Source organism: Pangasianodon hypophthalmus, chromosome 3 (genome assembly GCF_027358585.1).
Source record: "Pangasianodon hypophthalmus isolate fPanHyp1 chromosome 3, fPanHyp1.pri, whole genome shotgun sequence".
NCBI classification, from domain to species: Eukaryota; Metazoa; Chordata; class Actinopteri; order Siluriformes; family Pangasiidae; genus Pangasianodon; species Pangasianodon hypophthalmus.
The window spans coordinates 21842819-21986100 of NC_069712.1; the positions used below are offsets into that span (position 1 = coordinate 21842819).

The 143282-nt window shown below is 39.6% G+C and overlaps 9 protein-coding genes and 1 long non-coding RNA gene across 16 annotated transcripts in view; 5 read left to right on the forward strand and 5 right to left on the reverse strand.

Moving 5' to 3' along the window:
• Positions 1–277: 277 nt before the first annotated feature.
• socs5b (suppressor of cytokine signaling 5b) lies at positions 278–21097 on the forward strand. Its single transcript, XM_026939376.3, has 3 exons — positions 278–330; positions 445–508; positions 15395–21097. The coding sequence occupies exons 1-3, from the start codon at positions 313–315 to the stop codon at positions 17089–17091; spliced, it is 1779 nt and encodes a 592-aa protein (XP_026795177.3). The 5' UTR covers positions 278–312; the 3' UTR covers positions 17092–21097.
• Positions 21098–29215: 8118 nt separating this feature from the next.
• prop1 (PROP paired-like homeobox 1) lies at positions 29216–41730 on the forward strand. The gene is made up of 2 exons (XM_026934272.3): positions 29216–39633; positions 41263–41730. Exons 1-2 carry the CDS (start codon positions 39205–39207, stop codon positions 41647–41649), a joined length of 816 nt encoding a protein of 271 aa, XP_026790073.1. The 5' UTR covers positions 29216–39204; the 3' UTR covers positions 41650–41730.
• Positions 41731–41871: 141 nt separating this feature from the next.
• On the reverse strand, positions 41872–46426 carry mcfd2 (multiple coagulation factor deficiency 2, ER cargo receptor complex subunit). Of its 3 annotated transcripts, none has more exons than XM_034302941.2 (4): positions 46329–46426; positions 45618–45799; positions 44361–44520; positions 41872–43592 (listed from the first exon to the last, which is right to left on the reverse strand). In XM_034302941.2, exons 2-4 carry the CDS (start codon positions 45770–45772, stop codon positions 43461–43463), a joined length of 447 nt encoding a protein of 148 aa, XP_034158832.1. In that variant the 5' UTR covers positions 45773–45799; positions 46329–46426; the 3' UTR covers positions 41872–43460. The 3 variants fall into 3 exon arrangements, with proteins under 3 accessions (XP_034158832.1, XP_026790095.1, XP_026790103.1); XM_026934294.3 differs by having other exon boundaries at positions 46257–46407; XM_026934302.3 differs by having other exon boundaries at positions 45618–45796; positions 46257–46396.
• On the forward strand, positions 44529–45735 carry LOC117596875 (uncharacterized). The gene is made up of 2 exons (XR_004577869.2): positions 44529–45285; positions 45550–45735. It is a non-coding gene; the product is annotated as an uncharacterized LOC117596875 (long non-coding RNA).
• Positions 46427–50914: 4488 nt separating the features above from the next.
• On the forward strand, positions 50915–79764 carry ttc7a (tetratricopeptide repeat domain 7A). Of its 2 annotated transcripts, XM_026934261.3 has the most exons (20): positions 50924–51165; positions 55226–55389; positions 55835–56003; positions 57625–57755; positions 57954–58078; positions 59536–59614; positions 59744–59913; positions 63104–63167; positions 63667–63804; positions 64854–64937; positions 66731–66835; positions 67324–67441; positions 67572–67629; positions 67735–67807; positions 68427–68587; positions 71461–71577; positions 71664–71770; positions 71915–72049; positions 73997–74199; positions 79090–79764. In XM_026934261.3, the coding sequence occupies exons 1-20, from the start codon at positions 51036–51038 to the stop codon at positions 79306–79308; spliced, it is 2550 nt and encodes an 849-aa protein (XP_026790062.3). In that variant the 5' UTR covers positions 50924–51035; the 3' UTR covers positions 79309–79764. The 2 variants fall into 2 exon arrangements, with proteins under 2 accessions (XP_053088421.1, XP_026790062.3); XM_053232446.1 differs by lacking the exon at positions 79090–79764 and having other exon boundaries at positions 50915–51165; positions 71915–72045; positions 73997–74166.
• Positions 79765–85644: 5880 nt separating this feature from the next.
• stpg4 (sperm-tail PG-rich repeat containing 4) lies at positions 85645–87918 on the reverse strand. The gene is made up of 2 exons (XM_053232390.1): positions 87814–87918; positions 85645–87019 (listed from the first exon to the last, which is right to left on the reverse strand). The coding sequence occupies exons 1-2, from the start codon at positions 87916–87918 to the stop codon at positions 86681–86683; spliced, it is 444 nt and encodes a 147-aa protein (XP_053088365.1). The 3' UTR covers positions 85645–86680.
• A 1211-nt stretch (positions 87919–89129) lies between these two features.
• Positions 89130–93737, reverse strand: calm2a (calmodulin 2a (phosphorylase kinase, delta)). The gene is made up of 6 exons (XM_026935733.3): positions 93615–93737; positions 92729–92759; positions 90742–90885; positions 90560–90666; positions 90341–90476; positions 89130–90176 (listed from the first exon to the last, which is right to left on the reverse strand). The coding sequence occupies exons 1-6, from the start codon at positions 93615–93617 to the stop codon at positions 90148–90150; spliced, it is 450 nt and encodes a 149-aa protein (XP_026791534.1). The 5' UTR covers positions 93618–93737; the 3' UTR covers positions 89130–90147.
• A 3732-nt stretch (positions 93738–97469) lies between these two features.
• Positions 97470–121953, reverse strand: si:ch73-105b23.6 (fibrillin-2). 2 transcript variants are annotated; one of them, XM_026935712.3, is made up of 25 exons: positions 121820–121953; positions 119102–119157; positions 115659–117740; positions 115245–115367; positions 113141–115141; positions 112728–112861; positions 112424–112591; positions 111989–112168; positions 111155–111755; positions 110845–110994; positions 109946–110160; positions 109657–109732; positions 108722–109009; positions 107934–108170; positions 106066–106218; positions 105547–105725; positions 105149–105341; positions 104630–104749; positions 104429–104548; positions 104297–104317; positions 101548–101615; positions 101097–101289; positions 100763–100888; positions 100334–100502; positions 97470–98348 (listed from the first exon to the last, which is right to left on the reverse strand). In XM_026935712.3, the coding sequence occupies exons 1-25, from the start codon at positions 121822–121824 to the stop codon at positions 98132–98134; spliced, it is 7875 nt and encodes a 2624-aa protein (XP_026791513.3). In that variant the 5' UTR covers positions 121825–121953; the 3' UTR covers positions 97470–98131. The 2 variants fall into 2 exon arrangements, with proteins under 2 accessions (XP_026791513.3, XP_026791522.3); XM_026935721.3 differs by lacking the exon at positions 113141–115141.
• A 4061-nt stretch (positions 121954–126014) lies between these two features.
• On the forward strand, positions 126015–128761 carry epcam (epithelial cell adhesion molecule). Of its 2 annotated transcripts, none has more exons than XM_026932609.3 (10): positions 126015–126085; positions 126281–126350; positions 126811–126912; positions 127013–127271; positions 127423–127488; positions 127584–127647; positions 127732–127830; positions 127908–128105; positions 128209–128253; positions 128378–128761. In XM_026932609.3, exons 2-10 carry the CDS (start codon positions 126293–126295, stop codon positions 128402–128404), a joined length of 918 nt encoding a protein of 305 aa, XP_026788410.2. In that variant the 5' UTR covers positions 126015–126085; positions 126281–126292; the 3' UTR covers positions 128405–128761. The 2 variants fall into 2 exon arrangements, with proteins under 2 accessions (XP_026788410.2, XP_026788401.2); XM_026932600.3 differs by having other exon boundaries at positions 126042–126077.
• A 2513-nt stretch (positions 128762–131274) lies between these two features.
• Positions 131275–143282, reverse strand: part of plekhh2 (pleckstrin homology domain containing, family H (with MyTH4 domain) member 2) — a 33925-nt gene continuing 21917 nt past the window's right edge. For both annotated transcript variants that reach the window (XM_053232316.1, XM_053232317.1), the window contains exons 14-30: positions 142743–142829; positions 142433–142591; positions 141255–141335; positions 141002–141157; positions 140228–140336; positions 139960–140072; positions 139691–139870; positions 137759–137856; positions 137495–137672; positions 137251–137406; positions 136319–136416; positions 136047–136188; positions 135544–135689; positions 134710–134839; positions 132900–132986; positions 132647–132796; positions 131275–132462 (exon numbers count right to left, since the gene is read on the reverse strand). In XM_053232316.1, coding sequence (XP_053088291.1) covers positions 132280–132462; positions 132647–132796; positions 132900–132986; positions 134710–134839; positions 135544–135689; positions 136047–136188; positions 136319–136416; positions 137251–137406; positions 137495–137672; positions 137759–137856; positions 139691–139870; positions 139960–140072; positions 140228–140336; positions 141002–141157; positions 141255–141335; positions 142433–142591; positions 142743–142829 — 2253 coding nt within the window. In that variant the 3' untranslated portion in view covers positions 131275–132279. The remainder of the gene's footprint in view (positions 132463–132646; positions 132797–132899; positions 132987–134709; positions 134840–135543; positions 135690–136046; positions 136189–136318; positions 136417–137250; positions 137407–137494; positions 137673–137758; positions 137857–139690; positions 139871–139959; positions 140073–140227; positions 140337–141001; positions 141158–141254; positions 141336–142432; positions 142592–142742; positions 142830–143282) is intronic.

The window sequence follows — 143282 nt, forward strand, 5'->3', positions numbered from 1 at the left end:
AACAGTATCTCATTTATAATGCTCTATTATTATTTATAGACAATTTTCCCATCAATCTCATTAATATACTAATATACAGAAATATACTGATTACTGCTCTAAAGTCAGAGAGCTTGTATTATTAGAATGAACTGCATTTGTCACTTCTCCTGCAATCACACTGAAACACACTGAGTGGATGTAGAAGACACACTGCTGGTTTAGTGCCTGACAATGAGTTCTGTATGAACGCCACTAGATGGCAGTGTGCTCTTTTGAGAACCAGCATGCTTTCAATATGTCGCATAAACTGCATTTTGTTTCATCAGCCTGATGGGGATGAACCGAGTGGTGTGTGTAAATACAAGTGATTTTATTTGGGTTCAGATCACTCTTTTAACTTCAGATGACCAATGCTGTCAAACAAAAACCATTAAGATTTTTGAAATGTGCTTTTTTTCTTAGAACAAGTCCAGATGGAGACTTTCTGTAGCCCCAGTTCCTGGACTCATTCTGCTGATGATTCATGGTAAGTAATTGTGCACTAATCCTCTGTCTCTGCTTTGGAGGGTGTTTGTCTGTTGCCTTTCCTCTTTAATTAGAGGTGTCGCTGCATGATTGACAGAATTGGTTATTCAGCTGAACACAAATCCTGTTGGAGCATGAACAGTTTTCCTGCAAATCTGCTGAAAATGTTAACTCATTAGAGACGCAAAACTGTCAGGTATCATCATCATCATCATCATCATCATCACCACCATCATCATCAAACTGATTAGAGCAAAAACAAAGGATAAGATTTGTAAGAGGGTTGTATTTTGCAAGAAATTATCAAAAATGGAGCAGGACATTGCACGTGAGGCTTAAAAGATAGGCAGAAGTGTATAGGATTGATAATTACATCAGCCCATTAATAGTATTAGGAGTTTCCTCTGTGGTCTATTTAAGCTCATGTTTCCTCTGTCTAGGCTGCAATAATGAGATGAGTGATTTCTGCTGGAACTGAATAGAGATGTTGTTCAAACCACGGTGATTTCCCTAGGGCTTGGCAATGACATTAGTCAAAGATATTCTGTTCACATTGGATGGTCTCACATGAGCCATGTATTCAGCACAGCTCCGGATAATGACATCAGCAGTGGGAGAAACTTGAATGTACTATTGAGATGCTGATGGTGTGGGGCCTGTGGGTGTTCAGACTGAGCGGTAAGAATAGACCAGGCTACTTGAGGGGGTTGTGTGAGGGCCCTCGGGCGCACTTCATCCCACCCCAAGATGCCAGCGTTCATGTTCACACTTACTGTCAAAGAAAGCCACTCAGTGTCTGCCAGAAAATTAGACAGCAGTTTCCAGACAAGGACAATGTCTCTTTTGTACTCTAATTATAAAACAGGGCCTTTCCAAATATACTTGTGTTTTATGAACTTTAAAATAACAGCTTTGTGTCTTTTCTGCATACCTTCTCATCTCTCAAACACTGGGTCTAATTGCTTGAATAAGGTCCATCCCTTGCATTTTAATCTTCTGCTTAAGCGTGGGTTCCACTTGTCCATTTGTGGATCTAACTCCATAAAAGGAAGAATAAAAATACCATGTAATGAGTAGCAAGGAAATTTTGGTTTTATTTTTTTACTGTATCATGCAACTATGAAGAATTAATGTCAAATGTTATATGTAAACTTTAGGCATTTAACAGATGAACAGATTCTGAGCTAATGACCAGGCTGTGAGTTCAAATCCCAGGACCATTTAACCCTCAAAAGCTCAGATCAGTGCTTGGATTGTCTCCTGTCTTAACTGTAAATGGACACAAACAGCTGCCAAATGAACAAATATGTAGATGAATATCTTATTTGGTGAAGAAACAGTAGCACAAACCAGGACTTTGTACCAACCAGAAGGCTACTCTGAGGAGTATTAGCATTAATAATTAGTAAGACAGTATAAACTTATCCATCACTACACATATTATCATAAAAATGAAAAAGGGCATTAGAATAAAGGAAACTGAATTAAACTTTGATACTTGATCAGGACTAATAAAATAAGTTAAATGAGTAAAACAGGAAGATTCACGCATGTATTGTCTTGGATCTCCACGTTTTCAGGATAGCAACGGAGGCGACGCTCTCGCGTTCTCCAAGTTCATTGGCAAATCCTCACGCCCGTCACTACGCTTCTGACCAATCAGGTGTCTCCATTCATGCGCACCATCGGAGCCGCGTTTCCCCTTCGCTGGTTTCCCAGAACTCGGCCCCGCCTGCGAGCTCACGTTATTCGCCTTCTGCTCGCCTAGCGACCGTCATATTGGCTGTCAAGAAAGAAGGAAGACACCACCGAGAGACGGAGGCTCCAAAAAAAATCTGGCCCTGGATCAAACGGGCATTCCAGAGCGCCACAATTATATACAATTAAAAAGTTTTTCCTCATGTATGTGTAAAAAACGGACCTCAGGAATGCCCAGTCGGGATCTCGCGCGCTATAACCGCCACGGGAAAGCTTCTGTAGGAGAGCTACGAGTCTGACATCTTTACATAGCCATCTTTTTACAGACAAAAGAGGGCTGCGGAGCCGCCGACCAAGCTGTCCGAGGTAAGCGACCGCACTCGGTTTAGTTGTCGTCGAAATAATTTGTCGGTGTGTTTTCGCGACGCGTTTGTTTTGTGCGTGTGAACGGGGTTTTAGTGAGTTTTGTTAGCGTTAGCCTGTTAGCGAGCTCTGAATGAATGTAACGGAACGCGAGCGATGTGTCACTCAGATTTGCGGTGTGAGTCCACTGCGCTCTGCCCGGACACATCCTCTCTACCACCGAGAATTCACACTCTTTTCATTCAGAAACTTTTTATTTTCCGTTATTTTTTTGTTGGGAACATGTACGCACACAATTGTGATATGAATACTAAAATCTTAGTGATAAGACCAGCTAGCTGTGCTGCCCTTGTTGGAGAGTTTAGCAGTGTAGAATGATGCACTCACATCTCAGACATTACTTCATGACCAGGACTTGTGTCTTCACAGCCTGGCTTTTAAACTACAATAATTAAATATGAAATATACAGTTCAGTTCGTATTCAGACACATTAAGAACAGTATGTCATATGTGTGTTGTAAGCTTTCCTAATTATTTTCCTGTATTGTCAGAGACTATTACTGTTAGAACACTTAGATGAATCACACAGATGACTCAATGTCCAGCTACAGCCCTACTGTTATACAAAAGTTTATTCTTTTTCTTGCAAATAAATTCAAATCATTTTCAATTTGATTCTTTATGAGTTTGTTGGTGGTTGCATATCAAGTTCAGTATTTGAATATTAGCTCAGCATTTCTGAATCCTAGCAATTCTCCATGCCACTCTTGGGAACCCGGTGCGCTGCATGATTTTGTGCCTTTCCTGTCCTAACACACCTGAAGAGAAAGCTAGATCATTACCTGATCATATGGATAACATGCGTCAGAGCTAGGAAAACACACAAAAACCAGTAAATGCCAGCATTGTGATTGAGAACAGTGCCCTTCTTTTTTTTTTTCAATATTCGCAAAATTCAGTGCCTGGGCTCTAAAGTTGTTCTGGGACATAATGATGTTTATAACAAAGATCAAAAATAGATATTCCTCGTATTGAGTTTACATTTCGCATTCATGTGAGTCTGTAGTATATAGCAACATTTCCCCTTGGGGATCAATAAAGTTCTCTATACTCTCTACTCTACTCTGCTAACATAGATGTTCTTTTACTGTTGTATTAACCACTTGGAAATGTGCTGCAGTCTGGATTCAAGACCAATTCGTTTAGAGTGCCAGCAGGGTAAATGAGCGTATACCAAACTGTAAAGGGGACCTTTTAGTCAGTAATGTAAGCAGGAATGTTCAGAGAGCGAGTATGTAGCGAGTTCCTCCTCGGCCTTCTGTCACTGGTTTTAGCCATACAAAAGGCTTCATGTTTAGAAAAAATATCAGGAAAAATATCATATTTGCATTGCAGGTAAATTTCCTAAATTGTATTCCCTAAACAGTCTTTAGAAATACCCCATTGTATTTTCAACAAGATATTCCTACTGCAGATGGCACGATAAGGTGCTGCTTTAATATATGTGCAAAAACTCAGCAAAGGACTGTTTCTGTATCAGATCCAAAACAGACTGAACTCACCCAGCCTCTTACAGCAACTCTCCCAAAATGAGAAAGGCTACCACAAACATCTCATTTATCCTCAGTGGAAAAAGAAAGTGATTACGCCCTTAATGTTGTCCAAAAGCCAGGCCACTCATCAGGACCCTGTGAGGGAAGGCGTACTGAGCTGAGAGGAACAGCAGAGGAGCTTTTTTGGGTTTAATACAGTGCAGCATTGCAGCAGTGTTTCTGAGCTACTCCAGCTGAATCACCACAGCTACATCCATGGCAAGGTCTCTTTTTTTTGCTGTACGTGGGCTTTTTGATGTAATTGTTCATCCTGTGGAAATGACTCACTGCGTTCTCCATTTTGTTGGTGACAAATCCATTGTTGCAGTTAACACGAGTGATCTTGAAAGCAGATGCATTTTTTTTATCAACTGTATATTGGTCACTATAAGACGTAGGCAATATACTGGACATACTCTATACCAGGGTATTGGACATATTGTCAGTAAATTTGCATTACTGTCCACGCCAGCAGGACAGCAGGAGGCAGAAGAAGAAGAAGAAATGAAATCCATTCTAGTAGCATCATTTTTGCAATATGCTGACTCAGACCTGACCTTGACCTGCTCTTTGTACTTCACAACCACTGAATCGAAGCATTCAAATAAGTCACAAAGGTCAACAGTAATGCTACATTAGACTGCATTAGAAACAGAAATGTGCCTTAAGCCTAGCTTTACTGTTTAAATATTTGTAAGATTTAATGAAATGATGTTCAGTAACATGTTAGGAGAGGAGTGGGGAAAAAGTGTAGTGTAATCAAGTATCATTTGCCGTGAAACATTTTTCCTGTCGGGGGTGCACATAGTTGTGTTTAACAGAATTGCCAATGTCTGTGGTTTAGCTGTAGCCTTTACGATGTTTGACCCCATGCTATGGTGATAGAAGCTAAAGCAGGAGTAAGACCAAACACAAATAAAATTCACCTGGCAGAAAAGCCAATTCACTGGAAGGAAAAGAACATGGTACATGAAAGACACAACGGCAGTTACTTTAGAAAACAAGAAGATGAGACTGTGGTCTCTTTGGTCTAGAACAAAATTGAGGAACTGCTGATTATTAAGTAGCAGTCACACGACTTTTGCCCTGGTGCTTGGTGCACATTTGGGTGAAAAAGTTAGCAAAATCACACCAGAATCAACATACTATTAATCCATGCAGCTCAACAGGTTCATGTGATCAGTTAGTCTAGTTACCACCAAAATAGTCTGAGGGGATCTGAGTGGGAGAAATTGAAATGAATTATTCTCTATGCAAAATGGTTGAATGAACGTTTTTGCATTGTGATTATTTTGCATTTCTGCATCAACAGTCAGGTCGCTCAATAGTGCAGTACATGTCCTGTGTGTTGCCATTTAATATTTTCTTTCTGTTTTCTTTGTACTATGTTGGCTTATTTAATTCATTTTTTTTTTAAATATGTTATGTATTTTGTGTATACATGTTGATTTGTGTGATTACCTTGATCTTTTTCTTTCACATTAATACTAAAAGCTCTGATTTTAAAAGTGTACTGATGCTCATATTTACATTATTATTAGGCTTATATGCAAAATAGTAGATTCAACTGGTCATTTATAAATCCAAATATGTCTGCAGGTTGCCGTTAAATATCAGTTTAACCACTAGGTTTGATTAGTTACGCTGTTATCATCGAGCCACCCTGACCATCGACATACCTAGGGTTTTGTTTTGTTTTTTTGTTTAATTGTTTTTTCCCCCTTTCTATGCCGCATAGGATTTTCTTGTTACCAATGTTGGTACCTCGGGTAGTATGGAGAAGTAATGAACGGATATATTAAACACAGATCAACTTTACTTAATGTCAGTTGAATACTTCAACATGTTGAAAACTCTAACAGCACATGATCTGGCATCAGTTAAAATTCAAACTTTGTGAAAGGTCTTCCACAGAGAATTGGAGTGAAAATCTCATTTGATTAATGAACTTGACAGTGGCAATTCACGTTTATCATAATTTGACTATTACACTATCGGTAATAGCGTGTTATACACTATATATGCAAAAGTATGTGGACATCTGACCGTCACACCCATACGTGCTTGTTGAACATCCCATTTAAGAGGTAGTCCCTCTTTTGCTGTTATAATAACTTACAGCCTTCTGGGAAGGCTTTCAACTAGATTTTGGAGAGTGACTGTTGGGATTGATGCTCATTCAGCCACAAGAGCATTAATGAGGTTAGGCATTGACACTGGTTGAGCAGGCCTGGTACACAGTAAGCATTCTAGTTCATCCCAAAGGTGTTCAGTGAGGTTGAAGTCGGGGCTCTATACATCCTATACAGTTCTGTGCTTCAAACTTTTGGCCATATAGTGTTTTCACTAATCCAGTGAATGAAGACACAGAAATAAATGCTCCATTTGAGACAAGTGTCCAGAGTGTATGAAATGCCGCACATACAGTGAAGCTTTTGGTTTAAAATGATCAAACTCGAGGTAGGTGTCCAGTAATGTATAATGGAGATTTTAAAGGACTTGTACTCGATGTTATTGGAAATGTATTATCTCTCTTTTGTCCCGCAAACGTCATATCTGACCTCCCACTCCTGTCCGCATGACAGTAAAGCCGCCCACTCCTGAGACTTGCAGTAATGATGCACACCACATGCTGTTCTCTGCATTAAAATATTGTCTGAGGTGACTTTTCTGTTTTGACACTACATTTTCTCACTTACCAACTTACGGACAAGGGGTATAACGAATACGCAAATGGTGATTTCATTATTCAGATAGTTAGATTATTTCTATTTATTCAACTACAGAGAAATAAGCTTACATGATGCAGTCCACTTTACTAGGAACCCATGTACACCTGCTTTCCTGCAGTTATCTAATCAACCAATCAACCAGTGCATAAAATCATGCAGATAATGTTACATCATACATCAGAATGAAGAAAAAATGTGATGTCTGTGACTTTGATTGTGGCATGGTTGTTGGTACCAGAAGGGATTCTTTGAGTATTTCAGAAATTCCTGGGATGCCAAAAATAAAAAAAAAATCATTGAGTTAGCAACAGTTCTGTGGGTGGAAACTCCTTGTTGATAAGAGAGGTTAGAGGAAAATGGCCGGATTGTTTTGAGGTGACAGGAAGTCTATAGTAACTCATATGATCACTCTCTACAACTGTGGTGAGCAGAAAAGCATGTCGGCATACACAGAACATTGAACCTTGATGTTGATGAGCTACAGCAGCAGAAGACCACATCCGGTTCCACTCCTGTCAGCCAGGAACAAGAATCTGAGGCTATCATGGGCACAGACTCACTGAAAAGTTGAAGATTAGGAAAAAAAAAAAAAAACACCTGGTCTTTTTCCTAATCTTCAATTGTCCAGTTTGGGTGAGTCCGTGCCCATGATAGCCTCAGATTCTTGTTCTTGGCTGAAAGGAGTGGAACCTGATGTGGTCTTCTGCTGTTGTAGCCCGTCCACCTCAAGGTTTGATGTGTTGTGCCTTCTGAGATGGTTTTCTGCTCACCAGGGTTGTAAAGAGTGATTATTTGATTTACTATACACTTTCTGTCAGCTCAGACCAGTCTGGTCATTCATATATACACCGATCAGCCATAACATTAAAACCACTGACAGGTGAAGTGAATAACATTTGATTATCTCTTTAGAATGGCATCTGTCAATGGGTGGGATATATAAAGAGGCAAGTGTATAGTCAGTTCTCGAAGCTGATGTGTTGGAAGCAGGGAAAAAGGGCAACCGTAAGGATCTGAGCGACTTTGACAAGGCCAAAATTGTCACAGATAGATGACTGGGTCAGAGCATTCCCAAAATGGCAGGTCTTGTAGGGTGCTCCGGGTATGCAGTGGTTAGTACCTACTAAAAGTGGTCCAAGAAAGAACAATCGGTGAACTGGCAACAGGGTCATGGGCACCCAAGGCTCACTGATGCGTGTGGGGAGTGAAGGCTAGTCCATCTGGTCCAATCCCACAGAAGAGCTACTGTAGCACAAATTGCTGAAAAAGTTAATGCTGGCTATGACAGAAAGGTGTCAGAACGGACAGTGTATCGCAGCTTGCTGCGTAGCCACAGACCAGTCAGAGTGCCCATGCTGACCCCTGTCCACTGCCGAAAGCACCTACAATGGGAGCATCAGAACTGGACCATGGAGCAATGGAAGAATGTGGCCTGGACTGATGAATGATGTTTTCTTTTACATCGTGTGGACGGTTAGGTGTGTGTGTGTGTTGCTTACCTGGGAATGAGATGGCACCAGGATGCATTACGGGAAGAAGGCAAGCTGGAGGAGGCAGTGTGATGCTCTGGGCAATGTTCTACTGGGAAACCTTGGGTCCTGGCATTCATGTGGATGTTACTTTGGCACGTACCACCTACCTAAACATTGCTGCAGACCAAGTTCACCCCTTCATGGCAACGGTATTCCCTAATGGAAATGATCTCTTTCGGCAGGATAATGCGCCCTGCCACACTGCAAAAATTGTTCAGGAATGGTTTAAGGAACATGACAAAGAGTTCAAGGTGTTGACTTGGCCTCCAAATTCCCCAGATCTCGATCTGATCAAGCATCTGTGGGATGTGCTGGACAAACAAGTACGATCCATGGAGGTACCACCTCGCAGTTTACAGGACTTAAAGGATCTGCTGCTGATGTCTTGGTGCCAGCTACCACAGAACACCTTCAGAGGTCTTGTGGAGTCCATGCCTTGACGGGTCAGAGCTGTTTTGGTGGCACAACTGGGACCTACACAGTATTAGGCAGGTGGTTTTAATGTTATGGCTGATCTGTGTATACAGTACTGTGCAAAAGTCTTAGGCACCCTATTTTTATTTGATTTTTTTTTAGTACAAACTTTGTTGTAAATGTTTGTATGTCAGTAAAGAAAGCAGTATATTATGTAAGAGACACTTTTCAAACAAAAAACATAATGAAGGCTGCTGGGTTTTGCTGCAAAAATAAGAAGCAAGTGTGACAGTCAAAGTCTCCAGAAGAACTGTGGCTGCTTCTGCAAGATGCTCAGTAACACTTACCAGCTAATTTCCTTATAAAACTGCACAAATTGTACCTAAGATTTTTTTAATTTTCTTCTTTAATTTTTTTTAAAGCAAAGGGTTGTCACACCAAATATTGACTTTGTTTCTTTTATTACTGTTTACTGCTCTTTATAGTATTTTTTTATGTAGAAACATTTAATTTCATTATTTTAGAAGCCATCTTTACAGCATTTCTTTGCATGTGCCTAAGACTTTTGCACAGTACTGTGTGTGTATATGTGTATGTATACACACACACGGTGGATATAAAAAGTCTACACACCCCTGTTAAAATGACAGGTGATGTAAAAAAAAAAATAAAAAAATGAAACCAAGATAAATCATGTCAGAACTTTTTCCACCCTCACTGTGAAATTACAATGTATAAAAATTAAGTGGAAAACAATCAGATACATTTTAGGGAAAAATAGAAAAAGTAAAACTTACAATAGCCTGATTGCATAAGTGTGCACACCCCTAAAGTAATACATTGTTGAAGCGCCTTTTGATTATTTTACACCACTCAGTCTTTTTGGCTAAGAGTCTATCAGCATGGCACATCTTGACTTGGCAATATTTTCTCATTCTTCTCCCTCTGGTGTGTGTGTGAGCCTATATATATATATAATGTGTGTGTGTGTATATATGTAATATGTGGTGTAGAATTAATTTATTATATATATTAAATGATTATATCTTAATTATATAACATATACTGATTGAGTATATTAATTATTTTCTTAATCCCATATATCCCTAGAGTGTTGTAATAAGCCTTTGCTTTTTTTGTTGCAGTTTGTAAGAGCATTGTTTGTTGCAACAAATTCTAAATGTCAGTTGAAGTAACTGGCTAATGAGAGCATAAAGAATTACTTTATCCTCGTGTACATATGCTTACACAATTGCCATTCAGTCATAAATTCTGCTAACATTAAAGTTTACATTTGTGCAAAAAGTTGTTCTCCCTTTTACATTTCAGTTTCTGTTATAAAATCACCCAACTTTGATGTCTCTGACATTTCAAGACTTCTCGACTTTTTTGAACATGCAGCAGAACATGACTGCTGTGAGTGAGTTGAAGTTCTGAAGAGCGCATAATTATGCAGCCTAGACAGTGCTACCCATAACAAGATCCTATATCTCCTAGTAGATGTAAGTCTTGCCCTTATAACAGGATGTTTCAATGAGAAGATTGGCATATTTATTTTTGTGTGGATCTGATTGTAGTGGTAATATTCCAACCATACTGAAAATGCATTGAAAGGGAGCGCCCTTTTGCTATAGATACACACACACTTGAATAATGTTGACAGCTCAGTTTTTTCTTCAATGTCCAGACAAAACGGCAGCACTAAGAGTCCATTTGTGTTTGTCTCTTGAGTGTCAGGATTTTGTCTGCATCTAAAATGAAGATCAGCACTGGAAGATGCTGTTCAGATGTAATGAGTTGATTTGAATATTAATGTGCAGTCCACCTACTGGCATGTTTGTTTGGAACGTGGCAGGAAACCAGAGAACCAAGCCTCTTTTGTGGTTATATGTTAAAGCAGAGATAACAAATCTGCTGTGTTTCCTCCTGAGCAGAAACACTGCCATAGGCAGTTTGGTTAGTTTAGTGTTTGGTTATAGGCAGTTTGGTTAGTGGCTTGTCTACTCTAGGGGTGTCGAACCAATTTTAGGTAACAGGCCATATTACACTTAGTCCAATAGAATATTAGGCCAGCATCTTAATATGTACTTAATTTTACTTAGCCTACAGTGTTCATACATTAGCATATATTGATAGTTCCTGTAACTATGTCATGACTAAGTATCCCGCACGATTTCAGAAGTGTCATCACATGTTGGGGTATTTGTTTTATTAAAGCCAATTTGTAAAATCAAAAACTGTCCCAATATATCGGATTTCACCCTATTCACACATAACGTAGCAGTTATTGTCAGTAGCAAAGTTTATGACTCTGAGTTTCATATTCGTATTCATATTCCTCAAGTGGAGTAACAGAGACTATCTCTTTTTTCCAATCTTTCAATTCAATTATGGTCCACAAGGTCATTTTAATTTAGAACGCTGATTCCAAATTTATTTGGTGAGCCGGATTAGCACCTAGGCTGGTCTCAACCCGCAGGTCACGTACTCAACACCTGGTTTACTTCATAGTCCTGCATTCGTAATTTCTGTCATAGCGGCCCCCGCTGATCTGTCATACAGTGTTAAATAATACCAAGTTAGCTAAAAGATTTGCATTTATGTATCATCTAGAAAAACACCAGTAATGATTCTTTATTTTAAAACTCACTCAGATGTATTTTCATTTAAGTGAGATGATGAAGATCAGGTATTATTGTGCTGCCCAGAGGCCCAGTTGAAGCAAATTTAACATGTCCTCAGATTGTACGTATCTCTAAATATATTGTACTTATATCCAACTTGTCTATATGTTGAAAAAGTTGTCAGAAAGAATAATATGAAAAATTGGCATAATATGAAGCCAATTTTACATCCCCAAGAGAAACACAATAAGAGTAAAGCTAAGAGTATAGTACCATTTATTTGTGATCATAACTCAAAAAAAGCACAGTAAAGATCATTGTGCTGGTATATGTAAGTGTGGCAGATCAGGTTGAGGGAGGTTCTTGCATTTACACATTTCCAGCAGAAAAAAATATTAATGAAAACAAGAGAGCACTAAGTGCTTGGCTCCATAATAAGAATTCAGGCCAATTTATGCAGTGTGCTTACGAGTAACAGTTACTCTCCCATTTTAACAAGCATTGTGAGGCCCGTGTAAGTGAAGCATAAACCTCATTGAAATCTACTGAAATCACACAACTGCACTTTCTGTATGCTGTGAATTTGAAAGTATAGAAAAGTGTTTGAACAGTAATGATACTCACAGATAACCAGAAAAAGAATGCACTTGCTAAAGTTTATGTCTCTGAACTCGTATCACACACTAAGGTCCCTTGTTCTTTCCTAGAGAAATATCAAATCACTTTTTTGTGTGTGGGACATATTTCTTTGACATACTATGACATAATTTGCACCTTCCTCTCTAATCCTTACAACAGAATGTGAGAGTATACAAAGATTACTCACTCAGGCCTTCCCTTCTGGAAAACCAGAGCTGTACTTTCTTTGTTTTTGTGACCATGATTAGTAAAGTCAAGGGAAAAAAAATGCTAACTCACATGGAAAAGCACAGTTTCCCAAGATGCATCTGATATTCTGGCACATTAGGCATGCGTTTTGAACACAGAAGGTTGCAGGAAAGGGTGAAATATATGAGAAAAATAAATGCACATCATGTGCCTTGTGTGTGAAACATCAGATTAAAGCTTTTTTCCAGTTGTTTATATGGAATGTCATGTGCACAGCAAGTCCAGTTGTAGCAAAGTATCCTTTTTCGTGTGAATTTTCTATTATGTAATTCAGCTCTAGTGCACCATCTCTCCCATTTTGCTAGCTTTAAGCATTGAAATATTTCACTCACTCAGTCACTCTTAGTAAGTGCTTTATCCTGGTTAGGGCTGCGGCGAATCCGGTGAATATCATTGAGCATGAGGGGGGGAATTACACCCTGGATGGGATGCTGGATTGGATGAGGCATCCCATGAAGACTCAGGGCGAACATACACACGTAGTAACCCAAGCTAAGGATTGAACCTGGGACCCTAGAGCGCTGAGGCAGCAACACTACCAACTACACCGCCGTGCCGCCATTAAAACAGTTTAGCTGAATAATGTGCCTAAACACTGGTATGATTAGTTGGAGACATGGTGCAGACGGGTAGCAATTTAAATCAAAAACTGGTGGCTGTTATGCTGTAGGTGCCATTTTGTTGTCATGAATTGGGTTCGCTTGTCCCCTCTGAGGGAAGGTTTGAGGGAATATAAAGTTATTCTGAAAGAATTACCTAGAACTTTTATTTAATGATGAACCATTTCTATTCTGACGGGAGTGCTCTCTTCCAGGATGACAACGCCCAATCTACAGGGCATGAGGGCTCACTGTATGGTTTAATGTAGAGATGGACCGATCAGTGTTCTGTGAGGCTGGGGCCAGATCTACTGATCTACTGTTATTAAAGGGGCTGGGCCAGATATACTGCGACACGTACCTACTCAGGCAAAGACACCAAACATGGTTTAAATTGATGTATTGACAATTAAAACAATTGCCAGAACTAGCCCATGTTAAGCTTTCGTGACCCTTTTTTTTTTTTCTTTAACTGCGAGCTGTAATCTCACATTTGTGGTATTAAACATGATCACTCTGAATTACACAGCAAGATAAAATGTGAACATTTTTAATTATACCACCGGGCCTGTTTAATATAGGCCTGTATACTAAAGGGCACATGCAACAGATTCTGGTCTTACTGTTAAGAAGCAACAACAGATCAATACACTGAGCTGTTAAGCTTAACATGGACATGGGACTGACTTTGGAACTAAATATATTTGCTTGTAAAGCCTAATTAGGTAATGTTATTTTTCAGAATGTGGTCTATGTGGGCGTAAACTGTTTGATAGAACTGAGGAATGGCAACATTTGAAAAGTTTTTCCAATTGGGAAGCGCATAGCATGGCCCCAGGTGAGATGTTAAGCAACAGAGTCCCACATCCTCTACAGCCGAGTATGGATGGTTATCTATCGCTAAAAAGCCCTCCACTTTGGTCATGATTTCTTTAGCTTTCAGACTGTTACTGTTGTACTTCTAGTGTCAGTCAAATGTGGTCTGCACGGTTTGGTGGCTCATTGTTGATGTTGTGCTATCCAACTCCTAGTTCTGCTATGGCACACTGTTAGTAAGACACTTGGTGTAGTTGAACTCTTTTGTTATTAAGGTTCATACAGATACTATAAATGTGTACATATATATGTTACATGTGTGCACATATAAGTCTAATTCTTAATTAAGTGTTCTGCAGAGTGGCGCCTCTCTGAAGAAACAGACTTGGACACTCTTGTTTTCTATTATCACACAAGTAGTTTTATTATGAATTTTAAAATATGTGTGTCTGCTAAGATCTTATCATACAGCATTGAGACAATAGCATATAGCATATCATAGCAGACAATAGGCTAACATCACAGTCAAGCTTTACATGCCCAAGTGTATCCTTGAGGATAAAAGTCGATTGAAGCTTGTGAAAAACCAGCAGACATACTTTACTTAAAATCGAATTTATTAGAAATTAGATAAAATGAAATATATGAAATCTATGAATTCCTATAAGTAGAAAGGCTTATTAAGGGATCTCTGGTGAAGTCTGCATATTTCAGAAGGTCTAGTACTTTCTTAATGTTGATAAATCAATAAACTAAGTTTTAATGCTGGATAGAACACCTTAGCCCTTTGACTTAGACCTTTCTTTTGGAAAAAAGTTACTCTTCAGTTAATCACTTTAAAAATGGAGCACTAGACAGGGTAAAGATATGGCTATAGTTATATATTTGCATACCATGACCACTTTTGTTCAAACAAGGTAAGATGTGTCTCAGTGTAGAAAGGGGAAGAAAAACTTTTCATTGTTTGACTCAAGGCTTGAACAGATAAATGGCAAAACCTACCTCTTACCCTCATCTGCTTTTTTTCTCTCCTTCTGTGCCCACTCTTCCCATTCGTCAGTATTTCTTCTTAGCATGTGTCTGCTTTTATGACAGGGAAAGTTCTTAGTCAGGTCTAGACTGGCTCAGTAATACATTACATACCAGCAGATCAGCTGGGAGTAGATGCTAGGGTTCATTTATAGCCATGGCCTTGCATCTCTGCCTGGCAACTCTATGCTCATCGTGTGGCTCTACAAGCCACACAGTTCTTTATGCATGTGCGCAGTACACCCACATGCTATGCACCCTGTCTTCATGTGGCTCATCATGCCTAACATGCTTCACATGCCCACCTTGTCCAGCTACTAGCACATGACCACACTGAATGTGCAATTTACTATATAGCCAGAAATTCTATGCTGGCACATTCTGTGTGCTGTTAAGTGCCTAACTGTCTTTGCAGTTATTTTAACACACTGTATATCACTCCACACTTTTTAACCTAGAAGTTCCTTCATGCGTCACAAAGTAATTACCGCTTTCTAAATGCTAATCACATGTTTTCACAGTCAGAAGTGAAGACCTTTCATGGTGTCAAGTTCATAGTTTTCATAGTGACTAATTTTTCATTTCTATTTACCCAATAGGTCCTCGTCTCCAATCTATGGAGAAAGTGGGAAGGATGTGGAGCAACCTCAGAAGCAGATGTCAAACCCTCTTTAACACCAGTGGCTCAGAAGCAGGTGTATGGAATATGGACATGGATCGCATCCACTGTGTGGTGGACATAGGTGCACCTTCTCATGGAGCACACACAGGTGAGTCCCAGGACGATCGGGGCTCTGGTCCTTCACAGGTTAACTTAGGAGGCGGGGGACATAGAGGCCACAACTGTGTGGCAGATAGTCCCCAATTTGTTGAGATCACAGTTGACAAAGAAAGTGAGGATACGCGAAGGGTCCCACTTGTACGTAGAGATTCTTATTCCCGGCATGCTCCTTGGGGAGGTAAGAAGAAACACTCTTGCTCCACTAAGACACAGAGCTCACTGGAAGCAGACAGGCGGACTGGACGTTCGAGAGGCGGTTTGAGCAGGCGGGAACGTTGCTATGGGTCCAGCTCCATTCAGGAAGTGGGTGATACTGGAGGAGGGGTCAGTGGGCAGAGTTTAAGCGTTCGCTCTGTACGGCAGAGGCTAAAGGACACTGTAGGCTTATGCTTGCCCCTGCCATCTCCCCGCCGCCCTCGGTCGGCCAAGAGCCTGGTTTCCTCTAAGCGCAAGATCCACATAACAGAGCTGATGCTGGAAACTTGCCCGTTCCCACCGGGCTCCGATCTGGCCAACAAGTGGCATCTCATCAAGCAGCACACAGCACCAGTCAGCCCGCATTCCTCCACTGCAATGCTGGACGCTTTTGACTCAACACATCCCTCTCCAGAGGATGAGGAGGAGAGGCTCCGTGAACGACGTAGATTAAGTATAGAGGAAGGTGTTGACCCTCCTCCAAATGCAAGGATTCACACACTGGAGGCCACATCACAGAGAGCTACACTTTACAAACTGGGACCAAAGATGGCCCCCTGTTCTGGAGAAGGACATGGGGAGGTCAAAAGTTCGGGGGCTGGAACAGTGGGTTTGTCCGGGATAATGGCCCAAGTTGGGGTGACCATGGCAGCGCAATCTCAACCTGTTGACTGTGACTCAGAGGAGGACTCGACCACTCTGTGTCTACAGGCACGGAGGCCTAAGCAAAGACATGCCTCTGGAGATGGACATTCCTCCAGGCAGCCAGGACCCTGGAAGGTTCACACACAGATTGATTTTATCCATTGCTTGGTGCCTGATCTACTGGCCATCACAGCACTTCCCTGCTATTGGGGAGTGATGGATCGCTACCAGGCAGAGGCACTGTTGGATGGCCGACCAGAGGGCACCTTTCTACTACGTGACTCTGCCCAGGAGGACTATTTATTTTCTGTCAGTTTCCGCCGATACAATCGTTCTTTGCATGCACGCATTGAACAGTGGAACCACAATTTTAGCTTCGATGCGCACGACCCCTGTGTCTTCCATTCCTCAACAGTCACAGGTTTGTTGGAGCACTACAAAGACCCAAGCGCCTGTATGTTTTTTGAGCCATTGCTCACCGTCCCCCTACACAGGACTTTTCCATTCAGCCTGCAGCATCTGGCGCGTGCTGCCATCTGCAATCAGACCACCTATGATGGCATTGGTGCCCTACCACTGCCACCAGCTATGCAGGATTTCCTCAAGGAGTATCACTATAAACAGAAAGTACGTGTTCGCTGGCTAGAAAGAGAACCACCTTTCAAGGTCAAATAGGCCCTGGCTCTATGGCTGATGGAGGCAGGACCAATGAAGGCAAGAGATTCTGCCAATAGTGTTGGATCAGATCAACACCAGGCTTTAGGCATATGGCATATATTCATTTTTTTATAGTAAATACTTGGAATACATGGTTGGTAATAATCAGTATGTGCTATCTGACAAGCATGTTTATTTGTTGATCAGGAATGAACTGAAATGGTTTATTCCTCACTGCTCAGTCTCAGTGATGATAGCTAACGGATATGCTTCAGCCTGCCTACTAAAATGTCTGCATACCGCTGCATTCTCTCACCCATTTTACCTTATATCATCCCAGGACAATTACTATGAAAATGGAAAACAACCTAGACAAATGCTAAAATATATCTAAAAAGTGTGCTAACTCATAAATTTACATTCCTTTAAACTGATATTTAGACATATAGAACAAGATTCATTACATTAATCATGGCTAATTTACCAGCAACAAATTAAAATTACTATTAACCATATCTTCTAGACAGTCAGAAGAGGGGGAAATTACCAGTAAGAAATATTTCCTGTTATCCACCAGCTACACAGAGAGGACTTAGAAATACACAGATATGTGTGATGTGCTGTATAATAGAGACTGCACTGTCAACTCTCAGCACAATCATCATATAAAATAGCCTGTTGCTGTGTTTCTTTTTGTGAGTGAGAAACAAACAGGCACCTTGACTTTTGAGCAGTAAATGTTTAAATTGAACACATGCAGTATCAGATCATGAGTGTTATTACTTCAACCCTACATGGGTTCATAAGTGTCTGTCACTGTCTGCTCCAAAACTGTAAACTGCTGGTCTGTTTTTAACACTGATCTACGTTGTCTAGTTAGTCCTTTTTTAAAATTGTTAAATTTGCCTGTGGTTTTATGGGGAAGAAATAGGTTATATTTGAGGCGTGTACCTTCACCTCACTATGACTGTCTTCACTATAGACACAGCATATAAAGATGCCATTTGTACACTTGTTATTAGTATTGATGGCCTGTTTTCTTACCATTTGTGGTTAGTTCCACTTACATTGCACTTTTACCCATTGTGGAGCATATTACTTCGGTATGCTTCCTGTCATTTCTGTGTGCACTAAAGAGTGAGTTTCATTTAACACTGTAACAAATTATGGCTTAGCCAACTCTTTTAATCATATAGCCTAAGGGCGCTTTCACAACTAATAGTCCGTTTGCTGAGTCCAAATTAGAGTGAATTTGATATTTTTGGGTTGGTTTCACAATGCACATAAATTAAATGAACCAAAAAGCAAAAACACTTTGGCTGAGGAGTGTGTATGTCTGAAAAGTTACTTGTAATACTCTTTCATTCATTGATCAGAAATACGCAAGTGCATGTACAAATCGCAAAATTCACTTGAGCACGGAGAACATGGAGCCGGAGTTAAATAAACAATTAGTTAATTATATAAATAAAGTTTTGTCTATGACATCCAGCATTAGCAGCTTGCATCTGCAAAAAAAAAATGTTACCTGCAACCCATAATACACAGTATGTTTGGTTTTCTTCCTGCAGTCGGGTCAATTCAGGGTTTCTCACTGCAATGAAACCGTGCTAGAGTTCACTGCAAACGGACTGAGACTGCCTCATCACACGGTCTCGGACAGGTTGTTCTGGTCCAAACCTGAGTGTGATTGCTGTGGTCTCACTCTCACTGCCTAAATGAACCTCACAGAGGGGGAAAATACACCAGTGCTCGATTGAAACAGACTAAATGCTGCATTACGTGAAAGCATCCTTAGATTAAATCATTGGAAACGATGATGAATATTTTTGATATGACAAATAAAGGCCAACATAAAATCAAGTATTCAGTTTAAATCGTAAGAGTTACTACTATATTAAAATGGAAAGCTGCTCAGGTCAACTCAGAGTTTATCTTATGCATAATACTATGCTACAAGAGAAGTGATTGTTTTAATGTTTGTGTTTTTGAGGATCATCAACCAAAGGTGTGTTTGTGAGGTTTATCTGTATTTGAGAGGTTTCCATCACATCTTTTTTTAACATTTTAACCAATGCAACGTTTCAAAACTGGGTAAATGTGTTGTGAGCAATATGCTTTTCTTGTCTCCAGGAACCTGATTGATGGATTAAAAAAACAGGATATAAGGCCTTTATATCCTCCCTATTTACACTTTCAATGACTGACTGCAGTGACTCCACAAAAAAAATCTGTTACAGTTTTGTTCTGTGTGCTAAACATTAGCAGGGCTGTAATTTAATAAGGTGTTGATGTGTTGCAAGTTAGTCCCTAAATTCTTAATGACAACCTGTGCCTTATTCCTCCCATCTCCTGCTTTCACACTCAGGTTTTGTACTTTAGAACGATGTGGCCTGCTCACACATACACATGGGTCTTTCTGTGCTACCACTCAGCAAATGAGCCTCTCCTGGCAGAGTTACACCCTGCCCTGCCCTCCAGGCACTAATCACAGGCTAAATTTACTAACCTAGCCTCTAAATTTACCACCTGCTAAAAGGACCAGTCTGTGTTTCTTGATGGGCTCTGTGAAAATATAGAGTAGAGGGACTTTTTTTCCTTCCTCCCCAGTCCAACCACATCCTCAGCATCACCTTCATTTCGGATATGTCGAGCTGAAAGCAGAAATGCTGTTGTTTGTGTAGTCTGCCTGGCTTCCACACTGTTTGGGCGCTATGCTAAAGTTAGCATTAGCAAGAGGCTAACACAGGGCTCCATTGAAACATTTTGAGCACCCTGTTGTCTTGCTGTCAGGAGCAAGGTGGAGTTAAAAACCTCAATTAGCCATTATTTGGTTAAGGGTTGAGATGGTATTTTTAATGGCCAGTGGCCATTGTATATTTGGTTCACTCCTTGTCTTCATGCATTGTTAGCTGATTTTGAAATAGTCTAAGATGGTGAGCCATGGCAACAAGGAATAAAGCTTTTTTTTTTTAAGTCACTTTTAAAGTGTGCCTCGTAATTATGATCTAAAACTGTGGGGTTTTCTTTGTCAAGTGATGCATATAATCTGAAAAAAGCAGCTTCTCTGTATTGGGGAAACCGTTCACTTTGTTCCCTATGGGAAATTTGCACGTGTCAGACATAGCAGTGCCACATGTTGCCCATATGAACTGTAAAGCAGGCTCTGTGCCATAATTACAGAAAAATAAGGGACGTTGGCTCTTTGCTTTGTTCACAGACATGCCTATATAATGTTCTATTTTGCCCTATAAAGTGAGGTCTCAATGTGTTTTTTGGTAAGAGATTTAAAGATTTATCAAGAAGTATAAATTTTATGATTGACTATGAACCTTCAGTCCTATGTAGAGGAGGAGCATGGTCTCTAGAAAGTCTCAGCCAACCTTTACCTTTGATCTTAGATTAACTTTAGCTTGGCTTTATATATATGTGCTAAGCTCTGACCTTACAGACTTTGGATTTGTACTCTTAGAATTAGTGTCAAGAGCGTTGTGTAATATTTTTATGCAAACACATTAACAAGATAATTATGTTTACATAATACTTCTCCCTAATATGCAATGAGTGTGATGTAACCGTGGTTCACTGTAGTGTCACTTTAATGCTCTACATGCACATTTGTTGCTGTATGAATGCAGGCGACATGCTGACAGGGCTTGACAATGATGGGCGCTAATGGTTGTCGTTGTGCATCACAGAATTCTTTATATGCCCTGACCAATCACAATATCCGTATCAAAAGACACAGGCTGGAAGAGCTCTCATCAGACAAACATAGACTAACTCTAATTATAATCCTCCCTTTCTTTTGTTCTTTCTTTCTATCAGCTGGATAAAATTGGAGTGTTTCAATGATGAAGTGTCTGTGTCTGACCTTTTTTGCTTTCCACATTCATGCTTTTGTCTTTTGCATAATTTCAGTTTTTAAAAGCCAATGAATACAATGCTTGTAGTTGTCATTATTGGTGCTTCGCGAATGCTTCATTGTCTTAATATTACCAATAAAATCATCAAGTGTATTCCATGCAGTGAAACGAGACCCTTTTATTGAATCTCTTTTATGAGTATCTTTTTTTCTCCTTTATGTTATTTACTGGCATTTTCCCAGTGGTTGAACTGCCTCAGACCAAGCACAATGACACATTCATTCCAATTATTAATTTCTTTGGTTCTAAAGTGAAATTAATATTTTCTCAGCAAGGCATCTTCAGAGCACTTCTGGTCAAGTATCTGAGTTGGTTTCAGATGTGTGGTCTTGTGTTATTTGTAAATGATATTAATGGTCAGTTTCACGACAGTTAAGAAAAGCTCATAATTATATTTCTGCTTCTGACCTGGAGATAGTCAAATATTACAGTTTTCAGTTACTTTATTTAGACTCACATTTCATGACTGGTTGAATATATATTGCATAATAATAATAATAATAATAATAATAATAATAATAATAATAATAGATATGGCCCCAAGCAGCGATTTGTGGGGTCCAAGCACCCTTCACACATATCAACCCCACTGGCCAGTTCTTACCAATTTCATCGTCAAAATTCCAGTTACAGGACATAGAAGCATAGAAATGTATTATGCCAAATTTTAGCTTGATTGGACTTATGGTTCCTCAGAATCTTGTCCTGTATATGCCTTTCATGTTTTAAGTGAATCCTTGTAAACAATCTTGAGTTACAGCTGTTTGAGTAAATTAGGCTCTGGCGCCCTAGAATTGATTGGCATGTGGCAGCCATATTATTTAGAAATCTCAACACATTTCTGATAATTATTGAGAGTCTCATGCTCCTGGGTAGTTTGACACCATATTTATAAAGACAGGCCAAAGATCGTAGGACTAGTTCGCAAAAAAAAAAATGTTTCTTTTGGAATAGGAAAAAAATTGCAGTTCATGAGAGGTGAGCCAAAAAGTAAAACCCTGCACTATAGCGCCACCAGTTGACTGATTGGTCCCATCTCACTTGCCTGAGAAGTATGAGGGAACTCTATTGACCAAATGTCACGTCTCTACGACTTGCGGTTTGGTCTGCATAATTCGTTTTAGGGAAGAAAACAAAAAAACAAAACAACAGGGTTCCACCATGTCATGCATGGACCCCTAATAAAGGGCCTTTAATACTGTGTAATGGTGGCTAATTTTATTTTCGACAAAGATACTGCATTGCTGCCAGTTCCTTTAGTATGCTAGTACTTGAATACCTAATGGTTTAAGCTTTGGTTAGTGATGCCTATACTGCGGTACCATGTCTCATATATGAGGTACAGTTTATCAAGTCAGTCAATGCAGAACAAACTGTCTCTCACTCATAAAGGTCAGAGTAACATTGCTCTACTGAATTCCTCTCATACTGTCCATGGTCCAATACCCCGATCCAGAACAGGACACAGATGAACCCAAATCATACTCACTGCACATACACACTCCACTCATACCATCGCATATCACCCTCAACCACTGCAGGATAAACTAGAGAGGGAAAGCCTGCTGCTACTCTCACTTTGGATGACTTCCAAGTCTTTGGCGGCAAAGAGAGAGATGACCTCTCACTCACCTCGTCCTTAACGCATGCACTCGTACACACACACTGACTCCCATCTATATTTCATACCAGAAATATATCCCCCAGACAGTACTTTACACCCACTGTAGATGACTGCAGGCAGAGGCTGGGGGGAGGAGGAGCCAGGGCCTAAATCAAATTCCAGTGCGCCAGATTGCCTGCTGGGACCAAGAGAAACAGCCATCATGCCATCATGCCATCATCTGCAGAAATGTGCCTTACTCCCTCACTACAGGAAGAGTGGATTAGCATGACATATGAAGAGACAAAGATAGAGGCAGTATTACCAGATTTGCTTACTTGACACCTCCTTGGCATGAAATATTAATGTGAGGATTATACAAACTGATATTTGCATAAAGATACAGTGTAATATTGATTAACATTGATTAATTATATTAAATTTGAATATATTATCTAACGAATTTCTCATCAGAAACTTTTGAAGCTATTCTGTGTGTGAAAACACATCTATCTATCAAACTATTCTAACTCTTCTTGAATTCAAGCACAAGTATTCATTCTCCAGTTATCCTGGTCATGGTTGTGGTGGGCCCAGAGCCAGTCCCAGAAACACTGGGCCTGAGGCAGGAATACACCCTTGTTACGTACTTGTACACATCTATGGGCAATCTAGCACAGCCAGTCCACCTACATGCGTGTTTTTGGGAGGTAGGAGGAAACCAGAGGGCCCAGAGGAAAAGGAAGAGCCAATTGGACACAGGGAGAATATAAGCACAGACATTTGATATTAATTTTACATAATTTGGTTAATAGGTGGCTTATTTCAATGGTCAAAATGCCCTCACTCTTTTTTGTTTTATCCTTTCTGCTTTTCTCTAGCCTTCTCCATGTACTGGATCATTGCTGTTTGGCTGGCCTTCCTGTAAACTCTGAGCCTGCAAGCTCTGTTCTCTCTCACCTCCTGCCTCCAGCCGGCTCTGGAAAGTTTTCCTCAGTCTGAATGCTGGCACTGAGTTTCCACTCTATATACATGTTTATGAAGTCCTGACAAAATCCTTCCCCTTCAGCCTCTCCCTCTCTCCTTCACTTCCTCTCTCCCTCCCTCAGGGACCTGACAGCCCGGTATTTAATTTCAGCTCTCTTCCCCAATAACGACTTCTTCAAGCTCTGCAGGCTCTGTAATTGAGTTGTGTTTAGACCAGTTTGTGAGGTTCTGTGACATCTGTGGACAAAAGCATAGACAGACATGAGTTCACTATGTTGGAGCAACTGGGGAACTCTGTTACCCCTGTAATGGGATTTGGGTCAACTTTAATCGCCTCTGTTTGGTTTTTGGACTCAGTTATTGAAATGTGTAGGGCTAGGAAACAAGCCTTGTTGGGCTGAAGGATCCATCGCAAAATCTATTTAGCACTCATATTATGCACATTGTGCTGGTAAGGTGTTACCTCTAGCCAGGATTTGTGTGTTGAGTGATCAATCTGTTGTATAAGTCCAAGGGTGGAGCACGCCATTGCTATTCTGCACCAATTAATTTTGTGCATGTGCATCTTGGAAATCTTCCGAAGTTGAATATTAAGAGTGTTGGCCATAGTTTAAAATGTATGATTCATTAAATACACATTGGGACATTTTACTGCTTTCATTAACAGGATGTAACCGTCTTGTAAATCTCTCACTGGATGCACTTAAAAATGCTTATGAGGCAAGCCAAGGCAAAGTCTTAAGGCCTTAATTTTCTTCTTACAAAAACTGAATACAATGGATATAAAAAATCTACACACCCCTGTTAAAATGGCAGGTTTTTGTGAAGTACTCAGATACTAGGAAGACACTAAGATAAATCTTGTCAGATCATTTCTCACTTTTAATGTGCAGTTGCAAAGTGTACAACTAAAGTGAAAAACAATCAAAAAATTTTTTAGGGAAAAAAGAAAAATAAAAAACTTACAGTAACCCAAGTGTGCACATCCCTAAACTAATACTTTGTTTTGAAGCACCTTTTGATTTTATTACACCACTCAGTCTTTTTGGCTAAGAGTCTGTCGGCATGGCGCATCTTGACTTGGCAATATTTTCCCACTCTTTCTTGCAAAAACATTCTAGATCTGTTAGATTGTAAGGGCATCTCCTGTGCACAGCCCGCTTCAGGTCATCACATAGATATTTAGTTGGATTCAGGTCTGCGCTCTGGCTAAGTCATTTAAAAAACATTGCTCTTCTTTTGGTTAAGCCATTCCTTTGTTGATTTGGATGTATGCTTTGGGTCACTGTTGTACTGAAATGTGAAATTCATTTTCATTTTCAGCTTACTTGCAGACACTTGAATGTTTTGCACTAAAATCGAATGATATTTGTAGCTATTCATGATTCCCTCCACTTTGATAACCCCCCGCAGTTCTGGCTGAAAAACAGCAGCCCTAAAGCATGATGCTGCCATCACCATGCTTCACCGTGGGTATGGTGTTCTTTTGTTGATATGCTTTTTTTTGTGCCAAATATACCTTTTGGAATCATGGAATTATGATACCTATTGGAATTGGTCTCATCAGACACATTTTGCCACATGGCTTGGGTTGATTTATGTCTGCTTGGATTTTTTTTTGTGAGAAAAGGCTTCTGTCTAGCCACCCTGCCCCACAGCCCAGATATGTGAAGTAATCGAGAGATTGTTGTCACATGCAGAGAGTAATCAGTACTTGTCAGATATTCCTGCAGCTACTTTAATGTTGCTGTTGGTCTCTCGACAGCCTCCCAGGTAAGTTTTTTTTGTCTTGTCCTTTTGTAAATTTTGGAGGACATCCTGTTCTTGGTAATGTCACTGTGGTGCTGCAATTTCTCCACTTTTTGATGATGGCCTTTACATTGTTCCATGGTACATCTAATGTTTTGGAAATTCTTTTATGCCCCTTTCCTGATTGATTCCTTTTGACAGTGAGACCCTATACAGGCTTTGTCAGCTTTTCCAGTCCATGGCTTCAGCAGTCAGATGAAACCAAGATGTCAAGAAAATCCTACAGAAACAGCTGGTCTTTATCTGGGTTAATCAGAATAATTTCATTGATGACAGCTGTATGATAATTACTTTTGAACATGAGATTGAATGTGATTGGTTAATTCTGAACACAACCACACACAATTATAAAAGGGTGTGCACACTTATGCAACAAGGTTATTGTAACTTTATTTTTCCTATTTTTCCCTGAAAGGTTTCTGATTGTTTTTCACTAAATTTTGTAATACATTGTAATTTCACATTGAGTGTGGGAAAAGTTATAACACTATCTTGGTTTAATTTTTTTCATCACAGAAACTTGCCATTATAACAGTGTGTAGACTTTTTATATCCACTGTACATGGTCAAAATTCCCAGTAACCCACTAGTATCAGTATGCAAAGAAGACCATTTTTCCACATCTCCACTTTCACGCCTACCTTTTATTTTTGATTAGGAGTTTGATTCTGAGCTCACGGTACTGTCAGAGTTTAAGATAAATTTCCCCTTCGGTGTGAATATGTGTGTGTGTGTGTGTGTGTGTGTGTATGCATGGTGCCCTGTGATGGACTTGCCTCCTATCCAGGGTGTATTCCTGCCTCACGCCCAGTGTTCTCGGGATAGGCTCCAGACCCACTGCAACCCTGACCAGGATAATGTGGTTACTGTAAGTGAGCGAGTGAGTTCTATAAGAGCAGTATTCACTGCTATAGTGTATCAGCCATAACATTAAAACCACCTGCCCATCTTTGTGTAGGCCCCCATTGTGCCACCAAAACAGCTCTGACCCGTCAAGGCATGGACTCCACAAGTCCACTAAAGGTGTGCTGTGGCATCTGGCACCAAGACGTTTACAGCAGATCCTCTAAGTCCTGCAAGTTGCAAGGTGGGGCCTCCATGGATCGGACTTGTTTGTCCAGCACATCCCACAGATGCTTGATCAGGCCAAGTCAACACTTCAAACTCTTTGTCATGTTCCTCAAACCATTCCTGAGCAATTTTTGCAGTGTGACAGGGCGCATTATCCTGCTGAAAGAGGCCACTGCCATTAGGGAATACCGTTGCCATGAAGGGGTGTACTTGGTCAGCAACAATGTTTAGGTAGGTGGTACGTGTGGGTTTGTTGCCAAAAAGCCACTCCACCTTGAGGGTTTGTTGCCAAAAAGCTCTATTTTTATGTCATCTTACCATATATCCTGGCTCGTGTCATTCCAGTAGCGTCATGCGAACTCCAGCACATGTTTGTGGTTAGATGAAAGAAAGGTCTTTCTTTTGGCATGCCTTCCAAATATTTTGTTGGTGTGGAGTTGGCAAATGATTGTACATTTGGAGACTTGTTGACTCTAAAATGCTACCTTCTTCTGAAAATCTCCAACCATGATCCTTGGAAAAATGTTTGCCTCACTAAATATCCTCTTCAGTGTGTATGGGGGAAAATACACTTGTCCTCTTCCAGACAGGTTCCTTACAACTTTCTATCTTTTGAAACGTCTTAATTATTGCCCTAAAAGTGAATATGGGCATTTTCAGGAGTGTAGCTATTTTTTTAGACCTATTGTGTAGCTATTTTTTTTTAGACCTAGAGCCTTTATGAAGATCAACAAAATTTTTTTCTCATTTCCTTTTTGTATTCTCTAATCATCCTCATTTTAATGACTGACTAAGGGAATTCCATCTTTGTGTCCCCAGTGAAAGAGGAAGTTACGGACGACTCCATAAGAGTTCCTAAACACTTAAGTTAACTTAAAAAAAAAAAAAAAAAGTAAAATATCAACGGGATATGTTTTATTCATCATATAATTTTGATATGACTATTAAAAATATAGTTTTGGTAAATATTTCTTCTATCTTCTTAGAGTACATCTACTTTTAAATAACTAAAGGTTATCTTTCTCTCATATTTTTAGTGTGAGATTAAGCTAATTGGCCACAAAGATGTTTTTTCATAGTTGTTACACATCTTAACTAAGGGTGCCAGTAATTCTGCAGCTGTCTGTATAATAAGATATAGTTGTTGTAAAACATAGAGACAGTCTATAGAATGAAGTTTGAGCATAAGAGCAATCATGCACTTTGATTGCAACTCTGATTGCAACTCTGAGAGCACAGGAATTTTGTATTTTTTTTTTCTTCTTGTGCTGTGCTCTTTCCCAGAAGGATGAATCAAAAAACAGTGACTGCTGAGTGGTGCTGGCTCCTTTCATCCCTGTCTTAAATCTCCCAGAACGCTGAAGGGGGTCCAGGACCAAACCATCTTTCACCTCCAGAGGGGATTCATTGGACTCTCAGACTCACACAGATGTCTGGGTAGCTCTTGCCAGGATTTTAGCTCATGGGACAGAATGAGGACTCTAAACCAACATTTTCAGTGAATTTATGAAGCGTGTGAAATGGACATGTTTCTAGGTCCAAATGAATTTCGGACCTTTTTGACAGATGTCACTTCCTTCAAATTAATTTGAATTCAGATTATAGACACACTATACTGTAATGGACTGGTGTCCCATCCAGAGTACAGTCTGCCTCACATCTAGTGTTCCTGGATCCACTGCGACCTTGATGAGATTAAAGCGCTTATGGAAAGTGATTGTAAGTGAGACACTCTGTAAAGTGTGTTAAATCAAGTGGATCTTGGCCCTTTCTTAAGGTCAGAGTATCCTTTTTTTATCTCTTGGAGTAAGTGAGAGTGCGAGCACACATCCATTTCTGTGTTTACCTCTGGGTCCTAATTACTGATATGTCTGCTCAGGACCTACTGTCTGACTGAGGCTCGGCACAGAAGCTGCCTTCTTGTACTAATCATAGAAGCAACCCTAGCTTTAACCATTATTTAAGAAACTTCAAAACTGTTCTCTGATCAGCACGTGATCTCAAGGACGCCTTCTGCCCACACTGGGGACTGGGATTGCCTCCACCACGGCCCAGCTCCATAAAGTTCTGCATTGCACCAGCAGCAGGAAATGACCAAACCCTGACTCTGGGCTAAAAATAAGGCTTGTTGTTAGAGGAGAATAGGACCAGGAAGGCGGCAAAGTACAGCAAATATTATTGCCATTTAACCGCTGGCCTATCACAACCCTGAGGTAGAAAAACAAAAAAGCAGAATGGGGGATACAGAGAGAAGGGCCCCAAGAGCTAGATATCTGACCAAGCAAACCAAAGAAAGCAAGGGCAAGGGAAGGAAAAAATGAGTAAGCAGAGTAAGACAGCAGCTGCTTTTCTCACGTCAGTATAAGGAACAAGAGAGACACATATTCAAAATTGAAGATCTAATTATATTCTCAAGCAAGAAAACCGCTGACTGAAATACTGTCTGTATTTTCTTCTTCTTTTTCTGAGTGGCTTCTTCGCCTTTTCTATTGTTAAAAAAGGGAAAAGGAGAACTTTGCCAAGCTGTAATGTTGGCACTGAACCCAAGTCACTGCCCCCTCCTCGTTCTTTGGCAAGCTCCATGCTGCCTGGCGCTGCGCAGAGCTGAGCTAAGAATGGAGCACTCCGTCGCCTCACGCAATGCGGTGTTCTGAAATTTCCTGCAGTAAAAGCCTGATTGGGAAGACACCCGTTAAAAATGTGAGGAAAGAGCTCCAGGCACGAGAGAGAGAGAGAGGGGGGGGGGGGCAGAGGGACAGAAAGAGTGTGTGTGACTCAGAGTAAAGGTAAAATAAAAAGATTTGAAAGAACAAAAATCATAGTGGCATGTGCAAATAAAATTCAGATCACTTCTATTTCTCACCACTGGTAACTTTCTCTAACCCCTTTCCCTCTCCTCCTCTCCCCCTGCCTCCTCTCCTCTTTTCTCAAACCCTGTTTTTATTTAAACTGTGGCAAGGCTCCCTCTTGCCATGTTTCCCAAACCAAGAGCTATTTCCTGATTTACTCCCTCTTTTATATAATTATTCCACAATCTTATGTTTTCCTTTTTTCCCCTCAGCTTTCTTTTACAGTGCTGCATGTTTTCATTTTAAAGCAACATCATGGCCTCTTTAGGGCAGAGGTTCTTTTTGTGGCCTGGCATACATCCACAGAGGTCAAAGTTCACCAGGGATTTAGGAGAACAGAGAAAGGAAAATATCTGAGGAGATTTGGGTTTATTTAGAAATGTCTGTACATGTTCTAAAAGAAGTGCAGTATCCTCAACTCTGACATCAAACAGATGTTGGAATAATTTGTGTAAATATAGTGGGTTGATGCTATGTTCTGCTATCAATTGTAGAATTTCTTTTTTTTTTTTTTAATTATATGGTCTGTGGTAGCTTTGTGGTTCAGGTTGTGCAGAGAGTTGATATTGAGCCCCTGAATAAGGTTTATCAATATATGCTTGGAGTCTGTTCTTTTTCTATTGGAAGTAGTTTTGAATAAAAGGGTATGCCAAGCAGTTAAATATAGTTCCTTATATCAGAACTTTTTTTTTTTTTTAACCATGTGCCATCAATTTATAAGGTGGTCATCTGAAACAATCTGGATGTCAGACAACAGCATATGCCCCCTTTATTTTACTCCATTTTACTTAGTTTCGTACACGTTTTGATTATATTGCCTCATACACGTTTATTACAAGGGGCAGTTATGCCCTAATGGTTAGAGATTCGGACTTATAACCCGAAGGTCGTGGGTTTGCGTCTCAGGTCCGGCAGGGATTGTAGGTGGGGGGAGTGAATGACCAGCACTCCCCTCCACCCTCAATACCACGACTGAGGTGAGACCCTTGAGCAAGACACTGAACCCCCAAACGCTCCCTGGGCACCGCAGTTAAAAAGGCTGCCCACTGCTCTGGATGTGTGTTTACGATGTGTGTGTTCACTACTGTGTGTGTGCACTTGGATGGGTTAAATGCAAGTATTCCAAGTATAGGTCACCATACTTGGCCTCACTTCACTTATTATTATTTTGTGATATCCCTTTGCACCTTATTCCACACAAGAACTGTGTACATGTCGGTGCTGCACTGCCCTACACTGTGCATATTGTCCTGTTTAGTAAGTGTTGTACTGTCTTGCACTTTGGCACACGTGCACTTTATGTAGTCCTGTGTATGTCTTTATAGTCTTATTGTTGTTTCGTTTCACTGTGTACCACCAGCTGTATATGGTTGAAATGACAATATAGCCACTTGAACTTTTTTTGAACTCCAGGGTCAGGTTTTCTAAAATACAGGAAATTGTATATATTGAGGAGAATTACAACAGCTTTCCCAGTTACAGCCACGACTCACTTCATCTACTAGACTCCTAAGGCTATGGATTCAATACAAGCGATTCATTCATGCTGTGTGAAGCAGGACACTTATGTTCAGAAAAGAGGTTTGGGGGCTCCTGAGTGGCACAACAGAAAAACATTCACCCTATCATAAAGAGTTCCAATTCCAACAGTGCCTTAGCCATCTGTGATTGGGAGTCCAAAGGAGCAAAACTGGCCCTGCTCTGTGGGATGGGATGTGGAGGGATGATGTTACTTTCTTCCCTGTTTTCATCTGCCCCTGACGTAGCATGAGTAGCAGTTCAAAAGGATGCGATGACTGGCTTCATGTGATAGGGTACAGTTAGCTAGTGGGTGGGACTTGTCAAATGACCAAAATGGGAGAAAACAAATTAAAATAGTGGTTTTTGCCCCAGTCAGCCGTCACATGTCTGATTTTCTTTCTGCTAGTCATTTGGTACATCAAACAGAAGGCCTTATTATGCTCATATGCAAAGCATTTTATAACCACTTTGAAAACCAGTGGGCTGACTAAGCCACAGTTGAACACAGTATTTTATGTGATACAATGAAAACATGTACATTTTAACTGAAATAATTCAACCTCAAAAAGTATGTTTGTTGTAACCGCCTGTCACAGATGTTTGTGAACCAGGGCATAACGTTACGAATAGTAAAAAACCTCAAATAATCCGGCTGCAAGGATTCATTTCTAGATTCATAAGCTTGAGGAGTTAACATCAGAAATAAAGCATTCCATATGTTGATATTTGTACCTATTTTGGTTCTCAAAATTAAGTAAGGTATAATGATATACCCTTGATGGTAAATATTTATACCTTGTTACACATCCTTTAAAACAAGATACAAATTTTATTGTTAAAAAACATCATAATGAACACACAAGAAAACAAAGTAATTTGCTAGGAATAACATACACAATAGACAAATATTAGCTTATACCATTATATACCAAAATTGTAAGTAAGGAAAAGTAAGGAACTGACTGTCAGTGATCAATTATGCATTTTAATTTCTATATGATTATTTTATTGAATGACTGCTGTATATTTGACGCACTTTCTGTATTTTTAAAATAGAAAATCTTGGTACATTTACTTTGGGGTGCTTATTATTGTATGTCAAAATACATTTTGATGTTAAGCAGAAGGTTAAGCTTTGGACTGATGTTACATTTAAGGGGATTCAACAAAGTGAAAAAGGTAATATACAGTGGATATGAAAAGTCTGCACACCCCTGTTAAAATTGCAGGTTTTTGTAATGTAAAAAATGAAACTAAGATAAATCATGTCGCACTTTTTTCACCTTTGATGTGATTATAGCATCCAACAAAATTCAAAGAATTAAAAAACAAATAAAAACATTTTAGGGAGAAAAAAGCAAAAAAGCATATTTTGCTTGTAATTTTGCTTGTAGTTTTATAGTCTCAGTCTTTTTGGGTACGAGTCTACCAACTTAACTTATGTTGATTTGGCAATTTTATTCCTTTCTTCAATGCAGAAATATATCAAATTCTAAGGGAATCTCATGTGCAAAGCCCTCTTTAAATCATTCCACAGGTTTTTATAGGATTTAGATCTGGGCTCTGACAGGGCCATTCCAAAATGTTGATTTTCTTTTTCTGAAGCCATTCTTTTGTTGAGTTGGATTTGTGCTTTGGGTCATTTCGCTGGAAGGTGAAATTTTTTTCTTCATCTCCAGCTGTCTAATAGAGGCCTGCAGGTTTTGTGCTAAAATATATTGTTATTTGGAGATGAAGCAGAAGAGAATCAGCCCCATAGCATGATGCTTCACCGTGCTTATGGTATTCTTTGGGTGATCAGCTGTCCTGTTTTTGTGCCAAACATATCTTTTAGAATTATGCCCAAAAGATTCTACCTTGGACTCATCAGAGCATGACACATTTTGCCACATGGTTTGGATTGATTTAGGTGGGCTTGGATGTTTCTTCATGTGAAAGGGCTTCTTTTTTTCCTCTCTTTCTAAACCTATCCATTTGTTTTTTCACTTCAGTTTTGTTAGTTGCTATATCATATTAATGGTGGAAAAAGATCACTGGTTGTGAAATATAGAGCATGCCTCTATGGCAAGTATGGCAGATCTGGTGCTAAAAGGACAAATGTTTATTTTTGTATGTGTGTGCGTGTGTGTGTGTGTGTGTGTGTGTGTGTGTGTGTGTGTGTGCGGGGTGGGGGGTTGGTGAGAGGACCAAATGTCTGACAGTTGCGGCCTTGTGGTGATATTTGGCTGGTCCCCAGGAGGGAAACGGCCTAAAACTAAACAAAAACTAAAAGAGCCAAAATGTTGAGGTTAGGGTTATATTTAGTTGTAGGCATGGCATTAATTGTTTACATTATTAATAACATCAGTGGAAGGTCCTCCCAAGAATAGTAAGACAGTATAGTGTAATTGTATTTGTCTGTGTATGTGCCTGTGTGTGTGGACAATGATCTGAGTCATAGGTTATATTGCCAAGTTCTGACTGAGAAACGTTTTATAGATCCCCGGTTATTAGCTATTAGTACTGCTCATTTCTGTGTGTTAATTTGAGTCAGCTATGCCAAACCTCAAACAAAGCCCTCCACAATATAGTGAGCTGACAGTGTGCATTCAGTATGCTGGCCATATATTCTGTATATTAATTATTTTCACTGAATTTCACCACCAAAGGAATCCTGGTTCTCCTTAAAGCTGGACAGGCTAAGTTTCAATGTCTACAGTTGTAAAATGACCTTTGAGATTGCATTTTTTTTAATAAGAATAATTTGAGCTACATTCATTCATTACTAAAAGTCCACTTTTCTTGCAGTCTGTCTTTTTTTCAGTTTCAGAGACACAGACTGGGCCTGCCTCACCTTCTGTTTTTGGTGACAAACAGATCCATTTTTCGACTATGCATTTGAATTTTCACTGAGAAAGGTGAGCAGGTGAGACATCTCCGTTTACATACTGCAACTGAAATCTAAGCTGTAATTAAAACAGCACCACCTAGTGGTAAAGTTTATGACATGTCAGAGAGAAAATGGGTAATTTTATAAGAAGAATGTAGGTAAACGTTTTTAAAGGAAACAGGTCATTTTACTATTATAAAGTTTATTTATTTATTTGTTTGTTTGTTTGTTTTGTATCAGGCATTTGACTATCTGGGCTGCTTGACATTATCCGTCATGGTCCGCTAGTGGCTGGTGGGCTGTACAATGAGTAACACCATGCTACTCTATATGTTTGTGCATAAGCAATTTGTCTTGTGTAATCATAATGGACTAGTAACCATTATCTCTTTTTTTGCTTGTAAGCCACACATTAGGCTGATACTGATACTGAGGGTGTTGTATCTCAGCAAGTTCTTTGGTCAGATGGGCTTATCCAGTACAACAGCATTCAAATACCCTCTAAAATCTTAACTTATAAACAAATCTAGACCACTGCTTACCGCTGATTTCTGCTCTAACATCCAGTAAGAAAGACTGTTAACATGTGATGTAGATATGCAATAATTCACTGAATTCCTGTGCTGCATTACACCCATGTTCTTTAGTCTGTCTGCTCCTGTGTAACAGGTACAAGTACCAAAATTCAGAGTGAGACACCTCCGCTGTGTTAAGCCTTTAAACTTGTCTCTTCTGAAAAGCAAGCAGGGCCTGAAATATGAGAAGCGAAAGAAAGTGGTGTCTCTTCTCTCTATTTGGGACATAAAATCGCTCAGATATTCTCAATCATAAAGTAAAGCCTGTAAGATAGCAATTAAGAGAAACACTGAGGGATGTGTGTGTGTGTGGGCATGTTTTTATATCTTGGTGGAGAACAAATGTCTCCACAAGAATAGGCATATCTGCTTTTTTTTTTATTTATTTATTTAATTTTCTTTTAGTTACTGAGGTTAGGTGCAGACACAGCAATAATTAGCTGCATTAATAATTATGTCAGTGGAGGGTCCTCACAATGATAGTAAGACAAACTTTGTGTGTGTGTGTGTGTGTGTGTGTGTGTGTGTGTGTGTGTGTGCGCGCATGCATGTGCGCGTGTGTGTATTGTTGGCAGGTGAGCTTGGCAGGGTGGATTTGCAGAGCTGTTGTCTGGATGCTTGTGCGGTCCAGACGGTGGTGGTGTCTTCTTTCCTGCAGGGCCCCTGCGCCGCCTGTGTTATGCATTTACACATGCATTTACACATGCATGTACTGTAACAGCCCACATACACACATGCTTCACACAACTGCACATCCTCATTAATTTATACATACAGATTTTCTCCTCACTTATACATCATTTTATACTTTATAAGGCTCATATTAGTACTAGTAGAAAGGATATTAGTGGGACATTACCCATAGCTGTGGGTTGGTGACGCTGTTTGCATCATGAATACCAAGGATGTGAATGTAAAAGTATTCTTTTTTTATTATCCACTGAAACCTGTAGCAAGAGGATGCCCTTTTGAAAGTACATAATCCTTAAAGAAAACTTTGTGTATCTGTCTATCTCCTTAAAGTCTGCACACACAGGTCACCAGTGCAGTATGGGGCAGGGGGGGAGTTGGGTTACATTCCTTCCATCAGGGTTGTGAAGCTGCCAGGCAGGTCACTCCCAGCTCAGTTCCCAACTCAAAACACTTTTTCTCCCTTTCTCTCTCTCTCTCTCTCTCTCTCTCTCTCTCTCTCTCTCTTTCCCTTTCCCTCCCTCCTTCCCTCCTGCATTATGTTGTACAACTTCACATGTGCTGAGTTGGCAGTGATAGAAAAGAACACAGGAGTGTAATGTATGGTTGACTGTGTGACACGTGTGTCTGAGTGTGTGTGTCTGTGTGTGTGTGTGAGAGAGAGAGAGAGAGAGAGAGAGAAAGAAAGAAGGAAAGAGAAAGAGAGAGAGAGTATGAATGTGGTTAAATTTTGGCCCTCACAGGCAGAACCTCCACCCAGTACTGTTTGGGTCTGACTCAGAACTTCTTAGACTATTGGAAATTCCCAGAATTCCTTGGGCAGCCTGGCCACAGTGTTCTGGGGCTCTGCAGAGTTCAGCCAATCCCCATGATTCCCGTCTCTGGTGAAGAGAATTGCAACCTCAGATAACTCTACCCAGTCTCTCTCGCTCTCTCCCTCTCTTTCTGACACACAAACACACACACACAGTGGCCCTATCATCAACGTGGGAACAGTCTTTGCAGTGGGCACTCCATTTTGGTCACACTGAATTATTTAAAAGCCGTGGGCGATTTGTCTAATTCATCTTGAAATCCTGCTTATATTATAGACACATTTGGTAAATGTTTGGAATCATGTTCCATTTCTGACTTCCTGCCTCCATTCTTTAACTCATCCCTCTTTCTCCATACACATTGGAATAATCTGGGATTATATACATGATAAATATACAAGAACAAAGTATGTAGCTTTACACAGGACATGCTCACAGGAATTCATGTGAACAAAAAAAATCTGTTCAATCATGCAGCAAAGTGGGCTTAATTTCACATTCCAGCCGGTCTGAATCAGAAACCCACCAGATGTACATGTTATAATGAAACTGGACTGCAAATCAATGCAAGAATATACAACACAGGCAACAACATATGACAAACACACATACACTGTAGCACTTACATATAAGATGACTATATAAAACAGTGCATACCAAAACTAGACACATGCAGCATGAACTAGAGCACATGCAGCTGGAAGAGTGAAATATTCTGAAGGTGAATAAGTAAATAAGTGAGTAAAACAGTAGTGTGGAAGAGGCCGATTGGAAGGCAGACGGGCCTACATGACGGTACTCCTCACATCCCACTCAGATGACACACAAGCTGCGTCACTTACAGTTAAACTGTGAACAGAGCCTCTCCATTGTGTTAGTCACCCACCACTTTATTCTGGTTTAGTCCCTCGCCAACAATTTGTTCATGCATCACAAATGTCTATAGTTAACAGTCTTATATTCATCTCAGTGATTATTTATGGAGTTCATGCAACTCTGAGAATAAAGGACCATTTCACAGTGCATATGAGAAGGACACTGGTGATGTCAATAGTCTGTTCATCACAGGCAAAGTAGGGATAAATATATTAAATTCAATTTTCTGCCATAGAAATGGAGCTTTGAGAAAGGACACAGACTTCTCACGACATTCATAATTTGCAAATTCAATCTGAGGCAAAATTATTCTACAATTAGATAATGTGTATTCCATGTGTGTGGACCATGTTTATCCTCAATACAGACCATTGGGTTATCTATAATTTAAACACACACACACAGTGGGGTATATTGGTGAATTCTGCATAGGATACGGCTAGTTCAGGGGTTCCCAAACCTTTTTTTTTTTTTTTTTGGTTAAATGACCCCATTATGAATTGGCCACAAATGGATATCATGAAGTCCTGACCATGCTACATAGAAAAAAAGCAATAGCCACTTTAAGACGCTAAAACATAACTCTGCCCATGTCCCAGAGAACATCTCCCAAATATGACGATCTCAGATAGGAATGTGTGGAAATGTGATTTTTTTTTAAAATTATTCAAGAAATGGTCTCCATATTTTTGAAAAGTTGTTTTGAGAACCCTTTAAAGACAATCTTTTTTTTTTTTTTCTTTTTTTTTTTCAAACTAAGAAAATAATGTCCTTAATCCAGTGTGCATAAGTTGCATAAATTTGATTTCCAGTCAGTCAGAATCAAACATCTAGCCAAAAGGGTAACAAAAGCTATAGTATGTATTTTATATGTAGGGAGGAAGTGCAGTGAGGGAGAGACTCCAATAATTGCAGTAAAACTATTAGGTTCACTTTCCTTACCAATAAAGTCTAAGATAAAAATCTATCACAAACTGGAGATATACCATCGTGTATTTTTGATAATCTAGTTTTAGTGAAATAGGCACAATGCAAAAGTTTGCACTTAATAAGGGAATGCCTTGTACAGATAGAAGAATTGTATGTGTTTGTTTTCTTGGCTTTTGTTGTTCCACTGAGTCAGAGTCACTTGATGATGTTGAGGAACTAGTGGAGTTAGATGGATGGAGAAATTTGTCCATTTTTGTTGCTGAACTATGTTCATGCAGTGTGTCAGGATAGTGGAAAAAGACTAAAATAGCATGTACAGTCTTTTTTTAAATGTGGCATGTTTGAATGGGATTTCCAGAAACATTTCAAAACAGTAGTGCGCATATTCTGCCTTCATAGTTAGTGCGATATTTGTAACATTAATTTGTAAGATTGTAAAATGAGTAAAACAAAGGAGGTGAGTTTCTCTCACGACTTTATTTGTAAATCAGATGATCTCACGTTGATTGCAGCCCCTAGTTAGTGGACCCTTGGTTAGTGGGTGTTTTAAACTGATTAATATTTCCTGTTCCTCTTGATGTCTTATTTCTGGCAGTAACATCAGTAGATAACACGTTATGACTACAGAGTGTGTTTTTTTTTGTGCCACTTCAGCACAACCTACACACAGTAATAAATCTGACAAATATTGTTCTTTTACTATTTGTTCTATTACAAAAAATAAATTATTGCATTATCTGTAAAAGAGGCAAATATTTCTTCCAGTATTTGGTTAAAACGTTATTATGCATGGTATTAGTTGGACCAGGAGAGCAGGTAATGAGGGGTGTGATTGCTGAATGATGTCACTGAGGGTGGTCATGTAAAAGCTCAGGTAAGCCCACCGTGTCTCTCCTCATACCTGAAACCCTCAGAGAAGACCAGCTATGGAACATGCCAAGCCTCATCCACAGTTCTCCGACATGTACTCTGAAGTCATTGTCAGCTCAAGCGCAGGTAAGAATTATTTATTACAGTGTTTGAATGCAACATTTTAAAAGTGTGCTTTCAAACTTTCTCCTAAGGCTTAAACTCAAACTCAAATCCACTTCTGGCCCTGGGTGTACTTCACATGACTTTGACCCACCTTCGTTTCTCTTAGTATGTATGAATATATTCCATGATACCATTGTACACTAATGGATAAATGAATGTGATGAAAGATTTGTCTTTATATGAGAGATCTTACCATTTTCGGTGTATATACAGTTTATATTTATATGAATGATATGAATATATGATGCTATATGTTTATATGATATTTATCCATTCAACCACTAATATTAGTTAGACAAAACTTTTAAACAAAGCAATCAGAAAGATAATTAAACTTAAATTAGATTAAGTCCAGTAGTAAGTCCAGTATCTACCTCCCATACTGACATTGTGAGCAGAAACCATTGCATCCAAGTCCTGCGATTTGACAAATTAGTCACTTTTTTTTTTAGCTTTTGTTCACTTAATCTTGTCTCAATCCTTTGGCCTCTGGTATCTCTCTCTCTCACGATATTGAGTTTAAGCAGCAAAGCCTACAGCCTATTGGGTTCCTGGCCTTTTGTTAGGAAACCTTAATGCTCTTAAACCCTTTCCCCTTCAGAGAACTGCCATTTGTGAGATGTGTTTTTGCAAATCAAATTCCTCCAAAGTTGATCAATCTTTTTCCACCTTTAACCAGAGAGAAATGTGTACACAGATTTTTTTTGTCTTTCAGGAACATCTGTGTCACAAAGGTTCAACTTTCCAAATTTTTCTTCTTCACTTTGTTGAATGCAGATGTTCAGGGTCCTCCAAAGAAGGAGTCCACGGGGCCTGAAAGCAGTGGGGATGTGGCAGGTCGAGTTAGACTCCACCCGTCTCCATCTCGCAGGAGACATCGAACCACCTTCAGCCATGAACAGCTGGAGCAGCTGGAGTTAGCTTTCAGACACAACCACTACCCTGACATCTACTGCCGAGAGGAGCTGGCTCAGCAAACTAAACTCAATGAGGCCCGCATCCAGGTTAGAGGGGGTTCATGTTTAACCAGATTCATTTCCACTGCAGTCACGGTGTGTGAGACCCCTTTAGCATAATCCTGTAAAATACTACATTCTAATCCTTGTTGACATGGGAATAACACACCACGGGGCATGCCGTTATAGGAAAATAATCAATAATGAAGCAGAGGGATGTGCCCACCCTGAAGTTGATTATTTTCCAGTAGCAGCATGTTCTGAAGTGTTTTATATACTCTTACCCCACAGCAATTTGCCAACAGTTTATTTTTATTTATTAAATCATTTTTTACCATTTCTGCCTGTATATCCTTAATCTCAGCTTGCACCTTGTGATGGGTAGATTTTGTTTGAAGGTGTTTGAAGATCAGCTCACTGTGAAGTGTACAGATATCTGCTTCATTTTCCTCCCAGATGGATGATGTCTTTCTTAATCTCTTGATGGAGATAGTGTATTTGGGCCTTAATGTCACTGGTCCTGGGTTCGTTATAAGATTGTAGCTCAGCTCTGTGTGTGTGGAGCGAGATGGGCGAATCTCCCTTGTGTGCTGTGTCCTCCATTTTCTTTCAGTTGCTTGCCTTCGGTGTGTTTTGTGAAGTTTTCAGCATATTTCTTTTGCATGACTATTTGCTCATGTCAGGTAACATAACTGCAAGTATTGGGCCAGGTTCAAGTACTAATTATAAAGGCTGATCTAAGTATTGATAAATTTTTTGAGATCAAACAGAGCTCCCTCTTCTTGCTGCTACTCCATCAGGGCATATGTGGAAGTCCCATTAAATTATTGTTTATCTTTTTGTAGTTAAATTTCATATTGTAGAACTTCCAAAAAACAATTTAGCACCTGTTATTACTTATAGCTGCTTTAAACAGTCGTTCCCTCAGCAGCTTCTTTTTCTCTCGTTTGAAGTTAAAAAACAAAATTCAGCTTATCATGTTACCAGAGAGAAGCCAAAAAAAGTCCCGTCCTGAAAACTTTCCCATGCTTGAAAACTGAAAGTCACAGCTTTGCCGCTGAACGTTACAAAAATCTGACACTAGTGAGTCCTTCCAAAAAGCGAAGTAAACATCTCCTAATAGGAAACTACAAGATCAAAATTGTGTAAGCTGTTACTACAGAAATTATAACATATTAGAAAGAATGCATTAATATAAACCTGTGGTTTGCCTTGCAGCCTCTTAGGGCTGTGCTTCTAACCAATCAGAATTAAAAATTCAGTGGCACTGTGGTGTGATGAAACATAACATATAGTAGAGTTTAATGTATGAGTATGAAAAATAATCATCTGAAACATGACAATTACCACAATCCTCTTGTTGCTACTTTCAATAAATAGCCCACTTTTCTGATCAAAGAATCATTTAAACTTGGTTAATACAGTCTAACAAAATTTTTAACAGTTATTCATATAAAAAATGATATTTTGATATTTGGCACTATACAGTATATGATTGTCTTTAACCCATGAACACCATGCTGTCTACAAAGTTATATTGCTTTTCTTGATTGCATTTTCTAAATGACTGATTTTGATTTCCCAGTGTGATTAATCAGCTTAAACAAATATTTATAAAATGTTTGCCTCAGGTCCCCAGTGTCTCACCCCTCCTTTCTTTTCCCCTCACCTCTCCAGGTTTGGTTCCAGAACCGTCGTGCCAAGCAAAGGAAACAGGAGCGGGCCACTCAGAAATCCCTGCAAGGAGGTATGATGCCAGGACGTGGGGTTCTCCCAAACAGTGCACGTGGTGGTATGGCAAGACAGTACCAGTGCTCTCACTCCCTACCACACATACCCAAATTTTCCTCAGTGCTGCCCTCTGCTGATTTCTCCCCCCACACAGCAGCCGGCACTCAGCTCACTTGCCCTTCAGCTCCCACTGTAGCCCAGCCTGCCAGGCAGCACGAGGACTGGTACTGCCAGCTGAGGCACATTGGGGCGACAGCCGCCAGCCTGCCCCATGCCTCAGTGTTTTCCCTGACCTCTGTCCCAGCGCTGGAGCCAGCCGTCCACTGGAACTAGAGTAGGCTGAAAGAGCGAGATCTAAAGCCTCCCATTTTTGTTATTTTGTTAGTTTTTAGTTTATTCAAGCCACATGCCCTGATATTATTGCAGTTCCCTTTAGGTTGATGATTGTTTAACAGTAATGCTTGTGTGTTTTTGTGTGATTTGGTACACAAAGTTGTTAATGTCTGTATATTTCTCTCCTTTAATATGAATGTCAGAAAAAAAATGAGGAGAAAATATTTTCACACAATTTTATTACAGTTCCAAAACAGATGTTGTCTTGAGGTTATTAATATACTTTTCTAAAACAAAAATAATTAATTCACACTTCATTCACAAACCTACAAGCATTAAACTGTGAAAATATAATATTTTAAACAGTCTTGTTTACATTCTGAATAGTCTGGTGTAACTAGATTTATGTATGGCCTTGTAGAAAATCCTCTTACCACCTGAATATGGGTTCTTAAGCAGTGCTACATTTCAAATGATAGTATATATACACAAATTTACTTCAACATCAGATGTCATATATTTTGATAGAAATAAATTAGACTTGGCATATGATAACTGTTGTCTATCTTCTCTGTTCACAAATAACTCAAGTACAGCTGAGAATTTAACGAACAACAACAGTAACAACACATGACAAATATGACAGGCTTGGATTACATTCAACTTGTGTGATGGAAGGAAAATATCAAGTAGTCTAGAAAAAGTCCCTTCATCACTCTTAAATGGTCTTTATTAGAAGACAAAATCCTCTAAGTCTGTTTTTCCTGGTTCCAGTTACTGTTGGAATACTGCTGCACTAACACAGGTTAGTGGTGTTCCTGTCCTCACACACCTGATGAAGTGAAAAAAAGCAAAACACTCCAGAGTGAAATACAGTGGTGCTCCAGCACTGGGACTGGGAAACGTTTGTGTGATCAATAGCATACTAGGTAGCCAGGTTAAATCACACTTACAGACCCATATTTATCATATTTCTTCATACCAAAAGCAAGAACTGGATCAGCACTGTTGAGAAATGTGAAAAATATGGCCACTTAGTGGCCATATTTATCACAGAACCAAAGTAGCTGCTGGATATCTACAGTAAAGCCAGGAAGGAAACTCTTCGAGAACTGGGATTTGGCAGACGTTTCTTATGTCAGTTTCTCATACCAAAGTCATTTATATTAAAAAAAATAATAATAAATAAAAAAATCAGGGAATGTATAAATGATTTCATGCAAATTTAGTAAGCTTGACAATTATCCATCAGTGCTAGATGAAGAGGTGTTCTCAGGAAAGGAAGTAATTATATCCTGTTTCAACATCATCCATTGCTTTGAATTAGAATGTTGCTTCAAAACACACTGCAGCAATAATAAAGGAGGACATGTCTTCACAGCAGATGGATTTGGCAAGTCAAAAATTCAGGAAATATATTGTTTCTTTAGACATCTCGTGTCATAATACAATCCATTTAACTTCATCCCACAGTTTATTCTGACAGGATAAAGTATGTTCAGTAGATCCTAGCTGCTCAGATTCAATCCTGGAGGGAGATGACAGTTGTATCATTGAATTACAAGTGCTTTAGGAGTTTAATAAAATGTGTTGAAACAGCAAAAAGACTGAGCTGTGCACTACTACGTGCAGCCACTCAGTCTAAGGAATGCTGTAGCTTTCCTGTGTATGTGAAGTGCATACACCACTGATACCGTTCAATTAGAGGTAATCAGAGCTCACAGTAAGGCAGCACACACTCGTCCATACCCCACCACCACTTACACCACTCACACACACACACACACACACACACACACACACCTCCCCTGTTACTGGAGAGACTTCGCAAACTCGGCGTAGTCGATGTAGCCATCATTGTTTTTGTCATCATCCCGAAGGACTTGATCAATAATACTGATGAGGTCCTGTTCTTTCATTGGTGGGCTGTTCTCACCTTTCTCCTAGAAACCAGGATGACATGACAGCAGGCATGAATGTTTAAAAGCTAAGATTATTTGCCCAGTCATTTTATAAAATGTGTGTGTGTGCACAGACACATGAACACTGTCTCTCTGTCTGTGTGAGGAGCAAGACAGTCATCCCCTGGTTTGCAAGTATAAGTCTATGCTGACATTAATAATAAAAAAACTGACAAACAAAATTTTAAATAAATCACTAAACAACAGCATTGGAGAATAAGCTTCTTTACTACACTCCTGGGCAAAAAAAATGGTTCAAGCCCAAAATGGCAAATATTAAACTTTTAATGGTCTTAACAACAACTCATTGGTCAGGAAATTAGCAAGAATTAAACAAATGCACTCCTGAGAGTTCCTGTGCCACCATTTGCTCATTTACTTTTGCTGCAGTGAACTGATTGGGGAAAAGCTAGAAACAGGGAAATTCACTTATATAGTCTTCTTGGATACAAAGGTAAAATCATGCTAATGAAAATGTCTGATGTAAAATTCAAACTAACAGATGTCTGGGTGTACAAAATTTTCCAAAAATATCTTCTGGGATGTTTTTTTTTTCTTAAGGATGACTTATTAAATATATGTATATATGAACTGTCATTTGTCTGTGTGGTTTGTGTGACAGTGATGAGTCAGTGCATGTGGCTAAATCTCTCCCTCCCCATTAGGATTAGCTAAATGACATGATGGAGCAGGCTTCTGAACATTACATTAGCAAACAGCAGTAAGCGCAGGGAGCTTTAAACCACCCACCTCCTTGTGTACATGTGTAATGGCAGTGGCAAGCTCGAGCCCATCCAGCAGGTTGTTACCGTCATAGTCATGCATTTTGAAATAGTGAAGCTGCAGTTCTTGAGGGGTCATATCCGACTCTGGCTTTTCGATCACCCCGTCTAAATGCTCCATGATGTGGCTGAGGAAGAGAACAGAGGACATGCATTAACAAAAGATGTCTGTTCAGCACGGCTAAGTAAACATGACTTTATTTTTACACCGTGTACCATGTGTATACAGTTAATTCCTAAGCTTTAAAAGCATTAGCTCATAGTGTGTATTACACCCTTGTTGAAAAAGAATTGTTTTACATTATGTTCTCAGTGCCTAGGCAAAGATTAGGTCAGCTGCAAAGCTGCATTTTAGTTTATAGTTTGTTTTGCAGCAAGGTCATTTTGGAAAGGTATCAAAGTTCAGTTTTTATGCAAATATAACAGGGGACACCAAGGCCCAACATTTCATGAGAGATCACAATCACACTTGATTATTCAGCACTCGTTCTGTTACAGAAGGTCTTTTACTAAACATATTTTATGTTAAAAATATAAAACCATAGTTTGAAAAGAAATCACTGCTGCAGGTTTGATAAGCAAGAAATTTAGACAAACAATACATAGCCTAATAACAACCAGCTGTGTCTCATATCAGGCCACTTGATTGAAAATTAGCACAGCATATGAATAAATTATTCTTTATTCATTCATCTCCTCAGGAACACTGGGCTTCACACACTCATGTATGTTTTTGGGAGGTGGGAGGGAACCTCAGAACCCAGAGGAAACCCACATGGACATGGGGAGAACATGCAAAACTCCATGCAGACAGTAACCTTAGCTCAGGTTCGATACAGGGGCCATGAAGCTGTGAGACGGCAACGTTACCCATCATGCCACCTATTAATAAGGTTAAAATATCAAAATTTTTCAGATATTTATTCATTGTTTGAATCATCTCTGTACTTCCTCTTAAAAATGACAGATGTTTGCATATTTATTTTAATGTGGCCATACTGTTTAGCTTGTACATTGGTTTTTCCCCAGACTTTTTAATGAAACCTCACAAAGCAAAAAAATGTTGAGTTCCATACTGAACATTGCAAAAATATCCAAGTGTCATGGTGTTATGCTTTGCCATATCGCTCAGCCCTAATGAACACATTTCATTTCAGTTTTCACGTCAGTGTTGTTAAAGTAAAGACTTCACACCTAAAGATAGCAGCTTTGAGGTTCAACTCACTCTTTGTCCTGCACCATGTTCCTATCCAGACGGGTGATGGGAGGATGTAGGTTTCCTGACACTTGACCATGTTGATCTCCATGTGAGTGAACACAAAGCACACAGCAGGACAGCAGCAGCAGGCAGCGCCACAGCTGCCCCTTTGTGTACCCCATGATGATGATGATGATGATGATGTCCTGCTAAAAGAAAAATGGACATCAATAACCCAATATCTCCATCCTCCCATGACAATTTTTAATGATCTTGAAATAAGCCAGTGTGTAGCTACATGTTTGTAACAGATTATGGGATTTAACAGTTAACAACATTGATGTATCATATTAGATTTTAAGAGGATGAACAAAACTGAAACTGTGTAAACTGAAATCCAGATGTTTAAAGCCTTTTTTTTTTTTGACTGCTTGTATAACAAAGATTTATTTGAAGAAACCAGGATAACATTTGCATGTGCTCGAGAAGCTAAACATCAATCTACAATAAACTCAAAGAAACAGTGGCACAAATTAGTCAATTAAGGACACAACATGCCAGTATACGTTATGAATTCCCTCAAAAACGACTTTAACTCAGTTTACTGCAATTAAGGGAAATATGTGCGTAATCCTGGTAATAAAAGCGCAGCTCAGATTCCCTCACCTGTTTCTGAAGTTCGAGTGTATTCGTAAATATTTGCAGATTCTTATACCAAAGTAATCAGTGAGAACTTACTACCGTACTGACTTCACCTTTATAGTCTGCTTCGCTTGCCGTAGTTCCCTTTCACCTTCTGGACACGACAGCTAATTCTGATTGGATGCTAGTAGCGCGTCATTTCAGTATATGAGAAAGTCTCTGATGCGCTTTCTTTTCCCCACTCGTTTTCTGACAAAAATCCCGCCTTCTTTCACTGTGATTGGTCAATAGTTTGTACGTAAGATGAGCTGATTGGACAATTAACTCGTCGAAGTAATATTGGCCAATTGGAGCCCAGAAGACGATATCGGCTTTGATTTGAGCGGGAAAAGAGGTTAGGAATCACTAATCACTGTTCGATTTCACTCCTGACTGGAGTAAATGAAAAGAGTCGATTCCACACAAGAATTTTGTCCATTCTAGGAAACAGCACTAGCAGGTGTAGAGGGAGCCATGTCAGATAGCGACGGCATCGTCTGTGCTGTTTCACTGTGAATCCACTACACAGTTTTGGAGTCGACTCTAAATTCACTCTTACCTAAAATCTCGGAGTCGACTCCCAGAAATCTAGGAGTCGACTCTTACGTAAAATCTAGGAGTCGACTCTTACTTGAACTCTAGGAGTCGACTCTTACCTGAAATTGGAGTCGACTCTTACCTGAAGTCTAAGAGTCGACTCTTACCTGAAATCTAGGAGTCGACTCTTACTTGAAATCTAGGAGTCGACTCTTACCTGAAATCTAGGAGTCGACTCTTACCTGAAATTGGAGTCGACTCTTACCTGAAGTCTAAGAGTCGACTCTTACCTGAAATCTAGGAGTCGACTCTTACCTGAAATTGGAGTCGACTCTTACCTGAAGTCTAAGAGTCGACTCTTACCTGAAATCTAGGAGTCGACTCTTACTTGAAATCTAGGAGTCGACTCTTACCTGAAGTCTAAGAGTCGACTCTTACTTGAAATCTAGGAGTCGACTCTTACCTGAAATTGGAGTCGACTCTTACCTGAAGTCTAAGAGTCGACTCTTACCTGAAATCTAGGAGTCGACTCTTACCTGAAATCTAAGAGTCGACTCTCAGACTAAATCTAGGAGTCGACTCTAAGACTCGTGCGTTATAATCCGCACTGTGTTCATTTTTGAGGGACGAATGAATGTGACTACAGATAGGGATATTCTCGAGACTGATCTTGACAGCAATCTTGTCACTCAGTAGTCTGTTGACTCATCCACATGGCAAACCTGTACAAAGAAAAGGAGAGAAGGAAATCTCTTTTCCGCCGCCTGGAGGTTCAGTTTACAGTGTTGTATGCAGTATAGCTGTATAATAGTACAGAAGCTTGTACTTTAGCCTAACAAAACCTGTAGCTAAAAGAAACGGTACCCTACAGCACCCTATAGCACCATATAGTGCCCTATAGCACACCATAGTACCCTATAGTACATAATGTAGCGAGCATTTTAAACAATAAAATAGTTGTAGAACTATTCTAAAATAGTTAAAAATGGCTTTTAAGCAGACTTCTAAACAGCTGTATGCTATTCATATCACACCGTAGTCTGAGTTTATAAATTATTCTTTTGCCAGATTATTTTGAAAAATACGTGAATTCTGAATATTGACACATTTTGCAAAGAACTTCAAGGAAATAAATTAGTCCTAATTTGTCCACAAGATGGCACTAATTTCAAAACAACGCCTATCACTTTATATAGAGTTAATCACAGGCCATGCAGACAGATATTGGGCTTTTGGAGGCAGGCTTTTGTAAATGTTTAGAGAGAGAGGCACAAAGCAATATAACACCCAATATCTGTCCATGTTATGCTGTCCACCCTGATCCTTCCTGTTATCCTGCCTAAGTTAATTACCTTAAGCCCTGTAATTACCCACAAACCCATGGAAAGCACATTGTAGCAGTCTTTTCATGAATGGAAACCAGTTGTTATTTAATAGCCTGTGTGAAGTGTTTATTAAGGTTATTAATATACACTTCAGTGGCCAATTTATAAGGTACAACTAACTTACACCTACATTCACTGGTCCGTTTATCAGGGACACCCGCGAACAGGGCTACAGTCATAATCTGTGTACCTACAACGTGCACCTATATCATTGCAAAAGTAAAAGCATATTATGTCGTTTAAGTGCCCCTACAACAGTGAGAAGCTCCTAAAGGCTGTATATGCTTTACACTCATACTGAGAAAGCTTAAATAGTGTGTTCTTCTGCAAACATGAAATAATGTGTGCTTTCGGTTTCTCAAAAATGTAGATGTTAGAGGTCACATCATTTCAGCTCCATTATCCTGTTGGAATGAAAACAATAAAGTCATCCAACAGAGCATGACTCCACTGGCACTGGTAGTCTGTAAAGTCTCACTTTAAACTGGTATATGATACAATATGTTTTTTCTAAATAAATTTTATAAATTCCATGTGTGATGGAAACACCTGGATAAAATTTGCAAGAAACTCATACGTCCTGCAGTCATCACGAGTGTTTTATCATGGAAGGAAAAACAAAAAGAAGAATGCAATGTTTTGATGGCTGATGACTGAATAAGATTTCAGTGGCATTGAATAGACATTTGTTATTAAACACTATGTATAAATATATTGACCAACAATGCCACAGTCCTGCCACAGTCACTGCTCACATTTCTTCCCATTCTGATGTTTGATGAACAGTAACTCAAGCCCTTGACCTGTATCTGCATGATTTTATGCCACATGATTGGCTGAAATGATGACTGCATGAATAAGCAGGTGTATGGGTGTACCTAATAAAGTGTCCAGTGAGTGTAGGGTAGAGCAAAGTAAGCTGTCCTGTGGGAAGGTTGTCACACTGAGGCACTAACTTAAAAATGAAATAGCTGCTCTGTTTGACTTCATGCACTGTATGTATACAATTTCTTGTATACATGTGGTCAGAGTCACTCTAATCAGAGGCGAGCAAAATATTCTTCATTTTGACTTTCAAAAGTAAGGAAAAATGGTAAGACAAATTTTATGTAATGTAACTTTGTTATGTATGAATGCTCAAAATTGTATTTTTACACTAATCAGAGGACAGAATAAAGTGTCTTTTGATACTTTATAGCTACAGTCATTCTGTATGTTACATTATCCTTGAGACTGAGATATAGCCACCATCAACGCACAGAGTCTGGGGTAAATTATCATGTGTATCACATATGACAGCGTGCCCTGGTTCAGTATATAAACTGAAACATAGACTTTGCTCAAAATCATTATGCCACTCATCCCTTCCAGATCTGGCCACATTAGTTCTTTGAATGATGCTGCCTTCACGCGCTTTTGGAATTATTGTAAATACGAGTTTCCCACTAGGAAGTTGCGCATGAATGACCTCTCAAGTCGTAATTACGACTGGGAAACTCGGAGATAGTTTTGATACCGAGTTTCCGAGATGGTAAGAGTCTTAAACTTTAAACATGGCGGAGGTGAGGACAGTTTCTGTACTGAATGACAGGTTTTGTTCATTTTTCTAAATGTAGCGACTTGTTAGCGCTTGCTGTTTTGGTCATATTCATTTCAGAAACCAGTCTATGCATTTTTACACCATGAAAATAGCTTGTATATGACCTAAATTACCTTATCGTCAGCAGGCTAGCTAACTAAGCAATGTGTTATGGTGTCAAAATAAATGAAAATAAAAAAAGAAATATGTATGAATGAACCGTCGTCCGTGTTTCATGTTCTTTCCGACAACAAAGCATGTGAACACGGCATACTCGCTTCAGAAGTGGGAAGTAGGAGAATTCCGTTAGCACCAGAAAGCAGCATAAAGTTGTACTTGCTTTTGAATTTGAGATGTAAAAAAGTACATATGGAAGTATTTTCCGGACAAATTTACTTCCATAAGTTCAACCTGACGTTGAACTAGTCCTTTCAGACATTTGACCTTTCTGTGACCTTGACCCTGTCTGGATCAATTCCAAACCCTAATCAGTTCATCTGATACAATTCCATATAAATCCAAACATTCAACATCATTTGTCGTTAATGAGAATCTTAGATGGACGCATACAGACAACCCGAAAAAACTACTGACAGTCAGCTGTGTTCTAATGTATTGAAAACTCAAGTGTGACAACATACACACTGATTTGGCAACTTGTCACAAGTGCACATCCTCTACTCAACTGTCTCTAAATCCTTATAATAAGATATGAAGATATAATAAATACAAAATATGTACCTGAGACTTCATTCTTTCATTTGGTATGACATTTACTCCATTGTAATGTATCACATGCAAGAAATATAGTGTACGAAAGAGTGCAAAGTGTGACAACATGCCCGGATCTGCCCCAATGTGTCCCAGTGTAACTGATATTATTATATAAAGTGTTGGGTTTTTAATCAGTATGATTAGTGAGTGTGTTAGAAAGTTGAGAAGTTGAATGCCTTTATTGTTTCATTACATTGTAGTTATAAGGTTAAACTAAAAAAAAAATGTAGAGTCTATATGAATCAAAAGGATAGTTTTGCTGAAAATAACTACAACCAAAGGATATTTTTTTCCCAAGGCGAGATCAAAAGTGCCTGTAGTGGACAGTCGAGGCGCAGTGCGCATGCTCAGTAGTCGCTCGCCGCAACTTGTGACAAGTGTGCAGTGCGCTAGTGTGGCAGTGCGCATGCTCAGTGCTCACCGCGCTCTGCCGTGTGACAGTGTGCAGTGAGTCCGCGGGTGTCGGAGGGACCGCGGGAGATCGGCGGGATGTCTGCGCGGCTCTCGCTGTCTCTGTACCGCCTGGAGGCGGAGATCGAGCGCTGCCGAGCCGAGTGCCAGTGGGACAGAATCCCGGCTCTGGTGGAGCAACTCGCAGCTGCTCGCTTCCATGAGGACGGTAAGTGATGGACAGAAAGATGAAGATGGCATTTCTGTGCTGTGTTTTGGACATTCTTCCGTGTGAACTTTGTACTGTAATGTTGGGAAAGTCCTGTTCAGCCGCAGTTGCTTCAACTTTCCTGTCCCCTGTGACACAAGTGCGCGTGTCAGGAGTATGCTGTGTTTTTATAACTTCCTTTATGGAGGTAAAACTCATGCATAAATATTTTTACTGGTGTATGTTGTCTAACAGACTTTTATATGACATTGTCAATATTTGAAACCTCTCAGTTTGTTATGTTGTACAGGACTGAAAACACACACATACACACACACACACACACACACACACACACATGCATGTTACTATAGCTAAACAATACTGTGTCCATATCAGTGCTTAATCTGTAACACATGAGGTAGTGGAACACTGAGCGAGAAGTGATCCAGCAGCAGGACATGACAGGAAAAGGTGCCAAAACATATAGTCACAACTGTACAACAGTGCTCCAAGTGCTTCACTTGACGCAACACAGTAATGTTGCCATCGTAGACCTAGAGCTAGCGTGAGTAATGATGACCAGGGTACGACGAGGGATTGCATCCATTTCAGTGATGCTGTGGGAGGACTGGAGGAGTCAACTGCACATTCCGGATGTGTTAAGCTTCATAACATGTGCTCAAACTCACAACAAACATTTTGATTAACAAAAGTACATTATGCCTTTTAAACAACATAATGTGAATATAACAACATGAGTACCATTTTCAATAGAAAAAAAGACTTTCTTAGCTTGCCTAATTATCCAAACTACTTTTACAAGGCAGTCATGTAACTTACAGTCTCCTGCCAATTTCGCAGTTTGGTTTCCTTTAGAAATCCAAAAACGCACACATAGCACAGGGTTGAATTTCGTCACCTCTTTTGCTGTGGTAGCTCAGTGGTTAAGATGTTGGATTTCTGATCGGAAGGTTGAGTGTTCAAATGCCAGCGCTACCAAGCTGCCACTGCTGGGTCCTTAAGCAAAGCCCTTAACCCTCAGCTGCTCAGTTGTATAAATGAGTAAACTGTATGTCACTTTGGATAAGGGTGTGTGCCACATGCCATAAATGTTAATGCTTCATCGCTTTTGTTTACTTCTTTAAGAAACATAGTCATGTGCTGTTTTTTGCTGTAACTGTGATGTGACTGATAACACAAGTACGCTCTGATTACTAGTTATAGTTGGACAGAAAGTGTTAGAGAGCTGCATTTCTTAGAGCATGGGGATCAGCCAAATATCCTCACAGTTTGAAACTATAATGTATTTGTATCATTGTGGGAACCTTTGATCCTCCACAAAGGGCTAAAATACTTGCAATTCTATCTTGGTGAGGTACTTCTATCAATTTGAGTGTTACTGTAGATAAATATGCTACTGCTATTACTTCAGTTAAGTATAGTTTTTTTTGTTGTTGTTGTTGTTGTTCTTCTTCTTCTTCTTCTTCTCCAGCGTTTGCATTTTCTTTTTGTTAAAAAATCATTTTCTCCACAGGGACCAACTAAATGTCAACACAACAGCAAATTTCTCATATATTCCTGTTGTTGTTTGGGACATATGGTTCCTACAAAGTGCTGAGTGTATGCACAATGCACAAGTATGCACATGACCATTCACCTTTCTAAAGTAAACAAAGCTAACATGATTAGCCTGAGCAGTGTGATGCCTGTTATTATTCCAAACAATGAAGTGTAGAGGAAAACCCACAACGTACACACAGTGCTGTGTGATATGCTCCACCGCACTCCTGCTGTGGTGTATAATATAGCTGACTTTCAGCATGATCAAAAACACTTCAGCTGGAGATGTCAATTCCTGCCAACTTCACTCCAGCACAAAACTCTGAAATACCAAAACACTTCATTTGCTGTTAAAGGATAAGTATGTAATTTTTTTTAGAGCATTCTGCAGCCTTCAAGGAGAATTGCAATGGCATTGAGAACTCTCTCAAGCCTTCCCCTTTATCCCCAGTCGACTCCACTCTCTTCCAACTGGGGGCTGGTCTAATTTCAAATTCGAAAAAATGTACGTAGAAGCCTTAAAGGAAGAGACCAGAGAAATCGACTCCACGCCACTTATAAAATGTCATTGAAATGTTATAAGATACACTTAAAATGACAAACTACACCTTTAAACTGCACACTTTGTGGGAGAAGTACATGTCCATGAGGTGGGTTGGTGACCAGTTGTTCTGATACATAATCTCGGAAGCTGATTGCTATACTTGAGAGGGTCAATTAGTAGCAAGTCTAGGCAGTTGGACATGTGTTAATTAAATCTTCAGGTAATTAATAAAATGTTCAGGAGTTTCACAGACACACTTAGAGGGTAAGTAAGCTGATGGTTTATGAAGTGATCTAAGGAGTTCCATCCTGCTTCACTTGAATCGCTTGCAAGTTCATTGTATGCAGTTAAGTCATCGTCTGTAAGTTGCTCTGGATAAGGACGTCTGCCAAATGCTGTAAATGTAATATAAATGTAATATAAATGTAATATAAATGTGTTATAACCTTGAAGATCTTTCACCACTCAACTTCAAACACTACAAGTCACCTATACTTACTACTATCTGGCTTTTTTATGTGTAAATGTTTTTTTTTTAATTTGGTTTGCCTCTCAAGTGTTAATGTCTATGAAACTATTGGAGAATGTTTGAGGTCATATTAACTTGATATATAACCTCCTGCACTGTCTGTATTGTTGGACATACTAGTCTAGAGAGATAATAAGAACTCTGACCTAGTCTAGAGAGATAATAAGAACTCTGACCAAACAGGAAACCCAATATGTATACAAGAGCTCTACAAAAGGAAAAAGAACATTTCAAAGTATCTTCTGGTTTAACTTTGTAATTGTGCCAGAACAAATAAACACTGAAGTCATTAAATGTCAATAGAACATTAGCAAACTCCCAGCTCCAAGATATCTTGGGAAAAAAAAGCAAAGCGGCTTAATGCATTTTCTGTTGGAATTGTTTAGGTGGAGCTCAACCATACATTGGAGACCTGTAACTACATGCCTCTGTAAGAACAAAGTGGTGCCTGGGTGCTGATTTAAGATTGGATATCTTAAGTCTGATATATTTAGCTTTTAAAAAAATATGTGAAGAGAGCCACAGTAAGAAATCACTTACATGTTGGTACTGTACTGGAACAAGAACATACAGCATTTCTGCTACTAACTGTCAGAATGCAGAATGAAAAACATTTCATTAAAAAATTATACAGAATGCAGCATTAAAACATTTTAGCCTTCTTTATCCTCCATTATTAGATATTTTTACGATTGAATCATGATTGATTTATGATATATATTAAAGTGTGTTTAAAAAGTTGATTAGATTTGATGGAAATTAATTTTTTTACCTTCAAAATTAGGATAACCTAATGATTAATATTGTATTTGTACCGTGAATTGGATAACATTTTTATCTATCATACACGAGTATACAGTATGTATATTGTTACTGGACTGTTTAAATCATTCATTAACCCATTTTTGCCCAAAGACCTAATAAGTGCAATCTGTTTTTTTTTTGTTTGTTTGTTTGTTTTCTTCGTTTTGTTTCCTGATAGCCAATAATACTGTATTTTGGTTTATTTTGTTGTAAGACCACTTTGTGCCACTACCTATCCAGTCCTCACTCATATTTAGTAAATCAAATACTAATCAGAATATTTTTCTTCCTTTTTTTGCAAAAAATGAAAAAAAAAAAACCAATAAAATAATTTCAGTGAAAATAAAAATAATCAATCCACAAATAATTAATATATTGCTCTATTTTGCCTTGTTCTGAATCTGGTAATTCTTTTTTTTTTTTTTTGTCTTTCAATGGAAAGGGTTACTTTTTGTATATTAGACTTATGCATAAGTCACAAAAAGTACAACTTACGATTACAATAAATAAAAACATGTTTTCAGATTTGGACTCAAGCTCCACGAAAGGTTGTAGTAAAGAACATTCAAAAATGGACTCTCTCTCCCTCTGTTTCTCTCTCTCTCTCTCTGTCTCTCTCTCTCCCCCCATTGCGTGTGAAGATGACTACGGGTTGCTGCTCCAAGCTGAGGCTCTTTTGGAGGATTGCCTACTAGAGAACGTGGCTCTTCTTCGGAGCTCCACCCCTCTGTCCGAACACACTCAACCCAAATTAGCCCAAGCCAAAGGCCATTTGAACAGCCTACTGAGCAGAGGACGCCTAGAGGTGTGTCACAGCGTCTCATCATTGGTACATACTGTACATACAAAACGTGTGTGAAGGAGCGTGAGAGTTTATAGTCATAGTCTGTCATGTAAATGTAATCAATGTGAAATGAACAGTAGTGTTCTAGAAGAGTCATTATCCATAAAACATCTTTTTTATCTATAACTATCTGTAAATGATTGTAAATTACTGATGGTAGTGGACAGGATTTTATCTTTAATAGCCTTATAAACTCTCTTTAGCAGTTGACACAATTCCTTAGAATATATTATAAAGGAAAAGAAAATTTATGATACAGCATGGCTGCATCAAACACAAATATATCAGACTGAAGATTTGTTTAAGCTGTTTATTTTCCACCATCTCCATCACAATTGGCTTTAGTTCAAGTCATTTGAAGGCACTCTTTAAAGTTTGAGAATCACATTTGTCTGTTTCTCCCCAGCCACGCTACCTGAATGAAGCTTTACTCCTACTGGCCAAGGTGCACTATGCACAGGGTCATTATCGAGATGCCCAGGGCATGTGTGCTCGAGCGGGCATTGAGGAATTCACCCGGGATGAGCAGCCCCTTTACCATCTGCGCCTGCTGGCTGAGGCTTTTGTCATCAAAGGTACAAGCTGCTTAGAAACGATGCTTGGTTTTGTGCAAAAGCTCTCTTTTGCTAACTTGAATGCAGTCTTAACAATAAAGTAACAGGAGGTTATTACATGGCAGTAACAGTAACATGTACTTACACCCAGACTAAATACAATGTTTTGCCTTTTTGCTGCATTCTACATCACAACACTCATCCAGTCATATGCAGAATGTAGTTAAAGAAAATCAAATCCAAGTTGCCACAAGTAGTATTTATTATTAAAGAAAATAAAGGAAAGTTGCATTGGGGTGTCACTTGGCAGCACGGCTGTTGTGTTCTATCATCCGGTAATTAGGTTTGAGAAATGGCAGACTTCCTAATCTGCAACACTCTTCCAAACACAGCCAAGGTTTGAGCTGGGGGGAGCAGGTACATTTCCATATATGAAGCTGAAATCCTTTAGGCTGTTTAAATGCAGTGGGAAATTGCTCTCGTGAGGTTCTGAGTCCACAGATTAGCAGCTGCCTCGGGTATGCTCACACTTGGACGATGGGGGCTAGGACATTTGAGATGAAAATATCCTGTGGTTATTCACGTCCACTTGTGCGTGTGAGTTTCTCCAAAATTAAACTAATAACCCTGAATGCAGGAAGGAATGCGTAGAAATCTGCGTCAGTGTCTGTAAAAAAGGGGCTATATATAGTTGTCCCAGAAACTTACATTGAAAACAGATTGGCTTGACGCTTATCATGAGTCATGAATGATCAGGATTATCATTTATTCCCTGACTACACTAGAGTCAACAGAACAAATTTCAGTATTAGATATTTGTGTGTAAGACAAACATCTGCATTTCAATCTTTAAGATTCAGGTTTTAACCTTTTGAAAACGAATATAAATCTATAAGCATGCTTCCCAAAGTATTTGGTTAAAATTACATTTTAAATTATATAATAAATGTGTTTTTGTTTTGTATTTATTTTTCGGTTTAGCGCAGGTTTTAAGTTATGAAATTCAGTATGTTATGTGAACATCACAGGTATGATCCAACAAGGTCAAAGTCAGAAGTCAAAGTAAAGTACATGTATCATTGTTAAAATAAAAGCATGTATCACAGCAATATGAGTAACACCATAATGTTATTTATCCTTGAGTAAAGAGACCCTGGATCCACGATCATTCTGGTGCTCTAGTTTGTGGTTTCTGGTACCAACAGCAGAGCACAAGCTGAGTTTTCTGACTGTGTCTTGCTGCCTCTGCTCTGGCAGTTGTTCCTCATTTGATTAAGCCTGATATCTGCGCCCCTCCTCCCTTCCTGCTGCCTAGGAGTTATCCACAGATTTATTTGTATATTAATGACCTTTGCATCCTCCTCTGGTAGAGACCTGGACTCTTTCTCTCTCTCTCTCTCTCTCTCTCTCTCAGTGGGTGCAGAGAAATGTGGGGAAGTACTAACAATATTTATCTGCAGTTTTACAGGGACACAGGAGCTTGTATCTTTTTTTTTTGTCAGGGGTTTCTCTCCTTGTCTTTTATCAAATGTAGTGTGGTTCTCTCTTTTTTATTCTCCCCATACATTCTTCACTGCTGAATATGCCATTATGCCATTATCAATGGCAGATGACATTCCTAAGTCCGTGTCTCTGTTTGCAGGTCTGTCTCTGGACCATCAAACAGTGTCTGGTGCCTCCCGTGTTCGTCTCTCTGAGAGAGGGGAAGAATGTCTGTCCTGTTATCTCAGGGCCTGTGATACTGCTCTGCTTTACCTGCAAGAGCTAGACAAGGTCTTTTAGTTTTAAACATTGCTTAAGTTAACTAAGTCTTTTAAGTCTGCTATCTGCCTTTTGCTCAAAATTTATGTTATAGTTTTTGTTCATTTAGAATGAAGTGTGTGTATTATGGATTTAGTATGATAACCTCCTGGTTTTGTGTGATAAAATGTTCCTGTTGTTTAATTGCCCTAGTGTTTAATGCTTTAACAGGCTTTTTGCACAGCGAGTAACAAGACAGCCAAAAGCAGTGTATCAGCTAGTCCAGTAGAGGTGGACCCAGGTTACTTCCTGCAGGCTGCTCTCCAGAGCGCATATCTCTGTCTGCTACACAAAGGGTGAGTGAGTGTGTAGGTGTGCATGTTGGCGTGTGTGTATGTGTGTGTGTGTGTGTGTGTGTGCTGTACTCATGTCACTTTGTGTGTGTTAGTCTCAGATCCAGAGTTAAGATAAAAATACCAAAGCTGCTACTCAAGTCCAGTCCTGAATGGAAGAGAAATGAGGGCATTTTGACTTTATCAGTGGGACAGTGTGTATTCATATGAAAGAGAATGCAAAATTAAGTCAAAGGTGTGAATTCAAAATCTTCCTATAAGCTCATAATCTCATACAATTATACAATAAAGTCAAGTTACAAATCATGGAAACTGGGACTTAAGTCAGACTTAATTCACTCACTTAGGTACTCCATCACCGTGTGTATCTGAATTCTCACTCTGCTATATTGAACACACTACCTATGGTAATTATGGTAAGCACAGTAGCAAGCAGGTTTGGATGTACACTATATGGTAACTAAAGTTTGTGGACACATGACCATCACATTCATATTTGCTTTTTGAACATCCCAATCCAATCTTTTTGAAAGTCTCCCTTTGCTGTTGTATTAACCTCCACTCTTCTGGGAAGGCTTTCCACTAGATTTTGGAGCATGGCTGTGGGGGTTTGTCCATTCAGCCACAAGAGCATTAGTGAGGTCAGGCACTGATGTTAGACAAGAAGACCTGGGATGCAGTCAGCATTCCAATTCATCCCAAAGGTGTTCAGTGGGGTTGAGGTCAGAACCCTGTGCAGACCACATGAGTTCCTCCACACCAACCTTGGCAAACCATGTCTTCATGGAGCTCGCTTTGTGCACAGGCGCATTGTCATGTTTGGGCTTCTTAATTCCAGTGAAGGTAAAATTGCACACAGAGACATTCTATGGCATTGTGTGCTTCCAACATTGTGGCAACAGTTTGGAGAAGACCCAGATATGGGAGTGATGGTCAGGTGTCCACAAACTTTTGGCTATATAGTGTAGCTCATGACTGTATGTTGCTCTTGCTCATTTTACTATGTAATTTTGTTGTGTCATCTTCAGAATATCCACATAGCAGTAGTTGATTGAAATACACAAGTCAGTTTTTTTGGTAATTTTTCAATACAGCGTGTTTAAAATGTGCAAAAGAGACATAAACTTAGGGCCCCAGGCTGAGCTGGATGAGATATTTTTATTATGTCCAGCAGGGGTCAGTGGCTCCCTATGTATGACACTATATAGGTTTGGGTCAGTTGAACGTGTTTGTCATACTTCAGTGTAACATCAGGGGGTGTTCAACCTTTTCTCCTTATCAGTATCTTGAACGTGATTCATTTATTGCTTTCACAGCAGACCTTGGTCTTGGTATCATCGTCATCGTTGCTATTCTTGTCTTCTTTTCTATACTCGCAAGAGGAGTGTTCTATTTAACCTCACTACTAAACCCTTCCTTCTGTCATTGTGTGTGTGTGTGTGTGTGTGTGTGGCCATTAGTCATTTGGTTCAGGGGACTAACCAGTTGCGACAGGTCTTGAGGGTGGTGGAGAGCCGCGGGTCTCAGAATTTTCGTAAGGTGAGAGGCCATTGGATCAGTAAACAGTAAACCTAATAATAGAAAATCCAGACTTTCCTACAAAACATGGTTTATTTTTACTTTAGGTATTTTCCCTGTCTCTTACACAACACTGTTGTTATTGTGCAGACAGTAGCAATGAGGCTCGCAGAGGTGTTGCTGAGTTCAGTGAGTGAGGAAAGCTACTGGGGGCCGCTGTCACCTCCACCCCCTACCTGGCTGCACAAGGAAGGAGCCACACAACCAAAAGATGCCATCTACCCTTCCTCCAGACCACCACAGTGCTACAACACAGAGGGGTGAGACACTCACACGCATTCTTACACATACACTGAACTAGAACTGTACAGTTCTGTCAAACTGGTGACCCTTTAATGCTGTGGGGGGATTTCTCTGGCATGGTTTAGGTCCGCTTGTGCCCTTAGAGGGAAGAGTCACTGGAAATTAATGTAAAGTGATTCTGACTGATCAACTTTATCCTATAATGAAACATTTCTAGCCAGATAGGAGTGGTCACTTCTCCATCGACAGGAAGGCTCACTGAATGGTTTCATGAGTATGAAAATAATGTAAATCACAAACTATTGCTTTCACAGTCACCAGATCTCAACGAAATTGAACATGTAAGGGAAGTTCTAGATCTGATGTGACAGTACCCTACTCCACCATCATAAATACATCAACTGAGGGAATATTTTTTGGAAATGTGGTGTTCATCCCTCCAGTACAGTTCCAGAGACTTGTAGAATCTGTGTCAAGGAGTGTTGAAGCTGTTCTGGCAGTTTTTTTGGCCCAACACCTTACTAAGCCACTTCAGTTCAATTCAGTTCCATTCAATTCAGATATTTTTTTTTTGTACCACTTTTATCAGTGGACATTGTCACAAAGCAGCTCTACAGAAATGTGGATGTAGATTTAGATCAACTTGATCAACTATGTTGTTTTTTTCCTTTAATTTGTCACCCATCTTTATTGTGCACACACGCAAACACACATCATGCAATTCTTTTTTTTTTTTTACAGTGAACAGAGACAACAGAGAATAAAAATAATGATATATTATTACTCTTAACACAGTATAACATATATTATACTGTATAATAATGCACATTATATACAGTTCCCTCCGGAAGTGTTGGAACGGCAAGGCCAATTCTTTTGTTTTTGCTACACACTGAAGACATTTGGGTTTCAAATTTCAACTTTGATTTTCTGATAGTTATATCTAGATGTGTTAAACAACTTTACACAACTTAAACAATTTTTAGGTGAGCAAAAGTATTGGAACAGACAGTCTTAAAGTAAAGTAAATAATACTTGGATATTTACTTAGATATTTAGAATATTTGGTTGCATATTCCTTGCTTGCAATATCTGCATCACGCCAGCGACCCACTGAAATCACCAAACTGTTGCATTCTTCATTTGTGATGCTTTTCCTGGCTTGTACCACAGCTTCTTTCAGTTGGTGTTTGTTTCTGGGAGGTTCTCCCTCCAGTCTCCTCTTCAGGAGGTGAAATGCATGCTCAGTTGGGTTAAGGTCTGGTGATTGACTTGGCCAGTCTAAAACCTTCCACTTTTTTCCCCTGATGAAGTCCTTTGTTGTGTGGACAGTGTTTTGGGTCATTGTCTTTCTGCATGATGAAGTCCATCCCAAATAGATTGGATGCATTTCTCTGTAAATTGGAAGAAAGAATGTTCCTGTAGACTTCTGAATTCATTCTACTATCTACTATTATCCTACTACCATCATGAGTTACATCATCAATAAAGATTAGTGAGCCCGTTCCAGAAGCAGCCGTGCAAGCGCAAGCCACAACAGTACCGCCACCATGCTTGACCGAGCGTGAATCTGCTTGCATCTGGCCTCCTGATTCTTACTGCTGATGAGTGGTATGGCCTCTATATTTATGTTCTTGAAGTTGTCTTCGAATGGTGGATTGTGATACCTTCACCCCTGCCCTGTGGAGGTAGTTGGTGATGTCACTGACTGTTGTTTTTGGGTTTTTCTTCACAGCTCTCACAATTTTTCTGTCATGAACTGCTGTTGTTTTCTTTGGCCGACCTGTTCAGTGTCTGGTTGTCAGTACACCTGTGGTTTTGTTCTTTTTGAGGAGACTCCAAATTGTTGTATTGGCTCTGCCCAATCCTTGTGTATAGAACTTCATCATGCAGCAAGACAATGACCCAAAACACACTGTCCACACAACATTTTTTCCCCTGACTTCATCAGGGACCGATGACTGAAGGGAAAAACCCCCAAAACAAACAATAACTGAAAGAAGCTTTGGTACAAGCCAGAAAAAGCATCACAAAAGAAGAATGCAATAGTTTGGTGATGTCACTTGGTCGCTGGCTTGCTGCAGCTATCGCAAGCAAGGGATATGCAACCAAATATTAAGTATTATTTGCTTTAATTTACTTTATGGTCCCTAGAGGACTAGTGGTTAGGCCACAGTGCTCTCGTCGCTGGGGCCTGTGTTTGATTCCCGCCCAGGGAACCGCCCCAGCCACTGGGGTTGCGTGCAACAGTGCACTCAGTGCCGGTCCCACGTCCTGATAAATTTGGGGAGGGTTGCGTCAGGAAGGTCATCTGGGGTAAAAACTGCCAAATCAAATATACAGACCAATGCTGCTCTGTGGCAGCCCCTAATGGGAACAGGAACAAGAGGAACAACATTTAATTTAAGACTGTCTGTTTCAATACTTTTGCTCACCTAAAAATTGGGTGGTCTGCCACCAAAAGTACTATGTCCATGTAAACAACATAGTTGTTTAACACATCTAGATGTAAATATCAGGAAATGAAAGCTGAAATTCTGATCTATTGTCTCATATTCATCTTTTGAGCTCAAACCCAAATGTCTTCAGTGTATAGCAAAAACAAAAGAATTGGCCTGGCTGTTCCAATACTTTTGGAGGGAACAGAATGTAGATCAAGAAATGCCTGCAAAATGAACATTTGAATACAAAACAAATCTTTTTCAACCCATATACCAGTGTTTTAAATATGCAAATAACTCAAATATACAGAGACATGGGGGAACTGTAAAACCGAACAGAAAAGACAAGCTGAGAGAGAACATGAGAAAAGAATATAGAATAGTAAATAGGGGAATAGAATGTGCATTCTTCTCGTGGAGGTACTTAGACTCTTATTTACAATATTTTAACTACTGTTCTGTGCCTAAACAGGAGAGAGGCAGGAACTGGTAAGACATTTTCAGACAGGGTGCAGATCCTCATAACCCCCGAATAGAAAAGGCATGCAGAAAGGATGACAGGACGCTGAAAGGAAAAAATGGAATGGTGTAGAGGGAGTCTGAGAAACAATAGGTACTGTGTGAAAGACACCTGAGAGTTTTCCATGACCAGTGGAGCACTTCTCTATTACAGACTGAAACATGCAACCCCACACACACACACACACACACACACACACACACACACACACCTGCATGACGTCTTCTTCCTGTTTCCTGCTTGCAGAGTGTTCTGTCCCCAGGACGTGGTGGAGGAGGCTGTGCTCCTGCTGCTCATCACCGAATCAATGGTGAGGGACATTTTCACACTCTTCTCTCTGTCCCACTCTTTTTGTGCTGCTCTCCATTACTTATCCATTCCCTCCCTTTTCATGTTTATTACAGTTGCGACAGATAGATAAATATCCCCGACTAATCTGTTTTAAAAAGGATAGATAAACATCCCTGACTAATAATGTAGTGTAGTATTTAAAATCTGTTTAAAAAACCTGCATGTGCTATGCAGCATTTATGCTCTAGGATGGAAGGACCATGGCACACCACATGCTGGGTTAATACCACTGTAATTTGCCTACTCACCTTATTTGATCATAATAATTGGCAGCTTAACTCAATATTAAAGCCTACTGCGTTTAACTCAAATATTAAAGCCTACAGCGTTTGCAAACACACATCTGGCCAGCATGCAGGGATCTTCTGCTTATCTCAAAATACTCTTTTATAAAATATATTTACATTACCTCAATAATTGATGTTGGACTGAATGTGCTGTCTGTGACACAAATGTAGGCCAGCGGTGAGGCAGTGATCAGCCGCACGCCAGAGCACAAGGAGGCACGTGAGGCCAGCATCCAGGATGCTTCCTCTGTGTATGACCTGCTCAGCATCGGCATGGCCAGGAGGGGGCAATATGCCATGCTTTCTGAGGTAAGTCTAGTTCACAGCATCAGGTACAACCATCTAATACGTATCTGTGGGCACAAAAAGTGTGGTAGAAAGAACAGAATCTTGATTTTCAGGGTCGATTTTTATGCTAGTGTGACTGTTCCTTTATTTGCTTTTCTTGTGTGCCAGATGGTGCCTCTCTATTTCCTCTACTCTTATTCTTTCCGCCTTTTCCTCAGGCTGTGTTCGTTGTAGACCAGGTGCATTCCAGCCCTCTCAGGTGAATTCAGGAATATAGATAAAGAATCTTATTCTAACACAAATTGTCTAGCCACTTTACCCATCTCATTGTGCATTGTTTATTTACTAACAGTGTGTTCAGTGCTTCCTGTAAAGTGCTTAACATGCACCCCTGGGGAACCCCAAGCTATTAAAATGCCATTCATTCTTCTATTATGTGTACCATATTAAACAAAGCATTCATCTCATTATCATTTTCACAGCTTAATCCACCCATATCATTAATGTATGTTTATTATTGTATAATTGTTCATTTAAAGATCCAATCAGGAATTTAGGACATTCATCAATCCATGTCAAGACCACTTTGGAATGTGGAAATTAGAAAATCAGATTACATGTCGACTTTCAGACCTAAATAATACAAAAAACAAACAAACAAACAAACAAAAAACAGGCAGATAAATAATTTGACTGATTTTCAAGAATCATAGACATGCTACAGCATACTGGACATTTCATAACAAACAACATGAGTTGAAGATTTTTTTTAAATCATTAAGGAACATGGTGTCATAATACCCTGTAATTAAGACCCATTCAGTCCCTTTAGAGTATGACTCCTTTTTCATCAACAGTTTCAGTTCAGTTGTCCACCTTTTATATATTGTTTTATAAATAGAATTTGTAATTTCTGGTTGAGGGTTTAACGTACTGTGTCATATATATGGTCCTACCATTTTACAATTCTCTATGTTAACTGCCAACATAATATACTGTAAATGTCATGCATAAAAATGTTATGTTGTATGTGTGTGTCTGTGCCTACTGTGTGTCTATGTCTGTGCCAGTGTTTGGAGAGGGCTATGAAGTTCTCCTTTAGTGAGTTTCATCTCTGGTACCAGCTGGGTTTGTCTCTCATGGCTAGTGGGAAGGTGAGATCCAAAACCAGAAAGTCCAGTTAATTTAACACAGAACACACAGGTATATGCTGTACACTAAAATGAATTAAAGGGCACATATTTTACACTTATATGTTTTGTGTGGTTGTATGTATGTTTACGTGACAATTTGCTAAACAAAGTCTGATCTCCTATAGCCTAAGACAGGCTTTTTGTGTTACCGTGCCTTTAAGACTGATTGATGTCGGAAAAACAGAAATTTCAGCCACTCCTTTCTGATGTCTGGAAAGTTATGCAAAGATACATTTGCTTCCCAGCCACCAGGAACGGCACAGCATGTTGAGCCATTTACCCTCAGATCTTCTGCACCTATAGCTCTGCAAAAACAGACTGCAGTAACAGCAGGCCAAGCTGCTCTGAGCTAAATTGTCAGGCATATGTAATTGTATTTATGGTAGTGACACATAAGCAATTTAAAGTGTTCTGTCCTTGCAGCGTAGTTTCCATCTATGTACTGTATGATGTTAAGAGAGAACAGTAGGTCTTGTTTTCATAGTACATCAAATTATTGTTATTGTAAAGAAAGGAAAAATCTTGTTTTCCAAAATATGGGCCCTTTAAACCTGGTTTAAACAGATAACGTCCTGGCTGAAGTCAGACTACCAATAAGCTCACAACATGCATGCATTTCTATGTGTATACGTGTGTGTTTGTGTGATAAACAGAGGCCAGTTGATATAAAAATGTTGTCAGTGATACTGATACTAATTTTTACAACTTTCCGGATAGTAATGCCCCACATCCACATGGCATGAGGGCTCACTGAATAGTTAGATGAGTATGAAAATTGATGAAAAATCATTTATGATGTAAATCATGATATGGCCTTCAAAGTCACTAGATGTCAACCAAATTGAACACTTTTGCGAGATTTTAGTTTTATGTCTTAGACAGCGCTTTCCACCATCATCAGTACACCAACTGAGGGAATATTTTTTTGGAAGAAAGCCGTTCAAGCCTCCAGTACTATTCCAGAGACTTGTAGGAAGAATGCCAGTGCACGTTGAGGTTGTGGCCTAACACCACACATACAAAACAAGTTATTTTTAAAATATATTATACCATTATAGTATACTGTACAAATACCATTGTATTTATTTTGTAACAAGTACATAACACAAACTCTCAACTAAGAGCAAATTTACAGTATAGTACATTTACAGTACCTCATAATATGACAGTTGTCTATTTTTGGCAGCTATCAGATCATTTAAGCAGTGTCATGAAAAAGAAACTTGAATGATATCTTAACGGTGTTGCTGGATTTCAAGAGCACCATGTACTAAACCTGGTGACAAAATGACCATTTTCTTCTAAAGCAACCTCCCAAAAAATATTTAATGATGCACTAACTGCATGTTATGGGACAGAATACTGATTGATTATTGACTGGCTCATGTAGACCCAATTTTTTTATGTTGATCCAGTTTTACCTAGAATCTTTTTTTCAATTATCAGAATATTCTGTGAATCCTGGCAATGCAACAGCCATTAAAGAGAGTCTAATTGTACCATACAGATGAACTGTGTTTACTTACTAAAAATCTCTTTCTTCATTATTAGAGCCATATGGTTTCTATATATAGTATGTTTTCCACCATCAGCAAAACTGCAATATACTGATTTTATCAGTCAACCAACATATTGGCCAGGCTCGTATATGAACTGGAAGTGTCTGTTTCAGCAGCTGAAAGTGGAGGATAATGACAAAGTTTGATAAGGTCAATAAGACAGTTTGGGTCTTTCACTGTCACTTTATGTCACAGAATGAAGGTGCGGTGTCTGTGCTTAAAGAGTGCGCCAGGATGAAACCTCAGGACCCCACACCACCACTGCTGGCAGCCAAAGTGTGCATTAACCAGCTGCACTGGGTAAACAACTCACACACACACACAGAGTGAGAGAGAGAGAGAGAGAGCAAATCCATGCTTGTGTAATTTCCCTATGCTACAGAATGCCCATTATGTAAACAGCCCCATGTAATGATGCCATGCAATTGCACTAGTTTTAGTACAGTATCCATCACAAGCTCACTACAGTCTCCTCCCCAGAATGGAGAGCTTAATAAAGAAGAGATTAGTTTATATCTGCTGACGGAGCAGAGAGCAGGGCAGATATCTAGAGTTACAAGATATAAGAAGCTTAACAGTGGCAGTAGACCTCCACTTTAGACAAAGTGCATGAATAAATGAGTCTAGTGAATTAATGCAGCACTTTGGACATGCTTTGTCTAGAATCTCAATGTGAGTTGTTAGCCTGCTTTGATATGTAGCTGGATCCTGCATTGTTTTGCAATATTGACATCACTGAATAATAAAGACCATTGTATGAGAGGCGTGTAAATCTGTGTGCTTTATAGCTAGATGAAGCCGAGGCTCTTGCAAAAGGTGTGGTTGCTTTGGGTGAAGGAGCTGAGGAGTCTCTTGCCAGAGCACACCTGACCATAGGACTGTGTTATAGTCTGCAAGCTTCAGATGGTAAATCTATGTGTTTTCACTCCAGTGATCTTCACTCACTCAATCTTTTCAGTCCTGACTTATTCTTCTGGCTGTGTGTGCTCCCAGTTTACTTAATGTTATGTCTAACTTGTTGCCACTTATCTTGCAGTGATGCTGAAAGGTGACCGAGATGAGTTCAACAGAAGAGCTCTACATGCAATGCAGACGTACGTTTACTAAGTAAGAGTGATCCTGCTTTTCTTTTTTGTTTTCACTCATCAACAATGTGCTACTGTATGTGTGTGCGTGTGTGTTTTTCCTCTTGTTCTCAGTGCTCATGCAGTGGACCCCCAGGACCCTCAGATTGCCCTCTACCTCTCTCTTCAGCTGGCCTTAGTGCGACAGGTGAGGCAGACATTCTATCCAGTGGCATTTTCATGCTCTTTACTACAGCCAACCATTTATAATACGATATGTTCAGTATTTTGGACATTAACAATATATCGCATCATGTTTTTATGGAAATGTAGTGTAAAGATAGCTAATCAGTGTCATTTGGACTGTTTGAACAGTCATGTAAACTGCAATAAAACAAACAAGAAAACAGATCTTTTATAGTGAACAATCAAGATGTGCTACAATCCAGTCTGGTGGCATTACAAAAACAGCTAATCTTCTTAATATAAATCGCTTTAATTTTATTATCTCCTAGTCAGCTCTCTGTCTACTTCGTGGCTGCAGTTTTACTGCGTGGTAGCTGATTGTGATAATTTATGCTTGACAGATCCACATTGGTGCAAACAGGTGCGCAGTCAAAATGATGTAATCATGGTTATTGTGGCAGCACTTTGGTGCTGTGTGGCCAGCCATAATACACTTAGAACGACCACTCTCTACAGCGATACACCAATATGTATAGTAGTGTTGCATCAAGTAACATTTCCAATGCACATCCAGCAGTCTTTTTGCTCAACTGCAATAGAAACATTATTTGAAATTCACTGTTTCTCTTTCTCCCTGAAAGGTATCAGCAGCAATGGAGCCTCTGCAGTTGGCTCTAAATCTACGCAGCGATGACCTGCACTCCTTACATCTGCTGGTGCTTCTGCTTAGTGCTCAGAAACACTACCAACATGCCCTTGACACACTCTCCCTCACCCTCAGCCAGTACCCCGACGACTTCAAGTATGTGTGTTAATTCTAGCTGAGGGTGCATACATCTAATAACTATAACTACTCTAAGCACATATCATGTCAATCAGGTTTACAATGGAGCCACTACCTTTTAAATTGTTGAACACAGAGCTTAGAATAACATTCTACTCCCTTACAGAGCATGCATACTCTCCAAGAGTTTCCATTATTTACAACAAAACAACTAGAGCAGCAAAACTGGTTTTATTGGATGACTAACTCTTTGGTGTTAGCTGTTGGTCTCTAGCACCACCCTTTCCAAAATAAATTAAGATGTTGAATAAAATGTTGTTCTACAACCACATGTAGTGAACTGCCAGCAAACACGTTTTTTCATGTTTGTCCTTGAGCAACCTAATGACTAGAATACTACTCTGAGCAGGGCCATCGCCTGTTTGGTTTTACAAAGTCTTGATCCAGGAAGTGTGTGTATGTGTGTATCTGGAATGATAACCTGTAGTTTTCAGTGGCTCCACACAGGAAATCCAGGTCCTTATCTAGAAGGGTCAGTTGTGGAATCTCTGTCCCCTTACTGTTGAGTTTGGATGGATAGATGCTGTTTTAAAGATTGGTTTAGCTGCAGAGAGGATGATAATATACCAAAATCCCAACTATGGTCTAGGGTGATTGCTGGAATCGGGATTCCAAGAATTGACAAAGAGCCATGACGACAGGCTTTCGTTGTTGTAAACTAACTGACAACAAAAGTCAGGCTGGTATAATCAGTTTTGTTTTTAAGAGGGCAGTAAATAAAGGAATCCCTAAAAATATAGCAGTCCAAAACAAAAGTAATGATAGCAGGATCTCAGGTTGAAGCCCTCCAGAGTCTCCCTCCCCTGTGCCAGTGTGAGTCACTTCTTCCTTTCCAAACACTTACTAATCTCTCAGGGCAGATGTAGTGCCTTCTCACTGGTTGCAGGTGGTGAAGAGTGGTTATGGAACAATGATTACTAACTCTGTAACAATAGAGTGAATTTACGAGTGGAAACTACAACATGGTGTTGCTTTGGTTGAAGTCAGTGATTCATCAGTGGATTATGTCGGCATGGTTTCCATAGTGTCAGGAGTGGCAAACAGTTTCACTAGAGCTCTGAGAGAAATATTAGTATAGAACTCTTATCTTCAAAGCACTGGTGTTTACATGCTCTGCACATTTTAGCCATGTGGGGTCACTGTTGTTCTCTAGGGTTACAGAGGGACAAAGAGTGACAGGTAGACAAGCAGGAAATAAGTAGGCCTTATACTTATAGGAATATTGAGGACTCTGTAAAGAAGTATTCAAAACACTGTATAAGAATATAACAGAATCTATAGAGGAAAATGGAGGACAGGAATATTACCTACTCTAAACTATTAGATAATATTATTATATTATCAGTATTACAATATACAATATTATTCAGGGTGCTACAGAGAAGTATTCATGACAACTAAGGAATATTTAGGACTGTATAAAGGAATATTCAGTACACTATAAATGCATATTTAGGATACTACAGAGGAATATTAAGGACTGTATAGAAGAATATTTAGAGGAATAGTCAGGAATCTATAGAGGAATATTCAGGACTCTATATAGGAATATTCAGGATGTTATAACGGCATATCAGGGATTGTATAGAGGAATATTTAGGAATCTACAGAGGAATATTCAGGATTAATATTTAGGACTCTCTGGGGGAGCTTTTTCAAGCAAAGATTCTATAGAAGAACATTAAATTTTAGTAATAAATATACACCCATATAAGGACTCACCTGGTCTTAAAAAAAGGTTTTTATACATTGTTTCTTTATTTGCTTTCTTTACTTTCTTTTGCCCCATGGTAGTCCTCTCAGCCTTTGGTAATCTGAAGCGTGAACAGGGCTGTGTTTGCTGTGTTCTGTGTGAGCCCAGGCTGCATCCGTCCCCTCTCATATCATATAGCTCATATCACATGGCTTCTATGACACCGAGCTCAACCAGGTACACCATGACTGGCAGATCAGGTTTTGTTTTGCAGGATCACTTTCCCTCTCTATCAACAAGAAACTGAACCCCAACTACATATGACCGTATGCACACTAATATACACATACCTGTACAGTGCCAAGTCTAAGTAATTAGATCCTTTTTTGTTTTTTGGCTCCCTGGTCCTGTATATGACTGTGTATATGACTATGGGCCTAAATCTAATGACTGTACATAGTCAAAACTGTGAGAAGATTCTGTTTATTAAGAACTACAGATTTTCTGTGACAAGGCGCTTTAACACCAGTGTACATAGCATTAATATCATCTGTGAAATCATCACGCAGCTTCAGAAAAGCACATGGAATGAGTGATACGTTCATGTTGTTTTGAACATCTACTAATTTTAAATAGCAACTTGTTTTACCTCCTGCACAGTACTTTTGTCCCATATGTCTATCTGTCTGTTGGTCTGTCTGTCTGTCTGTCTATCTATCTATCTATATATCTATCTATCTATGATTCTAACACTCTGTTCTTCTACTGGACATGCCATGCTTGTGTTAACTGATGCTCTGTGTACACACACCCCTCTCCATATATGGCCCCATCCACCCACTGATCAGCTGCTAGAGAGGCATGCTTTAGTGGGTGTATGGTCCTTTGCTGCCGCAGTGTTGCTGTCAGCAGAAGCCTGGAAGAGGGTTTTACACACTACAGGCAGCAGCAGCAGCACCCACACATGTACTCATCGTATTAGCACAGCTGAAGAGCTCATGCCCTTAAATATACTGCTGTGCAGCGTTTTTACACTGACATGACTCACTGGTCTGTTGTGTCCGGTTGCCTTGTCATCAGTCTACTTTATTAAAATTTTGTTTGTTTGTGTGTGTGTGTGTGTGTGTGTCTGTTGCAGTTTACTCTTTACTAAAGTGAAACTGGAGGAGGCTCTGTTTGGTCCAGCTGTAGCTCTGCAGACATGCGAGGAAATGCTACACTTGTGGCAGAATCGTTATGATTTTGCTCGGCCAAGGTAAATGTGTGAATATGTTTCGGTGATTGTAAGGCAGTTGCTCAGTGGAGAGATGCAGTGGTATGAAACAGAATTTACTGTTTCAGTGAGACTGATGACACCAGCAGTATTCCTCCTCCTGAGCCAGGCCCATTAAGCAGAAAGCCCAGCGGCCTACATCTCACACTACCAGATTTCCAGGAGACAGAAACCGGTCTGTATTATTGTGTTGTGTGTGGGTGTGGGTGGGTGGATCAGCATCTACTGACCTATATATGTTTATATGCCTACTGAACATGATCTTATCTAGCACTGTGTGTGTGTGTGTGTGTGTGTGTGTGTAATTGTCTTGTATTAGGCTCTCAGAGTGCTCCGTCCCTGGCTGTGTCTCGGCTGGAGCAGGCCATGTCAGAAGTGTCCGCGCTCAGCTCCACCCAGAGACATGGCCCTGCCCACATTTGGACCACTCTGGAGCGCATCTGGCTGCAGGCAGGTAAAGAATTAATGACTGCTGCCTGGCAATCAGTCACATGTTAATGAACAGCAGAAACTTGAGACATCGGTTAGGTCATTCATGGAAGACTATTATAGTCACTAATCACTAGATAAAAGTAGACTAATGTAGAGAGTGCCTTCAAGTGCACTTTATAATGATATAATGATAATTTAATTATCCAAAGAATAATTGCCGATAATTCTGTCAAGTTTTTCATATGCTTGTGAACAGCCACGAGTACAGAACATATAGTTCTGCGTGCCCCTGACATCACCCATACGTTGTTTTAGTGGTATTTGTATGCAGCTGTGTATGAAGTACATTTTCCCAGGGCTTCAGCTCAGTGTCTATACCCTCTCGTTTCCATTCCCAACATTCCTCTGGCTTGGGTTCATTTCCTGCCTGCAATGGGCCACGATTTTTTTTTTTTTTTGCAATAGAAGAAAAAACCAAGTAGAGATCAGTGAGTGACAGAGCCAGGATGATGTAATTCAGGAGCTACACTAAAGACACTGCTATATTCATCCAGACCAGTGTATTACATTTAGAGAAATGAAAGCACTTCATTACTGATCACTCATAGCTGTAACATGCAGGCTATTACATCTGCATTTTTCCCATCCTCGAAACTTGTTTTATCTTGAACTAGTTGACTAACCCTGGAAAAACGTGCAGTGGCGTTCTTTTATTCCAGAATTGTGTTATATGGAATGAAATAGTTTTATTTTAAAGCAATGGCTTATTTGTGAGTTCTGTTATTACATTATCTCTTATGCTTAAAGAAGCTCAAAGTCACAACCACACTATTTTAATGGCATATGGTAATGCTATATCAGCTTGTGGTAATGTGGTGGTGTGCAGCAATAACCAGTGACGAAGGAGAGTGCAGATGTCTGGGGTTACCCTTGCCCATGGCCTTATTTAGACATAGTGATGAATACCCTACTTTGTTTTATATGTATATGTCTACATTAGCTATGTGACCATCCCATTTTAAAATGTTCAAACATGATAGATTAAAAAACATCAAATTAACGTTTTATATATATATATATATATATATATATATATATATATATATATATATATATATATATATATATATTGCTTTCCATAATTGAAGCAGTTGTTTATGACCTACAAGTGCAGTAACATTTTATTCGAAGGGAACCTACACAGGGTCTTTATAACACATTCATAGGCATTGCATAAATCTTAAAAGAAATGCCATGTTAGCTTTTATGTTGCTATCTTTGCATGAAAGAGAGAGTAGAGAGAACACTTTGTAGAAGATTTCTTTGTACTTCGTGAATGTGTCATTAGTAAAGACGAAGAACTTCCAAGACAAGGTTTAAAAATTAATGAAACACTTTATTTAAATACTCCAAGGTAGGCAATCTACAAACAGTCAACAAACCATCTAAATACTGTCAACAGCCTGTCAGCTGACTGGCATCAACCAGCCTATTAACTAAATCTAAACATGTCAGCAGTTCATGTATGTTGATGTCTAGTAGATAGAATCTATACACATTTATAGACATTCTATAGACTCTCGACGTGTCCCTCTTTTCTTTCACTTTATTTGGATGGTCCAGTTCATTATTGTTGATGATTAGTAGAACATTTATAGGGTATAAACTCATCCCTAGTCCTATCACAATTTCAAATTCAGTTCATGTAGTCTATATTGCCACAGTTTATGAACCGTTGTTGAAAGGTAGTTAAACATCATTTCATATGTTGCTGACAATCAGCTGATATGCTTCATGACAGTTTATCGACTTGCAGAGTATATATTGAACTAAAGTGTCCAATAAAAATATAAATGTCCAAATAAAGTGTTACCAGATAATTTGTTACTTCTTATATTCATTATATTCAAGTTACATCCATTATTCATTTTTGATATATCAGATTGACCATTGTGTGTGTGTGTTGCAGGTGAGCTGTTCATGGCTGATGGACGGCTGAAGGAGGCTCAGTTCTGTGTGCAGGAGGCAGGAGCACTATTCCCCACCTCACACTCGGTGCTGCTGCTGAGGGGTCAACTCGCTGAGCGCAGAGGAAATGATAGTGAGGCCAAGAGTCTGTATGATGAAGCCCTGGCTATCAACCCCACAGGACACCATATACTGATCCACCTAGTGAGGAACTCATTCTCTACTTCACACACACACACACACACAGATACAGCATATACAGCACATTATACCATGGCTAAAATACTTTCTTCTGTTTCTGTTCTGGTTCACAAGTGTATATTCCTTACTCTGGTATACCTATAAAGTAAATCTGGTCACAATTTCCACAGCCTTGAGTCAATGCTACTCCTTCTGTGTAACCATACTGGAATGTAACCATGACAACCATTATAAATAACAGTTTAGGCTTGGTGTATACTATGTTATAGTATGCTGTTGTCTTGTTATCACAGTGGTAAATAACGTTCATTAGAAAATTAAATGTCATGGATTTTACAATAAGTTTTAATTTATTCTAAAAACTTGGGAGGAATGGGAGGAAACGCTACACAATTCAGACTGATGCTCTGTTTGCTGTTTCATATCATTTAGTTGCGGGTAACAGATTATACAAAACATTGCTAAGTGTCCATGGAGTAAGTGAGATAGAACATCAGGACTAAGTGTCCTGATATTAGGAAATATTAAACCACTCTGCTTCATGTTGTCGTGTTTTTGCCCCAGGCTTTATTTTCGTGTAGTGGGACACTTAGTTGGATGTTATCTCGTACATATGTCACAGGCACTCATGCCATGTGTTTGCACACCCATATCATCAGCACACACATGGACATACTCCATATGTCCAAACTCCACATATGCAAGATTCCCACACTATGCTCTTACCCACATTGCTCCATCGTGCTCCATTGCATGCCTCTATGAATTTGAGGTAATATTCACACCACAACAGATTTATGTTGCTTCATGAAATATGAGAGTTTGTGACACGCTTAACACCACTGGTGGTGTCATTTGACACATCTGTGATGCTATCTACAGTGTAAATAAACATTTGTCTGTTTAGCAGCTGCTGAACTTAGGGGTAACCTCCTGATAAAAAAAATGAACTCGGCTATTATTAGGGTCTATAGCAAAACCATAACATGAATTTCAGAGAAAATTCAGCATCTGATCCACTGTGATCATATTGTCAGTTGTGAAAAAGCGGCTTTTTACAGTCTTTTTTACAGCTGTCATGAGCTAATTCCAAAATTGTGCATGAGATACTCGAAAATAACTGATTCATGTAACTATCATAGTAATATGCATCCTGCTCACTCTGCTTATGACGTATCACTTCTGTTTTCCTAGTAACACTGAGAGCATCACAGTATGAACCGGGAACTGAGAGTTCGAGTGTTGTGAATATACTACACTTGCTGTAGCATGTGGAGGCTGCAGTTGCAGCCCACATGGAGTAGGTGAGCTAACATTAGCTCTGCCTCCACTCTTTGTGACTCCATAATGTCAAGGTCTTCATTAGTCAGTGCTGGAGTAAGCGCTGCCGAAGCCAGGCCATTTTCTCCCTATATTTGGCCAATCAGAGCACATTTCCCTGCTATTTCTGGAGAACAGGCATACTCTGTCAATCCCCAGAGGTAATAAAAACCTGAATCACTGCCAGCTTGCTCTGCCGAACATCGTGTGCAATGTGTCTTCATTACGTATCAACAGCAGCGTTGGGCGCACAATAGTGAAGGAAGCAGCTGTTTTGCCTCTTCGGCTCAGCGAGTTTTAGTAAATAGTGAAATTCACTGTATTCGAGCAATGCTTTTTTGGAGGGGGAGTACTGTTCAAATATGATTTGGCCTTTATAAGTACCCAACTACAAATACTTCAAGAATGATTCAACACATCTCTCAGTCGGCAGAATGCTGTCAACTTTTTCTTCTTCTTTGCTAATAGCTGTGCTAGTTAGAGGGAAATGTCTGAAGGGCAAACATGCAGAAGCGCCAAAGTAAACCATTTCAGTGCTAAGTACTTTCAAATGTTGTTGTCTGGGCTGTCAGGCCGGAGACAGATCTCCAACCTAGTCAAATCCATGGAAGATTTTTTACAGATAGATTTACAGTGAAGTTAAAACTGATCTTGACTCAAGAAACTGAGCTGATAGACAGTTAGAATATCTGCTTTAGATGAATTAAATGATAATGATATTTGCGTGTGCTTGACATGAATCAGAAGCACACAAAGCTGTAATGCTTATTTTCCTCTATTGTCGAATAACTTTTTTTTATCCTGGTGTACTGATTCACACGGTCCGTAGGGTTTTATTTCACTACAGATACCATGCTTTAGGGCATTTTGAAGCATTTTTTACAGATCCATATGAATTGTAGGTGCATGTGTGTGTGGCATTGATTTGTACAGCTGATCAATCAGCCATGCTGCCTCACTGCACCTTAGTGTGACTCAGCACTGTGTCTCTGTGTCTCTATTGTCCTGCTCTCCACACACACACACACACACAAACACACACACACCATCTCACCCAGGCACAGTCTTTCCCTCTCACTCTCTAACTCTGGATGGGGTCGGCAGTGAGCTGATTAGATAATGCAAATACATTATTTATAACACTTCACTCCTTCTCAGGCCGTTATGGGATTGCCTAGCAACTGGGGGATTTGTATTTCACCACCAAGAGGTCTGCTAATGAGGGAGAGATAGCGGGACTGGAAAGTGTATGTGTTGCTTAGTGTGTGTTCTTTTATATGCACATTTATTTTGTGCGCATGTCTACATATGTTCGTGTGTGTGTCTGTTCTGTCTGCTGTGCTGTGATAGCTGGTGAGCATGGCTTGGGTAATGGCAGCTGTGCCACACAGGGATCAGGTCAGCATGCAGCAGGATTAGCACATTCAGATGCAGGCTGTGCAATCTCAGCATTCATCTTCACCATGTGCCAATGACCCAATAAACACCAACACACTGTACTGGCCGAAAGCTCCCTGTCTTACGTCACTCCCCTTCATGCTCTGTCAAAGTTCTCAGTGCCAGAGTAGCTTCAACACAGAGCTTTAACACACATAATAGTGGGGTTTTCATGTATCATTGAGGTTCTATGAACGCAGTTCAGGACTTATGGTATTGAGTAGCCCAATCATATACTAAACAAACCATTTTTAAATACCTAAACATGACATTTTATAAAGGGAAACAAAAAGCACTACTCTCCTGGAACCAGCTTGCATTTCCTTATGCAAATATACCAAACATGCATATCACCAGTGCAACCACTGATTGATTTTAACCAACCACAGCACAAAAATACTACTAACTACTATTATTAGTGTGTGTGTTGAAGTTGTATAAAACATTACTGCCTTTCATATCTGAAATACAAGATATATACAAATACATTTGTTATTCTACTACTTGTAAGTATATTTTGAAGAGGCATAAACCATGACAAGAGGGGACATTGCCCATTAATAAACCCCTTAACTACAGCCATGTTTGGAAAACATCAGCTCTTAGAACAATTCAGAGCAGTGCCAATGTCTATCATCATTCTCTGTTGTGTAAACAGGCCTCGGCTACCATGTCATACTGGTTTATAGGGGTGGGACTGTGTATAGTAAACTGCAGGAACCCATTTCAGGAACCTGATAATAATCCTGTACTCCCTTCTAATGAGTAAGTGAGTGCCTTGCTTTTCATCTTCTCTTCCATCTCTCCTATCTCCCTCTTGCACTCTCTCTCTCTCTCTCTCTCTGTCTGTCTCCCTACCAGGAGTTACTCTCTTCTGCTCTCAGCTTTTGAAGTGCCCGCATAATCAGGAGCCATCTGTTGCCACTGAGAAATATCAGAGCTCTGTGTGTGTGTGTGTGTGTATGTGTGTGTGTGTGTATGTGTGTGTGTCACACTTCTGCTATCCCTTTCTCTCTTGGCCTCATATTATTGTGTTTATTATTTTGCGTGTGTTAGCATGTGTGTGTGTGTGTGTGTGTGTGTGTGTGTGTGTGTGTGTGACATGGGGGATGGTGTAAATGTGGGTAGATTGCAGTGGGTAGATGTGTCTATTGCTGGGAGAGTGAGGGAAGCAAGGTACACACAACATAAACTCATACACACACTTGTTTATGCACACATACCCAAACACACACCTACAGCGTGTTCATCCAGCTACACTTATACACCCAGGCTTGTGTTCTTTCTCTAGCTATTATAATATGCTTTCTCCAAATGTCAAGTCTACTGTCTCCTTCAGAGTATATGGAAAGTGACAGAGCGAGAAAGAAAAAAGGGCCAGTGGACACATTTATTTTCACAGTAGTGAGGCAGCTTTAGCTATTCAGTATTTACAGCAGTGAAAATTCCTGTGTAATAGTCCTGTCTGAAGCATCACTACGTGACTCAAAAACCAATTTCCTGCACCATGCAGATGACCTGATTCTGCAGTCCCTCGCCAAATAGGTACTGCATTAGAGCCGAGATAGTCATTGCTGTAGTAAGTCCAACACCTCCTATAACCCTAACCCCTAACCCATGTTACAACACAGAAAAACACACTTATCAACAACAAATGTCCAGCCTTATATGTCCACACCCTTTGGATTTTTGGTTCAACTCCGCCCAGGTAGGAGAAGCTAGATCAGGTCTGACTCCACCCCCTGGACCGTTGGCTCTGCAGCAAGGAGTACTTGGTAGAGCCTGATCCACTACGATTCATGAGGGACACACAGCTCATATAGAATAAATCGTTCTTTATCAGCAGTACTCAGTGTCATATATGAAACAGTGAGATATCCATACAAAATATATTCACAGTGCCATGGTGAAGTAGAGAGAATCGGAAAGTGTAAGAAGGTGAGAAATGTAGAGAAAGAGTGCGAGCAGGCCTGAGGTCATCGCATCTACATTTCAATTCAAGTATGAGTATAACTGCATAACATGTTTTAGTATTTGTAAATGAGTGTATGTTGCATCTCGTTGTGTCTTGTTGCGTGATTGAAGAATCAAAGATACAGGTCTTGCTGATTTAACCTGTGTCTTCTCTGTGTGCAGGGGAAGTTGTTGGTACGTATGGGCCGGGTGGGTTTAGGAGAGAAGGTGTTACGGGATGCTGTGCAGACCCATAGTCTGGCCCATGAAGCGTGGAGTGGCCTTGGGGAGGCGCTGCAGAGCCGCGGCAGCACTCAGGCCCCTGACTGCTTCCTCACGGCCCTGGAGCTGGAGTCCAGCTGTCCCATCAGGCCTTTCACCATCATCCCCCGAGAGCTGTGAGAGCAGATCCCCAGCAAGTCTCACACACATACACTCCCACACATGCATTATTCCATGTTGTATTTTCAGTCTCTAGTTTTGTAATATTAAGAAATTTATCAAGAAAACACTTTTTCAAAAGTGCAGATCACAGGTGCTGTAAAAGGTTATGGGTTTAGTATCTTGACTATGTTAATCAGAAGTTACACAAGAATTTGTATTAATATAATAATAATGCTTTTCTCATGTCAGCACACATTTCAAATTACAAAATGGACATAAACCAGCAGACATACAGCTGCCATACCAAAGAGGATGTTTAATTACACTGTATAACTGTACTGTATCACACGTGCATACACAGCCTGCACAGTCATCCAGCTCACAAACATATATGACAATCACTAGGTCACTTTATTGTTTGTATTTTAGATATATGAATGTTAAACCTTTCTATAAAGAGTGATTCTGAGACCACTGTATGTGTTTGTAATTTGTTCCCTGACAGTGTACACAGTCCTGTAATTCAAGTGCTGCAGCTCGGTGCTGTCTTGTGTCATAGTTCCAGTGCTGCTGTGAAACTGTAATCCCCATTTACTTTCTGCAAGGCTGCTGTGGTTGCCTAGCAGCCAGCCCCTTATTCGAGTTACTGGGGAAACTGGGAGAGTTTAAGTCTATGGGTCTTCCAGCACTGAGGGCTTTTAGGGAAAAAAAAAAGCGCTGCACTTTTTCTCTTCGATGCAAAAGATCAGGCTGTTAACGAGAAAGAGGAATGTGTGGCAGATGAAGGAATTCTGTTATGTAAGAGCTGTAAGTGGGTTTCTTAAAGCCGAATGGTTTCTGTTCTCTTAAACATAGAACATGATGTGTAAAGCAAATGAAGGACCTGAAGGGCAGTTGGATTGTCATGTAGAGTTTGTTATATGCTCCCAGTTTTTCAGTTGGGATTTTCACCCTCTGGTTAGAAGCTACAGTATATTTTCTTATGGTGCACCTTTCCATGCTGTTCACTTGAGGCAGGCCTTCTCTCTCTCTCTCTCTCTCTCTCTCTCTCTCTCTCTCTCTCTCTCTGACTGGTCTACATGTACATACACTCATTCTACTTTCTCTCACTTTCTTTACCTCTCCTGCCTCTTTCATGGGTGCGCACATCACTTAGGGGAGACGAATGGACCATGGTCATGGTGGGTGATGTATTGGGCCGCATGGGGAGGTCGTGACAGCAGCTGGTAAAAGGAGACAGATAAATGAATTGCATGGCCTGCCACTTTGACATCAGCTGATGAAGAGTGCTAGGCAGCACCATTCATCGCCTTCACTGTCTGAATAATTAGGCAGGCCAGGCTGGCAGATCACTGCAGCATCCCTCTGCTTTTCCCTCTTCACACCGCTTCCATCCAGAGAGAGCGATCAGAGATAAGGACAACACAGATGATTGGGCAGGAAAGATGGGCGGGTTTTGTGCCTGAATCTTTTTAATGTTAGAAAGAGGATGTTTCTTGCTTAACCGCGTAATAACACAAAGCCCGCACAATTACTTAAAATCACAAAACCCACACAGTGTTGGGCGTCTAAAGATGTATATCTTCATATTGATCTGCTTTGTTATTTATTGTTGTTCATTAAATGTGTACTCTTTTTCCACAAACACCTGGTGCCATATATTCTTTAGTAATTTACAAATGTTTACAACAAATTTAAGTCTTTGTGAGCACATGTACATGCTCTTCTAGACATGCTATAGCTACTTAATATGCCAGCTCTCCCAGCTCTGGTTTTTGTGTGTGTGTGTGTGTGTGTGTGTACGGTTCACTCCTCTGGTTACCACCAGACAGCAGGGTGGCTCCTGGTTCCTCATTCTGCAGCGGGAGGCAGGACTCTGATCAGGTCAGGTGTCCAGACTGGGTTGCATGTCTGACACCAAGCAGTTCCACTGCTTAACTGATGAGTTTGTTTTTTGATGAAGACAAACAGTGCTATGGTGTGGGAGGAAAGATAGCCAAATGTGCTAATACTAATTCGTTTAGCATACAGAAAGAAGCCAAGAGAAATTCGACTCTGTTATCCAGAGAAACTTGACTCCCTTGCCATTACCTGACACTTAATACCCTATTATCTAAATGATGGTATAATGAAGTCTCACCAATCAAACCTTTTCATAATCTGGTGAAGTCTGTGCTTCCTGTGTGCCTTCAACAGCCATTCTGTGAACTTTACAGTACGACAACCATGCCTTAATATTAGATCGTTCATCTGCTCCAGGTCCCTCGTCAGAGCAGAGAGAAGCAAGCTAATTGTCCACAACCGCCTCACGTTTCACAAACACAAACAATAGGAACACTCTCAAATGAGGTCCATTGAGCTCTCCGCCTCTTCAAAGTTGCACGAGTCATTTAACAGGGCTCTGCTGTAATACTAACACACCTGTCAATGGTGGAGTCAAATGAACCGAGACCACACATTGCTATTGTTTTGCTGTATAGGTGCTCTGAATATGACCCCGGTCAAAATAACCTGCAAGCTGCCACAAGCCCTTAAGCTGTCCGGCAAACAAGGCGTAGAGTTTCACTGCCACACATTCTAAATTTAGGAAGCAAAAGAATGAAAATGACAGCCATTTTAACAATGCATCAATGACACATTTGTGTCTTGGAGGTGTAGGTATGTTGGATTTTGCCAGAAGACATAGTGTTTGAAACATACTTAGGAGACATATGAAGTGTAAAAATTGGCAAAAAAGTGATTTGTGATAACTAAACCCACTCCTAATAGGTATATACTTAAAAAAAAAACTTTACCAAAAAAGTGCTCTATGGTTCCTCATGAAAAAATAAGAACTGTATTAAAAAGTTATCCAGCATCATAAATATTCTGCATTCACACTCCCAGTGTTGAACCTGTAGCAGTGGAATGGTTTGGGACCTCTCACACACATTTTACTCTCTGGCTCAGTTCGGCATTGTGTGTGATGACGAGTGCTGGAAACAGCTGTTTTATTGTGTGACAGTGACCTCTTTGTTCCAAATAAATGAGCTATGTGAGCGTGAGAGTCATCACAAAAGCTTGGGTATTATATGGATAACTAGCCTGCATTCAGTGCGCTGCATAACTGAGATAGCTGTGAGGCATAGCAGCTGGACATGGAGCAGAGAGTGTGGAAAAGGTAGATAATGAACTATAGTTTTTTCCCTTATGCAAGCAAAGTACTACACTACTGGTTACTGGTATAATGATCCATTGAAAGAATGTAACAGTTAGTTTGTCTATGCTGTCATTTTCTTTTTTTGTGTAATGTAAAGTGTGTGAGGAAAACAGGTGCATAAGGAACAGAAATTGTCTGGTTCTTTAATGGCAACAGAACATAAACATGTGCATCAATTACATTTTAATTTTTGATTGACAGGTGGGTGTGCAGCAATAAAATACATTATGGTAGAAAAGGCCATGGATGCGGCCCATGTTGTCCTTGGTGGCAAAGCAAGGACTGATCCGCCACGAGGGCCCATATGTGCCTGGTCCAGGAGTCTTCTGTAGAAAGCCCAAAGAAAAGAAAGTGGACATTAGGACTAGCAACTTGCATGATACCTTTACAGAAGTGAATATAAAGGTTTAAGTGTAGGATAATTTAGATATCTATCATTATTGTGTTATTGTGACATTCATTTACAATGACTATTCTAATGACTATTTAAGAGTCAGTTTTGAGGTTTTAAAAGGGAAAATGATAGAATAGCTAATAGTGTATTACATGGAAAAATGTGTATTACATGGAAAAATTACATGGCACATAGCTGACATAGCTAACATAGCTGCCAAATGACATAGCACGAACAGCAGTTAAAAAAGATGCAATGGCTGGCCTCATGTGTCTTGGAGGAAGCACATGCTAGCCCTCACCCTCCCTGTTGTGTGATAGAGGAGAGCGAGGTGGTGGGTAGGCACTGGCAAATGACCAAACAGACAAAATGGGGTAGGAATAATAATAAATAAAGAAATACAGCATTCTTTATACACACACCCCCCACACACGTGTGTGTGTGTACAAATCAGTAACAAAAGTCAGAGTGAAAAAATATTTGTTACTGATCCTGAAAATTCCTAAAAATCTTTGAACAATGGGCAGATGTAACCAAACACATTATAATTCACCCAGGATACTCTTGTTTCCAAAGCTGAGAGGAAGAGTCTCACAGCCAGTTCCCACAGCCCTGACCCACATTACTTGGCTCTGAAAAAGCTGTCTACTATCATCAAGTGCCACTCGACTCCACCAGCAGCCTCAACATGATCCGCCCAGCCTGAGCTGTGGCGTGTGGAGAGCTAAAGTGTGTCCGAGGTGTTAATGCAGCTGTATTTCCCAAGAGCTTTTTAAAAGGGACACTGCCTGCCATCCTAATGAGCAGCGCACCGAATTGCTCTCTGCGGCATTGGCCTTATGCTGCCCTGTATTCTGCTGGCCCACTGCAGATAGTTGCCTCATAGCATAAATGTCTGCTGAGCCATTGACCTTTCATTTCATTAAAGAGAGGCAGTGTGGCCAGGAGGAGCGTCACCCTGCGCCCTCTGTTTGCCCACAGCACAGGAAGGTTCCAGTAAGTTATTTTTGTGGTATCAATGTCACAGCTGGACTTCACTGCTGAAGAAAGCAGGTCTTTCAGTGAATTCAGGCTTCGAGCTGAAAGGCTGATTTGTGCTGGTCAACAGTCTGAAGGCTGAGATGCTGGTGAGTCAGAGCTGGATACTGTGGTAAAACTACTTGCGATAACAATGCTTGGCTTGTACAGTGTGGTCATATGAAATCTGGGGAACAAGCTCCACCTTCTTTCACTTGGAAAAAATAAGTTCCAGTTTGAACAAATTTGGTAAATTTTGATCTGTCAACATTAGAATTCTGTCAAGTCACTGGGATCACACAACAAACAATGACATTAACTAGATAGATAGATAGATAGATAGATAGATAGATAGATAGATAGATAGATTTGTTTTGCTTTTTTTTTTTTTACTTTGGTTGGGACCAGGGTCCCTGGAGGACTAGTGGTTAGGCCTCTGTGCTCTCACCGCTGTGGTTTGGGTTTGATTGCTGGCCAGGGAACCAACCCCAACCGCTGGGGTTACACAAGACAGTGCACTCCTAGTGCCGGTCCCAAGCCCGGATAAAATTGGGGAGGGTTGCATCAGGAAGGGCGTCCAACGTAAAAACTGTGCCAAATCAAGTATGAGGACCATTGATCCGCTATGGCGACCCCTAACTGGAACAGCCGAACGAAGAACAACTTGGATGGAGCCAAATCCACAGCACCAATAGTGGTCTTTAAAACCTGTGCACAAAGTGAGGTCTGTGAAGACATGGTTTGCCAAGATTGGTATGGAGGAACTCGAGTGGTCTGCACAGAGCCCTGAACTCAATCCCACTAAACACCTTTGGGATGAATTGGAATGCAGATTGTGTGCCAGGCCTCCTCACCCAACATCAGTGCCCGACATCACTCATACCCTTGTGACTGAATGGGCAAATCTCCATAGCCACACTCCAAAATCTAAAGGAAAGCCTTCCCAGAAGAGTAGAGGTTATTATAACAGTAATGGGGGACTAAATCTGGAATGGGATTTTCAAAAAGCACATATGGGTGTGATGGCAAGGTGTCCACAACCCTAATGATTATATAATTGTAATGCAGAGTTACTGAAAATTATTGCTGGCCCTCGCATTCAATATCCTGACCAGCTGTCACTGCTGGTTATATTAAATGTTTCTTGGTGGCCCTTGATTAGGATTATGACCTAACCAGTGCAGTTTCAGCAATTATGCAAAAATTTTTTTAAAACAAATTCACATGCTTCTGTTGAAGCATCTGAGACACTATTATGTCAACCAGACTCAACATTAAAGAAAGATAGCTGTATACCGAGCTCTCATCATTATAATATGCTGCTTAACCTTTGGCAGACCACATGTCTTCCTTGAGATGATACCCTGTTGAAACCAAACAAAGCCCTAACATCCACCCAAGAGGTGACAGCACTCTCACTCTTCTGTCAGCATTACAACAGCTGCCAGTCTGCCTCACATGTCCAATCAGCATGGCTGCCTCTCATAGTGCAGCACCACACACTGTGAGACTTAACATTCAGAAAAAAAGGCAAAAGTATAGCCTATATATATTGACGCTCTTGAATAAAGACACCTCTTTGCATAGTGACTTACAGGAAGGAAGATAAGGCATTGCACGGCTGAACGGAACATAACATGCCTGTAACGAGAAAAGGAGATACATGTTGGAGAATGTGGCACAGTAAGGAGAGATGGTGGTAGGAATGAAAAGTTGAAAGCAAATTTGGATGGTGAAGAAATAAGCAAAACTTAAACTATCCTTAAATCCTCAAATCCTTATACTATCCAGGATCAAGGAAGACGCTAGATCTAAAGTGGAGGAAAAGCCATCTCACTTTTACAGTACGCAGTGTAGAATGACAAACGTCCTGGAGTTCAAACATACTTGCAAGGTAATTTGGGGACAGGCTTCTCAGTCACATCGTAATGTCATGGAGAGAGGTGTATGTCCTTGAAAACACACACTCACATCCTAAACAGCATTCATTTTTTTTGACACATTCATTTTAAAGTGAACAATGAGGAATACGACTATCTAGTAATATTATTGCTCCAGGAAGAACATATACTGCTTAACTGTAACCCACTTTATCCCGGATGCCCAGGGCGTAGTTGTCGAGTCTTTGGCAGCTTTTAAAGGAGCAAGATGCTTGATGTCACAGAGCTTCTTGAGTACAGTCAGTGAAGCTGTAAGCTCCTCCTCGAGTAGTCTGCACAGAGCCCTGACCTCAACTCCAATGAACACCTTTGGGATGAATTGGAATGCAGATTGTGTGCCAGGCCTCCTCACCCAACATCAGTGCCCGACGTCACAAATGCCCTTGTGGCTGAATGGGCAAATCCCCACAGCCACACTCCAAAATCTAAAGGAAAGCCTTCCCAGAAGAGTGGAGGTTGTTATAACAGTAATGGGGGACTAAATCTGGAATGGGACTTTCAAAAAGCACATATGGGTGTGATGGCAAGGCGTCCTATGCCTGTGTCCGCATGCCTATATGCCATATGCCTATATGATGGTGCGCAACCCTAATGATTATATAATTGTAATGCAGAGTTACTGAAAATTAATGTTAGCCCTGGCATTCAATATCCTGACCAGCTGTCACTGATGGTTATATTAAATGTTTCTTGGTGGCCCTTGATTAGGATCATGACCTAACCAGTGCAGTTTCAGCAATTATGCAAAATCTTTAAAAACAAATTCACATGCTTTTATTGAAGCATCCGAGACTCTATTATATCTAGTAATATTATTGCTCCGTGAAGAACATATACTGCTTAACGTTTACCCACTTTATCCCGGAGGCCCGGGGTGTAGTTTTCGGGTCTTGGGCAGCTTTTAAAGGAGTAGGATGCTCGATGTCGGAGAGCTTCTTGAGTACAGTCAGTGAAGCTGTAAGCCTCTTGAGTGGTCTGCCAATGAACATCTTGGGATGAATTGGGATGAGTACAGTCAGTGAAGCTGTAAGTTCCTGGCAGGAGCATGGTCCCACTCCGCATACACACAATCCGGCTGTTACGGCCTGTGTCCCTAAATCCATAGGTCATTCTCACAGGATTGAGGCTTGCCTCCTCTATGAAATCATGAATGTGGCAACTGCCAAGGAATGGGGTATTCTAGAAAAGAAGGATGGAGAGTGACAAAAAAGCGTTATTATATACACATGTATATGTCACTCTGGGCTGAAAGAAAATTCTGACACTGATAACTGATGGCTGATGGACATATTGCAGCCAGATATAGACAAAATAGGCCACTATATCTTAATTCTGCTTCTACATAGTAGTATAACTAAGATATGGTTTGTACTGATGTACAGTTGATGTGACATTCCTACAGAGAGGCCAGCATTATTTTGACAAAGTATTTTGGAGCATGCAGAATGGTTTGATTGAGAACAAACACTGGTATTTTTGAGGTTGGTTAAAATGTCCTCAACAAACGCCATTTAGTTATTTGTAAATGATGCATTTACATACTGTATGTGACAAGTATCAACAAACACCAATGTCAATTAATATTATGTCAATCAATATATTGGGTAGCCCCATTGCATAGTAAGGTGCCTCATTTCTGGTGAATTAGGCCTTGCCACTTCATTCAATGGCAAAAGTACATTGTATGAGCACAAGACATAACTTAATTTTGTCCTTCCACCAACCACTTCTGTCTGTCAGATTTCTCTCATCAGTCAGTTCTTTGTCATGACAGGAAGAAACATGTCAGAACCACCAGACACTAAGCATCTGAGTCAAAGTATTTTTGTTTACAACTGTACCAAAGCATTTCGAAGCTTGCCCTGTAACATCATAACAAGCCTACCCACACTGAAGCTGTTTTATTGAACATGAAACCTACCGTCTGTGAGCCTTTATTGCCGTGATGAGGGATGTCTCATCATTTTTGTAACCTTGCTGTGCCTTTTTCCTGTCATGGCTCCAACTCTTTCCGCAGCACCGGGGGTCTTTGTCATGGCAGGAAAGAGACACCTTCCTTTCGCCCGTAACTGTTGCATAGGTACGGAAAATAGTCAACAGGTGTTTAACTATTAATAAAGCCACTGGATGTGCATGTGTATGGGCAACGTTTGGAACTATGCTCTAATGTAATAGCTTTAAAACAGACGTGTTTTTTGTTTGACCTCTTAGGACTTAAGGCCTACTATTTGGTAAAATATGTAATTTGTGTTATTGGTTTATGCTTTACAGTCATGGAGCTTGTGTAAAGATACAAAGATGATTATGGGACAAGTTTATATAATGTTAATATTTCATTTCTTAGTAAGAGCAGCTTTACTTTTAATGTACATCATCGCATATAGATGTGTCATATATTCAACCCAGACCCTATCTGCTGCGTTCATTAGGTACAAGCCTATATCATAGAGCAAAATTTATTCTTTGACAATTCCTAACTCCAGAATTCTCTCTTTTTTTTTTTTAAACACAGATTATACCAATTTTGTCACCATATGTTCAGTAGATGTATAATGTACTATTGTTCTATTGATTCAAGGAGGAATCATTTCATATTTCTCTTGAAAAATATTGATTAGAAAACTTTTAACCCATATTGGTTCTTGTAGCAACATGTAATGTGGTGCAGTAATCAATGTGTGTTAATTTGGTGCACTAGACACAGGAGGATGCACTGTGCTTGTTGCATCATCTTTCTTCCACTAGCTTCTCTGGGAGTTTGGGGCAGAATGTTCTGCTCTGTTGCTAGGCTACGTGGAGCACTTGCTACCAAGTAGCTACAGTAAGCGCTTATTGCTCTACACTTTAGTCACCTAGCTCTTGTAGCAATGAACACACACACACACATAGCTAAGGGCCCCACAGCGCAGGCTGCTTTAGTGCCCTTGTGGCATTGTTGCCATTTTAGATCCTCTGCAGTTTCCACTATGAGTGAAATTGTTTGGGCAAAGAATATCCCCTTAATACAATTTTATCATGAGTTTTATGCCTCATCAGCCTGGACGCTTCCCAAGAGCGCGAGGAAATGCCCATTCGCGTTTAATGAGAATGTTAACGAGAATAATACATGGAGCATGAGGACAAAATGTTAAAAGGTGTCTCAAGACAAATGAATTCCTGCAGTCACTGAAAAGCCCACCTGAAATCTGATTGGGTTCATAATCCATGAGTTTCCACAAGTTACACCCAGCTGTAGTGTCCTCGAAACAAAAGGAGCAAAACACAAAAGATGACGTGTACCACAGTTGTCTTTTAAGAGTACTTTAATGAACGTTTATTTTGCTTTGACAAGGAGGCCGTACCCCCGATCCTATCCTGTGATTACACATAGTAATTTGACCAGTTGACTCAGAGATACATTGTATGATGATTTACAAATGAACAATTTCTACTACAATAATTGTAAACATTCTGGTTGATGTAAGTGGATTGAAACCACTTAAAAAAAATAATAAACCCAAAAAAAAAATAAAACTAAAATCAGCTCAGGGATGCATAACGGCCAACATACTCAAGAGCTTCGCGTTCTCAAGGGCTTAAGGATGCTCTACAAACAAGGAAACCTTTCAATTCTGGGTTGTAAATTTTATTGGAAAACAAAAATATACAACTTGGAATGGATTATTTGAGGCATGACAATGATGTTAAGCTGTTTTTTAAAAAAAAAAAAAAAAAAAAGAAAAAAGAAAAAAAAAAGTGAAAGTGAATAAACCATTAAAAAGCATCATAAGATTCAAACAAGTTCTCTGGTACAGAACAGCAGATACAAAAAGAGTTTATGTACGAGTATCTAGAAGATACACCCGTGTCTTTTTTTTTTTTTTTTTTTAATATATTTTTTTCTTTTGCAGTAGTGCAATGCTGATAAATTTCATATATATTATATACTTTGTCCATAGTCCATGCAGAGTTACTCCTCTACATTGTTGCCCTGCCAACATTGTTGCCGGGTGGCAAGCCAGCTGACAGGTCTCCGCTCTTGCTACGCATCGGGTGGGGGGCAGACAGATGTGACGTGCAGGGTTTTGCGCGCCACCGCCCCCGTATCGCCGCAACAAGCACCTGATCGTGTAACCGCACCGTCACTCCAAAAAACACGATGACAGCAAAAGAAAGGGACATGAGGAGTTAGATCCTATGCAGTTTACATGCAGTTCCTTTGGACAGCCGGGAGGAAGAGGGGGGACTTAACGTTTTACAGATAAATTAAACAAAAAAAGGCAAATTATTTATAGGAGAGAAAGAGAGAGAGGATCTGTACAGGGCTTTCACTTTGCCGTCATCATCTGTACGAACTCTGTGGAGACAGATAAAGAAAGTTATTAAACTGCACAGAATGTGTATCGCCAGATTATATCTACACATGTGGTACCTCAAAGTGAGTCAGCTGGGAGGTAATTGAGTGTGTTTTACAGAAAGCTGCTGGTCCATGACTCACCACAGATGTGAAGTCAGACTCACCTTCATAGTTCACCTGTCCATCTCCATCAATGTCTGCTTCTCTGATCATCTCATCGACCTCCTCATCAGTTAGCTTCTCTCCCAGGTTTGTCATCACATGACGCAGCTCAGCAGCACTGATGTATCCGTTCCCGTCCTAGAACAGAGAGAATTCTGGGTCACAGAAAGCAGCCAGGTAATTAACTAGTCACTTGTTTTGCTGCCAGTGTAAAACTTTACCTTATCGAAGACACGGAATGCTTCCCTGATCTCCTCCTCGCTGTCTGTGTCCTTCATCTTCCTTGCCATCATTGTCAGGAACTCAGGGAAGTCTATCGTCCCATTTCCTGTGAAGAGGAGCAGTTGTGAAAACTCCAAATACTTTTGGTTCAGTTGACTGCGTATGTGTTTATAAAACTTACCATCAGCATCCACTTCATTGATCATGTCCTGCAGCTCAGCCTCTGTTGGGTTCTGACCAAGAGAACGCATGACAGTACCCAACTCTTTGGTCGTAATGGTGCCATCTCCATCCTTGTCAAAGAGTGAGAATGCCTCTTTGAACTCTGCAGATATGAAAAAGACAGAAAAACAATAAATCCAATCTCTCAAATACATCTACAATACAGAGGTAATGCCCAGTTCATTAGGAAAGGTTTGTCAGCCTCTTGCACCTAACCACACTGACAAGTAACCAAACATGGCCAGAGCAAAATCAATACATTCCATTACAGAGTACTTAACTGGTGGTAAAACATGCCAAAACACAGACTATAGTTCTCATCCAAATCCTGCTGCAACACACTGGGTACAACAGTTCTCCAATCAGTGGCTTAGTTTATAATTCTCGTGCATTAATCTAAGAGAATATTTGGACAAGTTGAAGGAGTCAGACAGTACACAGACGACAGACAAATACAGCAAGAAGTAGCTGGAGTGGAGAAAGCTGATGAGGGCTGAAGGCAAAGTCACAGCCTGATCCACAACAAACTGTGGCATAAGGCAGCTTTTCAGCATAATAACCAGAACCTGCACCCCAAGGTCCAACATGCATTAGTCACACCCGAGTGTGTGCCCGTGGTGGAGGGTGGGGAACAAAATTCAACACTGCAAAATAACATGATACTAGCAACTCTGCTTCTTAGTAACATTTCTGCAAAAATCTGTGTTATGCAACAGTGTAGACTAATCTAAAGTAGACCATATTGATTTTCCTTCATAAAAATGCAGTCTCCCTCCCAAGTTGACATACAACAGCTCAGAGCAGATCTGAAAATCCGGAGCGCTGAAGCGCAACTCCACTGTACTGGATTCTTACCTAAACAGGCTTATAGTTTCAGCAGAGAATCTTCATGAGTAGTCACAACCAAAAGATCACCTCAGTCTTCCTTACAGCACCAACCTGATTTCTATGGTGATTCAGTGTGACCTCACTCTGTTCCTATGGAGACAAACCAGTGAACCTTGGAGCTTACTAATCCAGAACCTAATTTCACTGACCTGACAGGATATTGTTTTGTGACCTCACACATCCCCAAATCTCCACCCTCATTTATGACCTTACTAAGCAACATGGAAACACAGCTGTGACCTCACAACATCTCCAGGGACACACCAACGTTTGTGCCCGTGTCTCAACAGGCAACCCACCCTGACTTCACAGTCACTATGGAGACAGACCACTGTGACCTAAATGATGCTATTTGGGTTTAGATTTTCCACTGTAACCATACTTCAGTGCCCATTAGCAGCTCTGTTAATGGGGCTGATAAGAGGAATCCTTAAAAGACTCAATGTATACGGCACAGAGAGACGACCAAATATTCAAGTTGGGATTTTCTCCATGGTTAGGATAGGGAAAGCATACTGATACAGCCAAATTATGGAAACTTTAAGCACCTTGAACAAGAGAAGACCAGTTCAAACAAGTCCAAATATTAATCAGCAAGATGAGAACTGTAAGAAAAAAATGAAGCCAATTCATTCAAATGGACAAACAAAATGGGAGTAGCCATTTTCAGAGAAGCCAGATGAAGAGAGCCCAGAAGCGGACACACCCTAGCTGTTCAATCTGCTCTCCTACAGTCCAATGTGTGCTCGAGTTTAAAACACTAACCCGTTCACGATTTAAAAAAAAAAAAAAAAAAAAGAAAGAAAGAAAAAAAGAAAAAAGTATAGGCAGAGACTCCTTTCTCTGAGTGTTTAAAGGGCGCTGTTATCACTGCAGCAGCGGCGCGTCCATTCATTTCCCCGGCGCAGCTTTAAGGCACTGCCATAAAAGGGAAAACCATAAATCCAACGCAGAGAGGGAGAGGGGGAGAGAGGGAGGGGTGGAGGACAGAAAGAGAGGAGGAAAAAAAGCAAGGAGATCCACAGCGGCGGCCACGTGCACGACGGCAAAACGCTTACCGGCAATCTGCTCCTCTGTCAGCTGGTCGGCCTGAAGGAGGGGGAAAGAGAGAGAGAGAGAGAGCGAGAGAGAGAAAGCAATATGTTTAAACCTGCTTCAGATTAATCACAGCCTCAATCAAAAAAAAAAATCCCTTCTAACAATATAGTAATGCAATGCACGCCGTAGAAGCCTGTTATATAATATTTCAAGATAGTAAACTAGAGCTTTGAGGTGTATATAGTGATAGAGGTGGTAGGGATTGAGCTCTGGATGTGACGCGCTCGTTAACTGGAACCGCGCCGGAAAACAGCGCAGTCTGCTGCAGCCAGTGGCGCAGTAACACTCCGCCTGTCAGCAGGGCTTTATTCACAACTATAACCGCCTGCAGGATACTACACACATCCAAAACGACTTCACATCCTTCATACGGACGCAGAAAAGCGATATGACCGCCAATAAGCTACCTAAAGCAAGTAAGACTGGCAATGCGTCAGTGTTGATGCTTGGCGGCGAGAAAACTATCACTGCAATGATTACGGATGCCATTTTGTAATCTGTTACACTGTAATAGCATCGTTAATGAGCTATTACACACACACATACACACACGCACGCGCTGAATATCCATTTTAGTAGCCTGTGTAGGTTGCAGTTAAAAGTTCTGGTTGTCCAGAACAATATAAAATTGTCTTATACAAGGTAAAATGGTCTACTGTACAACATTACACTGAGGAAACAGAAATAGCGATTTTGCCGGATTGCGCGCAACATGTAGCACTTATTCTAAATGAAAGGTCCAAATGAGAAAGCGATATATCTATTGTTTCTGGGAGACAGACTCACAACTACTCCACTTTCCACGAAACTATACTGCAACACTAGGATGAAGCCAGTGTAACTTACCATCGCGCTGGTTAATAAAATGTAGTTCCACAAGTCCAACAGTTCGCAGCTGGCAAACAAACAGGATGCAATAGGAGAGTGCCTGGCGCGCCTTTAATGGTCGCTATGAAACTCCTCCCCTTTCTCGCTGCGTCCGCCAACACACTTCCTTCTGGAACACAAAGGATGATCACAAACGCTCACATATTTCTGAGTTTAATGGTGCAATAAGATTTAAATTAAATCCCATATGATTTCGCTTAATCTAATCTATAAACATGTGCAAAAAAAGTGAGCACAGGTGTACGTTTCGAGTGGGAACTAGCTCCCGGCGGAGGTATACATTCTGCTATTGTGTGATGCGTCGGGCGCAGCACAGCACGTTGTAGTGAGCAGAAGACGCTCCTGATTGGTGCGCTCGTACCTGCAATGCGTCACTCGCGCGGCGCTTCGGTGGTGCATTCACACTCAGTCTATAGGCTGCATGAAGCGCCCCAGGCTCAGCATACACTCTACATGGACGTGGCGGGACACTTCACAGCATATGTCCAGGAAAACACTGATTGAAATAAACTGTACACTTAGGATGTGAAACTGTCTGTATTTCCCATGTTCAGTGAAACAGTTTGAAAGCATGCCCAAAAAAATAACAAATTACAGCAGATATTTGATTAATTACTATAAGGTGTTAAATGTCTGAGAGCATTAATTATGACCACACACTTGAGGATACCCAGCATATCCATAGCAGCATCTCTAAAACTGCATATATTGGGTGTCTATAATTGGATGCCTTATAGTACTTGGTTAAATTAATCTAGCAGTATTTGTGGAGTGCAATTAATTTAATTTCCTGCATTTGGCATCACTGGCCTGCAGGATGCTGCTCTCTGCACATGCAGACAGTGTTGGGGTGGGGGCTGGGAATACATCAGATGTCAGCAAAGAGATTAAGTGTTTAAAGCTGTATGTGAATCTGATCTTCCAAAACAAAGCGAAACACAAGGTTTAGATTAATTCCCAGACAGCGTTTTATGTGGCATGATATGAGTGTGTGATGTGTCAGATGTGCTGTGTGGACTAGCAGCAGCAGGCCTGTGGGCTTGATGTGCTCTGAGGAGTCAGCACTATCCGATGCTGTGCACCTCCATGCTTCACTGCCCAGATTTCTCCCTCGCACCCACCGGCCACCTGTCTCTGTACAGAACTCAGTGTCCACACAGGTGAGAGAGTAAACACTAAGGAGGCATTCAGTCTCACTAGAGTTCAGCTTTGAACTCTATTTGCAGTTCAATTTATTAAAACAATATTCTCATACACATGTACAAATGACAACAGCAAAGGTTCTGGTGCATTGCATGCCATAGCCGTGTAATCACAATGCTCACACAATTACATGTGCATTTATTGAGATATTTCAATTCTTGCCAAAGAGTCTCCTTCACACAGAAACAGGAAGTATAACATTTACACCTCACACCCCACCCATCCACTTGTTCAAATGTACTTCTAACTTCCTACTGCTAAAACTGTAAGGGTTTAACTTACATATTAGGAAATAAATGCATAAGTGTGAGGCTGTTATTTGCTAATCTCAATCTTCCACACAGTGGAGATCAGTCACTCAAAACTGGTCATGGAGATTATTATAAAATGCAGGAATGAAATATCATACAAACCCATTTATGTTAGTCACAAAGTGTGAAACTCACCAGATATTCTCACTATATTTTAATGCACTTATGGAAAAGGTACAGTTTGACATCTCAGTGTGATGTGGTAACATATACATGGGTCTTCATGCAAACTGAATAGTTTGTATTATTTAGTAACTTGGTCCCATTGATTAATCGGTTCATGAATGCTTTTTTGGATCCACCAGCTAATACCAAGTGTAGTAGTAATGGATTTTGTCCTTTGGAACCCACTGCACCATGGGGGAATTCTTCCTGGTTGATCATGACCATAAGTCAAAGGTTTCTAGAAAATTTCCTTCCTGGTATATATTTACAGGCTATACAACCCTGAATCCAAGTTGTTTCTGAGTACTGTGCACTCTGGTACACATCCCTTTGTGTTTTGATACAAATGTCCCTATTTCTTTGTCCATATGCACTTAAAGAACAAGGATTTGCAGATCTCTTTTGAGTTGTGTGCTTTTTATAGGCTGTCTGAGATGGTCATGAAAGGGCTATTGATGTGTTAAGAATTGCAGCATTTCATCCCAGTTTATGTAACATGTGCTAGCATGACTATTCATGCAGTACACATACATTAAGCTCTTCTGTATGACGTGCTTGTCCTAGTATAGTCATGGATGATACATGAGGAATAATATACTGTATATGGGTTTGAGTGTGATGGCAAATGTTCATGTCTATGCTGTTCTAAATAAATTCTGTTCCTGAAGTGACTCACTCTCTTCAGCTCTCCAAATGTATTTCTCTGTTCTCTGCTAGGCTCTAGTCTCTTGGAAGGCATGGCCAAATGTGCCACTGCAACAGGAAACAAGTCTGTACTTGTGTTAGAAGAATACAGAAGACAGAGTAGAGAAGGGTCAGGTTAAGGCAAGCCCAGGAGATAGGCAGGGTCAGACATTGCAGATTCCTGCCTTTAAGTGAGCATGTGACCTCATTCTGCAGAGGATGCTGCTGATGTGTCCTCATACAAGGGAATTGGGATACAGAGCAGCTCTAAGCTGGTTCCTCTAATCACGGTCACCTTAGTAAGGCCTCTTAAATGCCCTGTCCCCTTTTTGTAGGTGTGGCTGCTCTTAAATGATGCCGCAGTCAATGCCCGAGGTCCAGATTCATACCTGTAACCAGAGGGCACACCATCTTTAATGTATGAGGCCTCACAATGAGCAGGGGTCAAGTCGGTTTTCACAAGTCTTGAGTGAACCTGTTCTACAATACATTGTTTGTAAGTGGAAATAGCTGCACTTAAGCTCCTGAATGGCATTTTCTGTTATTTTCCCATAGTAACCGCAGGTATATGTAAACTATATACATATTCCAAAAAGTGTCCACTTCTCTAAATATTCTCAACATTGGCTATCATTCAGAATGGTTCATCATGGTAAGTTTCAGATGTGAGAAACTGAGAAGGGTGATGATGTATGCAGGTGATAAGGCTTCTGTGACACGAAAGAGCTTTGTTCACAGCATTTTATGTCTTTACAGCGCTATAATGATAGCCTGCAGTGTACGAAGTCCAGTTGCAGGCTAGTGAACATAGCAAGCTGTTCAATACGATTACTGTTCTTCAGACTGGTTAAGCTTAGTACTGGCCTTTCATTTAAAAATCAAGAGAGGGATGTCTGGGGGACCTGAAGGGGAAAAGCGTGAATTGCTCTGTGTGTGTGTGTGTGTGTTTGTGTGTGCATGTGCGTGCGTACATGCAGTGCCCTGCCCTTGACCCCCTCTCCCTGTGTGGGACTCTCTCTGCAGTGCAGGACTGCAAACCACTGATGATCTAATCTTGCAGGGAAGAACACACACACACACCCACACATGCACACACACTCTCAGTGCATCCACGCTGCATAAGCAGACCAAGAGCTGCAGAGGTTGCAGGTGTCTGTCCAGACTAAAATGCCTGTGATTGACTACTCCTTTTCCACAAACACTGCTGCATTGCTGCCACACTGTGCTCAGATTTGTGAACTGCACTCAATGTGACACTGGTTGAATCATCTTTAAAGGAACTCGTTAGCATTTTTCAACTTTATCGCCACCTACCCAGAAAAGAATTTCAACATGTTTCTGTGTACTGAGAAAAGAACACTCCAAACTTACTTATAATGGAAGCCTGAGGGCCTAAGTGAATTTCTCCAATAAATGTTTAAAATACACAGTGCAAGACAAATTTCTTACTGAAGCTTCTATTTTAATATTTCATCCAACTTTCAACATAAAGTAAAAAGCAATTCCAGTTATGGAAACTGAAGCATTTCCATAGTTACTTTGTGAAACTTGTGATACATAGACTCTGTAGATTTACATTGTTCACACATAACCACAAATTCCTTCCTCTGAAAATGAAGTCATATCTCTGAAAGGAGGAATTATAGAGATTTATAGCTTAATTTACAAATACTTTTTTCTGAAGAACTTATGAAGTGTTCTACAAAATAAGTATTTATTTATATAACATTAATGATTATTAATAATAGTGCTCTTTCACTTCCAAGTAAACAGGTTTTCCAGTTTTCCTTGTCAATACAAATAAACGTGTTGAAATGACTGTGTATGTTAATTGTATATATGCTTCTGACAGAATAAATAGAAATTAGGTTAAAACATTGGAACACTGCAATAACTGCATAAATGAAGTGAAATGAAATGAAATAAATGTATATTTAAATGTATTTTATATAGGGTCAATGGAACAACATAGTGTACATATAAACATTTTATGCAGCTATAAACATTCAGTACATCAGTACATGCCTGCATGTGTAATTAATATATTTTACATTAGATCAAATGCACAGTTTTAAAAAAAAAATAGCATTAATATTTTATAGATATTTCCTTTTATATATTTATCTTCTCTCCTTCTGCATGCATACAACTGCAGGCATGAGTGCAGATGTCAGAAGTGGGGCAAGTTGGATTGTGACATTTGTTTCTGGGTGTGATGTTGTCAAGGATACGTGGGCTACAGTGGCTCTTGTAGTGCAGGGCAGGATTGCTGTAGTTGAAATGTGAGCTGAAATGCTCTTGTACATATTCTGGCAGCAAGTGAGGAATTCTTAACGGGGAAAGACAGAAGGAGGAAGAGAGAGAATTTAAAACCCTGCAGACAAATATTGCATCTCATATATACACACACAGCTACAAGTTGTTGTTAACTGTTCCTCTACATCATAGCAGCATAATCCCCTGTGAGCAAGACACACATTAGCTCCTGATTAAGGTTCCCTATGATCAGTAGTGGCACATTAAACACTAAAACTAATTTTAATGTTGATTTAAATGTCCCCCATGGCAAGCAATTATCAGAGTACCTGAAAAACATATACAATGGATTAACTCTGCAGGAGAAAATACAGTATATGTAGGCGACATCACTGTGCCAGATGGATATGTCTTGTTAAAGTTATTATAGTTTCATATCTGTTAATTAATCTGTCTCTATAAATGTATAGAGAATATTCCATGGCAGATAGAAAAGCATTCACAGTCAGGGAAAACCTGAAATACAAAACACAAATGTTATTGCATTTCATTTGTGACATGAGGACAATGTGCCACACTGAAAAGCAAAAGCTTAACTGGATTGCTCTTATATCACTTTATCTCTTCAGTGAAAAACAATCAGCAAGATCTTGTTTTTTTAATAATTAATGCTGACTTCACATTCAGAAGTGAATATACAGTCATCTTGTTGCATTGCATTTCACTTTCATCGGTGCGTTCCAGTTGTGCCACAATGAAATGCAATCAGTGTCCAATCACAGCCCTAAGCCATACTTGGGGGCATGGTTCCAATCCGGGATACTTTAATGCCCTTTACAGGCTCACTGATGTTTCATTCCTTTCTCACTGAACCCTTAATCACCAAGCTTTAAAAAAGGCTACTAAAACATGATAAGATTGTTAATATGGATAAAAAAATACTCCACAGCTGGACTTAGGAGTTATGTTATCAAATTTGAAACTTACTTTCAATGAAGTTGTATAAAAAATGAGGCATTTTTTATGTTCTTAATGTGGATGCTTTACTAAAAAATAAATAAATAAATCAGACGAAAGCTCTCACAGGTACTGCTTATGGCAGCAGATATGGCTGTTCTGCTCAGCTGCTATTATTCCAGGCATCATGCTGGGTAAGTAACAGAGTAATATCACCATCTACTGGATATTTCAGGTAATTATGTTATTCACATTCAAGATGTTACAGGTGAGGAGCAGGATCAACATTTATCAGTGAAGTTCCTGCTGTGTTTTAGGACAGGTTACTACATACAGTCCCCTCTGAAAGTATTGGAATGGCAAGGCCAATTCATTTGTTTTTGCTATACACTGAAGACATTTGGATTTGAGATCAAAAGATGAACATGAGACAATAGATGAGAATTTCAGCTTTCATTTCCTGATATTTACACCTACATGTGTTAAACAATTTAGAACATGGCACCTTTTGTTTGAACCCACCCATTTTTTCAAGCCATTAAAAATATTGGCACATGTGACTGACAGGTGTCTCTTGTTACAAAGGATTGTTAGATAGATTGTTTAAACAATTAATAGCTCTGAATGTCTACTCTTGGTTTGAGCCTTGGGTTTCGCATGTGAAGACCACATTTGTTGTTAAAAAGGATAAACCAACATGAACACCAGAGAGCAAGAGGGAGAAAAAGCAAGCCATTTTGAAGATGAGAAAAGAGGGAAAATCAGAGCCCTTATTTTTAAACAATCATCACTGTATAATGGTGAATTTCGAATTGTTTGGAGATGGCCTTATAACCCTTCCCAGATTGAAAAGCAGCAACAGTTGCTTCTCTGAGGTCATGGCTGATGTCCTTTCTTCTTGGCATGGTGTAGACACACACCAGAACACCAAACGTCTAAAAGGTCTGCTTTTATAGAGGTAGTCACACTTCTTGATGATTAACTAATCTTGCGCATTTCATTAGTAACAGCTGGTAAATTAAAAATTATGATACTCTGTGTGTATTTGTGTATGTAATTAGCTGATCATGAAGTGCAGTGTGCTGTGTATGTCACACTCACTCTCCAGTGACGGTTCTCCTGTGACAGCAGCAGAAGCAGGCCAGAGCGGCCAGCAGCAGCAGCAGGAGGAGGGGGATACCGATGCCCAGGACCAAACCAAGAATCAGGGGCTTATTATCTTCCCTAGTTGTAGCATCTATCAGACTTGGTTTATTAAGACCATTCCCATCTGAGACAAAGAAACAAGTTCACTATTACTCTTTGGCTTTATAAATGGGATGTGGAATTTGGAATTATAAATTATAAATGGAATTTTTTTCTTGGCAAAAACAGCAATACTTTTGATAATTACATAATTACAGCTACAAACAACAATTAAACAAACAGCAATTTTGCAATTAAATTAAAATAGTAGCTCCCAAATTAAGTACTTTTGTAAAATAATAGATAATAGCGTACTCTCTTATTGGATTTCCCTGATGAGCTTACCTAAAATGCAAGACTGCGACTCCTTCATGTCAGTGCCATTACACACGCATCTGTAGCCTCCATAAGTGTTGTAACACACAGCTGGGTGTGTACACACAGTCTCATTGCTGTAGCACTCATCTAGGTCTGAAAGAACAGCAGAATTATGTTAGATAAACAGCAAAACATGAAAATCTAGTAATAATGGGAGTGCACAGATGTGTTTTTAGAGTATATATCTTACAATACCATGTTTATTGTCCTCAATATATTACGCATCTTGTTTAATTTTACGAGGACTGGAATCATAAAACTAGCATGTAAGCCATCTTACACATTGTTTACACTCTTTTACCTCCTACATAGGCTGATGTGATGCCGTAGTAGTGACCGACTCGGCTCAGGTAGTCCAAGATGTACCAATGCGGAGTATCACTGGACACATTGATTCTGTGCTCATTCCCTTCCTCTGATCCTGAGTTAGGCAGCAATATTGAATTGGCACTGTAGAATTTATTCTGGAAACCCATAGAAAGGATTTGCTCCAGCTGTAGAAAAATGAAAATTAGTTTTATCACACAGTCCAGATACTGCTGCCTTGATAATGAGATATAACGTTTTTCTGAAATCAATTTTCTGAAAGTTACATTGGGATTGGCTATGAAAACATCAAACTAGACACGGTGAATAAAGAGTCCATTCTGACCTTCTGTCCAGAGGAAACAAAGGAAGCCTTAATGCACAGAAACAAACTGAGACTTAAATCACAACTCAAGCTATACTGCACTCCTCAGATCTGCTCTCACCTGTTTCAGTTGCTGTTGTCCAGTCTTTGGACTGCTCCAGGTGACGGAGACATTAAAAATATTCCACCCTGAAAACAAGAGGCAACCTTAATATTATATAAAAAAATAGCACAGTACAGCTGCTCTTCAGGTATTCCATAAGGCCTGGATCTGTGACATACTTCTAGGAAGCCTGGCAGCATTAGTATTATTTTATTGACATCACAATAGGGGTTATCATTATTACTACTATTTGTCATAGTAATTACAGTTTTTATTTATTTATAATTCTAAGCATAACTGACTGATCATTTGAATTGAAGGGGTTTAAAATGATTCCAGTTACCTGGATGTCTTTCTTATATCTCAGGGGTAGCTGGTGGCTTTTAAAATAGGGAATTTTAATTCTCAGTCACTCTGCATAAGTATGAGCATCAAAGGCTTTTCCAAAACCAGGTCAACAAAATTAGTGGTGTCTGCCATATCACACTAAAAAGCAGCTAAGCTGCAAACTAGCTAGCTAAATTACACTGAAGAAGTGACAACTAGCTAGCTAGACCTACAGATAAACAAAAATTTCAGAAACGAAGACAAATAATCAAACATAATGTTATACTTACAGTTTATTTACAATACTGATTACAAAGTTAAAATAACAAGCTATACTAGTTGGGTAAATCTGTTAGTTATTAGGCTACTGACTACTACTGCAGCTCGGAGCACTCTATGAGTTTGACTGGCATTGGTATTCAAGTTTGAGATGTCAGTCATGTTCATTATCAGTGTCTCCAACTCTTTTCAGAGGAAAGTAGCTAAAGCATGCTCAAAAAGTCACTATAAGTCACTAGATGACAGACTGATTTGCATATTCATTGATTGATCATTATCACTGGCATATGAAATTACAAATTAATATGCATGAAGAAGGAAGATTTTGAGAAGACACCCAGAATAGAAAATACAACAGAACACAGTTTTATAGCAGAATGTTTTTAAGCTAGCCTAATTTGACAACCCCATCATTAATTGTCCTGTCCACTCCTCCTTCACTAAAAATAATCATAGAGCCAGCATGGGTCAGAGAGTATCAGTGCCCCTGTGGATCTCTATTAGTGCTTACTGCAGTTCACATTTCAGACCTCTAGTTGTAATAATAACTCTATGATAGCTCAGTTGCGCAACACCTAGACACACAATCAAATCAACAGAAAATCGGCTTATATCTGTCAAATAATGACATTTTAAAAAATCTTTGGTCACTTAAAAGGAGTAATTAGTATTTTAACTTAATATACTTTAAAACGTATGGAGTTGTGAATGAAGACTTTATAAAGATTAATATTTGTTGAATGGCTGAAATAATTGGCGGGGCCCCGCCTGCCCCTATGGACGAGCCTCCACTGGACATTAAGGAAATGGTTACAGATGGAAAAACTCACTTTTATTACTTGTAAATATCACCAAGAAGAGAGTTTAAAAAGAAGAACAAAGAACTGTGAGGGTGGGACAAACAATGGTGATCAGTGATTGGCCGCTGGAAACAATGGTGATCGGTGATTGGCTTCTGGTTCAAGCAGTTGCCATCACAAGTCAGTGCAGGGAAGAGTTTTCTCTATTTGGCTATAAAAAAATCCCAAACTGCAAAATTAACACCCTTATTATAAGAGGTTAAGAATATGGCACAACTGTGACCCTGCCAGAAGAAGGCCAGGTAAGAAGGGCATTAACCTCAGAAAGAACCAAGAGGCCAGGGGTAAGTGTGCATGAGCTGGAGAAATCCGTAACTGGATTTTTAATCATCACTGAATTGCATCATAGCTGCTTACAGCCAATCAGCATTTAAAATGTATTCTAAACAGCTAGAATTGAGCTATCATCGTAAAACTTGATAAGTTTGTTCATGTATGGTCTCTTTATGGTTCTGTGTATCTTGGCAAGAACTGGCCACTGGGGGCGCTATTCGCAAGGAGTGGACAAATGTTTGGACCCCGCAGTTCGCCGCTTGTGGCTATATTTTATTATTATTATTATTATTATTATTATTACTATTATTTAACTATAACAAAATTAAGAGTAGTGTTATGAAGATTTTGCATGTTTTAACAGGTTCTGCTAAGGCAAATGAGATAAGGCAAGGGGCATGAAATTTTCAGTGGATGCAAAATTCCTATCCGTGCCTCTGGTTCTACAACTAACAGGAAGATTCCAGGACAGCAGGACAGTTTACTTCAGAAGTGGAGTTGTTTTGTGTGTTCATTTCCTTGCCGAGCACAAATAATAAAGTCATCACTTCATGAGTGTGACCTTGACCGTAATTGGGTAGCTTATAAATGCTCCTCGCTACATCACATTTGCCCTCTGGCCATTCTCGTCAACCTGAGTGACCAAGGTGTCCTGACAGTCTTTCACTTAGTTGTAGAACCATGCCCCCAATTCAACCTTCCATATATTCCATATATATTCCTGGTGGCCAGGGCAGTTTCCTTCAGAACTCTGTAAGCACCCAACAAAGATGCTTAAGTCCCAAATGATTTGGGCATTGATCATGTCTGTCATCCAACTCCATTAGAGCCTGGCAGAATAAACAGCCCGGTATCCTGAATTCAGTTATAAGGAAGTTATAAAATTATGCTTATCGCTCTGTGGTCACATAATTGCATTGTATTCATATAATAAATGATGCTGCAGCCATAGAAGGTTAATGGATATATATATTTTTTTACACTAGAAGGGCACTAGATGAAAAAAGGTTTGAGACGTCTAGCCTTACCTGTAGGATTTGGAGAATCACCTAAAAATGGAAAACACCAAAATTAAACATTGATGATACAGCTGAGTAACAAAATGTATTTTATTTATCAATGCAATGAAACAACTGATCCAAAAGAGGAAAGTTAGTCACCACAGCCATTGGAATCCGGGGAGCTCTGATAGCGGCAGGGGCAGTACACTGAGCCAGGTGTGTTCACGCACTCAAACTTTGCATTAGGGCAGGTTTCAGGGTTCTGGCACTCATCTATATCTGTGTGTGGCAGGGATCATGTGACAACAGGCATGTCTTGTAAATGTATGGCACATTGTAAGAGGTCATGTCTCTGTATACCTGTGCATTCACGTCCATTGCCAGAAAAGCCTGGCTTACAGCGGCATGTGTAGTTATAGCCAGTGCTGTAGCAGACTGCCATCTCATGACAGGGAAAGCGAAAAGGAGGAAGGCAGAAATCTGTTGGTAACAGTAAGAAGCATTAGTTGACAATAAAAAGATACCTTGTGATGTGTTTTCATCAAGCTGTCAAGAAATGGAGCTAGCTAAAAACTTTTTAAAACCTGCACTGAAGAAAGGTGAGACAGGAGGCCATTTATGTGCACAGTGATGGAGGTGCCCAATATTAAAGTGATATTTTATGCATGGGCACTTCTGTGATAGATAAAAACTCACGAGTTCAGCACCATTAAATAACGTATTAAAAATGTATTGTGTTTTGCTCAAAGAACTTTGGAGAAAAGCAATTTACTCTACCTTCAGCAAGGCCTTTGCAAGATTCATTGGTTTTGGACAACATTTATTTTTATTAAAATATACTACATCAATTTTTTTAATCATAAAGTGAATGATGCTCACCATTCTCAAAGCATTTGTAACCTTGTCTGTCATTAGAGACAGTAGGGGGAGGACATTCTCCACAGCTAAAACTGTCCCCCTCTTGCTGAATGATGCAGTCCACTCCAGGGAAGCAAGGCTTGCCTTTACACACATCAGTTCTATTTCCACAGTATCTTCCACCAAAACCTGGTGGGCACAGACACCCTGCAACCTGGGAATATAAGAGTTAAGAACAAGATGAACTACAGCATATGTGTGTGTGTGTGTGTCTGTGTTGGGGGGGAATTTGTGAAAGACTGTGTCCTTATTTAGTCCTTTCACAGTAATAGTATATTTGAAACTGTATGCTGAGATCAAATTAAACTCTATGATGACTTTCTAAATATTTAACAGAGTCATCTACTGAATGTAGTTACCTGGAATTTTCCCTGCAAGTGGTTCTCTGCCACACTCTGGTACTGGCAGGTTCCTCCGTTCAGACAGCTGCAGAGCTGCAGAATGGGGATAAGCAGAGAGCTGGACATATGGTCACTCACCTGCACAGTGAGCAGCACGGGCTGAATATTTAACGGAGTCCACACCAGAACTCCATCATCTGCCAGAGGAGTAAGCACACTGTTATACTGATAATCAAGTCACGTAATAAGTCACATGAAAATGAGCATTACAGTATTAGGAAAAAAAAAGGGTAGAGCACATGGCTACCTCTCTGAGGAAAGTCTTAAATGTTCTACGCAGCCTACGACTCACTGCTTCCTTTTCAATAAGGAAGGTGTATCAGTAAATATTTAAAAATAATTGACTGGAAACCATGTCCTAGGGTTCTGAGGTAATACATAAATACAGCAGCAGTCTCTCACACCTCTCACTTCAATCCATAGTACAATGAGCAGCTCATTAATCTTAATTAAATATTAGTGACTTTAGAATTTTACCTCTTCCTATGGTGGCTAGAGGCGGTCGTGGATGGAGCAGGGAGAAGCTGACAGGGTCTCTGTTCGCATCCTGTGCTACAAACTGCACTCTTAATGTAGTGTTCACCTTACAGCGGATCACTGTGGGCTCACTCAAAATGGGTGGTATGTTACCTGTTTCAGATAATCATAGTGAATCAGGAAAAATAAAGCAGTGTTTAAAATACAATTTAATACTATTTTGCCTGTCATTCATAGACATTCCTGTTTAAAGGCAAGGCATGATTTGATTTAGTTAGCTTTAGTTTAATTGCACAGCATACTGTAACTGAGAGACAACATGGTAACCCTTCCTTTAAAAGGTGCTTATATTGGACATTCATGACACAAAGTAATAAGCAAAGTATTTTAAAAAACAATACAATAGAATTTATGTCAAAACTTGCAAAGTGACATATAGCAGAGGTTTTGCATCATGCTTTATTTATACCTGTAAATAAAAGAGAGGTGAGGTCTCAGTTAGCATCATGGACAGACTTTTCAAGACTATTGTGACTGTAAGCAGTTATATCCTTATGCTATGTTTAAAATTAGTTTGCCTTTACAAGCATTAAATATTTTTATTAGCTTATCTTCAGCTGATATACAGACAAGGCAATGATGTAGAAATAGTACAGTAGTGCTTCATAACACTTTAGTTTAAGGACATTAAATCATTCATTTGTCAGACATGTGCTTTATATATAAGTAAAGTTTGTTCTTTTGTTCCTTCCTTCCTTTAACCACTTTATCCCAGGAATACTGGGCGTGAGACAGGAATACCCTCTGGATGGGATGTCAGTCCATTGTAAGGAACCATGTGTACACACATACACACACTCATTCACATATAGGGGCAATTTAGCATAGCTAATCTATACAAGGAGAAAAACTCCATACAGAGAGTAACCAGAGTTCAGGATCAAAACCTGGGGCTGGGAGCTGTGAGGCAGCAATAATATACATAAAACACAGGTTTTGACATTATCCTTTCATAAATCCTATAATTTTTGCTTTACAAAGGATTTATGCATTGCTTGTGGATGTGTCATTAAGGCCCAATACCCTTCAAGTAAAGTGTTACCAATATATAAGTTGTCAGTCGTTCATTACAATTTCACGTCTAGTAGGAATAAGTGAAGGCAGCAGATGTGTATAGTGGCTTGCACAACTATTCACCCCTTTAAGCTGTTCCACATTATGTAGTGTAACTGGTATTATACACCAAAAATATATTAAAAATAGTCCATAATATTGAAGCGGGGGAAAGTTATATAATTTGCAAAATCGTTTACTAATAAAAATCATTAAAAAAGTTGTGATTGCATAAGTATTTAGCCCCGTGGGTGTGCAACCCCTAAATTAGTTCTGGTACTTGTCATCAGAAGTCATATAATTTGTTGAATGGCATTGACATGTGTGCAGTTATAGTGTCACATGACCACAAAATAAATATACCTGTTCCTGGAAGTCTCCAAAGTTGTTAGAGAACATACCTAAATAAACAACGTCATGAAAACAAAGGACCTATTAAAACAAAGCCTGCATAAAGTTCTGGAAAATATTATGGTCTATTTTATGTAGATTTGGGACTATTTTGTGTACACTCACGGCATATAATCCCAAGATAAAGTGGGTGAATATTTATGCAAGAGCTTTAAGAGATCTCCTGAGTGTTTGAAATGTAACATTTCAGCCTCACCTGAACTCAAACGATACTGTAATACTAATGCACATTTTACAAAGATAATCAAATCAGGAGATTGAGATGAAACTTTTGGTAGTTGTCAGGATGGTGTAGAATACCATCACACGGCCACATTTGTTTGATTAGGATCATTAGGTCTCACCAAAGGTAACAGCGAGCTTGTAGATTTTCTTTTGATCCTGCAGGCTCTGTAGGCCCAGATTGGTGTTCTTTGTGGCTAGGATGTCATGCACACATTGCATGCTGCCCTGGCACGCCTCCTGAAGTCTGGCCAGTGTGTCCGGGCTAACTGATGTCATCAATTCCTCTGTGCCCACAGGCTGAAAGGGTGTCAGGGGAGGAGTGGTGAATAGGAGACTCTCTGGAAGAGGGACAGCCCCTGTGGGATGGAAGGGCATGGCAACAGTGGGTAAACACAACACTAGTAAAGAATGGTAAATCTGCTGTCTCCATAAAAGGATGCATTAATGCAACAGCTAGATTCACAATGCAGATGAACCTTTTCAGTATTAACCCACTTGTTTTTATTATCAGATATGCATGTTCTTTTATCTCAGGTCATCCGTTTCTGTTTTATTGTGAAGTGAGAAATTGTATTTTATATATCACATATCTTCATCTCAGTTATTAGCAATATAAACAATATTTATAGAACTAGACATTAAACTCCTTCATATGCTTTGTAGATCTTCCTAATGTACAAATGAGATATATGTGTGGTAGATTTCAGTGAATGAAATGAAATGTAATATAAAATGTGATTTATTTATTTTAAATGCTGATAGAAGGTTAGTAGCTGAAAATTATTTATTGTATAAATAACCTCTGGACTTAAGAGGTAACAGCAAAGTATGCACAAGCCTAAAAGAGACTATAAAGTGTTTCCTATATGCAGTGCTATTTGCTTAAGCTATAATAAGAGCCACACACATGACTGTCCGAAGAGCAGGAGTCTGTTCTCAGTGGGGGGGTTGTTGTCAGGCAAAGATAGCAAGAGTCCATTGGAGAGGAGGAAGTCATCGGAAGTGTTGGCGTTCCAGAGGCCCAGGAGGCCTACGGTGCGATTGTAAAAGCTCTGTGGGACCTCCACCAGAGTAGAGAGTCTCCTGGCGTCCCCCATCCACACATCCACATTCAGCCCTCCTTCATAGACAGTTGCACAGCGCTGCACTGTGGGACAGCGCAATGCAAAGCCTTGTTGTACAGAATGTACTACACCTGTTAGAACAGGAGGAGGTGCTAGAGTTAAACATTTTCTCTTTTTCATATGCAAGACAGATTTGGTAACCGCACAGTACAAGTGAAGGGCATTTCTACGGCATGAGAACATGTCTGAATGTCTAGCATGTCTTTCATTTAGACTGGAGTGACACAATTGAACCTGCAATTTTCTAGGCACCAGAGTTACACACATATGGCATGGTGGTGCAGAGCTCATTGGTCTTCTGTTTGATTCGGAGCTTAGGTTGCAGTTGGAGTGGAGTTTCACATGTTCTCCATGTGTTTGTGTCTGGTTCCTCCAGGTTCTACAGTATCCTCCCAGTAGGTGGATTGGCTATGCTAAATTGTCCCCCAAGTGTGAATGTGTGTGTGCATGGTGCCATGCAATGGACTGGCATCCCATTCAGGGTGTATTCTGCACTTATTCCCAGTGTTCCCAGGATAAGCTCTGGATCTACCTAAACACTGACTAGGATAAAGCGCTTACTGACGGTGAATAAATGAATGAATGATTACACAATTGTCACTAGCTGCTCTGATTCGATACTCCTGGTTATTAATCTGTCAATGTATGACTTAAATAGGCACATATTTTAAAGCCAGCTCTGTGTCTGAGTATGTCTAGTCTGTAATATCATACAAACCTGCAAAAACAGGAAACTCCACATCATTGATTAGTACAATTAGCTTCTCTCCAGACATAGAGCTTCGCCATTCCACCTGCAGCAAAACAAATTCAAAAGCTTTGCATAGCAGCATAGAAGCATGCAAATGTGGGTAGTACGTGGAGCTATAGATTACAAAGCTGAAGAATTAAATTATTGAGGCACTGTGTAAACCCATGTTTTTTTTATTATTTGCAGGCTAAAGAGACAGCTTAATTCTGAATCTACACACAAAGCTGATAATATCATTCAAAAATATGATTTGAACCTTGCCGTAGGCCTGGTGGTAGGCAGCTAAGCGCGCTAGAGCCGGCACTTGACTGGGCTGCCCGTTAGTCTCTAGCACCTCTGTCTCTCCCTGCAGAGTGAAGACATTGGAGCCTTTACTGGAGGACAGACGCACAATTACAAACACTCCTATGGCTTTGAAAGTGTAGTTAGTTCCATCGAATGTAACAAAGTGGAGGCTTCCATATGCCAAACCTGCATGGAAGCAAAGAGTGTATGGGCACATTTAAAGTTACAATCACATATCAGTTGTGCATGTAACATGATATGATGTTAAAAAAAAGCTTTAACATGCTTAATTTTCAAGGTAGATAATAGGGTTTTAAAAGACAGATGAAATCTGCAGCAAATATTTATATGATTATCTAGCATACAGTACTAAAAGTCTGAAAGGATTTATGATTATATTTTAGAATTATTGGAACATAGAATAATAAAGCAACACACATTATGTAGTGACCAAAAGTGTAAAACTAGCTATCCTTTATAAGGATAACATATGTACACACACTTGGCCTTCTTGGATTAATGATATAGCCACCTTGAAAGCTATTCCAACAGTCATAAAGATGTCCCGAGATATGCACACTTTTTAGCTGCTTTTCCTTCTTCTATGGTCCAACCACCACAAAACATCTCTCTCAGGTTTTAACTGAGGCCAAGTCAGCTTTAAGCAACTTTTGTATTTGTTAAAAAAATTAATTTTATGCCTTAGATCAAAATGTTAAGATTGTGGAAACTACACATTTCAGTCAGGGCTGTGACTGTCTCCAAACTTGACTGTACTGTATATGAGAATAACTTCTGTGTTATGTAATGTTTGAGAAATGACAAATTTTTAATGTTAAATATTTGTTTTAGTGTACCAGTTCATCTCACCAAGGCCAGGTGCTCCTGTGCTTTCTGGAATGCTTGGGTCTAAACGTGTCCAGCCATAACCCTGACACCGGTCTAGTGGTCTCTTAGCCAGGTAAAGATGGCAGAAAGAAGACTGGACACAGCACCACTGGAAGGGCATGAGATCCTTATCTGAAGATAAAGAGAGACAATATTACAACCATTAACAGATAAAGATACCTTCTGTATATTTGAAAAAGAATATCAATGGCATATTTTGATTTCCCAATTTCTAAAACATTTTTAAATATCAGAAAAAATAGGATAATGAAAAAAAGAGTAGCTGCTTTACCAATGTGCTCTTGTATGTTGTCATTGGTAAAATAGCGTTCACTGTATCCAGCCAGCAGAGGGCCTTGGGGATCATACACACATCTCTTTCCTGCATTTTGCTTGTTGAAGAGTATTGACTGAAACACTTGACCTACAGTTCCACCCCAGCGGAGACCCCGCAGCTTCTGCACATATGTGCCATTCTCCACTGGCAGGATCTCGGGACCAAACACCAGGTCGTCCAGTGCCTGGGTGCGAGTACAAGGGCATGGTGTCAGCCCTAGTGTCCACTCTTTGGGCTCTGGTTCCTTCAGAGCCCATACCTGGCACTGACTCTGAGGATCTGAGCTGACCACTGTGGCTCCGGTCAGGTCATACAGAAGCTGCCCCAACTGGCCTGTGTTGCCCACAATGCTCTGGGGTCGATAACGACCACCTGGACCAAAAAGATTGCTGGGTGGGTTTGGAATCTCATTGCGGTAGGTGCTGGTGCCATCAGTGTAGCCTATCAGAGCGTTGTGGTAAATCCTCTGTCCTGGACCCCAGCTCATGTCGCCGTAGCGGAGTAAGGCAAACGAACGAATACCATCCGTGGTCAGGATAGCTTGGAATGTGTTCGTCTATGGAGTAACATTGAAATTAATGTAATTAATGTTTCTCAGTCTACATATGCACGATGTAGGATCATGCTATCTGCACTAAAATGTTCCATATTGTTGTTAGTGTGTGAAAAACGTTCTAATACATAATAGGCCAAAGTTTTCACCACATACAAATATCTGAAAATTGACCTTTTAGTGGCACACAGTTCTAACTTACTGTACATTCTAAGGGCAGTCTCTTGCCAGCTTACCTCAGATAAGTTGATTTTCTGGTAGGAGATGGGCAGGACATGGTCCCATGTGATTTTCAGAATCCATGTGGGAGTGAATGCAGGTTTCCCCCTTTTTACCTCAAACTGAGTCACATCATCACGTGTGCGGTTGAAGACTATTTGAGAGTAAACATCTGATATGTTAAACTGATGATATTCCTATTAGAGAGGGAAACAGAATTGATCAGGTGAGGGCAGACTTGTTTATATGCAAGATAAAGACAACATTATATCTAAGTAGCTGCAAAACACATCTCCAATTAGGTTAACTGAAAAAAAAAACTGGGCTCACCCTTTCACAGTTCGGATAAACAATATACCTATACCATCCGATTTATATAAAACACATATCAAACACAAACATGATTATGAAAAGCAGACTTCATGAACTCCTGCAAAACTTCTGTTGCTAACCTTGTAGAACAGTTTTCCATCTCCTAATGTGAGGTCAGCATCATCCCAGAACACAGCTAACATGGCCATGCTTTCATTACCACTAAATCCTTTGGAGAATGGAATAGGAAGGAGGAGCTTCTGGTTCGTGTCAACTGTCTGGAACTGAACCAGTCCATTGTCTGAAAACTAAGTAAATCTGTCTGAGTGTTTCACTTAAAAAAAACTTGTTATTGACAAATAAAATTCACAAATACTTGTTTTAATAAATCCCATATGATCTCATTGTTGGAATAAAGTTAACCTTTAAAATCTGCATACTTACAAATAATCTTTCATAGAGCTTGCCCATGAATAAAAACCCTACAGGAGGAATAATGTATGGAGAGTTTCCATCTGCTGTTGACATTGGTAACCTCTCATCACCAATCCCCAGTCCAAAAGGGTACAGTACATTCTCTGGTGGCATATATAGAGAGATGAAATTACTTCAAGTGCTTTCCTATCCGCATGTATTTTGCTAACATATCTACGCTATGAGGGAAACCTTTTCAGGGAAGATAATTTAAAATACTTTGTTTCAGGGTTCACTGAAGTTACAAGGTCAAAAAAGCTGACAGACTGCTTTCAAAAATCCTAACAATTAGATGTATTAGAATTACAGATCACTGTAATTTAAGGTGACATACACATCAAAAACTAAACAATTTTGTGTTGTGCTATAATGTAATGTCTAACCAATTTGTGTTGACTGTTGACAGTTGGAATTATCACCAGGGCAGGTGCAAGTGAAGGATCCGATCAAATTTGTGCAGGTTGTGTTGCCATAGCAAGCAGTGGCTGACAGACACTCATTTCTGTCAGTGCATCCATATGATCCGCTCCCTTTCTGAGCTGTCGTATCCCAGCCGTTAGCACACTGGCACTCAAAACCAGCTATAGAGTTTTGGCATATGGCAGCAGGATGGCACCCGCCTCGATTCTGCCGACACTCATTTAAGTCCACACACACTGGCCCAAGGGCCAACAGACCTGGAGAACACACACATCTGTACGATCCTGGTGTATTGATGCATTTGCCTTGTGTGTGGCAAGGAGAGGTGATTAAAGAACATTCATCGATGTCTTTGCATTGTGTCCCATCCCCAGAATAACCCAAGGGGCAGTGGCAGGAGAAAGACCCTACACTGTTCCAGCACCGAGCCAGAGTATGACAAACTGCTGAGGCATTCTGACATTCATCTGTGTCTGTGCAGGTTCCATTTTCCTCCTGGTACCCCATGGCACAAGAGCATTGGTATGAACCATGCAAATTGGTGCAAATCTGGTCTGGACGGCAGGAGTTAGTGAGCATACACTCATCAATGTCAGTGCAGTTTGGCCCCTGAGCTTTGTAGCCAGACAAGCATGGGCAAATAAAGGAGCCTTCAGTGTTCACACACTGTGAATTTTCAGTGCAAAAACTTGTATTTTTCTTGCATTCATCAATGTCTTGACACATTGTACCATTCAGCAGAAAGCCCATATGGCACTTACATTCATATGAGCCTGGAACATTCACACAAGTGGAGTGAGCCTGGCATATTGAACCATTCTGGGATGCCAAGCACTCATCTATATCATGGCACTCAGTCACATTGCTCCAAAATCCTTTATTGCACACACAGTAGAATGAACCAGCAGTGTTGATGCAGGTCCCGTTAGTACACAGTGGGCCAGTCTCTGAACATTCATCAATATCATTACAGTGGGTAACGTTTGGGCTGTTACTGGAGAACCCAACCTCACATTGGCAGAGAAATCCACCTGCTATATTGACACAAACACTGTGTTCTGGGCATGTAGAGTTATCCAGGCATTCATTCATGTCTCTACAGTGTGTTCCATTACCCGAGTATCCATCCCAACACTCACAGAAATACGATCCAACTGTGTTTTTGCAATCAGATGAATTAGGACACAGTGTTGGACTTGTGGCACACTCATCAATGTCCAAACACAGGGAGTTTTTTGCAACAAAGCCAACACTGCATGGACAGTAGTATCCCCCTTCCTTATTGATGCAGATGCTGTTGTCAGGACAGGTAAAATTACCCATCTGACACTCATTTATATCCTCGCAATGTGTCCCATTGTTCTGATATCCTTTCCAGCAGTCACAGTAGTACGAGCCTTCTGTGTTGAAGCAGTAGGAAAATTGTGGGCATGTTTGGTTTCCTGTCCAGCCGCATTCATCCACGTCCCTGCACTCCATTCCATTTCCATTAAAGCCCTCTCTGCAGGCGCAGTAGTACGACCCCAGAATGGCATTGCATTCAGCATGGGTACTGCAGCCTTGGGTACTGTTCACACATTCTTTTTCACTCACACAGGTACCAGAATCATAGACCATACCCAGAATGCAAGTACAGGTGTATGCCCCAGGTGTGTTTTGGCAAATCATGTTGCTGCTACAGTATGAAGGTAGCAGACACTCATCCACATCAGCACAGGTAAAGCCATCACCCTGGTATCCCCCCAGGCAGTGGCAAACATAGGAGCCCGCTGTGTTGTTGCACAAAGCAAGATGACTGCAGTTGTGGTGCAAAGTTGAATTCTCCAAACATTCATCCACATCCACGCAATCAAACCCTGACCCGGGCATACCCGGTGGGCAAGTGCACTTGTAGGAACCAGGAGTATTAGTGCAGCTGGCAGTGGGATGGCACCCTCCATTCTGAGACTGGCACTCATCAATGTCTAGAAGTCATCCAAAACGGACAGGGTCAGGGAAACAGCCCTAAGATTCTAAAAAAAAAAGGAGACGCCAGACAAAGGTGCAACAAAAAGAAATTTTACTTACCAGAGCAGCTTTTTCCATTTCCAGTGAAGCCACTGAGACAGAAGCACAGGTGACTCCCAACCGTGTTGACACACTGTGCAAACTCACTGCACTCATCCTTTCCAGAAGTACACTCGTCCACATCTTGAAAGCAGAGGAGACAAAAATGTAATGAAAAAAATGAGAAGGGGGAACCTAACTATATAAGGGGATTATTTCATGATGTCTCGTGGTCTGGAGACCCCAAAGATTTAAGCCGTGTGTAATTAATAATAAATCATTCTGTACCATCTAGTCAATCTACATAATATGGTACAAATGTACAAGTATTATTAAACAAAGTATTTATAAAATTAAACAAAATAACTGATAGGCATGGTTGAAATCAAGTTTGTGACAAATATAAAACATTTCCAGATTAAAGTCAGTAGTTACCCATGCATTCTGTTCCATTTTGAGAATAACCCATTTTGCAGATGCAGGAGAATGAGCCTGGATTGTTTACACACTCAGTCTCATTCCTGAGACACACATTCTGCTGACATTCATCAATGTCTGAACAGATGTATCCATTCCCTTTGAACCCGACGTCACATACACACTGATATCCCAAAGGTGAAGGGTGGCAGAGCCCAAATGGATGGCAAGGAGGGTTACACCATGTGCTAGGTGGAGCACATGTGTTATTATATACCACTGTACCATTCATACAAGAGCACACATACGTTCCAGGAGAATTAATGCACACTGAGTTAGCAGGGCAGGTAGTGTTTGATAACACACATTCATCCAGGTCCATGCAGGTGAAGCCATTTCCTTCAAAGCCCTTTTGGCATTGGCAGGAGAAGTCACCTGGGATGTTGTGGCACAGAGCGTGTGGGTGACACGTACCCTTTGCTGCACATTCATTCACGTCCTCGCAATAAGTACCATTTCCACTGAAGCCATTTTTACAGGTGCACATGAAAGAACCAACGGAGTTGACACAGGTTGCATTGGGATGGCATGACTGATATATTAGACACTCATCAATATCAGAACATCCTGTGTTCTTACTGGGACGAGTAAACCCTGTCTGGCAGGAGCACTCATAAAAACCCTCTTTATTGGAGCATTTCTCGTAGGCCTTACAAGGCTTTTCCAGTACCTGGCATTCATCTATATCCTGGCATATGGTGTTATTGACAAGGATAAACCCTGAGGGACAGAGACAGGAGAAGGACCCCATGCTGTTAGCACATGTGGCCTTGGCACTGCATCCACCATTGTTCACCTGGCACTCATCTATGTCTGAACACAGCGTCAGGCCATCACCTGTGTATCCCACCATGCAGCTGCAGTTGTAACTCCCAGGCAAGTTGGTGCAGAGGGCATGAGAGGGGCATTTCTGGGACATGGCACACTCGTTCACATCCTCACAGAATAAACCATCACCAACAAAACCAGGGTGACATGCACATGTGAACGAGCCAGGAAAATTTGTGCATGAAGCATAGGGGCTACAGCGGCCTACTGCACATTCATCCAGATCCTGACACTGTGTTTTATTGAAAATATAGCCTTGACCACAGTCACAGTAGAAGGAGCCTGCAGTGTTGATGCAGGTTGCACCAACTGGGCATACATTATTTACTTTACACTCATTAATGTCGGTACACTGGAACCCTTCTCCAAGGAAACCAGAGCGACATGAGCATTCATAGCTGCCAAGCACGTTGATACACAGTGCGTTTGGGTCACAGAGATTCTTCCCACTACATTCATTGACATCCACGCATGTAATGCCATTCCCGGCAAAACCTTCCCGACAAGAGCACTGAAAAGAACCAGGAGTGTTCACACAGTTAGAGAACCTACTACAGATATTGTCTGCACATTCATTAATGTCCTCACAGGTTTTCCCATTGCTCTGGTAGCCATTGCTGCAAAGGCATTGGTAGGTTCCCGGTAGATTCTTGCAGCCCTTGAAACCAAATTGGGCAGCGCACACACCTGGAATTTCTGAACACTCATCAGTGTCCAGGCAAAGATAGTTACCATTGCCTTTATATCCAGAATTGCATGTGCATATGTATGAACCAGGGATGTTGGTACAGACGGCATTCCAGTGGCAGATGTTTGGCCTGGAGCATTCGTTATCATCATTGCATTGAAGCCCATTTCCAATGAAGCCGCTCTTACACTGGCATGTTCGCCCCCCATTTGTATTGGTGCAAATTGCATCAGTGTGGCAGCCACCATTTCCTGTTTGACACTCATTAATATCCACACACTGAAAGCCATCTCCAGAATATCCATCTAGGCACACACATCTGTAGCTGCCTGGTGTGTTCTCACAGTGCGCTTGTAAGTTGCAGCCGTGAATGCCAACAGTGCATTCGTCTATGTCGTCACACTGTAGTCCATCGCCATTGTATCCAGGGAGGCAAACACAAGTGATGCTGTTGCGTGTTTTGACGCAGTCTGCGTGGGCATGGCATATCTTTCCTATTCCTTCACAGTCACTGAGATTTGGAGCTATGAAAAAGGAAACATGGGTAACTGCAGATGATTATTGTGATAACAGGAGAAAAAATCAAAGGAATGCAGAGGTGGGTAGTAAAACATTGTATTTACACCGTTATGGTTTTGTTTTTTTTGTTTTTTTACAATTTACTCCTACTCTAAATTTTGTAAACGATTTTACTTTTGTAAAAGAATATATTTTAACTTTGATATGCTTTTCTGTGTTTTTCTTGCTACATTTTTTTTCCTGTGGTTGATTCCCGATTGTCATTCAATTGGCAGTCTAGAGCACTATTATGTTACAATATACTTTAAAATTGTGATATTCTTGTGAGTTTCTTTGCTTAAAAATATGACACAACTTTTCATTTGCAAGTTCAAATCCCAGCACCACCAAGCTGCCACTGCTGGGCCCTTGAGCAAGGCCCTTAACCCTCAGCTGCTCAGTTGTATAAATGAGATAATTGTAAGTCGCGTCTGCCGAATGCCATAAATGTAAATGGATTAATGCTATAATTGTGTCTGTGGCAGGATAAACATCTAAGGTCATTAACATCTGTGTGCATTTGAATATTAAGCAATTTAAGTAACTAATATTTAAATGCATATTTGGTAACCCTAGTCTATGGTACTGTTTTATTTATGAATTTATATGTGGTTTGTTACCTAATTATGTCATCTATCATTTCTGTAAAAACTGGACATTACAATCTTCACACAGAGGACATTTTATAACTTCTTGTTCCCCGTGTTAGAACTGAACTGGGGGAAAAAAGGTTTTAAATTTAATGCCCCTACAACATGGAACAACTTACAGGAACACTTAAAGCTTACTGTGCTCCCTTCACTGGTCGAATTTATGGCACTTATAAATAATTTTGAATACAGCCATATTGGAGGTTGCTTCTGCGATATGTGACTGTTTTACTATGCATTTTTCTATTTCTTTTGATTGATTTTTGATTTCCCACTAATTCTTCCCATCTGGTGTTATTTATTTTATTTATTTATTAATATTTTGTTGTTGTTGTTTGTTGTTAATTGTTGTTGTTGTGTCTTTCGCTGCCTTCTTGGCCAGGTCACTCTCGTAAAAGAGATTTTATCTCAATGAGTTTTTATCCTAGATAAATAAAGGTTACTATTACTACTATATTAATGATATGCATTTTCTGACAAGTTATGCATTTATGTACACTGAAAGATTTTGATTTGTCATCGGGATCACAGTGGTGCTTGTATTGAAATGTAACAGTTATTCTTTTTCGTTGACTAGTTTCACTAGACATTTGCTTTAATGGCTACTTTTTTTTCTTTCTCTTTTTTTTATACGTTGATGTGCGTCATGATTATAAGGACATAAGGACATGACTCACCTACACCGGTGTACATGAGAATAGTACACAGATACAACAGGCAGAGCTGTGGAGTCCTTCCCGAGAGAGAGAGAGAGAGAGAGAGAGAGAGAAGAAAATGAGAGCACATTACATATTATCACTGAAGTTAGTTTGCAGCTAAAAAAAAAAAAAAAAGTCAAATGTTGAGGGAATTAAGCAGAGAGACAGTCCTATGTGTTAACTGTTCAAACAGACTTTATTGAGAATTACTTCCTTTAGGGGCATGTCAAGTCACACAAGTAGGTAGGTGAATTCCTGTAAGCTATTAAGTAATAGCTTTGGCTCATTTAACAAAAAAGATAATCCATTTCTACACTGAACAAAGGCAGTACAGGATACTGTTACGTGTTCCAGTTTCACAAGTCATACAAAAGCATAATGTATGAAGGATAACCTACGGGAAAGTATTTGAAAAACAGTCAGATGCTTTGTCATAAAAAGTGGATTTTTACAATATTCTACAAAATATACAAAAATAAATTCTGGAAATTCTTCCTTACTTCTGAAAGAAGAGGTTTTAAGTAAAATACCCAGATTTGTCAAAGTTGAAAACTATCTGGGCCCAAGCACACTGATTTTTATTGATAGGTACATTAGCTGTTACTTTCATTCAAGTTAATGTTAAGAAATTGGAAACTTATATAATCTGTCCCTGAAAAATTTATTTTGTGTACACTCCTGGGCAAAAAAAAAAAAAGAAGGGCCAAGCCCAAAATGGCAAATATTAAGCTTTTAATGGTCTTAACAACAAATCATTGGTCAGAAAATTAGCAAGAATTAAACAAAGGCACTCCTGAGAGTTCCTGTGCCACCATTTGCTCATTTACTTTTGCTGCAGTGAACTGATTGGGGAAAAGCTAGAAACAGGGAAATTCACTTACATAGTCTTCTTGGATACAAAGGTTAAATCATGATTAAAATGTTTGATGTAAAATTCAAACTAGCTGATGTCTGAGTGTACAAAATTTTCCAAAAATATCTTCTGGGATTTTTTTTTCTTAAAAGATTAGTCATTGTTTGGTTATCTGACACACCTGATGCAGCCCATCAAGAGCCACAAGGCTTAAACATTTAAAAGAAATCAAAGTGAAAAGCTATCCCATACTAAGTTCCTTTATCTGTTTGTTTAATTCTTGCTAATTTTCTGACCAATGAATTGTTGTTAACACCATTAAAAGCTTAATATTTTGCCATTTTGGGCTTGGTCCATTTTTTTCGCGCAAGAGTGTATAAACGGGACTTGTTTTTTGAAATTCCACTAAAGTCATAGGACAAGGTAAAGATTGCAGGGAATCCATTATGGGAAACTCCCTAAATATTCTTAGTTGTAATGCAGATACTGAATTTTTTTTTAAACAACATAGATAGTACTGCACACTTTTTAGGCTGGAATCCCTCACAGTGCCCAAAGTGTAATACAGTCATCGGTACGTATTTACATATGTTCTGCACATACCTGAGTATTCTGAAGAGAAAAGAGGGATGAAGTGGTTGATATACTTACGATTTACAGTTATTACCCCTTCTGTCTATTTTTCAGCCCATATGGATAACATGGTTAATAAACATAAGTTAATTAGAATAGTATTATATTTAGCAAATATTTAGTGAAGGATTGGTATGCAGAAGACTGAAAATATTAACTCTGGAAAAAATTACCTGGCAATATAAATGACAACCTATCAAAAATGAAGTATAGCTGCCTTGAGCACAGTGTTCTCTGACTTTGAATTAATTAAAGGTTGGATGTTACAAGTACAGTGACAGCCACCTTTTTATTTAAACAAGCACATGTTGTGCTTTGTCTCTGTGTTATTTGTTTTTGTGTTTTTCTAATCATTGCTTTGTTAATTATTTGAATGGATTCTATATGTAAAAATTACTAATGTAAAACCAAAAAATGTGTTTTTTTCCCCCTAATGGATTATTTTAATTAACTACAATTAGGTGGTGTACATTTTAATATTCCTTTTTTGTCAGTCTTGGCATCAAAGTATATCAAAAATATCTTCTGCTTACTTTCTGGCAGAGATGATATATGATATTGTACAACCTAGCAAACTGAACACATTAATGATCAAATGTATTTTCATGGTATTTATCAAGTTACCAGTTGCCCTAAATGAAGGAATGTGTTTGACAATTTTGAAATCATTGTATTTCTCTATAAATCAGTGTGAATGGCATATTAACTACATGTTCATTATTATCACCATTATGCCATGCTATGATTTACATTTACATCACATTTCTCCCCATTTAATGCCAGACCATCAGTCTATAACGCGTCTATAACGCAGATATCAACTGGCTTGTAAATAGGAAATATGGTAACAAGAAAATAAGACTTATGACTCAGACCCGATTCACTTCAAGTTTAAATTAATATTTTTTCTTTTTCATTTACTTCGTTTGTATAGTCTATAATTGTGTCTGTGTTCGAATTTTGTGATGTTTACTTCAAACCAGTACATACTGGAATATGTATTGGAATGTTTCTCTCTTTTGCAAATATGGTGAAGAACTAAATCAATAAGATCAACAGACAGATCAGTTACTGGTTAATTTATTAAACCTTTATCAAAATAACATAGATATATTTTTTAACAAAATATTAAATACGTTTTAAATAAGTCATAAAAGTATCCCATTGATTTAAATAATACCTCAAGGCGATAAACAGAAATATGTACTCACTGCATATCTTACAGATGGACTGAAGTTTTAAGAGGCTGGCATTGGGGCAGAGATTGATCTAATCCTCTTAGACTGCTCTGTGTGTCTGTGTCCCCCTCCACGAAGACACTCTTTCTGTATCCAGCTCTCATCCCTCTTTTGAGTCTGACCACAATGGGCCATCTTACAGCTTGCTGATATTTTAAACCAGCAGAGAAGGCAACACCCATATTTTTATACACATGTTTTGTCCTCCCAGCAAATAGCTATTCCCTTTGGCCTCTTACTTGTCCTTTCTCACAAAACATTTGTGCTAAAGAACGAAGAATCTTATTTCCTTCTCAAGACTTCTTGCTCAAGATACCTGAAGCTCTCCAGACATTTTCCACACTGTGTATGTGTATAATGTTTTAACAGACTTGTTAATAACTCTGATCAGCATTAGCATGACTAAGTATTTCCCATCTGATGTTGCTGTAATAGGCATTTTGCTGGAATGGTTTGAGTACATTTGTCCCTTCAGAGGGAAGAGTCAGTGCAAATACAATACAATACGGAATACAATGTTATTCTGATTGACCCCCTTTATCCTATGATGAGATATCCCTATCCTGATGGGAGAGGTCTCTTCCAGGATGACAGTGTCCCCATCAACAGGGCAAAAGTGCTCAGTGAATGCTTTGATGAGTACGAACATTATGTAAATCATATCATATGCTTTTCCTAGTCGCCAACATGTTAGACTCTCCACAGCCATTATGAAAACACTGACTGAGGGAATATCATTTAGAAGAATGGTGTTCATTCCACCAGTACAGTTCCAGGGACATGATGCCAAAGTACAATGAACCAATGAATGTTCTGGTGGCTTGTGGTAGTGGAACACCCTTACTAAGACTAAGAATTTTCGTATTATATCTACCTGTCTGTAGGAACAGATTGTTAATCAAGAAAATCTTTAACAATAATGGCCAAGATAATATTTCTCTATATCCTGTTCCTAGACTGGATAAATAATTGATTTTTACTAGGTTAGGCTAAGGTGCTAAACAGTGATCAGTAAACACCTAGTGGTGAAGGCAGGGAATGCATCCTAGCAGACTTCTGTTATATTAATAATTTTTCTTTTAAATTATAAAAATTTGGATATTTGGTGATTTAGAATGGAGAACAATTTGATTAGCTGTAATTTAATTGCAGTTATATTTATTTTATACATGTACATTCTGAATGTATATGCATATCAAAAGCTTCATTCATTTAAAAGTATTGACTTGCAATAATAAATGGATTCAATGTGGTATCAGAATCCACTATTTTACTTGGAGCTATTTGCACTGTAACATAGAAGACACAACACTCAGATCATTTCCACATGCTTAGACAGCCACTGCTATGCTTCCTGAATTTGTGGGTTTTATACAACAACCTTTAAAAACCTTGGATAATTTGAGGTTGGAGGTGGTGATATAAAACTTATGTTTTTTTTTTAACCTGTAAGATATAAACATTGCCTTGTTAAATAATAAGATTTTGTCAAAAATGTGTTTGCTATTGGGATTATGTTATGCTGTTTATGTCTTTATAAGCAAAGAGGTGATAAAAAAGTATTAATACTATTTAGTAATACTAAAAATACTTAATATTGTATTGAAATTAAAGATAAATATGTTTATTTAAATGAAACTACAGTTTTTGGCTTGTTAATGTGAACAAAGAATCCCTTGACAACCTGCATGTACTAAAATACATCACATATGAATATATACAGTTCTACATTGTGTTTTGGTACAAAAATCTTAACCAAAAGTCCAAAATATTAACTAACTGGATGCAGTTACATTGAGACATATAGTATAGTGATGTGGGGTGGAGTTTTTTTTTTTTTTTTTTTTTATAGCAGAACACTCTTGCTATTATTCAGAGTATCACATTTTACATGTTTGACAGAAAGACACTTATTACTGCTTTTCCCAGACGGCTAAAAATAAGTCAAAATGTTGGACCATGTGGCACAATCAAAAAGCCCTCTTCCAAATTTCAGCCCTTTCGTCACCAAAGACTACCACCAAAAACTAGGCGTGACCAAATTTTTTGTTGGATAAAATGAAGTGCCATCAGCTGGAAGCAGTACGCAACAGCTGAACGACAGAATAAACAACCTCTTCATGACCTTCAAAATGAAATATTACAATTTTGAAACAAAGCCAAATAAAATAATTAGTGTGCTTAATAGATATGGCGAAACTTCTTCAATGGTTTATTAATTATCTTTTATGTAGCAATCAAAATCGAACAAATTCTGTACTAGAATAAAGAGAATATTTTTTATTACTCCACCATATTAATAAAATGGGCTGTTTTTTATGTCTTGTGCTTTTTTTTTTTTAACTTAACAAAACAAATCGGTAATCATGCTTTAGACAGCGCTGGACTTACCTGTCTTGGTGAGGTTATAATTATTTTATAAGCCAGTGGCTCTCAAAGTGGGGTTCAGGGACCCCTAGGGATTCACGAAGCTTAACCAGTAAGTCTGTGATTTTTAAAAGAAAAAAGAATATATTTAGAGCAGTGGAAATCACAACCCAACATTATCAAAGTTATCATATTTATTATTGAGTTTCTTTAGTTAATATAGCTATTTGATTGGTGACTTGAATTAAATGGGTTTAATCCAAACCTCAATAACTCAAAAAACAAGCAGGCCTATAAATATTGCCCTAATAAATAGACAAAATATTACTGTACACATATAGATAATGTTCATGAAATAAGTCTGTCCATTTTTACAGTTGAAGGGGCCCTAGCGACAAACTGTTTGAGAACTCCTGATATATAAGCAGATTCAGAGGTGAGGATACTTTCTTATTTTCTATAAGTGCAAGAAATTATTTCCTTTAACCCAATGGTATCTCAGTATAATTTACTCTCACATTTAACAGGGCATGTGTTAAGTAGTATTTGTTCCTCTGCTGCCCAGTCTATGAGAAACCACAGTAAAATATTATTGTGTAAACAATACTGGGTAAATAAACATGATGCATAGGAACATCACGTAATTTCGTTTTCATGCAGTCAGATCCAGATCTGAAAGCTGAGACTATGACGTCAGATCAGGAATCTGATGGTAAGCGGTGAAAGATCCTCGGATTCATAGTGATAAAACCTGTATAACCATGATCTGAACTAAAGTAAAATGGGAACATGTTTAATTTCACAATTCAGGGTTTTATGCTTTATTGTAGGCTATAGAACTTTTAGTGCTTGGTAGACGATTAGCCTAGGGCATCACCTCTTGTCGAAACTTGTTGATCCGGTTTGAACCTAGATTCCTACTTAGTCAGAGTGAAAATAATAGACCATGTCCAAACAGAAACATACAGAAACCTAACCCTTATAACATTTCTCACACATTATTACACAATCAGGCCATTCATCATATTGAGGCATTCTACACTTGTCTTTTGAGCAAGGAGATGTGGAAAATACACTGAAATATTAGTAGGTCTACTGCATGTTCATTTCACTTATAACCATAACCACAAGCAAACACACACACAAGAGGAAGTGCAACATTTGTTGAAGTTGTTACCACACCAGCCCTCAAACAAACCTACTGTCAATGCTTTTACTAGAATATTGAAGGTTCTGGTAGACTATCTAACAAACCGATACTAGTTTTTAATCTTTAAAATAAAGATTCTTTTGAGAATATATACATATTAAATGTGCTTTAACTGGATATGGAAGTCACAGGATCTTTTTTTTTTTTTTTTTTTGTGAGAAAAATAACTGATTTTTAAAAATCCCTGGATGGATCAGTAAGAGAAATTTTAGACTTTTAGAAAACATTTTATTAAACAGTCTAATCATAGAGAGAACTAATCAAGCTGAAGATGCTGTGCTTAATGGATGCTGGATTACTGTTTTAAATTGGTGATCATAAAATCCCTGTAAAGGACTAATAAACTAACAAATGTATTTTACCGTATGAAATGTTCAGCTTTAGGTGATGTACACGCTCAGGGGAAAAAAAAGGGTATTAATATGGAAGGATATTATAATGGTCAATTACAAATGTATGCAAAATTAAAGAAACCTTGAACGAAACTCATTTTCGCATGTAGCCGAAACAGGAGCTGTGCCATATATGGTAATGAGGAAGTGAGGCAAGTCTTTCTAATTTCCCCGCCCACATTCTGATCTCACCTGACGTTGCTTTACACGCACAGTATAATTAGTCACTTGCACGAAGTTGATGTTAGTACAGAGGAATAAGGTGAGGAGGTATGTTGTTCTGTGTTTAAAAAGCTGCTTATGGCTGAGAGGAATAAGCACGTACTTTGGATTATAGCTACATTTGAGGCCTTTGAAGGGAACTAAATTCACACCTTAATTTGAAGAGTTTTTTTTTTTCTCTCGAACGGTATAACATCTTGTACGGTCCTTGGTTTTTGAGTGTTATTTGTCTCCTCTTTACAGCTCACATCCAAGATGAAGGATATAATTGTTCTGTGTCTTCTGGCGTTCGTAGCTGGAGCTTCTGCACAATGTAAGTGGTTTTATGACTTGTTTTATGACTTATGTGCGATAACATGGTTATCTGTTGTAGAGTTTGTAAATCTCACATCGACTATAAAGTTGTAAAAAAGGCAACTGAGATTGGGCTTACCGTTTTTCTTTGTGAAATGATGTATTGGTAAGTAGCAGGACGCTAAACAAACAGGTAAGGCCTACAGGTAGAGGTGGGGGAGGGGCGCGGCTTTCAGTGTCGCTGCACCTGATTTCAATGAAGCTCCTAAAATGGCTCCTGCAGGTTGCCACACCCGTGTCTCTTCAGCGCCCAGTCCCTACCAACCAAAAGCTCGTTCTTTTCCTCAGTGGTCACAAAATATTAGCATTTTCGTAATAGTAAAGTAATATTATTCATAATACTGGTTTCATAATATCGCCCTATTATGAAACCAGCACTGGTTTCATAAGTTTCATAACTATTAATTTTAACCCTGCAGGTTCATGCAGAACCATGAAATGGGCGACCTGTGATGGAACTCCGTGCACGTGCACACTTGCTGTTGGAACTGGTGTGAAGCAAACAGTAAACTGTGATCAGCGTGAGTTCTTGATCTTTGTTTGGAACGTGAATGTCTGTCTGAAAAAAAATTTAGTTAATTTTACATTGGTTGGCTGCCTAATGTGTACTGTCTCTTGCAGTGATTCCCAAATGCTTCCTCATGAAGGCAGAAATGTACCGTGCAAAGAATAACCTGTCCACTAGATCGATTGGTGGGAAGCCAGTAGACACCGCATTTGTGGATAATGATGGGATCTATGACCCGGAGTGTGAGAATGATGGACGTTTCAAGGCTGTCCAGTGTAACAACACTGAAACGTGCTGGTGCGTCAACAGCGCTGGTGTCCGCCGAAGTGATAAAGGAGACAAGAACATAAAGTGTGAACCAGTGGAGACCTAGTGAGTGCCCGTCATTGTTGCTTTATTGTGGTCTTGCTGTTCTCTAACTTCACTGCTAAAGTGCTTTTGGTGTTTGCTACTGTGTAGTTTGCTGGAATGTTGTTCTGTGTTGGTGTATGGTGGCTAAAAGCACACATCTTTTCTCCTTTAGCTGGGTCCGTCTTGAGATGAAACACAAACCTATTAACAACCGCCCGGATCTGGCACAACTGAAGACGTATGTCTTTTGAATTTTAGGTTTTGTTTAGTAGACTATTGTCGTTTGACAAATTCTTACTTTTTCCTTACTTTTTTTTTTTTTCCCCCCCCAAGTGGGCTACAAAATATCCTTTCAAGCCGTTATGGACTGCAAGCACAATACATCTCAGAAGTTCAGGTAAGACCTTGGAGGTATTAATTGGGTATTAATTTTTGGGTTAAAGGCCTTCACTGTATCCATGATGGTTTCTTTGTATTTCAGTTTGATGCAGATGGACGTTTGATTGTTGTGGATCTCAAGAAGGACAAAGCGGACCGTACAGTAGACCTGTCCCGCATGTCTTACTACTTGGAGAAAGATGTAGGTTCTTTAGTCCCCACTTCAAATTCAGGCTTGTTTAATGAGTGCAATATATTGATCATGTTATTTGTTTACAGGTGAAAGTCCTGCCCCTGTTCAGAGAGCAGAATAAATTTTCAGTCGATGTTAATGGTAACCCTGTGGAAATGGAGAACATCCTGGTCTACTATGTAGATGAGAAGGCACCCACTTTCACGATGCAAAGGCTGACCGGCGGTGTGATTGCTGTGATTGTGGTTGTTATCCTGGTTGTGCTCGTTGGCCTCCTTGTTTTGGTCAGTAAAACGCCTTCCTTGTGGCTTACTTTAATATTTTGGGTTTAAGGTTCGGGTCTTTCCATTGTAAGACTTAACACTTTGTTCATGTGACTTTCCACAGTTTTTTGTCAGGAGACAGGAAAAGGCCAAGTACAGCAAGGCACAGGTGTGTTCACACTTAAGATTTGGTTCTTGATTTACTTGTGGTGGGTGGGTTTTTTTAAATATAAAAAACAAAAACATTCCTTTGCTTATAACAGCCTTCCTGTTTGTTCCCTCTTGCTTTGCAGGCCAGGGAGATGGAGACCATGTCATAAAAGCTGCCATGGCTCTATAGCTGTTCTTAGTCTTTAAAGACTGGAGTCCTCCGCACTCGGATACTTGCTGTATATTAAATTTTTTGCTGGGGTGTTTTTTTTCCTTTTTTAATATATAGGAACAAGTGCCTGTTACATGCTCTATGCTGTTATGGTCAAAGCTATGTTTAAATGGACAGTCAAGTCTTTACCTCTCAATCAGGATCAAGGTGGAAATGTCTGCCTTGAATTAGATTTGTCTGAATATAGCCATGTCTAGTTTTTAAAATTCTCATTGAGCTAATATTTGGTTAAAATTAATACATATGTACAGTTTGTCACGTGTCATTGTTTTTAATAAACTTTTTTTTTTGTCTATTAGTTGTGTCTTCCATTGCTCATATGGGTTTGTCTTTTAAAACAGGGTCCAACTGGACTTAATCAGGCAGGGCTAGAAGTTAAAATCTGCAGGCTTTATAATATGTAGACTGACATTCAAATGCCAGTGCTTAGAAGAAGGCATAGGGTATCGTTAGGCAGTAACTTGGGCTTTGTAAAATGTTACATGGCAGTTCTTTAGTGGATTTCGGGCTTGGGTATAGACTGCATCTATCTACGCTTCAATAGATGCAGGAGTGTGTTTACAAGGAAGTGCTGTGGATGAAACCTCACAGATAATCTGGGGGATGGGTGAAGTTACTTCCCCCCCAGTCCTATAGATACAGTTTGTGTTGTGTGCTCTTGGGGACGCTGAAAGAACCGTTTTGTTGTGATATGGGCTTTTGCCTATAAATTTGGGGCGCTACCCAGTCTTTTTCTTTATAATATTAAAAGTTAAGTCTTGTTTCAGACTGAAAGGAATGTCTAAAAAATCTCAATCAACTGTACAACTTGACCCAAGGCTTAATGTGATGCCTGAAAACCAGCATTACAAGTTCTATTCTCTTCCCTCTCTCACACTGACTGCTGTGTTATTTGAGCCCAATGGCTTTTAAAAACAACCTCTGTTCTCTAATTTTTTTCTACCGTAGTTCTCTGTAATTGGAAACCTTGGTGAGGGTGTCCATATCATGCCCACACTTGCATATTGCTTGTGACTACAACAGCCCTACATATGTCACTAATATACTTCCACCTGGGAAATGACTGAAAATGACCAAGGCAGAACATCAGTACTGGCCTTTACTGCTACTAGAAACCTGTATGGCATTGTTAGCTCACATGAGATTTTATTCCCATTGAGAATTTTTATGAAACAAAACTCTATATGTACAGTTTAGACACAGTTTTAAATTATCTGCAGTCTCTGCTTTTGCTATTATTCTTTCAACAAGGGATGAAAGTCCCAGTATAATAATGCTTTACCCAGAGCCCCCGGTTTCGTTGAAAACAGACACACAAACACACACACTTCATGAATGCTCTTCCTGTTCAGGCAGTTGGGAAATGTGACTAGGTGCCACACCTGTTCTCATGGAGAAACCAGCATATTTAAAGCAGGTGGCTTAACTCTGCAGTGAAAATTTGTGGCTTTCTGTCTCACCAAACTCCTGATGTATGTTGTCTCACATACATGCTTTTTCTGACTCATATACTAGTTCAGCTGTTCTGTAAAGATACCATTCACTTACTAAAGTGTTTCGTGAATGGCCACTCAGGTACTTTATTATTTGTATAATACTGCTTTCTGTTTTCCTACTGAAGATACATAAAATCACCTGAAAGTTATCTATCCAGAAAAAACCACACAGAGATCAGAGAAGGGTGCGTGATACCAGCACTCACTGGAATCAGGTTAGACTGGAGCAACCAGGTTCAGTGTGTTACACAGGACTTGTTGTGTCTTAATGCTAAACCAGGCTTCTCTCGCTGCCTTTCAGTATCAGTTGGGTGATGTATTTGATCTGAATGGGAAGTATGTGTTTAACTTTTAACAAGTTCTTGGATGGCTAACTCATCGGTAAAAATTAACTTGCCCTGTATAGTCTTAACAAACTTGCTATACTGAACATGCTCTGTAACCCTGATATAGTCTTTCCATGTATCCTAAAAACAATATACCTACAACCATCGCATGTCAGAGTGAGCTAACATCTTTGTAATATGAACTGCTGTAAGCAAATGTAAACAAACCATGTGCATCAAACGTGTCATCGAATCAACTCTGGCATTTTAAGTGATCAAATGTAATGAAACCGTCATTTAAAATGATTCAAGTTTCCTTGACTAAACAAATAGTCGTGGACTGACTCTGTCCTTTTTCTTTTCCACGTCTTTTGTCTGTGCTCTATTTTTTTAAAGGCTTTTCCACAACACAGCCTGCATCGTTGAGTTTCAGGGGCTAGCTCAAACAGGTTTGGGTGGGTCACAGTTATATTCATGCCTGAAACAGATATGTCACTCTGTGTGTTTCCTTGGTAACCGGGGGAGGTTCAAAGTAATCAGCCAATCAGTTGAGACACAGGCAAAAGTAGGTGGGACACTAGGGTTACAACAATGTCGCTGCTGAAGGTTAGGTGAAACCTGAGTGGCATATCGGAAATTTCTATTACTTTATCTTGGCAATCATGTGTCTCAGTTGGAAGTCTTTGACATAATACCTGAAAACAATTGTTTAGCATACTTCTAACTAAATTTACTACAGTAAAAAGAGGCACATACTATGCAGATGAGAGATAAGGCCAGAGGCAGCACCTCCACTCCTACTCCGGAATCACAACAATATAAAAACTAATAGAAGCAACTTCCATAGAAGTACTTTTTTAAATACCAGTATGTAAATACTTCTACAGACATTTTACCAGGTTTTTTTCCATGACAACTTCTTCTATGTAAACATGTAAGGCCTCATTTTCATCTTTTACAATATAGGAATAAAAAAAGAAGCTCAATTAACCTGTTTTATAACATATATTTAATAACATAATAATTAACATAATATTTATTTAAATGTGTATACATAAGGGAACCCAGCAACAGATTCCCATTTCTACAATAAATAGACTCAAAATTAGACTTTAAACATTACAGTTTCTTTATAACTGCATGGCACAAAGGTGGCTTACAAACTTAATGCACAATGTTGCTACTTCCTATTTTTGTCCTTAAATCATTTCTTGTAGCTCAGAGCTCAATTTTCAGGTGGTGGTAAATAGTCTACCCCGCCAGAAAAAAAACTTTTTGTAGCTTGATCCATTCAGAAAGTACTCTTGTACCTTGCCGCATTCAATTTCTACACATTACTTTGTCAATCAAGCAGCTTTCATTTATAATCCAAATGAACCACTCTTTTATCTACCTGCTAATCCTCAGCATTCTTGGCTTTTTCTTTTTAAGAATACCTGATCCACCTCCACAGAGTGCCTTATTTTTCTTTTTCCTGTCTGTAACTTGTTTGTTTGGAAAAAAATTTGGAAGGAATGTAAACACTAGTCTACTTTGGAATATTCTTCCTTTTCCCGAACTACAATATGACTGTATTTCTGGAATAAACTGGTGTTAGTCATAGAATCCATGAACTGATTAGAATAACAAAAATTGTTGATCAACATGTACATAGTTTTCTTTGAAATGATATGATATTTAGTCTTGTTGTTCATTTTTGCAATGCTGGCTAGGGCATATAATCTAGAACGTCTGCAGATTAGTTGTACCTAATCATATTAGGACATACATGGCATGAGAAATACCTTTTAACATCCTTTTTACATGAGGCATGAAAAGAAAAGGGCATCTATTGTTCTCCATACATTCATGGATTCATATCAACAAAGGAAAGTCACAGCAAAATGCAAATCAGGTCCAAGTTCCTGTTCCCTAGAGCAGTTGTAATCCATTTTGAATATGAACCCATTCCTAGTGTCAAGATTATAGAGTATGTACCAGTATAAAGCACATCAGAGCAGTGTGGGGGCTTTGCTGGGTTTGCCACCGCCTGCAAGAGGGAATTTAGAGGTGTGTTGGTCTCCAGACTGACACTGGGCCAGCAGCAGGGCTGGGGCAGAGAGATGGTGTGCTGCTGACTTCTGTTGATGGGTGCTGTTAATGTAGCTGGCCATAAGGAGCGTCAGTTCCCGGATCTGAATGAACATACAAAGCACAGGAATGCAGACCTCAGAAAGCATGCATGCTTGTTTGTACAGCTATAAGAACCTCACATAAAGTTCAATTAGTAGACTAGGATAATATAAGTTTTGCAAATGTAAGTTTTGCTACAGTTTTCAATCTATGAAAATGTAATTCTACCGCTGGTATTATCTCTACCTTAAAAGTGCTCATGGCAAACAAATGCTTCTCAGTGGGCGTTTCCCTGGCTGTGTTGTTTCTGGAGCTCTGAGTCACCACCAGCATGAAGTCCTGACGACAACCTCCAAATGTTACAACGTTCTTATGGGAAAAGGACACTAGAAGTTTCTAAAAAGGTGAGAGAGCAGGAATGGCTTAGAGGGTTAAGCATTAGGTCATGTATTAGAAATCAACAGGAAGTTTAAGTGTAAGACTGCAGATATCTTCTCACCATGGACGTAAAGTCCAACACACTCAACCCATCCTCATGGACAGCTACCCACACACGTGTGCTCTGCAGTGAAGAGGGTGACCGGGGCTACAGGAAAAGAGAAATGCAAAGAGATAACAGAACAGCCCTCCTTTCTTGCATATACAGTTAGGGGGAATAAGTATTCAGACACTTTCATTTTTGTTATTTAATACACATCCAGCACATTTATATCCTCTCCAGATTTACATATAGAATGTATTTTGATTTTGTATGTGTGTATACGCATATATAATATGTGTGTGTGTGTGTGTGTGTGTGTAAAGGTTACATAAAATTAAATCAAGATTGAGATATAAATGCTGAGATATAAGATATAAAATTATATTGAATAAAAACAAATGCGTCTGAATACTTATTTCCTCTCTATAGAATCTGTATAATTTACAATACTTCACTTTTTGTGTGCCATTAAAAGATGGTACACATACATCACAGAGCTCATAGGTAATACACCACTGCACACAAAAATATCATTTAAAATGATATGGGTGTGTGAAGAGTGAGCGTGTGCCAGTATTCAAAGCACAGCAGGAAAATACACCAGATTTGCATTTCGCTGTGACTTCCTAGTTTAGTTTGCTGCTAGTATGGATTCCATCAACACACACTTTATGGCCAAATGTTTGTGGACACATGATCATCACATTCATATCTGCACTGCAAAAAATGACATCTTGGCGTGTGAAAATGTCTTGAATATAGTCAAATGTATGTAGTATTTCTTATAATATTACAGTAAACCATATATAAGATTATTAAACCTATTTCTAGACATTTTTACTCATTTCAAGATTTAAATTTTCTTATTCTATTCGCAGAAAATTTTGCTTCTTTCTAGAAATAAATGCTTAAAATTAGTACAGTTATCTGCCAATAGAACAAGACTATTTCAAGCTTGAAATGAGTACAACTATCTATAAATAGGTTTAATAATCGTATATTTGGTTCAGTGTCATTTTATAATGAGGAATTCTAGACAGATTTGATTACATTCAAAGATTTTTCCACTTGCTAAGATGTCATATTTTCCAGTTTGCTTGTTGAACATCCCATTCCAGATGTAGTCCCCCTTTGCTGTTATAATAACCTCCACTTTTCTAGGAAGGCTTTCTACTAGATTTTAAAGCGTGACTGTAGGCATTCGTGCTCATTCAGCCACAAGAGCATTATTGAGGTCAGGCACTCATGTAGGGTGAGGAGGCCTGGCACGCAGTTGGTGTTCCAAATCATTCGAAAGGTGTTCAGTGGGGTTGAGGTCAGGGCTCTGTGCAGATCAGTTCAGTTTTTCCACACTAACCTCAGCAAATCATGTCTTCATGGAGCTTTGTGCACAGGGGCATTGTCATGCTGGAACAAGTTTGGGCCTCTTAGTTCTAGTGAAGGGAAACTGTAATGCTACAGCATACAGAGACATCATATACAATTGTGTGCTTCCAACTTTGTGGCAACAGTTTGGATAAGAACTACATACGGGTGTGAAGGTCAGGTGCTCACCAAAATTTGGCCAAATAGTTTAGATTAAATGCAATGGCTCTCTAAAAAGTTAACCCCCCCTTGCTCTACAAGATGAATACATTCTTCATGTTCCATATTTGTGATGAACTGCAGTAATTACACATTGATTAGACTCATGTTCCCATTCTAATGTCTGTCATTTTAGTGAGGTTCAGTAAAAAGAGAGCCTTAGAATAGCAACAGAGAGTTTTCAGAAATTTAGTTTTTTTTTTATCACTACTTTAATGAAGTCAAAAAAAGCATGCACTTGCACCTCAGCTTCAAACAGCTTGGCTCCAAAAAAGGGCCACTTGCGGGCCACAGTCAGATAGATCCGCACACACTCGGAGGTGCAGCGCCCCCTCAGTGACGCCCAGCGAGCCGAGATCCTTTCGCTTAACTGCCTGGTAAGATAAGATGAAGGGAACGGAGACCAGTGTGAGTATAAAAATATTTATAAATATGTATAACATTTATTTAAATACATTTACTTATAATATATAAAATACCTAAAAATGTGCAAACATTACAGGGGAACGCCTTAAAAGAATCCAAATCTGTGATTTTTAATAAGGTTAATTTTGGTTAAGTGACCAACCAACATGCATGCATAAAGTATGAATGATGATCTGGTGATCTCCCAGTGTCTGTCTATACATATACATACACACACACAGTATACTTCACCAAGGTTTCTCCCCTTCTGGTGCTTGTAATGGTCCTAATCTTGAGTAATGCTTGCCTAAGCCATACGCTCATTACACAGCTGTTACAGAGCCTATGCATTTACATTTAAAAGGTCTCTATAAGTCTGAGCAAAGTAGCAAGTGAAAGGTAAACTATAGAGCGAAAGTTAAAATAGCCAGTGCAGACTACTTTCTATAATTATGTACTGTAGGGTCTGTGTATAGTTCTAGTTTGGTATTATTATACATTTTCATATTTCACACTAAAGACACTAAGCTAGCTATCCCTTAATATTTGCTATTCTCTGTGGTTATGTGGCTAAATTACAGTACAGTGTATTTGCTAGAACTGTTGTAATACAGTGATACTTTCATGTTGTTTTTTTGGGACCCAGCGCTCTGATGTGGTTACAGGTGTTTACCTCAGCTGCTCCTCTGAGCAGGTTCGTCTATAGTGCTTTGGGTAGAAGCGCTCCAGAACCTGCTTTAGAGTTTGCGTAGATTTGGCCTGTCCAGAGCCAGAGCCGGCTGCACTTGGGAATGGACGCTCAAAGTCTCCAAACTCCACCTGAAGGGGACATGAAAGACTTACAGTAAGAGGGATGACTTACTGAGTCTAAACAGGGCTGGGAAGGATTTTAGCAAACTGGAGGATATACTAAATATCCACTTCTCCATGGTGCAATATCCAAGAGCAGCTTCAGCTACAGACTCGAGGAATTACTGCTGAAGACCTCTGTCAACTGCCATGTTGTTTTCCTCTATATTGTGTATATGTGTAAATATGTGGATTTTGTCTAAATATGTAAATATTCATTTATTGTATATAATGTCAGTGTTTTATGCTACAATTTACAACCAGAATTTACTACAGTCCATGTATCTATCCACATACATCCAAGCTTTTGCTTAATCTGCAACACACCTGAGCGAGCAGAGCAGACATCTCTAGGGCAAGTTCTTTGTTTACAGGGAAATGACCTGCTGCAATCTCCTCATTAGTCTGATAGGCCAAGAGCAGGCGCTCTCTCTCAGTCTCTCCTCTCAGCTGCTGAGAGAAGTACAGCCTGAAAAGAAAAAGATAATGTGCGCATGAGAGAAGGACAGCTAGTGAGGGGGTGGAGAGTGATACAGAGAGTCATGGTGTATGTCGTCATATTCTGCTAATATCTCTTTGAGCTGTGGGTTTTCCCCTACCTGTTTTTGTAGGTGAGTTTCACAGTCCTGGTGTTCTCAGATTTGCCTGTGTGTAATTCCTTACAGGCCTGCTCCCATTTAGCTATAATGTCACAAATCTGTAGAAGAGGACACAAAACTGTAAGATAACAGAAAGACATATAGTGTCGTTGATATTAATTCGTCTCATTCTAAGTGTTTTGATCCATTTTATTATGTGGACCTGTTCAGACAAGGCATTAACATCCATTTTTGATCTGATCACAAGTGGACAAGATCAAGTGCAGGTGTGAACAGGGTCAAATGTGTCACTCAAACCACTTACCAAAGTAATCAGAACCAAAAACCTTTCTCAATGAAAAGCATTACTTATTTATTAGTACTATTATATAATACTGTGATTAGGTGTTTGAATAAACAACTAGGCAAAGAAAATCACAGGAAAGTAATCATAATTTTATCATGAATTTTAATTGGTCAGATGTGTGTTTTTTTTTTTAAATTTATCCAGAGTATTATGCAATCTTCAAATATACACATAATTTTTTTAAATTTACGTATTCTGAACAATTAGGCTCAAACCCAAACTACAATTTCTGTCTGCATAGGGCATAATAAAGTACACTATATGCTTAATAGAAAGGATTCAGGGTTCACAGAAAGTAATGTAGCAGAAAGAAAATAGCTGAATATATCAAATTTAAAAAAATGTGCCTTTAGAAACAACTCTTACAAATATTTATTTAAAAAGTTTTTCAGAAAATTTTATTATTAAATTATAAAGTTGTAAGTGAAACTAACATTTATCACAGCATTCAGTCATAACTATTCACCGGAGATACATTTGAAATGTAAAAAAATGCCAGACATAAATGGCTATCTGGTTCACCCAATACAGATGTTAATACGAGGTCTGAACGAGGCCTTTAAGTGAATTGGTAAGACCATCTGACCATCAGACTGCCCTGTAGATAATGTTCTAGGTTTTGTCCGGTGGGGTCGTCTGAGTAGAGACTAAACCCGGACTGGCCCGTCTTCCTCATGCCTGTGTCCTGGTTTAGACGGTTCTGGAACTCCTCCACTGTGGTGGAGGCATCGAAGCCAACAACCTACCAATCAAACACATTTAATACAATTAAACAAGGTTAAAATCTGGTATTTTATACCATTTATTATCCTATTTCCCTTCTTGTAGACCTGATAGGTGTTGTTGAGAAAGTGTACAGGCACACTGAATGGCAGCGAGTGGTGGTATGGGTTCCTCAGTAAGATGGACAGTATTTCCATTCGTGAGGGCCGGGCCTGGCGTTCACCCTTCTGCTGGGTTCTCTCCATAGAACGCTGGCAATAGATAGCATACTTCCCCACCTCTGTCCTACAGTTATACAGGTAAGCATTCTGATTTTGCACTCAGCATTCAATCTGTACACATCAGAAGTCTTTGTACATGTATGTACACACCTGGGGTCAGCATGCTTTTTGAGATGGACTTGGAGAAGCCAGAGAATGGGATGCTGAGGCAGGAAGAGTCCCACACACAATGCCAGAAACTGCCAACCCTGTGCAAACAAACATGTACATGACAACAAAACCAACCTGTAACTTGCACTGGGAGCCAATACGAAACACTCCCCCTAGTGGATGGACACGCTCCATGGTTATGTATAGCACCTGTAAACAAAGCACCTGTCTCCTCCCAGCTGAGTCAACACTACGAACACAGTTTTGGGACTCTGATCTCCTATGAGTCATCAAAAAGGCAGCAAAAACAAGCTACCGTAACTCAGTTAAACTGGTATTTAAGCAGAAAATGATTTTATTAACATAAACAATAAATATAAAGATCTATTATTATTATTATTATTATTATTATATAAATATTAGATTTTTTGAATGAAATAATTACCTGAATGTGTTAGAAATGTGTTTTCTTATTGTTATGTACATCAAAACTGTGCTAGCTCTAACAAAAATAATTTGCTCATTTGGTTTGAAGCAATAAACCTCTCATAGTAGTTAAAATGGTATAGTTCCACTAGAAGACAGTGTCAAACTGAACAGTTTTAATGACAACACCCTTATGCCTTTTATTCATGTTAAAATCCAGTCAATTCCCAATTAAAATGAGCTTCAAGACATTCTTGGGGGCCTGCAATAGAAAAGACTGCAATGCTTTAAATTATTGGGTGCTTGATGTGATCAGAAGCTGATGAGAAAATGTGGCAGTATGTCCCATGGGTACTGAGAGCTATGCATTAGACTTTATCAGGCTATGATCAGATGATCAGACTAGTCAGAAAGTATCTGTGCCTCTGCCACTGTAGTGTAGTCAGTCTGACTCTGAATGTAGTCCCTCTGACTACATTACACAGGCTGGTCAAACTAGACGAGATCCACATAGGAAAAATGTTGGGCTTGGCAGTAGTATCCCTTTACTCAGGCTTCACCTATTATTCGGTGACAATGCTGTGGGCACTAACCTGAGGTGAAAGCAGACACTGTAGTTATCTGCTCAGACACAGCTGTCCTCTGAGGATGTATAAGATCTACAAACCAATATAATAGGGGAAACCATTTAGGAATCCAGTGTGATGGTGTTTGGGAATGTTGGAATTGAAGAGAAAGATAGCTGATAATGATGCTAAACCAGCTCTTGAAAGGGAGTGAGAAGATACCATTGTGCCACTTAACAAAATGGTGGAACGCTTAGTGGGAGAATTATGCTAATGAACAGTGGAAAAAATGTGAAAGAGTGGGAAACTCTACTGCATGCTACAGTTAGGACAAAAGGTCATTTCATCCTTCTAGCAGAACCCGTAAAGAGAGCCAACAACCCTTAAGTATACAAAGAACCCTTGGAAAGCCCATTGTACAAGGTAGTATAATATGTAGTATACAGAATTTATGTATTTAAACACTGCCTAGATATCCCTCTTCAAATAAGGGCTGGTTATTAGCTTGGATAAACCCTGACACACCTTTTGAAAACTGACAATGTGTTAATGCTGTTAATTAATATAATATGAGCAGATGTAATGTTCATGTTTAATATTCATAATAAATGCCAAAGACCTCAGATTTTGGCCCTCTGAGATTATTATCTATATTTCAAACAATGCTCACAATTAGGGTGCCTATAATAACACAATCTGCCTTAATACATAAAACATAACCAATTGTTTATAGTATGTCTAATAATAACTGATGATCTATTGGCTCTTGACAAAAATGGTTTGGTTACATTTTGTAATTGAAAAGTGATATTTCATTTTCAAAGAAATAAATCAAGGATTTTTAAAAATAATTATCTGCTAATGTCAGTACTGTGTGTACGTCAATGCTGCTGAAAACACTACTCTCCATTTTAAATGGCTGTAGAAGTTCTGCCCTCACCTGCAGTGGGCCTGGCTGGCCGTGAGGCTGCCTCCTGCGTGTTTGTTTGATGAGCTGGCAGTAGATCTCGTTCTGCAGCTCGGAGTGTGTGAGACACACCTGCAGTGCACACTGTGCCAGTGTCACATGGTAGTCTATGGCTGGAGTGTCGATGATCACGTTAATAAAGAGCTGGCATGTCTGTAGTACAGGGATGGTGTGGGTGTAGCATGTTAGCAAAGTTCATCTATAATGTACAGAACATACAGCACGATGAGCAGGGTTACGACCTTAAAAAGTTTGATGGCTTCAGTCTGTAAGGCCTGTGAGGGCAGAGTGGTGAGAGGGGTGGACAAGGCTTCCTTGCTGAAGCACAACATGGGATGCCTCCACACTTGAGAGCCTGAGGAAGAAAATGAAACCTGAGCAAAAGTAATAGCTGCCTGGAGTGACTTCTTTACATGGACATACAGTACATGCAAAAAATAGATCTTTGCAATGGCAGTGAAAAACCAGTCAACCGGTCATGTAGGACAATATAAACCAAAAAATTCATACCCGAGTCCCCGTCCACACTGAGCAATTTACCAACCAGCTGCTCAAACTCAGTTCCCACCTGCCCCACGTTGGTGCCTGCTGCCACAGACAGGTGGTACAGCCATGCTGCCTATGAAACATTGCCAGTTAGCATATTTTGAAAAACGTCCGTCGCCTGCAGGGCGAGTAATTGCAGTTACAATGAAACCACCGCCAAGCCTTCAGCTTCCCAGCAGCCAACCCACAGCTTCCTCTAAACGTACTAAGCTTACAGTGGAGCTCATTTCTAGGACATAAAAATGGTCAAAAGAAACATGAAACTGTAAACGTGATATGATTATTACAGGCCAAAAATAACTATTAAAAAGTACATACTGCACCTGTAAACAAAATGCTCATAGCAATGATAATATGACATAAAACATTGGTTCTATTAAGAGTAAATATACTGTATGTTTCAGGCTTTCACCATTAAAACTCCCAAAAAGAAACTAACCCTAGACACTAGACACTGTCTGATTGTAAAAGTGATGTAAGAAAAGAAAAAAAATAGCTGATATTAATAACTGAAATTAAACTTTCCTTCTTCCATCTAAAATATTGTCTATTTTCCTTCTGGGTATTTTTTTAATCACTACATAAGTATGGGCATTCTGATTTTATCATGTGTTTTAGTAGTTGACTCATCAGTTCTATATCTGTATATAAGTTAGTATAATAATAGTTTCAGTTCTGTCACAAACAAGATAAAAAAACTGGGAGAGTGAGTCAGGTTATATTCACTCCAGTGCTTACCTTCTCGTGTGGGGAATCTACGTGCAGGTAAGTGGGGCTCAGGTTCAGGGTCTGGATGGAGATGTTGGACTGAGCGGACTGTCCACTCTTACTGTCCTCATCTGAGTTCAATTCTTCCACATGTGCCCCTGCCAGCCTGATCTGACCCAGGGGGAACTGAGGGAAGAAAGCATGGCATGGATGAGAACATATACCCACACACACACACACAGTGCAGGGCTGGTGTTATGGGGGGACTGAATGTAGGCTATACCTTGTCCTCTTGGCATCTGAAGTAGTACAGTGTCTTCCCAATAAGTGCACACCACACACGCTTAGAGTAGTCATGCTTCATCTGAAAGAGTCAAACATATACAGAGGTGCCAACTCTGCTAACAAGAAAATCCTTGGCACGCAGACAGAATCCGGAATTTTACCACAAAAACCCTGGAGCATGTCATCAGATCCATGCACAGAAAAAAGAAAGCAGCATGTATCAGTTGAATTGATATTTAAGTGGAATCTGCAGATGTGTTTTGATCTACAAGCAACCAGCTGAGAGTTTACACTGAAGTTATACAATTATTACAAAATTAACATTAAGAGCATATCCGGTCTGCAGTCTGGTCTATGCCCATAAACTGCTGTTAAAGATAGTTATATACTGTATTATACAATGATGAATTTTATTCATTACTAGCTATCACTCTGGGTGAAATAGTCCTTTAAACAGAAATGCCACAAACACTCCTTACAAATAATATATTAAAAATACTTATCATCAGTAATGTTGTGTCATCTAGCATATCAATACCTTTCATCAGTGTGATTAAAGTGGCACTCTGGTTGTAAAAAAAAAATCCTTACTTACTGTGCATGCTAATTATGCTGAATATTAACTGCAAGGTACAACACAAAGCTAGACATCTAAGATGGTACAGTAAAGACTGTTATATAAATTGCTGTGTGGAAAACATCTTAGGAGTAAATGCACTGTTTTAGTATTTCTGTGCCATGTATTTATGCAACGTGGCCTACTCTTCACTTTGTAATTACATAAAGGAAACTTGGTTAACAAATATCATATTTCATTCCTGAGTATCTGAGTTGTAGTATGGATACCTCCTGTCAAATCTACATAACATGCATGACCTTAAAGTGTTTTTTTTTTTTAATCTAGTTGTTGGATAGCTACATGGCATAGTGAAACAGACATAAGACTAATCAGAAATTCAGGAAAAACAGCAGTTTTTTTCCCGATTCACTTTTAGGGGTAACTTTGGGGGTCACTTCTGCTTGTGATACATGAGAGCTATCAGAAGTCTCCAGTAGAAAATGTCAACTTTTCACCATGTGAATGGGTTTTCCCAGGTCACCACACATACAGCATATTGCTTGTTTTTGAGAAATATGGGACTTAAGCAGCAAAGACAAGGTCAATAATTGTAAAACCTTAGTCAGATGTCCCTTCATGGTTGGCCGGACACTGGGCTGGGTGAAGAGGGGACTGGCTGCTTTGACTTTCTGCACACACTGTAGGACCATCAGCCACTCCTCTAGCAGGTTAGGAGAGTCTGCTTTTAAATTATACACATGTTTTCCTGTCACCACCTGAGGACGAGAGCATATACACTTATATACTGATACATCATCTACATCATATTCATGATGATGACACATGATCTGTTCAGTCTTAATAAATGCATTTGTACTCAGTTACACCCCTGGCGCGCACACACACACACACACATATACGCAATACCTGAAGTATTTGTTTGCCATCTCCTCGGGAAATAGTGCTGGAAGCAGTGAGCTCAATCTGGCCTTGAGGCTTACGGATGACATCACTCTATGGAAAAGGAAAATGAGGAAGGAAACCTGTATGAATATTTCTTAGCACACTTGCCGTCTACTATATTCTAAAAACTGTAATAACAGTTACAGTGCCGCTAGAATGTTTGTGATCTTTGACCTTTACAATTTTCTGTATTTCTGCATAGATTTGACCTGATCAGATCTTCATTTAAGTCCTAAAACTAGATGAAGAGAACCCAATTAAATAATGCAAAAACATTACAATTTTACATTTATTTATTGAGCAAGTTTATACATAAATATCTTTGCAGGAAAAAGTATGTGAACCTCTAGGAATATGTCTAGTCAAGTGTTTCAATCAAGGGGATGGCAATCAGGCATAAGTTCAGCAGGCTCTCCCCTGTTTCAAGAACATAAACTTGGGTCTTGGGTCTTCACTATCAAAGTTCGGTCTTCATCACACAGGTTTATGCAAGTGTGCCATGCC

Bases quoted from the DNA above. Each gene is read 5' to 3' on its own strand.
- socs5b (XM_026939376.3), top strand. The intron at 509-15,394 runs GTAAGTAATTGT...TTTACCCAATAG, and splicing joins CATTCTGCTGATGATTCATG to GTCCTCGTCTCCAATCTATG.
- prop1 (XM_026934272.3), top strand. From the start codon at position 39,205: ATGCTCTTAAACCCTTTCCCCTTCAGAGAACTGCCATTTGTGAGATGT. The intron at 39,634-41,262 runs GTTAGAGGGGGT...TCACCTCTCCAG, and splicing joins TCAATGAGGCCCGCATCCAG to GTTTGGTTCCAGAACCGTCG.
- mcfd2 (XM_034302941.2), bottom strand. From the start codon at position 45,772: ATGGGGTACACAAAGGGGCAGCTGTGGCGCTGCCTGCTGCTGCTGTCC. The intron at 44,521-45,617 runs GTGAGTTGAACC...TCTCTTCCTCAG, and splicing joins AACATGGTGCAGGACAAAGA to CCACATCATGGAGCATTTAG. The intron at 43,593-44,360 runs GTGGGTGGTTTA...CCTGGTTTCTAG, and splicing joins TTACACATGTACACAAGGAG to GAGAAAGGTGAGAACAGCCC.
- ttc7a (XM_026934261.3), top strand. From the start codon at position 51,036: ATGTCTGCGCGGCTCTCGCTGTCTCTGTACCGCCTGGAGGCGGAGATC. The intron at 59,615-59,743 runs GTGAGAGGCCAT...GTTATTGTGCAG, and splicing joins GGTCTCAGAATTTTCGTAAG to ACAGTAGCAATGAGGCTCGC. The intron at 71,578-71,663 runs GTAAATGTGTGA...TTACTGTTTCAG, and splicing joins TATGATTTTGCTCGGCCAAG to TGAGACTGATGACACCAGCA.
- stpg4 (XM_053232390.1), bottom strand. From the start codon at position 87,918: ATGCAACAGTTACGGGCGAAAGGAAGGTGTCTCTTTCCTGCCATGACA. The intron at 87,020-87,813 runs GTTACAAAAATG...CTTCTTTTCTAG, and splicing joins CAGGAAAAAGGCACAGCAAG to AATACCCCATTCCTTGGCAG.
- calm2a (XM_026935733.3), bottom strand. The intron at 90,886-92,728 runs GTAAGCGTTTTG...TCATATCTGCAG, and splicing joins GACAGAGGAGCAGATTGCCG to AGTTCAAAGAGGCATTCTCA. The intron at 90,177-90,340 runs GTGAGTCTGACT...CTGTCTCCACAG, and splicing joins TGGACAGGTGAACTATGAAG to AGTTCGTACAGATGATGACG.
- si:ch73-105b23.6 (XM_026935712.3), bottom strand. The intron at 115,142-115,244 runs GTAAGTAAAATT...GATGACTTCTAG, and splicing joins AAATGGAAAAAGCTGCTCTG to ACATTGATGAGTGCCAGTCT. The intron at 110,161-110,844 runs GTGAGATGAACT...GCTTCCATGCAG, and splicing joins CACAGGAGCACCTGGCCTTG to GTTTGGCATATGGAAGCCTC.
- epcam (XM_026932600.3), top strand. From the start codon at position 126,057: ATGTTAGTACAGAGGAATAAG. The intron at 127,648-127,731 runs GTAAGACCTTGG...TTTGTATTTCAG, and splicing joins AATACATCTCAGAAGTTCAG to TTTGATGCAGATGGACGTTT. The intron at 128,254-128,377 runs GTGTGTTCACAC...CTTGCTTTGCAG, and splicing joins CCAAGTACAGCAAGGCACAG to GCCAGGGAGATGGAGACCAT.